Source organism: Nylanderia fulva, unplaced genomic scaffold, assembly GCF_048542155.1.
Source record: "Nylanderia fulva isolate GAGA-0341 unplaced genomic scaffold, ASM4854215v1 Scaffold132, whole genome shotgun sequence".
Taxonomy (NCBI): Eukaryota; Metazoa; Arthropoda; class Insecta; order Hymenoptera; family Formicidae; genus Nylanderia; species Nylanderia fulva.
In genome coordinates this window covers 207,232-335,218 of record NW_028189538.1, presented here as the reverse complement: position 1 = coordinate 335,218, position 127,987 = coordinate 207,232, and the positions used below count along the sequence as shown (strand labels likewise).

General features: G+C 32.2%; 4 protein-coding genes, 1 long non-coding RNA gene and 2 pseudogenes across 7 annotated transcripts; 5 read left to right on the top strand and 2 right to left on the bottom strand.

Annotated features, from left to right (window-relative positions):
- The first annotated feature begins 24,591 nt into the window (after nt 1-24,591).
- Nucleotides 24,592-32,581, top strand: LOC114940660 (sphingomyelin phosphodiesterase 4). Its single transcript, XM_029315393.2, has 14 exons — nt 24,592-24,773; nt 26,312-26,608; nt 26,704-26,806; nt 27,421-27,652; nt 27,731-27,953; nt 28,083-28,195; nt 28,437-28,595; nt 28,695-28,866; nt 28,934-29,119; nt 29,200-29,418; nt 29,502-29,594; nt 29,830-30,006; nt 31,263-31,492; nt 32,228-32,581. The coding sequence occupies exons 1-14, from the start codon at nt 24,747-24,749 to the stop codon at nt 32,367-32,369; spliced, it is 2,373 nt and encodes a 790-aa protein (XP_029171226.1). The 5' UTR covers nt 24,592-24,746; the 3' UTR covers nt 32,370-32,581.
- Nucleotides 32,582-41,632: 9,051 nt separating this feature from the next.
- LOC114940662 (uncharacterized) lies at nt 41,633-48,343 on the top strand (annotated as a pseudogene). The gene is made up of 5 exons (XR_014924078.1): nt 41,633-41,816; nt 43,624-43,792; nt 44,444-44,632; nt 47,500-47,688; nt 48,105-48,343. The product of XR_014924078.1 is annotated as an uncharacterized LOC114940662 (transcript).
- On the top strand, nt 45,292-46,025 carry LOC114940663 (uncharacterized). The gene is made up of 2 exons (XR_003821510.2): nt 45,292-45,529; nt 45,882-46,025. It is a non-coding gene; the product is annotated as an uncharacterized LOC114940663 (long non-coding RNA).
- Nucleotides 48,344-56,986: 8,643 nt separating the features above from the next.
- LOC114940664 (adenosine receptor A2b) lies at nt 56,987-76,955 on the top strand. Of its 2 annotated transcripts, none has more exons than XM_029315399.2 (4): nt 56,987-58,825; nt 67,334-67,545; nt 69,165-69,662; nt 75,220-76,955. In XM_029315399.2, the coding sequence occupies exons 1-4, from the start codon at nt 58,384-58,386 to the stop codon at nt 75,592-75,594; spliced, it is 1,527 nt and encodes a 508-aa protein (XP_029171232.1). In that variant the 5' UTR covers nt 56,987-58,383; the 3' UTR covers nt 75,595-76,955. The 2 variants fall into 2 exon arrangements, with proteins under 2 accessions (XP_029171232.1, XP_029171231.1); XM_029315398.2 differs by having other exon boundaries at nt 69,159-69,662.
- Nucleotides 76,956-81,456: 4,501 nt separating this feature from the next.
- LOC114940659 (uncharacterized) lies at nt 81,457-82,206 on the bottom strand (annotated as a pseudogene).
- Nucleotides 82,207-88,986: 6,780 nt separating this feature from the next.
- On the bottom strand, nt 88,987-89,478 carry LOC146724434 (uncharacterized). The gene has a single exon (XM_085479905.1). The coding sequence runs from the start codon at nt 89,476-89,478 to the stop codon at nt 88,987-88,989; it is 492 nt and encodes a 163-aa protein (XP_085336031.1).
- A 23,750-nt stretch (nt 89,479-113,228) lies between these two features.
- On the top strand, nt 113,229-117,912 carry LOC114940661 (uncharacterized). The gene is given in 6 exon segments (XM_085479904.1): nt 113,229-113,369; nt 114,113-114,344; nt 115,067-115,869; nt 115,872-117,033; nt 117,403-117,531; nt 117,666-117,912. Coding segments are annotated over 6 exon segments (2,673 nt in total). The 3' UTR covers nt 117,872-117,912.
- Nucleotides 117,913-127,987: the final 10,075 nt, after the last annotated feature.

Below are 127,987 nucleotides of genomic sequence, written 5' to 3'. Positions count from 1 at the left end.
AAAAAAAAAAAAAAAAAAAAAAAAAAAAAAATTACGCTGTTATCCCTAAGGTAATTAATTTTTATAATAATTATTATAAAAAAAAAAAAAAAAAAAAAAAAAAAATTTCTTAATTTAATAATCAATCCTTTATAAAAATTTCATTAATTAATGTTAAAATTATCTTTAAATTAAAGTTCATTTTATTTAATTATCCTCCCAATAAAATATAATGATTAAAATTGTTGAGAAAATAAGTTTCATTGACAAAGAAATATTGTTCAAACATAAACTGTATTTTAATATAGAATAAATCCTAATGAGTTTCCCTCATTTACACTTAGTGATTTCATTAATTATTTTGGATATATGTATAACGACGGATGTGGCTCTTCACGTGCGTAGGTCAGCTCAGATATATATATATATATAATAAATATCTTATCCCCTCACACGCTCAGTCTTACTAGCGCCGTAAAAGGCAGTCTCGCGTAACATACTTTCTCTAATAAGCGCGCCATATTTAAATGCAAAATTACTCATAATTCAACACACCTCCTTAATTTTGAATTTCATAATTACATACTGTACTTAGTCTCCTAGATTTTATTTATATAAACATAGCTTAATAGTTTAACTTGATCTCATGATTGAACGGAATTTTTCAAACTTATTTCGACCTAACGGTTTCGTTAAAATATCAGCTACGTTATTCTCTGAATCAATCTTAACTATATCTATTTCCTTATTTTCATAACAATCATTTACGAAGTGATAATGTACTTCAATGTACTTTGAGTTCTTCGTTAAATTTCCATACTTAGAGATTGCTATTGCACCTGAATTATCTTCATATATCTTTATTGGTTTTTCAATCTCTAAATCGAAATCCTTCAATAAATTTTTTAAGAATTTTATCTCGCTTACAGCTTCTGATAATGCTACATACTCAGCAGCTGTAGACGATTTAGTTACACTATTTTGTTTTTTCGATTTCCAGAATATAACATTTCCGAATAATCTTATCAAATAACCTGTCGTAGATTTTCTATCTACCTTATCTCCAGCCCAATCAGCGTCAACGAAACAATCCATTATATCAACCTGTTGGTTTCTCTGATAGGTTAATTGTATTTCTCTAGTGAGGTAAATATATTTCAAGACTCTTAATGCATATTTAAAATGAGTTTCATCGTAACAATGTTGAAACCGACTCAAATAATTTACACTGTAGCTTATATCCATTCTTGTTCCAATAGCAGCATATAGTAATGCGCCAATTAGATTTCTATATTTTACTTCCATTGAGGCTGATTGTGATGGTTCCAAATTTAAATTTTGTTCCATCGGAGTAAAATATAGTTTGCTGTTTTCAATGTTGTATCTTTTGGCTAACGTTTCAATATAGTTTCTCTGATCTAATTTCATAATACCCTTTTTATAATTGTAATCAATATTTATACCCAGATAAGTTTTTACTTCACCTAGATCTTTCATTGCAAATCCCTTTGATAATTTGACTTTGATTTCTTTAAGTTTATCATTATTTTTTCCACAAATTAGTAAGTCATCTACAAAGAGAATTAAATATATTCGTTCGTTTTTCTCTACCTTAATATATAAACAATAGTCATTTTCACTTCTACTAAATCCCAATCTAGTTATGTACTTGTCAAAACATTCATACCATGCTCTAGGACTTTCACGCAATCCGTACAATGCTTTTCTTAATTTATACACTTTTCCACTCATATCATCATGTCCTATAGGTTGTTTAACATATACTTCCGATTTAACATTTCCATTTAGGAATGCGGTTTCTACATCCATTTGTGTTATTTTTAATCCATTATTACAACAGTATGCTAACAGTAATTTCAATGTTTGTATTTTTGCTACTGGGGAGTACAAGTCTTCCAGTATCTCATTTTGTTGAAATCCACGAACTACTAATCTAGCTTTTTTTCTATTATCAGCCTTATTTGTAAAGACCCATTTTACATCTAAAATTTTCTTATTTATAGGTTTTTCTACGAGTTCCCAAGTTTCATTTTTTACTAAACTATTCATCTCGCTTCTTTCCATAAGTCAAATTCATTTCCATTTAAAGCTTTCTCATATGTTTTTGGACTATCTGCGCTCACATAATTTACATAAATGCAGTATGATTTAGAGTCATATCTCTCTGGTTTCTTTGTTTGTCGAACCGATCTTCTTAGTTCTTGCTCAATTTTATTCAAATTTTCTAATTCGTTTTCAGTTTTAACAGTAATTTCTCCACCTTCATTTTTACTGGTCTCAATTTTATCATTTTCTTCAGTTCTAATATTTTCATTTTCTTTTTCTATTGACTCAGCATCAGATTCATCTTCACCCGTAGAACCAATTAGTTTTTCATCTTCAATTATGTCTACATGTCTAGCTATTACAAGTTTATTATTTATTAACACTCTATAACCAATATTTTCATATCCTACTAATATGCCTACATCTGCTTTTCTATCCCATTTAGATCTTCGCTTAATTTCTGGTACCCTTACAAAAACTTTACTCCCATACAATTTTAGGTTTTTAATATTTGGTTTTCTTTTGAAAAATATTTCAATAGGTGTTTTCATTTCAACATTATTTGTTATTACTCTATTTTTCAAGTATGCTGCTGCCTTTACTATTTCGGGCCAGTATCTTATATTCAACTTTGAATCTGAAAGTAAGCATCTAGCAGAATTCATTATAGTTCTATTGTAGCGCTCAGCTGTTCCGTTCAGCTCGTGGACATACGGTGGGCATGGCTCTAAGAAAATTCCCTTTTCTCTAATCAATTTATACATTTCATTGTTAATATATTCCTTTCTATTGTCACACCTTAGTCTTTTTATTTTTATCTCAATTAAATTTTCAACTTTGTTAATGTAATCAATAAAGCAATCATAAACTTCATTCTTTGACTTTAAAGTGTAAATTACTGTACATTTACTGTAATCATCAATAAACGTTAAGAAGTATTTTGATCCGTCATACCCCGTTGTGTGGTGAGGACCATTTAGATCTGTATGTATCAACTCAAGAATTTCACTTGACCTACTCCTATTATTTTCGAAAGGCATATTATGCATTTTATTCTGTATGCATGTTTCGCATTTTAAAAATATTTGCTCTATATTTTTCGGTATACCTTCAACTAACTTATTTTGACACATTACATTCAAATAATTAAAATTAACATGACCTAATATTCGGTGTAATTTTTCTTTCTGTGTCATCTTTTCAACATTTTTAGCATACACTTCATTTCCTTCGATAGAGCTACTAATTTTGTATAATCCACAATCTTTGTAAGCTATTCCAATTAAATTATCGCATCTATTATAAATTTTTGAAGTGTTTCCTCTTGATACAATTTTATTCTTATCTGTTATTTTCGCATAACTAAGTAGATTCTTATCCATTTCTTTCACATAAAATACATTGGATATTGTAATTTTTACTTTTTTTCCATATACTTCAAAGTAAGTTATAATTTTTCCAACTTTAGTACCTTTTAATATTCGACCATCGCCAATTTTAACATTAATTTGATTCTTTAAAACAACTTCTTCAGAAAAATATGTATCTTCATTTACTATATGGTCTGAACAACCACTATCTAATATCCAATCTATTTTTCTCGTCTCACAATTATACACATTTTTATCATTCGAACATTCATACTCATTCACTTCTCGCTGCACTTGTGACAGGAAGAATCCAATTCCTTGCTCGTAGTTTGGGTCGTTGTAGGAGTACCTCGCATCATGTTGACCCTCATTTACTCGTTGCCAACCTCTGCCTCGTCCTCTGTAACTGCTTCCCCGTCCACGTTGACCATAACCTCTACCTCCTCTGCCTCGGTATTGTTGACTCGTCGACGGCTGTGGCCCGGGGCGTCTCTCACCTCCTTGCCAGAATAATCCACCACTCTTTCCTTGTTGGTTTGCACTATGACAATTTCGTGCTATATGTCCATCTTTTCCGCAACTGTGGCACTTAATATTTTTCTTGTCAACTTTAAATACACTAGAAAGCTTTTTACCACTGTCTGTCTGTCCTTTTGTTTCCCACATCGTAATTTTACTTTTCAGAAATTCACATGTGCGTTCACTTGCTTTCATCGTATCCATCAAATCACCAACGTAGCTCATTGATTCTGGTAGTGTTTTCAGCATATAATGGAGTTTTTCACTTTCGCTTACTTCTGCTCCAGCACTCTTCAGTTCATTGATCGTCTTCTCGAAATTTGTGAAAAAGGAGCTTGAATCATCGTAATCTTTTAATTTTATTCGATCCAGTTTGTTTCGTATACATATCTGCAAAGCTGTCGATCTTTGCAGGTACATTTCATCAAACTTTTCTATGATTTCTTTGGCCGTATTCAATTCACTCACAAATTCAAGTTGCTCGTTCGTAATGCTGCAGTATATAATATTCATTGCTTTAAGATTTGCATTGGTCCAATCACTTTCTGTTTCTGTATTTAATCTTGCACGTGAAGCCGGTCCATAGCATCCTTTCCATCTTAGATACAAGACTATTCTTTTTTTCCACATCTTGTAATCGCTTCCATCGAAAATTTGAATTTTTAATTCTTCTTCTTTCGGCATCTTTGATTATATATTTTTTTTTTTCAGTTACCTTCGTATCTCTATATAGATTTCAGAATTCACTTCTCTGTATATCTCGAGCACTCAAAAATGTCTTCTTAACCTCTCTTTACGAGCGCTTGTTCACACAACCACGCTCTGCTACCCTGTTGAGAAAATAAGTTTCCTTGACAAAGAAATATTGTTCAAACATAAACTGTATTTTAATATAGAATAAATCCTAATGAATTTCCCTCATTTACACTTAGTGATTTCATTAATTATTTTGGATATATGTATAACGACGGATGTGGCTCTTCACGTGCGTAGGTCAGCTCAGATATATATATATATATAATAAATATCTTATCCTCTCACACGCTCAGTCTTACTAGCGCCGTAAAAGGCAGTCTCGCGTAACATACTTTCTCTAATAAGCGCGCCACATTTAAATGCAAAATTACTCATAATTCAACAAAAATAAAATTTATTTCCTTAAATATATTTAAAAATTATATTAAATTCAATAGGGTCTTCTCGTTCCATAATTTCTTTTAAGAATTTTAACTTAAAATTTAAATTTTAAATCTACAAATTGAAACAGCTTTAATTTCATCAATTCTTTCATTCCAGTTTTCATTTAAAAAACAATTGATTATGCTATCTTTGCACAGTCAATATACTGCGGCTATTTAAAAATCACTGAGCAGAAATAATTTTAAATTATTATCAAAAAACCATGTTTTTGTTAAACAAATGAATTAAAATTTTAATTTAATAAAATAAATTTGCCTAATTCTTTAATTATATATACATATATATTTTAAATTTAAAAATTTCTATATAATTAATATAAATATACTTATACTATCATTATTTATTAAAATACTTAATTTATTTAAAATATTTTTTTATTTAATTAAATTAAATTTTCAAATTATTATTATATTTAAATTTGAATAATCCATTCCATAATAAATTATTAAATTTTTATAAAAAATTTTTAAAATATAAAATATTTTTCTATTCAATTCAATTCTTTATTCGTCCCCTAAGGGATTGAAGGCGCTTTTGAAGGAGCGTTCCCCAACCTTACAAACTCTTACAATCTTACTTATATCTACTCTTAACTCTACTCTTACATCTAATTTACAAATAACTTAATTCTACCTTAACCTACTTATCTACTACTTTAGAGAGAGAAAGAGCCGTCCCTACCTATTGCTTCGCTTCGGCTTCCGATTCCCCATACATTCTCCACCACCTCATTCATACCTCACTCATTCTCCTCCTCATACTTCCTTCCTCCTTTTCCCCTCCTTCCCTCCTTTCTTCCGTTCTCCCCTCTTCCCTCTTTTTCTCTATTTCTCTCATCCATCCTTCCCCTTCTCCTCCTTCCTGCAGTATTTCCTTCATTCTTTCCCACCAGTTTCCCTTCCCCCCTTCTCCCCCACATTCTCCTATCACATGCTCCCATGTTTCATTTTCTATCCCGCATAACCTACACCTTCTTTTCCTCTCTTCTTCCCAGTATCTCGCCCCTCTCATCTCATTGTTCATTCTGAACCTGATTATCCTTCTCCATCTACTTTCCCCCCATCCCTTTCTTAGGTATTCCGGTAAACCCTCCTCCTTCCATTCCCCATACCATCTATTATATCTCGACTCTCTTATCCTCTCCCACCTTTCCTTCTTCTGCCTTTCCCTGTCTTTCTGTTCCCACCCCTCATATACTTCCTCTCCTCTTCCCCTTTTTTCCTCCATCTCTTTCCCCTCTATTCCTCTTTTTTCCCAGAATTTCCCCCTCTCTTCCTCCTACATCGTTCTTTCCTTTCCTCCCCTTATCCTCTCTTTCATATCCTCAAAACATTTCCTTGCTAAACTTCCTCCCCTTCCTTCCTCCAACTTCCTCTTGTACCCTACCGCCCTCCTTCCTGCCCTTATCCTAAATTTGTCTTTTCCTATCTCCTCTCTTACCATATACCCCGGCGTGCACCAGTCTACTCCTAACGTCCACCTAATCCATCGCTCCTGCATTGCCTCCACCTCTCTCCTCTCCTTCCATCCCCATATTTCCGCCCCATATTCCAACACCGTCCCCACCAACCTTTCCATTAGCCATACTCTTTTCATCCAGTCTCCTGCAAACCTTCTCTTTCCCATTCCCCACACCTGTCTTATCACCGCTCCTGCTTTCCTAACTCTGTTCTTTACCTTCGCCTCCTGTCCCCCGTTCCTCTGTCGCTTATACCCTAACTCTGTGACTTCTTTCACTTCCTCTAACCTTTGTCCTTTCCATCTCCACTCCACTCTCTTCATTCTTCCTCCTCCCTTTTTAAACCTCATTACCTTTGTCTTATCCACATTCACCTCTAACCTTTTCTTGTCCATATAACTTTCCATTTTCCCCAACATATGTATCATCCCTTCTTCATCCTCCGCCAACAGTACCATATCATCTGCGTACGCCAAACAATGCACCTTTTCCCCTCCCAGTTTCACCCCCCCCCCAACCTCCTTTTCTTAGCACTTCCTCTATATCCGCTATCAGCAAACTGAATAAGTGCGGACTCATTGGGCAACCTTGCCTCACCCCCCTTGCCGTCCAAAAATTTTCTCCCTCCTCCTTCCCCACTCTTACCTTACTCCTCGTTTCCCTGTACACCTCTTCTATCCTACTCCTTAATCCCTCCCTCACTCCCCTCCTCTTCATTGCCTCCATTAACACCTCCCTATCTACCGAATCAAACGCCGCCTTCAGGTCCATAAATGCCGCGACTACCTTTCCCCCCTTCTTGTTTACCCTCTTATTCACCAGATAGTTCAACACATAGATACTATCCATCACCCCCATTCCCTTCCTAAAACCTGTCTGACTCTCCGGTATCATATTCTTCCCCTCCATTTCTTCCTTTAACCTTTCAGTTAAAATCCCCACATATATCTTGTATAGCGTTGGCATCAATGTTACTCCTCTATAGTTTTCCACTTTATTCCCCGTTCCCTTTTTCAACAGTGGCACTATTATCCCTTCTTTCCACCTCTCCGGCCATCCTTCTCCTCTCCATACTCTGTTGCACATTTCCCATACCCACTCTTCTACCCTCTCCCCTCCATATTTCCATACCTCACTTGGTACCCCATCCTCCCCCGCTGCTTTTCCTTTCTTCAGTTTTCCCAGCATCCTCTTCACTTCCTCCCTGCTTATCTCCTGCTCCTCATCCCTCTCCCTTTTTTCTTTTCCTCCTCTTACCACTTTTACCTCTATCCCTCCCAATAAATCCATAAAGTATTCCTTCCATTCCTCCGCCTTTATCTCCTCATTCACCCCTTCTCTCTTTTTCCTTTCCCTGTTAATAATCTTCCATACCTCTCCTTCCGTTCTTGCCTCTATCGCCTCCTTGTACCATCTTAGCCTCTCCTCCTCCCTTTTCTCTTTACACATTAGCTTATATTCCGCCCTTACTTTTCTATATCCTTCTCCTCCTCCTCCTTTTTTCCTCCATTCCCTTAACTTTTTCCTCACTTCTTTCCTCTTCTCCTCACATTCCTCGTCCCACCACCCTTTCCTTTTCCCTTCTCCACTCTCTTTTTCTCCTTCTCTCAATTCCTCTTCTATTCTTCCTATTTTTTCCTCTAGCTCCTCTTCAATCCCCTCCTTCCACCCCTCTCCCCACTCTATTTCCTCTCTTATTCTTTCTCCTCCCCTCTTTGTCCATCTCCCTCTTTTTCTTATTCCTTTTCCCTCCCCCCTTTTTCCCTTTTCAGCTCCTCCTCTTCTTTCTAGCGTTACAATCAATGGGTGATGGTCCGATTCTATGTTATCTCCCACCTCCATTCTCTTTATCCTTTCCTTTACTCTATCCTCTCCCACCACGTAATCTATTACCGATTCCCCTCTTCCTCCTGTATATGTGTACTCCCCCTTCCTATCCCCTCTTATCCCTCCGTTAAAAATTCCCCATCCCACCTCTTCCAACTCTTTTATCAACTTCTTCCCTTCCTCATTAACTTTCTTGTCCTTTGATCTTCTTTCTTCTTCCTCCTCCCCTCCTATCACCCCCCCCTTTCTACCTGTCCTTGCGTTGAAATCTCCTCCCAAAATCGTCCATTTATTTTCTTCTTTCTCTTCCATCCATTCCTTCATTTCCTCCAATTTCCTTTCCATGTCCCCGTTGATGTATACGCCTATTACCCTCCACTTCTCTCTTCCTACTTCTAAATCCGCCATCATTATTCCCTCCGCCTTTTCTCCCATTCCTGATACTTTTATCTTCCCCCTCTCCTCCCTTACCCCCATGATCATTCCCCCCATCGGTCTTCCTTTCTTCTTTCTCTTCTTTGCTGCTTGCTTCTCCCATCTATATCCTTTCGGTAACCTCCTTTTAATCGCCTCCCACCCCCTTTCCTCTATCCATGTTTCCATCATCACCACCACCTCCCAATCTTCTATTTCCTTCCAGAACTTTTCTTCCTTATTCTTCAGCCCTGCCACATTCCAAAAACCTATCTTCCATTCTTCTCTTACTTCCCCTCCTTTTTCCTTTCTCTCCTGTTCCTTTCTCCTTCCTTCCTCCGTCCCCCTTTCTCCTTCCTCCTTTCTCTTCTTACTATTGTTCTCCCCTCCTCCTTTCCTCCTTTCTTCTCTTCTCCCTTCTTCTATCCCTTTTTTTCCTCCATTCCTGTCTTCATACCCCCTTCTTCCCCCCTCATTTTCTCTATACCTTCTCTAATTTCTCCTTTCCAATTTTTTAGCACACCTTCCTCCTCTTCCCATCTCCACCATACATCATTGATTTTTATCCTTCCATAGCTCGTCCATACATTGTTTCCTTTCCTCCTTTCTATCTCCGCGATCTCCATTAGTCTCCATTTTATCTTTCTCTCTTCCCATGTTAAATCATCTTCTATTCTCACCCTCTTTCCTCTTAATATCTTCTTCCTCTCCATTACCTGTCTTTTCTGTTCTCCACTTCCTAGTTTTACTACCACTATTTCACCTTCCTTTCCCTCCTTTCCTTTCAACATCCTTATCCATTCTATCTCTGCTTTCGCTCCTATCTCTTTCATTAATTTCTCTACTCTTTCCTTTACACCTTCCTTCCCTTTCTCCATTCTTTTTATTATTATGTTGTTTCTTCTCTCTTCTCTTTCCTTCCATTCTAATTTCTTTCCTATGTCCTTCACTTTTCCTATTATTGTCTCGTTTATCCCCTTACTCCCTCCTTCGCCCCCCTCTCTTTCTCTTACCTCCTTTCTTCCTCTTTCCTCTACTCTTGCTTCCAAATCTATAACTCTCTTCTCCAGGCTCTCTATCTCTTTTCTTAATTCTCTTCTTTCTTCTCTCCATTCCCCCTCCTTTTTCCAAATTTCTATCTTCAATTTTCTCATTTCCTCGCCTAACTTCTCTGTTATCTTCTCCCCTATCTCTTCCATCATTCTCCTTAACTCCTCCTTTTCTATCCCCCCTACTTCTCTATTCAGCCTTTCTGTCTTCTTGCTCCTTCTTAGGCTTCTTTCCTTTTCTTCCTTATCCTCCTCTCCCCCTTCTTCTCTTTTCCTTTTCAAAAAATCCTCTATACATCCCATACTGCTCCTCCTCTTCTTCCCTAACTCCTCTACTCTTCTCGGCCTCCCTGCCTTCTTTTTTATTTCTTCCTCATCTCCCTTTTTCCCCTTCCTCTAACTCCTATCTCTATTGATCTCTATCCTCCTATCTCTAATATTCTCTTCATAATCATTTCCCTCTTATCGCTTTCTTCTTCGATTCACCTACTCTATGCTCCAACTCGCTCCAACTCGCTAGTGAATTACCTAGTGAATTCCCTATCTTTTTTACTTTACCTGCACCTACTCCCTACACCTACTCTCCTCTACTCTCCGTTCTTCCACGTGTCTACGTTGTCCACGTGTCTCACCTTTTCCTACTTTCTCCTTTCTAACTCCTTACCCACCCCTTTATCCTCTCCTATCCCTTCAATCTCTCCTCGCTTTTTTCTACACCCTCTCCCCCCAATATTTTTTCTATTTAATCATTTAATATTCATAAAATATTTTAATTATAATTTATAGTTAATCCCCTAATTTTTTACATAAATTTACTAATTAAATTTTATTATTAATTTAATTAATTTAAATTATTTAAATATATATATTTTATAAATTAAACTTCGGCTCGTATACAATTAAAATATGTGATATAATAAAAGGCCAACTTAACGAGCTTATATGCTAATAATTGAAAAATTTTTATTTATTAATTTACATCATACTATACAAAAGTTACGATAAACGTTTCGACTGTACGACAGTCTTTCTCAATATCCTAATAATATGTTAAACAATTAATTTAGTCATTTCGACATCATAAATAAATACAACAATTATAAGATTATATGACGAACGCAGTACAAAATTCATGATTGTTGGCATGAGTTAGAGCGTCAGATGCTGTTATATTATGTAACGACACTGTGAACAAATTAATATATCCGCTCAAATATTACAATACATTTAGATTTTTAATAAATAGTATTAACTTACTTTTTTGTCAACGAACATAACACCTTTGTTAAAAAATTATTTCTTTTTACTTAACATAATCACAATGTGTACTTTTTTAAAAAACAAATCGATATCTGTATCTTACAATGTCGGCGCGCTGTATATATACCCAATTTTTAAGATGACGTAGACAATTTTTTTAGAATATCATAATAAGAACCGTCAAGACGCTCGGTGTCCTTTTTTAGGTTGATACTGTTGTTTTCTTCTTTAATATATATCATTTCTGATATCAACCTTTTATAATAATTCTTTTCATAATCTAGGATTTTTGTGTCGTTCCAATTGAAATTGTGTGTAAATTTTACAATATGATCAGAAACCACCGAGTGTCTTGCTGAATCTAATCTAATATTATTTTTATGTTCATTTACTCTTGTACCTAATTGTCTTTTCGTCTGTCCTACATATGTAGCATCACAATTATTACACGAAATCTTATATATGACCCCCGAATTATTTTGGAGCTTATCTCTGTCTTTTTGCGTTTTTATGACTCTGTTTAATTTCTTTAGACATCTGTATCCTACTGTTATATTTGATTTCTTTAATTCTGATGCTACTAGTTCCGAGATTCTTTCAATATAAGGTATCGCTATAAATTTTTTATTATTGTCATTATTTATGATTTCGTTATTTATATCTTGAGTCATTTCTTTGTTTAATCTATTAACAATAAGGAACTTCAGTCTATTATTGATTTCTGAGAAAATGAGATCAAGAGGATAACTATTGCTCAATAAAATCTCTATGATTAATGTTAAATTTTTACTATGAAAACGGGGATGTGATAATAATATTGACCGGTCTACTAAATTATATATTACACTTTTTTGTGGCATATAGGATGATTTGAATGATATGAGAGTGTTCTACCCGAAAATGTTTTTTTCTGAAACCAATCTATGTATATTATGTTATTTATAATTTTAAGTGAGATATTTATATTATCGATAATTCACGCTGGCCTTACAATGCGTAATAATTATACACTTTTTAAGTTCCACCAATTTAATTTTAAGTTTGTACAACATAATTATGGACAACAAAGCTTTGAAGATTTAAAATCTTGGCTAGGGGCGAATTATGGCAAAATAAGAACTGTGTCCAAATTAATATTTTTAAAACAATGTAGGACATTCAGAGTTTTACCTAAGCATCTATCAGACAATAGTAATATTAACGTATGTCATTATAAATAAAAAAAAAGGTTAGACAGTGTGTTGCATAAATTTAGAATGGAAATATTAAACATAGAGATATTTGACTTGCACAGACAAATAGGGTATTTTAACAAAAACATAAGATACTTTACACAAAGATTAAATAACAACATCCCATCCCAGGTATGGCAAGAGATTTATAACCACCATAGTAGATTATTCAAAAAACAAATTTTAAACTTACATTACTTACATAAGAAAAAATTCTGTTGGTTATTGCAAAAAAAAGAATCGGATTACTATAATAATATTAAACCCATAGTTTTTTCTTGTTTAGAGAAAAATAGTGTAAACTCTCAAAATAATAAATATATTAATAACCACATTAACGCAACAAATTTTATAAACAGAACTATTAATCCATTAGAACAAACCAATGATAAATGGTTTATTAATTTGACTGATGTAGATATTCCAACTGATGTCACAAATTTATTGCAATTAGGTAGTGAATTTAGCCTTCCTATTAATACTGATAAAAAAACAGCTGTCCATGAATTCATTAAAGACATAGAAAGCAATTCGAATAACATAACTAATCTCACGACAATAAGAAACATAGCTATTCCACAGTTCTTTGTTTTTTTAAACAACAATACTAGGAAAGACATAATTAACGACAAACTTACTTTTATGTACAAAAAAACCATGACATTTTGTAAACAAAATCCCAGCATCATTTTCACAAGAGCAGACAAGGGAAACACGACCGTAGCAATGACCAAAGAATTTTATATAGACAAAGTTGAAGAATTATTAAATGACAAAGATAATTATATGACAATCAAAAACAATTCAATAATAAAAATAGAAAAAGACCTTAACAAAAATTTAAAACAATGGTTAAAAAATGAATGGATCACAAAAAAAGACTATTATTGTTTAAGTTCCAGTGATTCAGTGCTTCCTAAAGCATATGGCTTGCCCAAAATTCACAAGGAAAATGTTCCATTCAGAGTAATAGTATCATCGGTCAATACAGCACTACATCATTTAGCTGCATATTTGCACAACATTTTAGTGACAAGTTTACCCAAAGGCAAAAGTCATGTTAACAATAGTTTTGAATTGTGCAACGCTTTGTCTGATCTTAAATTAAATAACAATGAAACAATCGTATCTTTGGATGTGATATCGTTGTTCACAAATGTTCCTGTGGACCTTGCAATAGACAGCATAAATAATAGATGGCATTACATTGAAAACCACACATCAATAGACAAAAATGAGTTTGTTAATGTAATTAAATTTATTTTGACTTCAACGTACTTCACATTCAACGAAACGATCTATAAACAAATACATGGAACTCCTATGGGATCGCCTTCATCTCCAATTATTGCTGATATTGTCATGCAAGATATAGAAACTAGGATTCTTGAAACTATAAAGGTTAATATAAGGTTTTACTATCGCTACGTCGATGATATCTTGCTTTGCTTGCCGGAAGATCAAGTCACATATCTAGTAGAAAAATTTAATGATTGTCACGATAGATTAAAATTCACAATAGAAAGAGAGGATAACCGTAGCATAAGCTTTTTAGATATCTCACTCAAAATTATAAATAACATAATATACATAGATTGGTTTCAGAAAAAAACATTTTCGGGTAGAACACTCTCATATCATTCAAATCATCCTATATGCCACAAAAAAAGTGTAATATATAATTTAGTAGACCGGTCAATATTATTATCACATCCCCGTTTTAATAGTAAAAATTTAACATTAATCATAGAGATTTTATTGAGCAATAGTTATCCTCTTGATCTCATTTTCTCAGAAATCAATAATAGACTGAAGTTCCTTATTGTTAATAGATTAAACAAAGAAATGACTCAAGATATAAATAACGAAATCATAAATAATGACAATAATAAAAAATTCATAGCGATACCTTATATTGAAAGAATCTCGGAACTAGTAGCATCAGAATTAAAGAAATCAAATATAACAGTAGGATACAGATGTCTAAAGAAATTAAACAGAGTCATAAAAACGCAAAAAGACAGAGATAAGCTCCAAAATAATTCGGGGGTCATATATAAGACTAGCTTTTCGGACCGCGCTTCGCGCGGTCCTCAAAGCCAGCCTTTCTATTCGGACCGCGCTTTGCGCGGTCCTCATATAGTCTATATTAAATCCGTTTTAACACAAAAAATTAATTCTTTTTTTGTATTACCGCGAACTACTTCCACATTTGTTGTTCGACTTTCACGAAATTTATACCAAAATAAATGTTTAAATTTTTTTGTGGATGACTACTATGTTATCTATTTCTTTCTCCCAGATATTTTATTTTCTTTTTTTAAGACACGCTTTCTCTCTCTCTCACTCTAAAACACACGCGCTCCCTCTCTCTCTCTTTAAGACACATGCTCTCTCTCTCCTTATCTCTCTCCCTCCCTCTTTCTTTAAGACACACGCTCTCTTTCTCTCTCTCTCTCTCTCTCTCTCTCTCTCTCTCTCTCTCTCTCTCTCTCTGTGTATGTGTGTGGGGTTTTTTAAGTTTACGCTTTCACCTACGCATCCACCCACACAATCGCATATTTATGAACGGATTTTTTAAAAAATTGGTACCAAAATGTTGCAAATTTTTGGCGACGATGTGGTTTTTTCAAGTGTTACACCTCCACCCACACGCATGCGCATTTATGGACCAATTTTCACGAAATTAGTACCAAAATGTTGCAAATTTTTCTGAGAAAGCTGCTGTGTGGTTTTTTTAAGTTTTATCCCACCCACGCATGCATCCACGCATTCACACATTTATTCACATACTTTTTTGAAATTTGTAGTTAAATTTTGTTGGAGATGGCTACTATGATTTTAACAAATTTTTATCATCCTATTCATCCACCCACGCACCCATGCACCCATTTGCATACGCATTTATTGACTTGGTCACACCAAGAAGTAATTTTTAAAAAATTTGTGTACGTATTTGTGATTATGTGTGCAATTCGTGTAAATAAACCTTTAATTTGTATGCAATTTTCACGAAATTAGTACCAAAATGTTGCAAATTTTTGCAATCACAAACATGTACACAAATTTATTTAAAATTACTTATTGGTGTGACCAAGTCAATAAATGCGTATGCACATGGGTGCATGGGTGCGTGGGTGGATGAATAGGATGATAAAAATTTGTTAAAATCATAGTAGCCATCCTCAACAAAATTTGAGTACAAATTTCGAAAAAGTCTGTGAATAAATGTGTGAATGCGTGGGTGAATGCGTGGGTGGGATAAAACTTTAAAAAACCACACAGCAGCTTTCTCAAAAAAATTTGCAACATTTTTGTACCAATTTCGTAAAAATATTGGTCCATAAATGCGCACGCGCGTGGATGAATGCGTGGGTGGAGGTGTAACAATTGAAAAAATCACATCGTCGCCATCTTCAAAAAATTTGCAACATTTTGGTACCAATTTTAAAAAAATCGGTTTATAAATATACGATTGCGTGGGTGGGTGCGTGGGTGGAGGCGTAAACTTAAAAAAATAAAACACCAGCTTTGTCAGAAAAATTTGCAACATTTTGGTACTAATTTCGTGAAAATTGGTCATAAATGCGCATGCGCGTGGGTGGGTGCGTGGGTGGAGGTGTAACACTTGAAAAAACCGCATTGTCGCCATCTCCAAAAAATTTGCAACATTTTTGTACCAATTTCGTAAAAATATTGGTCCATAAATGCGCACGCGCGTGGATGATTGCGTGGGTGGAGGCGTAAACTTAAAAAAATAAAACAACAGTTTCCTCAGAAAAATTTACAACATTTTGGTACTAATTTCGTGAAAATTGGTCCATAAATGCGCATGCGTGTGGGTGGATGCGTGGGTGGATGCGTGGGTGGAGGTGTTACACTTAAAAAAACCGCATCGTCGCTATCTCCAAAAATTTTGCAACATTTTGATACCATGTGTTCAGAAATATTGCAAAAAAAAATTTTTTTTCGCAAAAACATACCCTCCTCTGAAGAAAAAAAATAAAAATAAAAAAATTAAAAAAAAAAAAACCCACAGCAGCCACCCCCGAAAAATTTGCAACATTTTGGTACCAATTTCGAGACAATCGGTCCACAAATGCGGAAGTAGTTCGGGCACAGACAGACAGACAGACAGACGGACGGTGCTTATATATATAGATTAAATTAATCCCTCTCTCTCTTTCTCTCTCTCTCTCTCTCTCTCTCTCTCTCTCTCTCTCTCTCTCTCTCTCTCTCTCTCTCTCTCTCTCCCTCTCCCTCCTCAATATTATATATAATAATATAATATTATAAATAAATATTATGTAATATAATCATTTTTTGCAGTAAAACAGAAAGCTCGATGGGCAAGAGCCGGAAGAGGTACCAATTTAAAAAAAATCGGTTCATAAATATACGATTGCGTGGGTGGGTGCGTGAGTGGAGGGGTAAACTTAAAAAAATAAACCAGTAGTTTTCTCAAAAAAATTTGCAACATTTTGGTACTAATTTCGTGAAAATTGGTCCATAAATGCGCATGCGCGTGGGTGGATGCGTGGGTGGGTGCGTGGGTGGGGGTGTAACACTTAAAAAAACCGCATCGTCGTTATCTCCAAAAAAATTTGCAACATTTTGATACCATGTGTTCAGAAATATTGCAAAAAAAGATTAAACATACCCTCCTCTGTAGAAAAAAAAAAAAATTAAAAAATTAAAAAAAAAACCCCACAGCAGCCACCCCCAAAAAATTTGCAACATTTTGGTACCAGTTTCACGAATATCGGTCCACAAATGCGGAAGTAGTTCGCGTACATACATACAGACAGACGGTGCTTATATATATAGATTTCGTGTAATAATTGTGATGCTACATATGTAGGACAGACGAAAAGACAATTAGGTACAAGAGTAAATGAACATAAAAATAATATTAGATTAGATTCAGCAAGACACTCGGTGGTTTCTGATCATATTGTAAAATTTACACACAATTTCAATTGGAACGACACAAAAATCCTAGATTATGAAAAGAATTATTATAAAAGGTTGATATCAGAAATGATATATATTAAAGAAGAAAACAACAGTATCAACCTAAAAAAGGACACCGAGCGTCTTGACGGTTCTTATTATGATATTCTAAAAAAATTGTCTACGTCATCTTAAAAATTGGGTATATATACAGCGCGCCGACATTGTAAGATACAGATATCGATTTGTTTTTTAAAAAAGTACACATTGTGATTATGTTAAGTAAAAAGAAATAATTTTTTAACAAAGGTGTTATGTTCGTTGACAAAAAAGTAAGTTAATACTATTTATTAAAAATCTAAATGTATTGTAATATTTGAGCGGATATATTAATTTGTTCACAGTGTCGTTACATAATATAACAGCATCTGACGCTCTAACTCATGCCAACAATCATGAATTTTGTACTGCGTTCGTCATATAATCTTATAATTGTTGTATTTATTTATGATGTCGAAATGACTAAATTAATTGTTTAACATATTATTAGGATATTGAGAAAGACTGTCGTACAGTCGAAACGTTTATCGTAACTTTTGTATAGTATGACGTAAATTAATAAATAAAAATTTTTCAATTATTAGCATATAAGCTCGTTAAGTTGGCCTTTTATTATATCACATATTTAAATTATTTATATATAAATTAAATTTATATAAAAAAAACTAGATATCATAAAAGTGGATTAAAATATCTTTTTCAAATGAATATTTAAAATAATTTTTATACATTAACTTTAATATTTCATTTAACTCCTTTTATTCCGAGAAATTTAAATTATTCAATAAACAACAAAATTTAATAATCCCTGATACAAAAGGTACAATTAATAAAATTTACTTTTATTTAATTAATTAATTTATTTTAAATTTTTATTTACATTACTTATATCTATAATTTATTTAATTTTTTTTTAATACTTCAACAATTCAAAAACTAACTCTATTTAATTTTTTATTATAATTTTATTTAATTAAAATAATCACACACACAAATCATATTAAATTTTTCATAAATATTTAAATTTAATTTTTTTTAATTTTAATAAATCATATTAAATCATTAATCTCTTCAATGTAAATGAAATATTTTTAAATAAACTAAATTTTTTTTTATTTTAAATACATTTTTCAATATATTTACTTTGTTACGACTTTTTTTACAAATTATAATTAATAAGAATGACGTGCAATTTGTACATAATTTAAATATAATTCAACTTATAAATTTTTATAAATTTACATTTAAATCCTTTTTAAATAATAAATTTAAATATTATTTACAAAAAAAAATATTTTTCAATATAACTCATCTTAATAATTCTACATTTTGATTTGAATTTAATTTATAATATAAATTTATAATTAAAATCTCTTAATTTAATTTTCAACAACAATATATAAAATATTTATATTAAGTTAATCCATTTGTGGATTATCAAATTAATCAACAAGTTCCTCTAATATAATAAATTATCGCCAAATTTTTTATTTTTAATGCTTTACATTTAATATTTAATTAATTTTATTTTTATTTAAATAATAGGGTATCTAATCCTAATTTCTTTTTAAACTTAATTAAAAATAAATTTTCAAAAATAAATTTTTTTTATTAACTAAAATTATTACATTTTACTATAAATAAAATTAAAAAAAAATTTTAAATCTTCTTTTTATATTCTTTAAATTATTAGAATTATTTATTCTTATCATCAGTTTAACCGCAATTGCTGACACATAAATTTATTAATAATATAAATAAAATTATCTATTATAATTTTTATTAAAATAATTATTTTAAATATTAATAAATCATTAAAAATTATTTAAATTTTTAAATACTTTTTTATAAAAATTTATTTATATTCAAATTTTATAATTAATTTATAGAAAAAAAATTATTTCCCTACCTTATTCACTAATTTATCATATTTATCTAATTCATTTATTTTTTAATTAATATATAATTTAAATTAATATTAAACTTAATAAACATTTAATTTATATATTGACTAAAAAATAAATATGACATTTTCTACCTCATTCACTAATTTATCATATTTATCTAATTCATTTATTTTTTTATTTATTTATAAAATACATTTTATAAATAAGTGAAATATTATACAGACAATTTATTACATAAATTTTTTTATAAATATAATAAATTATTTATTATATATATTTTTATTTAATTATTTATATAATAATTATATTTTAATATATATTACGCACACGGATAAGAAATATTTTACATTTGCTGATAATATATAAAAATATAAAAATAATGGAAATTAAATTTTACATTAATTTATACTAGTATTATGAGGTAGTTAATACATGAAAATCATATAAGATGAATTCTGTACATCGATTAGCATAATATGATTACAAGTCAATAAATGATTTTGCTAATATATTATTTTGAATAAAAATTAAAAAAATATAAAAACAAAAAAAATGAAATTAATAAATTTTCTTCATTCTTTGTTTTCTTCTTCTATTAATTATTTTTTCTATTATTTGAATAAAAGATGTATCGTGTGTAATAGATTAAATAGATAGATAATTTATATAAATATGTAATTACGTTTTGAAATTTATATATATATATATATATATATATATATATATATTAATTTCAATATATACATATATATATAAATTATTATTTGTCTATTACATATACGATACACCTTTTATTCAAATAATAGAAAAAATAATAGAAAAAAACAAAGAATAAATAAAATTTATTCATTTTATTTTTATTTGTTTTTATAAAATTTTTATTAAAAATAATATATTAGCAAAATCATTTATTGCGACTTGAAATCATAATATTACGCTAATCGATGTACAGCATTCATCTTATAAGATTTCCATGTGTTACTACCTCACAATACTATTATAAATAAATGTGAAATTTCATTTGCATTACTTTTATATTTTCATATATAATGAGCAGATGTAAAATATTTCTCATTCGTGTGCGTAATATATTGGTTTTTGTATTTATACTGATTTTACACATATCAAATGCAAGAGAGACAAAGATAGAATGATACTCTCTCCTTGTCAAGCTGTCAGTATGTTACCACGAAAATTTCCCCATGAGTATAGATCTAGTGAGATTTGTTCATCCCAAATATTACATAAAAAGAAGTTACGTAGCTTCGTGAAATATTTTTTAATATATTCTTTATATAATAAAGCAGGGAGACAAAGAGTCAAATTTTGCATTATTGCTCTTAAAAATTTATAATAAATTAAATACGATCTCGTGGCTAACCCAACCTTACCCGCTGCTAGCTGCGCATCTCCCCAAGTTATATTATGAATTTTATATTTATTTTTTTTCCAAAAAATCGATCTTTGTCTCCCTGCGGACAATCCTACTGATTAAGAATATCGTAAATTTAATAAGATTCATTAAGTATTTTGGCTAATATATGGGATGAACGAATCCGTAATTCCCGGCCGGCCGATAGGCGTCTCCACCATGTCGCCTGTCGACCCTTAAGAATTTCGAGGGGAGAGTGGCTGCAGCAGAGAGAAAGATGAGAGCGGCCAGGCCGGCGTTTTGGCTGTTACCGTTTTTACGGGACTGCTTGAAGCGCCCCTCGCACCCGTTTTTAATATCGGAACTAACTGCACACCCATTTTCTGGCAGGGTCGATAAAGTTTGTATTTGGTGCGAGTCCGTGCTACGCCCATAATTTTCGTGTTAACACAGTATCACGTATTCATTCTGTATATGTGCGATCTTTTTTCTTTATTTATATATATATATATATATATATATATGTATTTATATAATTTGTATAAAAACTAAAATATAATTATTAAAATATATATATATATGTATATGTGTAATGAAATATATAAATCTTATTTTAATTAAAATAAAAAGAACGATTAATTGTTCGACCATCTGGATTTTGGAATGTAATTTTTAATATATATTATATTATATTTAATATTTATCGCCGCTTCTATTAATATGAAGTGCAATGTCAACGTGCAATAATGTACAATTATTTAAAGTTTCCATGCCTAATGTATCATGCCGGTATAAAAGAACGTCAAGTAGCATGCGTAGCCGAGCAACTAAAATGACGAGCTGAAATCGTGGACATTTCAAGTTCAAACCCCTGCCTTTTTCAGATTTTTTTTTCACTTTTTTCAAATAAGTTATTATGTGTATAAATGTGTAATAATCAATATATCATTATTTGATAATTTTTTTTGTAATGGAACAAAATAAATTATTTTTTAATTCTGCAAGGAATTTAATTATTAATGCAAACGCCCACACACATAATTTAGATATTCAATTTTTTTTAGTTCAAATGTTTCTTGCAATCTGTATACGACAATCAGTCCACTCGCTGTGCCACAGATTGCATCGCATAATACGCTCAGAGTTATAATACGATAGAGATCGCTTTACGCTGTTTTTCCTTGAAATAAATAAATTTTACGTGTTGTGTACGCGTGTTTAGTATATTTGTTTCTTTCATATTAATTTTAACTATAATTAGTTTTTTAATTAAGATTATTTTAGTGTTAGTTGTTTATTTGTTAGTGTCCTGTTTTCTTTAATTTCGCATTTTTTAATTTTCTTTTTTTTTGGTGTTGGTGCTAATTATTATTTTTATTTTACAATGTCGAGTAAACACCGGTTTTACGATAAATGTGTGTATTTAAATTGCACAAATATTAGGACAAAAGATGGAAAACGTTTATTTCGATTTCCATAACAAACGGGTGCGAGACATGATTTATGGTTACGCAATAGTGGTGAGTTTATAAAATTGATTTACTTATTTATATCAATATATAATATATATTGATATGATATATGAAACAAATATATATATATATATTCTTTGTTTTTTTTAATAAAATATGTCAGATATTATGTATGTTTACGTATGGATTACGTTGAAGTGTTTCTTTGCCGCGTTTTTCTGATCTCGCCGAACGGTTCGCGAATCCTGTGCGAATAAAAAACGATGCGCGTGTGTGTGTGCGTGCGATTGTGATGATCAGTTTCAGTTTGTCTTCAACGCTTGACGAGAGAAGAGGTCCCGAACTGCTGTAAGTTTATAAAAACATATTTTTGTATAACACATTAGAACGATTTTATATTATTTTTTTTGTCTAGAAAACGTTATATTAATAACCGTTATGAAAACGATCTTGACGACGGCGACGATGCCGGTGACGACCGTCGTCGAGATCGTTTTCATAACGGTTATTAATATAACGTTTTCTAGACAAAAAAAATAATATAAAATCGTTCTAATGTGTTATACAAAAATATGTTTTTATAAACTTACAGCAGTTCGGGACCTCTTCTCTCGTCAAGCGTTGAAGACGAACTGAAACTGATCATCACAATCGCACGCACACACACACGCGCATCGTTTTTTATTCGCACAGGATTCGCGAACCGTTCGGCGAGATCAGAAAAACGCGGCAAAGAAACACTTCAACGTAATCCATACGTAAACATACATAATATCTGACATATTTTATTAAAAAAAACAAAGAATATATATATATATTTGTTTCATATATCATATCAATATATATTATATATTGATATAAATAAGTAAATCAATTTTATAAACTCACCACTATTGCGTAACCATAAATCATGTCTCGCACCCGTTTGTTATGGAAATCGAAATAAACGTTTTCCATCTTTTGTCCTAATATTTGTGCAATTTAAATACACACATTTATCGTAAAACCGGTGTTTACTCGACATTGTAAAATAAAAATAATAATTAGCACCAACACCAAAAAAAAAAGAAAATTAAAAAATGCGAAATTAAAGAAAACAGGACACTAACAAATAAACAACTAACACTAAAATAATCTTAATTAAAAAACTAATTATAGTTAAAATTAATATGAAAGAAACAAATATACTAAACACGCGTACACAACACGTAAAATTTATTTATTTCAAGGAAAAACAGCGTAAAGCGATCTCTATCGTATTATAACTCTGAGCGTATTATGCGATGCAATCTGTGGCACAGCGAGTGGACTGATTGTCGTATACAGATTGCAAGAAACATTTGAACTAAAAAAAATTGAATATCTAAATTATGTGTGTGGGCGTTTGCATTAATAATTAAATTTCTTGCAGAATTAAAAAATAATTTATTTTGTTCCATTACAAAAAAAATTATCAAATAATGATATATTGATTATTACACATTTATACACATAATAACTTATTTGAAAAAAGTGAAAAAAAAATCTGAAAAAGGCAGGGGTTTGAACTTGAAATGTCCACGATTTCAGCTCGTTATCTTAGTTGCTCGGCTACGCATGCTACTTGACGTTCTTTTATACCGGCATGATACATTAGGCATGGAAACTTTAAATAATTGTACATTATTGCACGTTGACATTGCACTTCATATTAATAGAAGCGGCGATAAATATTAAATATAATATAATATATATTAAAAATTACATTCCAAAATCCAGGTGGTCGAACAATTAATCGTTCTTTTTATTTTAATTAAAATAAGATTTATATATTTCATTACACATATACATATATATATATATTTTAATAATTATATTTTAGTTTTTATACAAATTATATAAATACATATATATATATATATATATATATAAATAAAGAGAAAAGATCGCACATATACAGAATGAATACGTGATACTGTGTTAACACGAAAATTATGGGCGTAGCACGGACTCGCACCAAATACAAACTTTATCGACCCTGCCAGAAAATGGGTGTGCAGTTAGTTCCGATATTAAAAACAGGTGCGAGGGGCGCTTCAAGCAGTCCCGTAAAAACGGTAACAGCCAAAACGCCGGCCTGGCCGCTCTCATCTTTCTCTCTGGCTGCAGCTTCCACAGCCCCCCCCCTGACTATGCCACTGTTTATAGATATCTAAAAGATATCTGAAACTGTTGCATAAGACATCTTTTAGATTCCTAAAAAATATAAAAAATATCTTTTGGTACAAAATGAAAGACATCTGAAGATATAAGATATCTTTTAGAAATCTAAAAGAAATATTTTTTGTCTATTTGGGTGGGTACCCTGCTCAGCTCGTGCGACCCGCGGGGTACTGTGAACCGTGCTTCTATACTCGTCTATATACTTTGCTTACACCATGGGCGACACAAACTCTCGTAAGGTTGTCGGTCTTTAATAATACCTCGTCAGTGATCGTTTCTATATATGGTAGAAGAATCAATAAAAATAAAAAATAATATAAAAGTAAAGAGCAGTACAAAATACTGTTTATTGTTTTTTAAATGTTAATTTTTATAGTTTATCAAGGACGAAAAATTTCTGAACTATGGCTGCTTCAACTGATGTTGCTACAGTATGTACATTTAATGTAATTAACTAATAAGTAGTGGGACGTAACCTTAAAAGCCGGAACAGTATAAGAATGTGACAATATAACCATAGATTTTTCCACAGTTGACGACACGTTAAATTTAAATAAAAACAGTATAAGAATCTTAAAAAACAAACACAAATATATTAATTATGAAATTAAATATTATATTTTAATTTTTATTTTTATTCTTTTAGTATTTTATTCTTTAATTGCGTTTCACTTCACTTACATTATTTATGTTTACATTTATAGTTTTATTGCGTTAACGTGGTTTAAAAAAGAGACCGAAATATATAAATGTGTTTTATATTTTTAAATATATTAACATATTTTTTTCTATATTCTTTTATAAATTTGTTATTCTAATTCAGCTTTGTTCATAATAAATTCATTATGTTCTATATACTACATACTTTTATTGCTATTTCTATTTAATTTTGAAATATTACACACTTCAAACCTGATGTTATACATTATATGCATTGATTATAAAATTTATTTATGAAATTATTTATGAAAAATATTTATGAAAAAAAATTATATTAAAAGATCTTATTGTCGCCAGTAATAAATAATAATAATTGAGTAATATGTATCAACCAACTGGCAATTTATTAATTTTATTACAACGTTTTAACTTTTCCTTTAGGTCTTTTTCACAAGTAATGCAGTTCTTAGTTATTATGATAGAGCAAACGTCCGCAAAAAGTAAAGCAAAAAAAAGTTTAATAACGCTTATAATAGTATTTATAACTCTGATGACAGCAATATATAATTTAATTTATTATATATACATATATATATATATATATATATATATAAAATGTAATATTTATTATATATACAGGGTGTCCAAAAAATCGCCCGCAATACTTTAGGAGGTGATTTGAGATCCGAAAAGAAGAAAAAATGTTATATAAACATAGGTCCGGAAATAAGTCGTTTCCGAGTTATACTCATTTTTATTTAATTTTTTAAATTTTATTTTTTAATTTTTTTTTAATTTTTTGATATTTGTAAATACGATTACATAATTTTTAAAAGTCAAAGATAAACATGAATAAATATTTGATTTAAATTAAATAAGATGTTCAAAATGGCCACTTTTAGCACGAATGCAGGCTTTTATTCTTCTACCAAATAAGAAATTTTGAACTCTGAAAAACATTTGGATTCCTCCTTATTTCTTCGAATTCATGAATTATTCTTTGTCTTAAGTCAGGAATATTATTGGAAAAATTATTTAATATTATTTAAAATTGAAAAAAATTTTTAAATAAAAAAATTAAATAAAAGTGGTTATAACTCGGAAACGACTTATTTCTGGACGTATGTTTATATATTTTTTTCTTCTTTTTGGGTCCGAAATCATCTCCCGAGTATTGCGGGCGATTTTCTAGACACCCTGTATATATACTATTTATTCTTTATTATATATTATATATATGTATATATATATATTATTTATTATATATACAATGTAATAAATTTTACAAAACATTTTTATGAATTTTTAGATCAGAGCACAGAGATATTTAAATGAGCCATTGGTAGAACGATGCAGAGATCTAGCTATATTGATAGAAGAGTCAAGTACCACTGAACTGCAACTTGTCTTCCCTCTTCTGATAGACTCTTTATTTGGAATAGTAGATAATGTCGGATGGAATCTGCATAGTATCACATCTAAGAATCCACAAGAGTACGATGCACTGTACAACTTCCTTAGTCCACAAGGCCCGATGTTTTCATTATGCTACAAATTACTTCCGGACTGTTACTTGAAGTATAACTTTCCAACATCATATCTTCCAGTATGTCTGAAAATTTTATTTATGCTATGTAATATATATGTATGTAGGTTGTTTTATGTTTATTACAGCTTATAAATCTTTATTTTATATTTTAGTCAAAAATACGCTCCATGTTGGAAGAAGGAGTAATATCACCATTTTATCTCGATAAAATTAGAGATGATCAAGGAACGCGAGTTCCTTCAGCCTTATCTATGAGTATCCTTTGTCAAATATTATATAATTATTACTGCTTAATTGTTAACTAAAATTTTATAACAAATGATATGGCTAGATCGCTCTTATTGTAAATAACAAGGATAAAGAATGTATTGCTGTGAGAGCCAATATATAATACTTAGCAATTCGTTAAGATGAGGAACAATCTCAAATCGAGATTTATAAGTTCCTCTTTCCTTTACCCCCCCCCCCCCCCCCCCTAAAATTGATGTAGACGAGAAAAATATATCGGTCCGAAAAAGTCAGCTGAATCGAGAATCGAACCCGAGACCTTCCGCTTATCGGGCGACTGCTCTTCCAAGGGGGGGTAAAAGGGAAGAGGAACTTATAAATCTCGATTTGAGATTGTTTCTCATCTTAGCGAATTGCTAAGTATTATATATTGGCTCTCACAGCAATACATTCTCTATCCTTGTTATGTAAAATTTTATAGTTATTTCTTATAAAAAAACAAGTTAAGAAGTTTTGAATAATTTATTTCTATAACACTTAATAAAAGAGTTATTATTGAGTAAAATCCAGCTAAAGTCTTTGATTTAGCTTTTATATTAAATTATATTATTAGCATTGATTTTTCCTTAATGCAAATATATATCCCTTTGAATATTTTATTTTTCATTTTGCGTACCATCTGACCAATCCCTGGTTACAACTGCAACAGTCGGAGAATGTATGGGCGAATTGGGAAACTGTTTACTTTCAATTAGCACATCGTTATTTATATCATTTCCTTCCAAAAGATAACGCCATCGTTTTACCAATGATTGGACCGTATGTCAAGAAAACTCCGTCAAGAAAATTGACTCAGTCACCAGAATTCAGAAGGTAGGGAAATATTTAATGTTTATATTGAGAAATAAGTTGCGTATATACTATTTATATATTTTTTTAAATCTTAATCAGAGATTGTCAACGACTACAAACTCCGAGACTTCTAAGAACGTCCATATTATCACCAGGAACGACTACTCCTGGATCAGGTGTGCCGCAACAGCAATGCTTACCGCAAGTATGGAGAAGTGAGACTGTAGTACAGGTTTTTCTCGACTTTTGGTTGGAGTATACAGAAAGTGAGCAATTAACTTCCCAGTTGAATACATCCTACTTAACTTCAATTCCACGGAGAGTAAGTTTTCTCGATTAAATAAATAAACAGTGAGTAGTGATAAATAAAGAAACATAAGTATTTTTGCAGAATAAGAATAATTTTTATTATTTTTAAACATATATATTTGATTATAACTTTTAATTTCAGCATAGCCTACATTCTGGTGAACATATACGCCTTGTAAGAGCATTTATAAAAACGCTGCATGAATTTACGAATAGCGCAACAGGTGACAAGAGTGCTATGGATGAATTGAAGAGGTATTGAGATGTTTTTAAATCCTACAATTTTTATTTGAAACTTTTTTCTAAAGTGTATTGTTTTTGAGACATTTGACCATTTCCAGACTTTCAAAATACCCTGTATATAATATATATTATTTATTTATTTATTTATAATTATATTTAGTTATAATTATTTTTATTTATTCATAATATACTTTTTATATTTTAAATTGTTTATAATTTTCTTTTACAATTAATATTATAATTTTATTTATAGAATAATTCTTCCTTCAGTTCAAGGAAAGATATATACGTTTTTGCGAAAAGCAATATATCATTGGCCATTGGACAGCTCGTTTAGATTAATATTGGAAGCTTGGTTGAGTTTTATTCAACCATGGAGATATGTTCCAGGAGTAACATATACTAAAGAAGGGTACATACATATCAATACTATAATAGTATTGCTAATATTAAACTATTATACAGCTTACAAATAAAAATATTGCTAACATTTGCGCTTCGATGTTTTTAGTAAAATAGAAGAAGAGGAAAGAGGTAAAATTCATGATCCTGGAAGATGGATTTCTTTCGTTGCCAATAATCTGTTAGCATACACAGCTATATTTCAACAGTTACTTCCACGATTTATGAGAATCGATTTAGTAGCACCTAAGAATGCACTGATGTTATTCAGAGTTACAAAGGTACGCACATTTTTTTTAACAGACTATACTATTTTCTATAATTTTTTAAGACATTTCTCTTTTATAGGTATTTTCGCAACCATATTTAGCAAAAATGATATGTGAAGTGGAAAGTTGCATGGACGATGTGGGCTTAAGCAAAGGTAGACTAACTACCAATCAATGGACGTCGATTGTTAGGCAACAGATTCTCGAGCTAGAAGGACCAACATATCAATACATGCCTATGTTTTCGTCAGCCATCACTTTGCAGGTATTTTTCACTTTTCGTAGATCTCTGGACAGATCTATCGATTACTAGTTATTGATTAGTTTATTTTTTTTTTTTCATAGGTTGTATGGTTCTTAAGCACCATTAAACAAGCGCATTTAACGGCAACCAGTTTGGTCGAAGCTCTGGAAAACAGAAGAAGGGGAAAGCGCTTCTTGCTGTCTTTATGGGAATTTATTAATTGCGAAGATTATTCCTCGGATGATATCAGCATAGAAGAACGACGAAGAGTTCCTTTACTTTTGGCTACTTCTCAGCAGCAGTTAATAGATATATTTCAAGTAACTAAATTTTCTTACAGTTACAATACAAATTGTACATCTATATTGGGGTTAATATTATAATACAATCGCGATTATTGCAGATTAAACTCGAAGACATTCCACAGGATGCTATAGTGGCGGATCAAGAATATCATGATAGTATTCTATCAACTTCCTTTTGTCATCAATCACAGGTGTGAACTGTTGTCTATGATGGAATTTTTTTTTATTAGCCGATCTGTGTTATGAGAAAGTGTCCAAAACGTTCAAAATAATTAAAAAAGAATTTAAAAACAATTTTGTCACCAAATATTTATATTTCACTCCTATTAGCTCTTTTCATATCTGAATTTGTATCGACTATGATTTTTTTTAGTAAAATTTTATCAAAATGTTTTTATTTGATTAAAAAAGAATATTAATTTTTAGACGGATTCTAGTCTTGATTCGATTAGACCGGGTACTTTTGTACCCCTGCAAAAGGATAGACAAACTTGTCGATATATCGAATATATGGGTGATCCAGAACTACAACCGATTCGAACGAATGAGTGTGCTTTTCTCGTTAGAAGCTTATACAAATTGTGCTGTTACATCAATTTTAAGGTATTATTATATACATTCCTCACAACAATTAGAAGATTATTTAAATTTCCTTAAAAAATTGGCAAAATTCAGCCACCTGTAACTTCGTTAAAAATGAACCAAATTTAAATTTAAAAAAAGGTTTTTAAGAAATCTCTACTTTAAAAGCTTACTACTTTTTTGAAATTCCTGTAAGTTTGGTAATTTTTGTGAACATGTAGAAAACTATGAACTGAACAAAATTAGAAATTTTCTTCTTACTTTGCGAACCTGCTCCGTATGTAAAAAAAATCTGACATTTGTCAACTCTCCGGTGTGAAAGCTTGAAGTTTTCTTAAATCTTTTTCTAAAATCGTTTTTTTTAATGTTTCTACGATTTTTTATTATTGAGTTATCGCTGATTAAATGAAAAATATCGCAATTTTAAAAAAAGATTATTAAAGCTGAAACTTTGCTCTATCGAACGCAATAATTGCCAAAATTTTTACAAAAACTTATAGACTGGTTACAAATGAATGAAAATAATGTAAAAATTACCAATTTTTTTCTTTTTTTATTTTTGTTCTATGTAATTATTTTTTAGGTCAAAATGAAAGTGTAGTCAATATGTAGTAAGCTTTTAAAGTAAAGATTTTTAAATTTAAATTTGATTCATTTTTAACGAAGTTACAGCTGACTGAATTTTGCCAATTTTTTAAAGAAATTTAAGTAATACTCTAATTGTTGTTAAGAGTGTATATATATATATATATTTTACATTTTATTATTATTTTCTATTTATATTTTACATATTTTATTTTATTTGTTTATATATTATGTATTTATTTATTTATATATTTATACAATAAAATAACATAATTTATATTATTTTATTGTATTACATATTTTACATTTTATAATTATAGCATTCTGATATTTTATAGTATATATAAAATACTTAATGTCAAATTAAAATGGTAAAATATCTCGTAAACTTTTCATTTTTTGGCTGTCATGCTCTTATAATTTTTTATGCCAAAAATTGCAAGGAATCAATTTATATAAAAACAATATAGTAGTTCTAGTTAAAAAATGACCTTCAAATGATCTTGATCTTCAGAAAAAAAAATCAATAGCACCATTTTTTGTTTCCCTTCAAATCAAATAACTTTTGTTCGAAACATTTTGTTATACAAGCAAAAATGAAAAAGTTTTTGGGGATGGATTGGGGATTAAAATTGGACATCTCGTATATATGTATTCTTAACGCACAAAATCAACAACTTGTGCATTTGCAGTATCGACGTGAGATCGTTGGACTGTACAGCAGACAGAGCTTCCTAGGTAGTATCTTTCGGCAATTGATTACACCGCCTGTCACAGTCAGAAAGTTACCGAAACGCATGCCTGGCGGATTTACCAGCGGCTGCGAGGAGCGACTGCCACCTCGATTGAGCTTGCGACCCTTGGCCAGTTATTCATTCGTTGTCAGTGTGTTATGCAGCATATTCGTCGCATGGCTTACCAAGTATGTATAATTATAATTTTATGATCTCTTTTTTCTAATCAGGGTGTGCACTACCTTGAGAAACCTGGAATTCTCAGGAAATTTTGTTCTACCTTGAAAAATCCTGGAATTATCATGGAATTTAATTTGAACTCGAGGAATTTAAAAAAAAAATTGCTCTTTTGATTTTAAAATATAGTTTTAAAGAATAATTTATTAGTTTTATATAAAGTATATATTAAAATATATTTTCTTATAATATAATACTATATTACATTATTATATTAAAAAAATACTTCATTATGTTAAAAAATTATATATAACAAATAAACTTAGTTCAAAATTGTATTCTAAATATTATTTGTGCAACCGGCGCGCGAAAAGTCGCCCTTTACTCACATGATGGAATTTTAGAAAGGGCTCCCTTTCCACGCACCGGTCACACAAAATATCGTAACCAACATGTGCGGGTCATAAATCGGCCGATCATGCGGATTGTCACACTCGGGTTCGCCTCGTGCGCCAAACTTCCGCACTCTCGACCGATTTACGATCCTCCGCACTTGTTAGCTAATATACTATTAAAATACTTTAATTTTACTTGGAATTTTGAACAAAGTACACCTGGAAAATTATGGAATCCTCAGGAAATTTATTTCTAAGATTTGAGTATTCATCCTGTCTAATTAATTTATTATAAATTGAAATTATGTTACGTTGCGACAATTCTAATATTTATTCTATGCATTTTTACAGTTATGGTCCTGTCAAGTTCCTAGGATTTGCAATCTGGGTGTGGATTATGTACATAGTCATGCGTGCCACGTTGCATCATTATTTTCCATCTGATATAAATTCCTTCCGACCAAATTCAACTGCGTTTTCTATTAGCCGATGATATTTTTTTTTTTAATGACTAATAAGTTACAATTTTGTGTAAGTTGTTATAAGTAATATATTAGGATATTATAGTCGTATAAAAATATATATAATAATTTTTGATACTTACATTTATATAATATAAATATATTAGCATATATAGTATATACATATGTATGTATATATATATGTGTGTGTGTGAATATACAATAATGTATTTTTAATCATATTTGTAAGCCAATTATTTTTTTTGTGTGTATTTACAATTATTTATAAAAAAATATACTAATGAAACGTTTATGCTTGCCATTATAAATAATATAAAAATATGATACATATACATATATTATGAAAACATGACATTTAATTGCTTTTTCTCTCTTTACATTTATCTTGATACTAAATATTGTAATTTACAATCAAAGTGCTTTAGATATCATTATTGCTTTTTTAAAAAAATTAACAATTTAGAAATTTATAGAAATGACAATAGAAATAAATTTTCTGAACTATTCTCTCTCTGAATCAGCTTTTTAATATATGCATATATATATATATATATATTATATATATTTTTAATATATGTATATATATATTAAAAATATATATAATATTAGGTCCTTGAATAAGTTCTCGCTGTTTTTTTTGTTAAAAAAAAACATTTATTTAAAATATAAGGCTTACAATAACTTTACTCAAAGTATTGTCCATCATTAGAGACCACTTTCTCCCATCTTTCTGGCAGTAATTGAATCCCCCGTCGAAAAAACGATTCATCTTTTGACGCAATCCATGAATCGACCCATTTTTCGGTTTCTTTGAAAGAATGGAAGCGCTGCTCGCTCAAACCATGCGCCATCGACCGAAACAAGTGATAATCCGAGGGGGCTATGTCCGGTGAATACGGCGGGTGAGGTAGAACTTCCCATTGAAGCGTTTCCAGGTAAGTTTTGACTGGTTTTGCCACATGTGGCCGAGCATTGTCATGTAACAAAATCACTTTGTCGTGTCTCTGCCCGTATAGTGGCCGCTTTTCTTTTAGAGCTCGACTCAAACGCATCATCTGAAGTCGATAGCGAGCTCTCGTGATAGTTTCATTGGGTTTAAGCAGCTCATAATAAATTACGCCCTGCTGATCCCACCAAATGCAGAGTAGAATCTTGGAATCGTGGATATTTGGTTTTGGGAACGATGTTGATGCGTGACCGGGCGTACCCCACGATTTTTTACGCTTTGGATTGTCGTAGTAAATCCACTTTTCATCTCCAGTGATGATACGGTGCAGAAAACCTTTTCTTTTATGCCGTTGAAGCAGCAATTCACACATGAGAAAACGTCGTTCAACGTCTCTCGGCTTCAACTCATACGGCACCCAATGTCCTTGCTTTTGGATCATTCCTAACGCTTTTAAACGTTTTGAAACTGTTGACGCATCTACTTGCAATGTTTTCCCGAGCTCTACTAGCGTCTGACATGGATCTTGATCAAGCAATGCCTCCAATTCTTCGTCTTCAAACTTTGTCGGTGCTCCAGAATGTTCTTTATCTTCAAGGTCAAAGTCATTATTTTTAAAGCGCCTAAAATGTCGTATTCGACAGAGCATTGTCACCATATGTTTCAACAAGAATTCTGTGTGCTTCAGCTGCAGATTTCTTTTGAATAAAGCAGTGCAATAAAATTCCCCGCAAAAACACTTTATTTGGCACAAAAGTAGACATTTTCGCAATAGGTAATTAAACACGTGGTTGACACTGTGGTAAACTGTATCTACTAGAATTTGAGGTTACATATAGTACTACTTAGCTGATGCGTTTCCGTACGAAATTCCATGCACAGAGTGCCGCTACGCCATTTTTTAAGAAACAGCGAGAACTTATTCAAGGACCTAATACATTTATGTTTTTTACTAAATAGTTAAGGCTCTGCTGTGCATAATAGAGAAAATATTAGGTGCAATGTAAATATTAAATATTAAGAATAGAAATTATTTTAAAATAATAAGATTCGGAAAGACTGATATACAAATACAAATTTGATATAAACAAAGGGTCTTATATATTCTTATACTTTTTCTTAAGTCTTTTATAGTCTGACATAGTCTGGACGAATATCAAGAGACACTCGCGCCCAGTTACCGGCATTGACGAACGAGGCACACCGTGTATTATCTTTCTTAATTAATAACGCGAGTCAGACGATTGAGTCTATTATAAATTTTGAATGCTCAATAACGGCTGAAGCAATCGAGTTTATATTAGACTTAATCGATAGATTAAGTTCGAATTATATAATGAAAGTGTCTATTTCTGCTCTACGTGATTTGTAAGCAGAAATATAATAATGCAAAGTCTAAATATGAAAAATTTCTTTTAAGAAACGTCCCCGTCATCGTCATCATCGTCCACGTACACATAGTGTATCGTGCTACACGTATTCACACATATACAACACATGCGCACACATATATCACACGTACACAACCATGCAATAGATGCATGTAGTGGTAGTCTTGTACGACTTTCACGTTTCACAACAGATGGCATTAGTGCTCTGCGATCTGATAGCGTGCGGGGTTATGTACCCAATACACATTGACGTGCGGGGTTATGTATTATTTTACATGGGTTTACAATGAATAATTTTTTATACAATTCTACATGGATTTGCAATAAATATCAAAACACGTACCTGTTATGGTTTATTTTGCATATAATTCTACATGGGTTTGCAATGATTAATTTTTCATAGAATTCTATATGGGTTAATGATTAATTTTTTATAGGATTCTACATGGGTTTGCAATGGGTAATTTTTGGTTACTGGCATGCCGTTAACTGGGCGCCTTTTTTCACCTTTTTTTAATAAATATTAACGCGAACGAGCTTAATCAACATAATGCATCGATAAAATAAGCTCGCAATTAGGTATCTCATTAAGCAAATTGAACGTAGTTATCGATCGATATATAGCTTCAAGTATTCCATTTTTAAAAAAGGCATGTAAAGTCGATTACTCGATTGTATCGAAGATCGTGTCACCGCCTGTCCTGTGAAAAATGTCCATATTGCTGTCACAAATCTAAGATGTCTGACGTTTTAGGTACTGTTATAATTTTGTTATTTTAAAATTATATCAAAAAATTCAAATAATAAATAGCGTGCGCATATAATACTTTTTAGAATAATAAAACATTGTATACTTTATCTAATTCTTTTACTTTATTAAACAAAGTTCACAAGAACATTCCGAGTGATTTACTAGAAACCACAAGAATTTCAGTAGCTGATTCTCTCAAAAAGTTTTTATGTGAAAATAAACACATTTCTTCTTCTGACAGACACATCTTACAAGGTTTTTCGCTCTGTAAAAAATTTCTACGTGATAATGAAGATATTTTTGTCACCAAAGCTGATAAGGGTCAGATCACCGTAGTAATGAGTAAAAATGATTATTTGGAAAAAATGGAATCGTTATTGAATGACGAATCCACTTACAAAAAACTAAAAAAAAATCCTATCAAACTAACTATAAAGACTAACGCTCTAATAAAATCTTGGCGAGATAACGATTTGATTGACGACTCCACGTATAAGTCATTAAATATCACTAATGGTAATCTACCACGTTGTTATGGTCTGCCAAAGGTTCACAAAAAAGAATTTCCTCTACGCATCATTGTATCTTTATTAGGTAGTCCAGTATATAATGTTGCTAAATATATTCATAATATTTTACATAGTTCTAATTTGTTACCGAAATCTTACATTAAGGATGGCTGGACGTTTTCCGCCATCCAAATTTAAAAGATAAAATTATTGACGACAATAATACTTTGATTTCTTTAGATGTGAGCGCTCTATACACTAATATTCCAAAAGAATTGGTTTTACGCGCTATTGAGAAACAATGACATTGAAGTCAAAATACGAATTTCAGTCTTGCTCAGTTCTTATATGCCGTCGAATTTATTCTAGATTCTACTAGTTTTAGCTTTAATGAACAATATTACGAACAAATCTTTGGTAGTCCCATGGGATCTCCTCTCTCACCCATCTTGGCAGACATGGTGATGGATGATCTCGAAACACATTGTTTAAGTCAACTTAGTTTCAATATTCCGACTTATTATAGATATGATATTGACGATATTTTCGCTATTATTCCAAAGATCAAAATCCACGAAATAATTAATACCTTTAATAATTATCACCACCGTTTAACCTTTACATATGAGACGGAATCAGACGGATGTATTAATTTTTTGAATACAACGATCTCTTGGTCAAATGGAAAGTTTGTAACAAATTGGTACAGGAAGAACGCGTGTTCGAACAGATATATGAATTTCTTTTCCAATCACCCTTTTAAATATAAAATGAACACATTTTTTAATCTTGTAGATCACGCGATTCTCTTATCTAATGATCAGTTTCACGACGAGAATATTAATATCGTGTAACAGATTTTATTTAATAACTGCTTTCCTAAACATGTAATTGATCGTTGGGTTAATAAAAGGATTAATTTTTTAAAACACAGAAACATGAATGAATCGAGATTTCTTAATATTGAGAGCCGATAAAAATATTTCTTTCTGATGAATGAATCGAGTAATGAGCGAAGTATTGTTGATAAATCTCTTTTCATTTCACTACCTTATGTTAATAGCTTAGGCGATATCGATCGAATTTTTAAAAATATCGGATTTAATGTTGTTCATAATATTCCTACAAAACCGAATCATTTAATTACACTCGGCAAGGATAGACTGCCTACAGATAAAAAGATTGAAGTAGTTTACGAAATTAATTGTAATGATTGCAACGTGTCATACATCGGACAAACAAAGAGACATCTATATACACGTGTAAAGGAACATTTCAGCAACATCAAAATGCATTCGAGTAATTTATCAGTTATCAGCAAACATAAAATTGAATTCAATCACGCGATTTTGACTGGACTTCGCCGGTTATTTTGCACAGTGGAAAACACGTAAGAAAAAGAGAAATCGCTGAAATGTTTTGTATTAAGAAAAATAATAACGCTATTAATTTACAAAAGGATACCGACAATCTATGTAATATCTACGACAAAATAATAAAGGTCGTTTAGTCTCTCATAACTCGTCTAAGAGTCTTGACGTGTTGTCAAACCGACACTATGTTCGTTCTTGACATCTTAAAATTATAATTTTATTTTTATTTTCTATGTAACAAGTATGTTTCGCTTCTTTTTATTATTTTGTAATATTGTTAAGTGAAGTAATTTTTTTATTGTATTAATCTCTGTACTGTATTTCTTCTCTATGTATATCTAGATCACTTGATAAGGACTCAAAGAAGGGTCGAAACGTTGAGATTTAATAAATAATATTTGCCAGTACGGTCGAGAGAATAGTCTTACTTTTGTTTTTAAATTCTGTCTGGCGATTCTCAAATATCTACGTTTTTATGAATATATATCTTTAATATTATTTTTATAGAGATAATAAAAATATATGTATTATCTATATCAGCATCTTATTGTTAGATGAAAAATTATATATTATCTTTATTAAATTATTTAGAATAATATTCATGTAATTTGGTTTAGAGTCATAACTCATAAAAATACTGAAGTATAGTAAAACCACTGACGAGGTTACAGTACCTCGTCAGTGGTAAACTTAAACAATAAGCAATAAAAACTTACAAATAAAAGTATAAATATATTTTTATATCTCTTTTATAATTTATATATTTTTTTATAACTGTGTTTTCACATAAGCAGTCTTAAAAATAATATATTATCTGGAACTTAATTATATCTACAGATGAATTGTTATATAATTTTATCTTTTATCTAGATACATTTAATGAATTTAATCAAGCAGCAAAAATAAAAAGTTGAATAAAAATATATAAATTAATTTAATACTAAATATAATTAATTTATATACGAGAATATCGTAGAGGAATATAAATGCATAATTTATTAGCTAATCTAAATATATTAATTTTTTAATATTTTTTTATAAATATATACTATAAATTACGTATGTATATATAATTATATGTTAATAATTTACATATATAATTGTATATATGTAGTATTATGTGTATTAATTCTATGAAAACAAAGCAATAAAGAAAAATAATACCAAATATAAAATGCCAAAAACTGAGTAAAATATGTATACATATACGATATATGTATATTTTGTACATACAGTTTCAATTTACTACTAATTTAATCTTAATTTTAATTTTTCCAGCAATCTACAATTTATCTCATATAATCAAAGAAACAGTTTTAAAATGAAAGCTGATGAAGCATTGAATACGAGGGTTACTATTTATATTTCGGGAATAAGAACGAAAACAAATAGTTAAGCTGCGAATATATTTTTATTGTTTTTCAAAGTACCCGCCACGATGATCGATACACTTTTGCATACGCTTAAACCAATTTTCAAAGCATTTATTCCATTCCAAATGAGATATCTCCAAAACATGATTTTTGAACACTTCAATAGCTTCTTCGGGCGATGAAAATCGTTGACCACGCAGTTTATTCTTCACGGATGGGAACAAAAAGAAATCATTGGGTGCCAAATCAGGGATGTACGGCGGATGACCCATCAATTCGATGTTTTGAGTGCTCAAATAGTCTCTTGTTTGAGCCGATGTGTGAGAGCTCGCATTGCCATGATGAAGAACAATCCGGTGTCTCTTGTTTGTTTTCCTTATTTCACCGAAGACTTCTAACAAACAGATGGTTGTGTACCACTCAGAATTTACTGTTCTACGATCCTCTAGAGACACTGTTGCAATATGACCAGTTTTTCCGAAGAAACAAGCCACCATTTTCTTTGAAGTGCTTCGTGCGCGAACAACTTTTGTTGGATTTGGTTCATCTTGGAACATCCATACAGTCGACTGCTGCTTCCTTTCGGGCTCATACAAATATATTCATGATTCGTTACCTGTCACGATTTTATAAACGTCTTTTGAAGCACCGCGATTGTATTTCTTAAGCATTTCTTTGCACCAATCGACACGAGCCTTTTTTTGAGCGATTGTCAAATTATGTGGAATCCAACGCGAACATAACTTTTGCACAGCTAAGTGTTCATGTAAAATCGCATATATGCTGGTGGAACTAATGCTTAGGGATGCCTCAATCTCACAATAGGTTACATGACGATCTTGCTTAATCATTTCGTGCACAGCATCGATGTTTTCTGGCACTACAACCGATTTTGGACGACCTTCACGAAACTCGTCGGACAGCGAACTACGATCACGATTGAATTCACTATACCAGCGATACACAGTGGTTTTTGATGGAGCTTCATCGCCAAAAGTCAAATTAAGTTGATTGATGCACTCTTGTTGTGATAATCCACGTGGAAAATCGTAAAAAATCATCGCACGAAAATGTTCACGATTCAGTTCCATCTTTTGCCGAGACGAAACTTTCAACTAAATATAAAATAAACAAATAGCATCCGTATGACAAAATGTTCTGAGTACGTATATCGTCAAAAATGTCAAACTTTACAATGGAACCATTAGATGGACTCACATGACATCAGTGTTGCCAGTTCCCGAAATATAAATAGTAGCAGAGCCACGATGTCACTGGTGCTTTATGCTAATCTCAATCATCCCGAATGGAAAACTGAATATCCAGATAAGAAACTATGAGGTAGGATCCTTCATCTTTTAATTATTACTTTTATTAGAACTTTTAAATACAGGGTGTCCCATAGGAAATTGCTGAAACTAATCAGCTATCATTTTTAATACATGTGCAGTTATTGAGAAAACAAAAATTGTGTTGTTAAGAGGAAAATCTACAGTTTTCAATGAATATAAATAAAATGTTTGTATACCAGTTTATTTTATTGAAAAAAGTAAAAAGTCCTATTAATTACCCGGCTAACCATTTCTACGGAGACAAATGTAGGCAACAACTTTTGTTAAATGGCCACAGATGAGAAACATATTTTGTCTTTGCAAACACTGTAAGCATAAATTCAATAAATATTTCCCAACATCAGTTCGCAGACTATTGACAAAATGGCAATGAGTAACAAGCAGATCTGTCAAAATCGTTGATAAAAGATTGATGCCAGAAACGGCAGATCCTGCTGATCTGATGAAATGTTAATTTGACAACAAATAGCACATAGATGTGTTAAAAGTAGTTAAAAAGATTATATATGTTTTTTTTAGAATATGTTTTCAACTTTTGATTGCATTTGGGGCGCACTCGAGGATACAGTAGGCCCTGGATTTGCAGCTGTATTTGGCAGAAAATTGTTTCCCAATTGTTAATAATTCTCAAGCAAATGGTTAGCTGAGCACACATATATATATATATATATAAACTAATGATAAATATTTTCGAAAAAAGTATGTACTATTTGAAATTGTACAAAATTCTGTTCTTTTACGAAAACTCGCAAAAACATGTCATTTTTAATGTTTTTGACTATCCTTTTAATAGTTGCTATTAAATCTGGCACTGTTGAAAATATTTATCATATTAGTTTATGTGATATATTTTATGTGATTATTAACACTTTTTTCATTACTTTTTATCAATAAAATAAACTAATATACAAACATTTTATTTATATCCTTCTTTAAAAAAGGCATGTTAAGTCGATTCTCGAATGTATCGAAGGCCTCTCGAAAGTCTCGAAGTGTATTGTTGCCTCTTTTCCGTCGCTCTGATTGGTTTTTACGGTGTTACATGCTTCGTGTTATTTAAATACTATTTGTCATTTGACATTGCGAAGGTTATATTAACAGTGCAATGCAAAAATAAAATAAGAGAAAATAATTACGAAGAAGAATTTTTAAGACAAACTTCGAAAGATACGCGGTAAGTATAATAATACTTTTATATATAAAATGTGTTACACACTCACACATTAATATATATATACATCATATAACGCTATTTAAATTCTGTTATATTAATGACATAACCAAAATTTATTTATAACTTATTTACTTTTAATTTATATTATATATTATATATATATATATTATATATATTATTATATTATATATTATATATTTATATTATATATTATATATTATTTTTTATATATTTTTTTATATGTGTATATATATATATATATATTACAATTTATTTATATACATATATTAATATTATTTATTTATATTATAAAATATAAATAAATTAAAAATTTTATTATCAGCTTTATTGTAATGTTCTATAATCATACAGATTAATTTAATTATCTTAATTACAGGTCAACATTAATTACTGATTTTCATTAGTAGCAACCAGACGTTTTCACAAGTAACATCGCAATATCGAAGAAGAAAGAATTATTAGCAATAATGCAGGAAGATCTTAGAAAAGAAGTAAAAGAATTAGACGGGATGGAAGTTTTAACTTCAAATGAAGTTTTAAATAATATTCAAGTTTTCGATTCAACTGTGTGAGTATTAAATTTTGATTTAATTATTTCTAATTAAAAACACATTTTTATGTAATTCTTATCATTTTTTACGTATAAAAAAGATTAAATTATAAAGGAAATCATTATTATATAAAATATTTTACAATTTATTTTACAATTAATATACAGAAACAGAAATAGTTTATGATAATTAACTGTTTAATTTGTGTTCAAATTGTTAATTATTTATATCGCTTCATTTTTAGAATTGTACTGTTAAGGATTGTTTAACATATAAAATATTTCAACAGATAATTATTTTAATATTTTTATGCATTTTAACATTTTTATACAAAACAGAGCTTGGCACAATTTGCATATATTGATTAATTTTTGAGAGTCACCGTTACCGCCTTCCCTTTACGTTTTAACGTCTTAGCAACGAACTGTTTAACAGCCTAACTAAGCACGTGGCGCTCTGTCTCAGGTACGCATCTCTAACACGACGTGATTCTGTATCTCCCGTGACTGCCAAATATCAATGTTTTTAAATGCGATCTTTAAAATCTTTCTTTTTAAATAGTTTAATCAGTAACAAAATTTTAATTCTTAATTAATAATTACATTTACGATATAATAATCCTAAAATATTAAATTATATGCAATAGATTAAAAATATCTTGAGAATACGGGGGATATGAAATCACGTTGTGTTACATAAATGCGTCGTATCTGAGACAGAACGCTGCGTGCTTAGTTACAGCTGTTAGATGATTTGTTGTTAAAACGTCAAGATGTAAGAGGTAGGCAGTAATTTTCAAAAATCGGTCGAAATATGCAAATTATATCAAATTCTGTTGTAGAATAATAAAAAGACAAAAAAATAAAATTCCAAAATACAAATTATTTCAAATTCTTTTGTCTTTTACTTGATTTTATATTTTGTTAATATTTTTATTGTTTTTATTATTAATTTAATATTAATATATTTTGCATTGTAAATTGCATTTTATAATGTTATGTAAAAAACTCTTTCCTATTGTAATTTTTTATTTTAAATTTTATATTTTTTATATTTTATTGTTATTTGCGCGTGTGTGCTACATTTTCTTACATGTATTTCATTACTTTTTTACAACTTATATTCTAAAATATTCTTATATATATACTTTTAAATTTAATTATTCTAAAATTTAATTATTTGATTTTATAAAAATTAATATTCTTATATCATGATAATATATGCAATAATTACAATAAATGTGAGATATTAAAATCAATGATGGAATAATATAAATATAAAATAAAATACGCGAGACGTTTCGACACTAACTTGTGTCTGATTTTTCAGTCGCTTTTTTCTTCAATTTCTAATGTAGTGTTTTTTTCCATTCGAAATTCTTTCTTCCTTCATTGTCCATGAGTTAAAATGTGTTTTGATGTGGTCGTTTATATATAAAATCAAATAGTTTAATTTCTAATAATTAAATTTAAAAGAATATTTTATAATTTAATTTAATTTAAAATTTAATTGAAACATAATTTCTATGGTTTTATTAAAAGACAGTTTGGCATTTTTTTGAGTTGAATCTGAGGAAATTCTTCATTTTTCATACTTTCTAAAAAGTATACGTTACACACATATATAATATATAAATATAATTTATTTTTTTAATATATTTTTCTATTAAAAAATATATAAAAATACCGGAAGAGTATTAAATAATTATTTACATATTATATAATATGTAAAATTTTTTATTTTTATTTTTTAATTTTTAAAATTTTTTACTACTTTAATTTTTCTTTACTTTTTTTATACTTTTTAATTTCTTTATTTTTGTAGTGAGGTAGTAGGCTTTGTAGACGGTATTGAAGCCTCACGTTATGTTGGCGACAAGAAACAATATAAAGTTTTTAAATTTTATATTAATAATGGCGAAGGGAGGCGAGTACAAGTTGTCGTGTGGAATGACGATATTACACCCGTAGAACCACATGTAAAATTAAACCACGTGAGTATTTGTTTTTTTTTTGCTTTCTCATAGAGGAAACTTAGTTTTCGTGAAAAAATCTTTCAGATCAATGTGTTCAGAATTTTCCAAACCATCAAAAAATAACATTAAAAAATATCTATGTGTGTGTATGTATGTATATATGTCTGCCGACTCACTTTTCCGAAAATTTAAACGTTTCAAGAATTGTTTGAGCTACAGCACTCCACTTTGGCATACAAATAAAATAGTACAATACTTTTATTTATTACCATTTTTATAAAAATTTATATAGTATTTTAAATCTTAATGCAATTTTAATTTTTCGATAAATGTTTGTGATTGTTCTAACTTCTATAAATTTTGACATATCGAGGTAAATTCTTTTACTTGAATAGAGTATCATTAAAGAATAAAGAATGGTTGCTATTAAATTTAATGAAGATCGGTGATCATTTTTCATAAAATTTTGAATTTTTTAAATAATATAAATTTTCGAATTTTTTACAAAAGAAACATACAAAAGGAACATACAAAATAAATAAATACATATATATATATATATATATATATACACGTATGTTATTTATTTAAGAAATTTTTTAAATTTGATTTTAATTCAATAAGTTAATTATTTGTATATTTTTAATTAATATAAAATTTATATTATAGATTATTCATTTAGACGGAGTGCAGGCTCGTACTCCTATTTCATATAATAACGGCAATGTGCCCTACGAGCTACAGATCCAGAGTAATACAACAATCTCCAATTTGGGGAAATATAATATGGAACGAACCAATTTAATCGAACCGGAGCTGTGGAGTTTTGTGATGTAATGAATACATCATCAAGAGTCGGTAAATTACAATTCAATCTTATGCCTTCTCATACTCATGAATTGTTTATTATTATTCTTGTTATTTTTATTCATTTTTTATAATACTATTTAATATTTCGAAAAATATTGAAAATACAAAAAAAATGTTTTATACCAAAGTTTTATAACTTCAAGGGAAACGAAAAATGGTATCATTAGTTTGATTTTGGATAATTGTTTGAAGGTCACATGAAGATCAACTTCTATTTTTTAAATGGAAGCTTCTATTTTTGAATACTTATTCTTGTAGTTTATCTCGAAAGCTTTCCAAAACAATATAATAAAATATTTTTCTCTTAAATATTTCTTGAGTTACATAAAATACAAAATATCTTGTGAAACATTCAGTTTTCAGCAATTTTACTTTAATACTTTTATGCATAGAATAATGAAACCAATCAATTAGTGTAAAAAAATACATAGTTGCATTAAAAAAAAGTGTGCAGTTGCAATGGCAAATTACTTACATTTTTTTTAAATACTTATTTGTTTTCTTTATATCAATTAATTGGTCTCATTATTCCGTGCATAAAAGTATTAAGGGGTAACACCACTCTAGGATTTTGAAAAAATCAATTTTTTTTTTTGCTTTAAACAATGCTTTAACATCATAAAAATAACATGCACTTGGTTTTATAGTAAAAAAAATTTTTTAAAAGCCTCTACCAACGATTTTTCCGCAGCGCCTCGGAGCGCCGCTTGAGCCTTAACGCGGCGCGTTCGGATTCATCGCTTTTGTCATCCTGTTTTACCTTTCAGGATAATAAGTGGCCCTGTTATTTATAGTGCAGAAGATGCTTGAGTTACTCAAAAGATCACCAGGGTACGCTACTGCCAAAATAAACTTGTATTTCAGTACAGGCATCGCTGATTAAAGGTAAACATAAATTTCAAGCATTTTAAGTGCTCGTGAAACTTTAAACGCGTTTTTCTCGAAACCACTTTTTTCAATCTTAGCGAACACATTACTTCAACACGGTTGCATGGATCAGTTTGAAAATTTGACAGTAGCTTCACAATTACATCCTTTATAGAAGTACGTAGGGGTTTTTCGATTCAATGTAAACTTTTTATTTTATAAACAATTTACTGCTTATTTTTTGGCATAAAATTGAATTTTTTTTTCAAAAGTGCACCGTTTCTGCAAAATTTGATAAAATAAAAAATCCCTACGTACTTCTATAGGCAATAGTATGTAGATTTAAAATTTTTTTGGTTTTTTATTCTAGGTCTTATAGTTCACGAGAAATTGGTTCGCTAATGGAAGCGTTTTTTAAAAACGTCATTTTGAAGATTGTCTCTCTCGTCGCCATTTTGTATAAAAAAAATAATAAAAAAATTTTTTTCTATACTTAAATATATGCTCAATAAACCTTCTCAAGAAAAATTCCCATTCCTTTTATTATATTCTCAAAAAAAATTGTCAAAGTTAGGTCTTTTTTTCGACCGCTAGAGTGGTGTTACCCCTTAAAGTAAGATTACGGAAAACTGAATATTTTACAAGATATATAAATAAATTTTATGTTTTATGTTAAAAAATTGTAAACTTTAAGCTTTATATCTCAAAAAGTACTTAAGAGAAAAGTATTTTATTATAGTGTTTTGGAAAGCTCTCGAAATAAGCAACTACAAGAATATGCATTAAAAAATAAGGGTTTCCATTTAAGAAATTGAAAGTGACCTTCACGTAAGATTCAAACGATTATGCAAGATCAAACCAATGATATCCTGTCTGTCTCCCTCAAAGTCATAAAACTTTTGTATAAAACATTTTTTTCGTATTTTCTATATTTTTCGAAATATTGGTGTAGACCTGATAGTGTAGGTCTGATAAAAAGTCCACCACGTTTTTTTCAAAAACGATTAGAGATAGGGGAAGATATAGAAAATATCTATTTTCAAAATTAGGGTTTAAAGTATCGATTTACAAATCTTATCACTTTGATCTTGGATGACGTTGCCAAGGTCAAAGTAAAAACATCTTGAATTTTTTAAATAAGATCATCATATATTTTTATTATTTTATAAATTGATTCCTTGTAATATTCTGTATAAGAAGTTATAAAAGAGTAGGATGATTAAAAAGTGAATATATAGATTATAAAATATTTTATATTTTAATTTTACATAATCTTACATGAACTGTGAAATTTCTCTTAAAATATTCATTTTTTGATAATCTTATCTTAATATTTTTATGAATAAAATAATGAGAAAAATCGATTAGTCTAGAAAAAATACATAATTGTTTTTAAGAAAAAATATGTAATTTTGAACTAGAAGCCATTTTGTACATAAAAGTATTAGGATAAGATTATTGAAAAATGAATATTTTACAAGATATTTCATAATTTATGTAAGATTATGTCAAATTAAAATATGAAATATCTCGTAAACTATTCACTTTTTGACCTTTTTACTTTTATAACTTTTTATACAGAATATTATAGAAATCGATTTGTATAAAATAGTATGGTGATTCTATTTAAAAAATTCAAGTTTTTGTCTTGACCTTGGCAACACCATTTAAGGTCAAAATGATAAGATTTGTAAATAGATATTTTTAAACCTATAATTTTGATAATGTATATTATTCTTTATATCTTCCTTTATATATTCCTATATATATATATATCCTATATATATATATATATCTTTAACCTTTTCTTTTTGAGAAGAACGTAATGAATTTTCTATTAGACTCACTCTGTATATATGTTTATATATTTATATGTTTATATATTTATATGTTTATATATTTATATGTTTATATATTTATATGTTTATATATTTATATGTTTATATATTTATATATTTATATATGTTTATATATTTTTTCTTTTATAGCATTAGAGGGCTATATAAAGTCCAATTTTGGGCCAATTTATAAAACTAATTTGAATAAGAAAATTGGATGTGGATCCATCACTGATGGGTACTTTAAATTAGAAGTACATATTACAAAGTTTGAAGAAAACGATTATGAACTTATGAAAGGAGATAAAATTAAAGTAATTGGCGAGATGCAATATGCAAGTAAGAAATGTTTAAATATTTATTATTATTATTATTAATTTCAATTTCATTAATTTTAAACTTTTCTGCTTTGATATTTTGATTTCGTAATCATGGTGTTTCAAAAAAATATAATAATAAATTTAAGGGCTTCTTAAAAATGTTTTTGTAAATCAAAAAATGTCAATAAATTTATATCTTCGATTATCAACTAAATTAAAGAATTATAGATAAATTCATTTATTTTTTGAACTTACAAACTTTCAAACAACATTAAATTAACAAATTTTAAATTCAATAACATTATTAAATATTTAAGTAATTGTTTAAAATGATTTCCTTGTTCCCTTTCCTTCGTATACACACACATTCTTTTTCGAAATTATACATATATATTTTATTTTTATATATAATAACTGTGTAATAATTATTTACAGTTGATCCACCGTACTTTTCAGTACAAAGTCTAAAAGACATTAAGAAATTAGAAGAGCGAATGTCTTTGACTACTATAATAAATGTTAATCGCACGTTAAAGAAAAAGAAATTTGAAGAAAATTCATCACAACAGGTAAAAATTATATCATCATTAAAAGTAATAAGTGTAATCGGTGTGTGTGTACAAGGTGAGTCAAAAGTATGTTTAAAAAATTTGTGTATTCTTGCATAAAAAGGAACAAGCTCACAAATTTTAAAAACAATATTTTTGATTCACTTTATATCTGCGTAGAGAGAAACAGAGAGTGCAAACTTCTCCATTTGTTTACATAAACAGCTTCAGTAAGCAACCACTACGAAGTAGCAAATAAATGTATAAAAAATGTTTAAAACTCATTTTAAAAGCTATTTAAAAAATGTTAAAATAATTGGTTAAGTCCCTTTTTATTCATTAAAAAAAGTTTACTTTTATATGTTAATGTATAATAAATATTAATTTAACGTTTATTAAATATTTTATATATTTTTATATTTTTTAAAAATATTAATAAATTGTTATATTTTTTAAAAATATTAATAAAATAAATATGTAATAAACGTGAAATAAACATTTATTTTATTAATATTTTAATAATAAAATATTAAATATTTAGGTTCTCTTAAATATAAGGTTCTCGGGTTCGATTCCCGATTCAGCCACTTTTGGATCTATATTTTTCTCGTATTTATTTCTTTAAGGGGGGTCAGAGGGGGTTCAATGGAATTAAATCTCAAAGATGAGATTATTCCATATATTTAAGTCTTGTCAGTGACCAAGTAAAATTCGTGCCTTGTGTGCGTGCGTGCGTGCGTGCGGGTGTGTGTGTGTGTGTGTGTGTGTGTGTGTGTGTGTGTGTGTGTGTGTGTGTGTGTGTGTGTGTGTGTGTGTGTGTGTGTACATGCTGAGACAAAGAATCCCTGGAAAATGTAGAAAATAATAAGTTATACAGAAAAGTATTTTGGATAAAAGTTGCAGAGTTTATGAAGATCTAATTACAGATCTTATTATTTTAACATTGGACGACGTTGGCATAGTCAGGACAAGATCATCTTGACTTTTTTGAACATTTACTATAATGTATATGTTTATTTATATAATATATAATTATTGTATATTTTTCTATACATATTGGATACTTGAATCCATCAAACTATTACTGCCTTTTTTGCAAAATGTTATTTCTTCCCTCGCCACACTTACTTCGATTGTTATTTCAATTTTGACAGCTGTATCAAGAAGTTAATTATGTTCATAAAGTAAGTATATATGTCATTAAAAATACATAATTAACAGAATAAATGGCGCGCGCGAAGCGCGCGCTTTGTTTTGTTCTAGTCCTATTTGAAAAAAGGCATGTGACGCTTTAATTGTTGCCGTTTTTCCGCGATGCCGATTGGTTCTTTTAATGTGCTCAGTTCATGTCTTGAGTAGCTGTTATTTGTGTTAATGTGCGGTTAATTGTAAATTGACAGTACACATGAAAAGAAGTCTAAAAATTATTTAAGATTTAATTTATTTAAGATTATTTTTTCATGTAACATTTATTTAAGATTTAATTTATTTAAGAAGTTTAAATATCAGTTGCACAAGAAGTCTCGCAATATATGTGTGATAAAAAAATTAAAATAATATTAATGGCGCGCGCGAGGCGCACGCTTGTGTTGCTAGTCCGTAATCATTAAAAACTGCATTCTTTTCTTCTTTCTAATACAATTTTTGTTTTCTCAATAACTACATGCATTGAAAAATAAAAGTTAATTAATTTCAGCAATTTGCTATGGGACACCCTGTATTTATTTTATCTTCTGTGGATGCAATTTGTATGCAAAAAAGTGCAAATTGCAACAGATTGCAACGAACAAGCTGATCTTTCAATTTTGCTTTTAATTTGCACAGTATGGGCTGACAGATATAAGCAGATCTCAAAGAAATGGCGAACTCTTCCGAGCGAAATAAAGGTTCAGTATTTGAATCAGGCCCGAGAAAACCGAATTGTCTCTCGTTTACAAAAGCACATGCAAGTAATTGATTATTTTTTGTGCTAAGATGAGATGAAAATATGTTTATATATAATTATATATATATATATATATATATTTATTTAAATATATAATTTTCAGATAATATTATTTTTAAGACTGCTTATAAAAATATATAATTATAAAAAAAATGTAAATTATAAAAAGGATATAAAAATATATTCATACTTTTATTTATAAATTTTATCGCTTATTATTACGCTGCTATTATTAAGTTCTATTACATCTACTTAAATTATCTCTATTCATTTTTGTATGTACAAAAATGAATAGAGATAATTTAAGTAGATGTAATAGAACTTAATAATAGCAGCGTAATAATAAGCGATAAAATTTATAAATAAAAGTATGAATATATTTTTATATCATCTATACAAAAATATAAAAAGAATAATTGAGAAAATAAATAGAAGTATAATTTTTACATTTTTTAGAAATAATAAAAATTTAAATTTATATATATATTTATTTTTAATATCATATATATTTATGTTTATATATTTAATTATAATATATGGACTTTTATATATGGAATATATGGACTTTTTCTCGAGCGAATTTACCATATCTGTACACAATAAAAAGAACATAGAGAAATATAATTATCTCTTTAACAGAAAAAGGTAAGGAAATAGCGTGTTATGTGTTAATTTATTCAGTTTTACGTCATGCGTAGCCTGTAATAAAAGTAAAGCATGCAGTTAAGTAAGCATGACATCGCGTAAATATCGTGGATCTGTTAGAGGTTAGTTTTTAATTAGATCTTTTTAAATATCGCACCCACGTGGCCCCCTTCGTGCGTTTTTATATTATTTTCTGATTCTTTCTTGCGCGCATTTTAATAATTTTCTAGTCTTTTCCTATAAACGAGAAAAAACACAGCTGATCTTTATTACTTTTTTACAATAAATAAAGCTCACGTTACTTTTCATGTGTTTTGTGATCCCGCTTCGTTAAAACAGTATTATATACCTATATAATAATTCTCGACTTCTTCCTCATATGCGTATTTTTTATGGAACTTAAAAAAAATTTATATTATTGTATATCCCTTTATCATTAATATATAATTTTCATTTTTTTTAGAATTGTGACGTTAGCGGCGAGACTAAAATTCTTAAGCTTACAATAGATGTCATTTCGAAATAAAAAGATATTTCGATGAAACAGCATTTCATATGGCTTTAGCATACTCTTAAAAAATACCTCGAAAACCATATATTCTTTTCTCTTTATAATGAATCAACAGCTGTAAAATATAAAATATGGCGCTTAAAAATTTTAGCGCGCGTTTTCTCGCCTCTAACGTCACATAATCTAACATGACGAGGATCCAAGAATGTTAAAAACATATATAATTTATATTGTATCCCGCCTTCATAATCAATAACTTTAATTTATTTCTTAAATCTAATAAATATTCCCCCTTTTTTAAGCTTTTAGGTAGTTGACAATAAAAAAGAAAACCCAAAAATTATCAAATATAAATATTAAAAACTATAATAAATAAAGATAAATTTTTGGTGTTATTTTATCTTTATATAGATAATAAAAATATGTATTATCTTAATATCTGTATCTTAGATGAAAAAAGTATTATCTTATATCTGTATCTTAGATGAAAAAAGTATTATCTTTATTAAATTATTTAGAATATAAAATATTCAGATAATTTGGTTTATATTTGTTACACATAAAAATACTTAATTATAGTAGAACTTATAAGCAGCGTAAACTATTAATAAATTAAAGTATGAATATATTTTTATATCTCTTTTATTAATTTATATATATATATATATATATATATAAATTAATATACACATGTATATAATATATTTATATATATATGTACTACCGAGTGTATGTGTAAAATGCGTCGCGCCAGAAGATAGGCTTAAATTTTTTATTCTGGCAAAAATTGTTTTGCTTTCCCAATTAAATTTATCCTGCTAACTTTTGACGGGAAATTTACCGTGTGTCTTTTGATTTTCAAATTTATTTCACTTTTTCCTATACATATACGTAAATAGATTGGCCTTATTGATGGATCCGACGATCGGAAATACGGCACTGCATTTAAGCCTATCTTCCGGCGCAACGCATTAGTCGTATTAAACCATTACACATACACTCCATAGTACATATTCAAGGGTGTATTTACACATGGTCGATGTAACACGAAGACGACCTATTTTCGATTTAGATAGCGCTCATCGAGAGGCTGCTGCTCGCGCGCGCGAGAGAGAAAGAGCTAGAGAACAAGTCATTTAGCTTCGCGGTGCAATTAGAGATCCTTTATGCAATGTCAAGCGCTCTGTTATATGCCAGTTATGGACAATGAATATGTACGAATTCTTACAAATAAACTCGTTTACCGTTCGTTAAAGCCACTAGCAGCGCGAATGGAAGTGTTTAATTGTAAGTACAGCCTTCCGCTGTTTTTTCAGACGCCATGCACTGAAGCGCAGTGACTCATCAGTATAAATTATATTATTATTATTTTATTATTATTATTATTATTATTTTATTATTTTATTATTATTATTTTATTATATTAATATATTATTATTATTTTATTATTATTTTATTATTATTATATTATTATTTTATTATTACTATTATTATTATTATTATTATATGATACTATTGTGTGGTTGTCAATAAAATTAATTTCGATTCTGACAGCAATCGTGATTATATTCTATATTTGTATAAATAAATTGTGGACAGTGTTTGCTGTTATCTAAATGAAATTACAATTAGATAATCATCTAGATAAAGTTTTCACGTAATATGTTATATAGATAATAAGTGTGCTTAGATAATTTTCAAATTATCTAGATAAAAATAAGATGAAAATATGTAAATTCATCTTAGATAAGATAAAGATGATTTTGTTTTAAATATATCTAGATAAAAGATAAAATTATATAGCGATTTTTCTAGATAACTTTCTAGATAATTTTCTAGATAATATTATTTTTAAAATTGCTTATGTAAACAGTTATAAAAAGAATGTAAATTATAAAAGAGATATAAAAATATTCATACTTTTCTTTATAAAGTTTATATCGCTTAACGCTTCTATTATAATTCTTAAGCATTTTTATGTGCTATAACTCTAAACCAAATTAATTATCTGAACATTATTTTAGATAATTAGAAATAACACTTTTTTCATCTGTAAGATGTAGATATAGAGATAATTCATATTTTTATTATCTACATAAAGATATGAGATAATGCAAAAATTTCATCTAGATAATCATATATATATATATATATATATATATATATATATATATATACACACATATATATATATATATATATAATTTTATTTAATAAACAACAAACACTGAGCGTAAGAAAATAAATAATGTGTATATATTGTAATATAAATTTTTTAATACTCTAGTTTTTCAATAATAAATATTGCATTTTGTTTTTTACTTTTTTTGTTATAAATATTGCTATAAGATTTCAAAAAATCATATTACACGGATAAAATATAAATTAATATAAATGAAATAAAATAAGTGTTCAACAATGAAAGGATAACTTAAATATTTGACTGTAAATTGAATTATGCTCCAAAAGACAAATAGCTCGAAGGATTAAAAAGACAAGATAAAACACGTACAAGAATTTTCATTCGCTTAAATGGTCTGTAGATAATTACTCGTAAGAAGATGGAAAATTCTACTAATAGATAAATTTTACAAGTCGATAAAATACTTGTTGGAAAAATGGCAAAAGAAGAACTCGTGAAATATTTACATTAATATTCGCGGTTAGAATAAGTAAGACTGATGCTTTTTGCAACTACTATAGGAGAAAAAAGAGAAGATATATATACAGGGTGTTTATATACTTATAATTTAATAATGAAACATTAACAAACTTCATTTTACTAATATAATTTCGCCATTACTTATTTTTTGTACTACTAGACAACACAAGTGCGCGCTTCGCGCGCGCCATTAATTATATATGCTTTGATTTAATATTATTTAAAACAACTGTCAAACTATTAACCTTCGCACAAGCTATTAATCTTTGCAATGACAGCTGTTTGATATGAATATAGCACTATGCGAATGGAGACAACCAATCAGCAACGTGGAAAAGCGGTAACAATACATGCAAGAATCGACTTTGCATGCCTTTTTTACAAAAGGATGAGTATATTTTCTTTTTTATTTTCACGTGAAAAATACGTCCTAGAAATTTGTCCAAGTATTTCATAAACACCCGGTATATGTGTATATGTATATATTCACATTCACTCGCGTTTATTGGTATGTATATACTGACTTCCCCGTAAAAAGAAAAGAGAGAGAGAGTAACAAATGTATGTACTGACTCAATTGTTTGGTTAGCCTTGACAGAGTAATTCTATCCCTACTACCCCTTTCCCCGATTTTATCGATGTTTAATAATGTCAGGTGATAACAAATGTTCGATTCGTGCGCCTCATCATCAAGCGCTTGCGACTGATTATTACGCACGCATCATATATATCTATTAATTACAGTCGATGGCCGTCATTTTTATAACTGTTACACTCTAAATAAATTTAGCACGCGAGGATCCTATGAAATCGGACAATTTTACTTTTATGAAAATTTGCGACAATATGTTCGAAATTACGATAGTCTACATATTTTACGTTATTTTACCAGATTGGTAATATTTTGTAAAATAATGTAAAATAGAGTAAGTTGATGATTTTTTAAAACTAAGTTAAGTTAAAGTTAATTGTTTATAAAATTAATTTAGTTAAGGTAAAATAAGTTGTATGAACAAAAAATTTACTCAGTTAAAGTTAAGTTAAGATTTTATTAACTAAAGTTAAATCAAAAGTTAACTTTTGAAAACATTATTTATATTAAATTAGAATTTTTTTTGTTAATTCTTTTAAAATTTATAACAACAAATAAAGAAATTTTGATTTTTATATAGAAATATATTTTTTGGTAATTACAATTGATAACAAATAAACATAAAAATTAATAATAGTTTTTAACTTATAAAAAACAATAATGGTATTCAAAGATAAAACAAATTTAACTTATGAGGAGAAAAGTTTAAAATCAAAAATATAACTAGTTGAAAGTTAAAAATTAATACATTTTAAATTAACTAAGCTAAGTTAAAAGTTATTAACTTTTTAACTTTTAACTAATTAACTTAGTTATTACCCAACCCTGATAACATTACTCATTGTATCTGCAAAAACAAATTAATACAAATTTTTTGTTTTTGATATTCGAATATAATTACATAAAAATGTATTATATTTTATAAAATATAGCAAAAGGTTAAATCTTATATATGAAATGATATTTCTGTTATGAAGCAGACTGAAGAAATATCGCGGACAAAATGAATAAATTGTTTACTACTTTGTCTGCCTACTTTGTTCTCCTATAAACAATTGATTTTCCTTGTTTGTTATCTGTCGCTCAACTGCTTTTACTGCAAATACGATTGCATGATCATAAGCATGCAAGAGTAATGACTTACGTCAGATATAAATTTTTTTATAACTACTACAGGCTATATATTGTATCTATTGATTGTTACAAGGAGTTATCAACGTATAATAAGTCACGTTTTTCTCTATAAATACTGAAGATGTAAAAATTTCATCTTATTTTGATACCAAATGTAATTTATTCATGTATGTAATTTTTCTATCAAATATATTTTATAATATATTTTTTCAATCAAAATTAAATTATAATCGCATAATAAATCTGTCATACATGTTTCCTTGAGCTTTCCGCATTTAAAAGACATATCAAGGATGGCATTAAAGGGAACAGGGCCGTGGAGAGAAAAACCGGGCCCGGGAGAAAAAATTACGGGCCCCCATTTTGTGTAGGTATTATCGAAATAAAAAAAGAATGCAGGGAAAGAAAGATCAACGGGTCGAATCAGTAAATCAAATACGTTATAAACATCTTTAACTAAATGCAAATTTATTCTTAATCTATATTAATTTAGATAAAATTTTTACAAAAAAACAAGAAACTATGTTTTGAAAACAATGAGCATTTAGAAAATTCGAATTCTCAAAAATTTCGGGCCCTTTAAAGAAATCCGGGCCCGGGGGAAATCACCCCGTCACCACCCCCCTCTCGTCAGCCCTGAAAGGGAATGTAGCTTCTAGAAAAACAAAAACAAAAATAGGAAAAAATTGGGATATATGCTTAATATAAGGTCTGTTCGTTCTAGCTGAATTGACTGCGCTAGTTCAGAGTTTATCTTTTTCCTTCCAATATGTCGAGTAAAAAACTTTACTGACTGCGTTAGTTCAGAGTTTATCTTTTTCCTTCCAATATGTCGAGTAAAGTTTTTTACTCAACATATTGGAAGGAAAAAGATAAACTCTGAACTAGCGCAGTCAGTTCAGCTAAAACGAACAAATCTATGATCGTAAATCTGTTACGAGCGATAAACGAACTAATATATTATTAAATTATAAGAAAATCCACGTTAAAATTGAGATGAAACGACGTATTGCAAATGCGAAAAAAATACACCCATCAAGTGCAACCCCTAATAGCACAACAATATCCGAAAGATATTCAGAGGATATCCAGAGGATATTCGAACATCCTGAGGATGTTCTCTGAACGCCTTCGGGATATGTGTGCTATTAGGGACCTTTCCTTGACTCGACGTTTTAATAACGAAGGCGGAAGGAAGAGCACGAGCTGGAGACTTCCACCTCCACCTTCACTTCATGTTTTCTACCGTCACAAGGAACACCTCAGTCACACGCAACAGGGTTGCGAAGGCGGACGCGTTCGCTTATTCAGCTTTGTTGTAGTGTTTTTCACGGTTTCGCGTGTTGCGGAAGAAAAGAATCTTATCTATGTGTATACCACAAGTTAATTATAATACCACATAAAAATATTTACCATATAACATAAAATAGAATTTACATAAGTATATATTCAGCTAAATATATTCGATCGATCGAGAAGCGACAGACTTTGTGCAATAATTTTTCCCGCTCTTTCGAGGACGCACATGAATGAATAACGCGAATTAATTAAAAAGAAAATTTTTAATTGTGCAATTGTGATATTATTTTCTTCAATTAGTGTCATTTCTGTTTCTCTTTCTTTCGTTGTTTTTATCGCTGTGAAAAACAATCTAGTGGATATCTAAAAATAATGTTAATAAAATGATCTTTAAATAATGAGTAATAATGAAAAAAGTAACGTGATCGTGAGAGAAGATATATGTGATATGCTGAGTACATGAATATGAAAACGGCTTCCTAACTTTGCTTTGTAGCGACGTGACGGCGCGTCTGCGAATTCGCGTGACACAAAATACGGTCCTATTAGATGATATCGTGCGGAAATCCATCTTAACTCGATTTCGCTGCTCCTCCCATATAAGTAAATGGACAGGAAACGCAACGTCCATGAATGTATCACGCGAATGAGCGACCGATCGATCCTCTTCTACTTTGATGCGAGAAGAACGATCAGAAGCCATAAGACCAAAAAAATTTATATAAGAATATATAATAAAAATATATAATAAGAATATTCATTATTTGTTAAAAATATCAAAGAACTGCGAGAATAAACCGGATTATAAAACCAGAAAAAATTAATTAAATGTAGATGGTGATGCATAGAATTGGTAGCACAACACATTTGAATTCTTTCAAAAATCGATAGGCACGGTATTTTTAAAGATAATAGAATTAAAAAGGACTGGGACGTTTTTCAAGAAGAGTCTCTAGTGTCTAGTCTAGAATAATCACTGAAGAAGAATTGTTAATTCCGGAGCAGGGCGTGAGTAATGAAGCAATTAGTCTTTTTTTTCTTACGCTCGATGATGACACCCGCGATTTTGAACAATCTCCAGCGAATGAGCCCAACAAGAGTTCGAGAGTTAAAAAAAAAGAGAGAAAGTAATAATTATTAAATATCTAACAATTCTATCGAAGAAGCAATGACTATTACTTGTCATACTGGAAAATATCGCATTCCATTAACGACAATCAACATGATGACGATCGCTCCGGCTGACTCTGTACCACATCGTACAATATCATGCTTCAAGATCGAAAAGTAACAACGAAGAAAATCATCCGCTTGTTGTGTCTTCGACGGCGCTAGTAAGACTGTCAGATGACAGTCTTGCTCAACGATAGTCGGGACGATGGGATTCGCATCGAACGCGACCGACACGTTATTCAACTATCTGGATCACTTCAACCCGACAAACGCGTCATGGACTGAGACAAAGCTGAACCTGCCGTACACCGTCTGCGAGATTCTGGTGGCGATCTGCGCCGTCCTCGGTAACGGCCTGGTGATCATTGTGTTCGGCAAGGAGCGGAAGCTACGCAGACGTACCAACTACTACATCGTCTCGCTCGCTGCGGCCGATCTACTGGTCGGCCTCTTCGCAATCCCGTTCGCGATCCTCGCGAGCATCGGTCTACCCACGAATCTGCACGCCTGCCTATTCACCGTATCGGTCCTCGTGGTTCTCTGCACCATTAGCATCTTCTGCCTGGTGGCGGTGTCCGTCGATCGTTACTGGGCGATATTGCATCCCATGAGATATTCGCGCACCGTACGCACCAAAACTGCCATAGGTGAGGGACCATCATCCTACGTTCCCGGTTCTGACGTTATTAATTTGATATTCAATATCGGGCGCTCGTGTCATGAGAATTATTAATAGCGGACGATGATCCGTGTAATTTTTCTATTTTAACAAATAACCCCAGATAGACATATTTCAGCAGATTGCTTGCATAATGACAACATTTTAAAATTGAAAATGCTTGCATAAACATTTAACAGATCCTAATATGACGTGAGTATTATCAGCAAGTAAAAGAATCTTCTAATGCCGTGAAAATTGCGAAAATATGCTGCTTATTTTGTCAGAAATATAATAATTGCAGTTATGTTTATTATAGTATAGTGAAACATATTACTATTTTATCAAATATACAATATGTCAACAATATGATATCATAATGCACAATTAAAATTTATGAAAATAATTCGTAATTTTATGCTGTTCTAATTGCATTACAAAGTATATATAAAATGTTTGCATACTATGTTCAGCATACCTGTCTATCTGGGAACACTACTCATCAAGTACCATTCGTCGATATTCTTGAAACTTTGCATGCACGTAGTACATCGAAAAACATTAAACACGTGTTTTTTTATTTTGTAAACAATAAGACGTTTTAAGTCCAAGGAGAACAAAAAAGTCAAAATAATGTCAATTTGACGTCATACTCAGACAGCACAGAATATTATATAATAATTTATAAAATATTTATAGAATATTTATAATAATTATTTTAATATTTTATAAATATTTTTGGAATCTTAGATTCAATAGATCATAAATATTTATCATAAATATCAGCAAATATTTACGATAAATATTATGGTAAATATTATAAATATAACTAGTGATAGATAAAAAGGCCAATTTATCGACCAATTATTAGAGTTGTTCTGTCAAATAAAATTTATTCCATGTATAAACTAAACATAAAACATTATGTGAAAGCTACAAACATTCTATACTCAAACTTAAGCGAAAATTACAATCATTATAAAATAAACGTTTCAACCGCACGCGGTCTTCCTCAGTATTATATTACAGTAATTATTAAAAAATACAAAATCATACAAAAATTCCACATAATATCGAAAATTAATGTTAGTTCTTTAATAAGAGTCGAGAATTTATAAGCAATTAAAGCGTGTTTCAATCCGTCATATCCAACAAATGTTCGTCTCGATATGATCTTTGATTTTAATCAAATCTCGAAAAGTTTCATCGTTAATATGCGAGAAATTAATACGTTCCGTAGGCGTTGACATCGTCCTTGATGACAATTTTAACCACGTTTTTTTGAAAAAGTTATTGAAGCTGACACAAGACAAGACCAACAATATAAAAAGACATTTTATTTCAAGCTCTACTTAATCGAAGAAACTTCATTCTTTTAATTTTGATTACGACTTTTTTTCGTAAAAGCTGTAAGAGAATAATGACACTCATGACTAATGTTAGTTATTCCCTTATACAAATTTAATTATTACTAGTAACGCCAATTTATTACTTATTTCGAGTACTTAATCACTTATTTCAAGTACTTAAATTACTGTATATCAATATTTTAAGTACTCGAAATAAAGTGATTAATTGGCGTTACTAGTGATAAATTTCTACAAGGGTTACCATTGTGCTAAATGGTGTTAAACTTTTGAATGCGTTTTCTAACCTTAAATCGCCTTGTTCACCAAAATAAAAAAACACGTGTTTAATGTTTTCCGATGTACTACGTATGTGCAAAGTTTTAAGAATATCGGCGAATGGCATTTGAGTTATACTTGTAAGGAGGAATGACGGGAACTTGATCTTGATGTAATAATTACATTTCACGTGAATTGATTATTTCTTTCTTTCGCTTTTCTGTAAATAAATTTGTATTCAAGTGATCAAGATTGCCGATATAGTTTGGACGAAGTTCGATATGCGAGTTGATATATATTCTGGCACTTTATATTTAGATATTTATAGATTGTATAGTTGTAGCCGCATAATACGGAAATAGAGAGAAAAATGTTAGTTTTGATCAGGAGTTTATTTTAAGCGATGTGTTAATAAAATTAGTCCTAAATATTGTAAATACTTGAATAGTTTTTAGTGTCATTGATATAAAATATAAAAATACGTATTTGATCATTGATTTCATTGATATAAAATATAAAATATAAAGATATAAAATATAAAAATGCGTATAATCTGAATTCTAACAATAGGAATTATAGGTTACACTTTTACGTAATAGGTTAACCGCAATTGCAGGCTTGTTTAGTTAAGGATCACTTACAAAGGAAGCTTATAAATCAGACCTTTAGATACGTTATTACCTAATACAGTGATGTGTGTTAATGAAAGAGACAAGAAGGCTCGATAGCTACGTATGTATACGTGGTACTTCAATCCCATTTTCGAAATTATATATATGTATATTTGGATGTAAGGATTTAAATAACGGTAAATGAAATCAATTATATGACGTTGCTTAATTTGTGATTCTATTCTAAATCGCGCCACGTGATGTTACATTGTAATAAATCTATTTGTTTAGCATTGTTTTATATATATAGAATATTTTATTTTAAGTGATACAGTTTGATTATCTAAAAACTAAAATGTTTTTGAGAAATAGTATATTGTGTATCAAGTGCGGAAAGTTGACAATTGGTCACGAGTGAACAATTATCAATCCGCACGTGATACACATACTATTTTGTAATACAAGTGCAGGCAAAGTGGCTTTGTGCGCGTTTTCTGTGCGCGAGGTGGCCGATCGCACGCCGCCATCTTGCGGCGGCACGGTGCGAGAATAGCCGCGTTCAAAGTCATTGTTCACGGCTGAAGCCGTGGGCAATTGGGTAATGACTTTGAACGCGGCTCAGCTGTAGGCAACGGCTTTGAATGCGGCTTATTCACTCACCGCGTCGCCGCTAGATGGCGGCGTGGGAAATCGGCCGCTTTCCGCACAGAAAACACGCACACAAAGTGCCACTTTGCCTGCACGTGTAATACAAAATATTTTATATAAAACACATTGAACACATTATCATGACAGTACATCACGTCATGACCTAAGATCAAACAAGTAGTGTTATTACAATAATGCGGTATTAAGTAGCACTTGATAAGAGCCGAAACCCATGGCCGAAACGTCGTTAATAAATAGTATTTATAGCCAGATATGGTTGACGAAATTATTACCATTTTTAATTATCGACTGGTGACTTCTTAGTTCTTTATATATATAATTTTATATAAAAGTTGTAGGATTTCGAAAAGGACATAATAGGTCTATTTATTTTGGCTACACTGGCTACACTAGTTCAGAGGTTATCTTAGCTCCGCATTAACTTAGCCGGTCAACTTTGACTTTAAAAATTTTTTTTTTAATCGTTTGTTGGTCGTTTGTTGGTGATTGTTGGTCTAATTTTATCGTTTGTTGGTTTATTATTAGTCTTAAAAATGAAAAATTATCACATTGAGGCCGCATCTATAGAAATTGAATATTATGATTTTGGTTTATTGCTTACGATTTAAGGCTTATTTTTATAAATATAAGACTAACAAGCTATGAATACACGCCTTAATATTGGCAGGAAATTGAAAATATTTATTTTCTTCTCTAATAGTAAGTTGAAATGATAAATTACAAAATATGAGATATTTATAAGACAAAGAAAAAACTATTTATATCTTTTTGTAATCTCTTGAAGTTTTTAGATCTGTATTATATATCATCAATTCAATGCTAGTCAAAATATAAATTCAACATGAATAATTATAAAAAAAATAATATTAGTATAATTATTATGTATAAATCTGTCAAAATATTCTTCTTGTAATTATTTATGCTAAATTTATATTTTGACTAGCATTGAATTGATATATAATACAGATCTAAAAACTTCAAGAATCTTTACCAAGTATATAATTATTATGTATAAATTTGTCAAAATATTTTTTTTATAATTATATTTATGCTGAATTTATATTTTGACTAGCATTGAATTGATGATATATAATACAGATCTAAAACTGCAAGGATTCTTACCAAGTATATAATTATTATGTATAAATTTGTCAAAATATTTTTTTATAATTATATTCATGCTGAATTTATATTTTGACTAGTGCATTGAATTGATGATACATAATACAGATCTAAAAACTTGAAGATTACAAAAAGATATAAATACAAGTTTATTCTTTGTCTAATAAATATCTCACATTTTGCAATCTATCATTTCAACTTACTATTAGAGAAGAAAATAAATATTTTCAATTTCCTGCCAATGTTAAGGCCCGTATTCATAGCCTGTTAGCCTTACATTTATAGAAATAAGCCTTAAATCGTAAGCAATAAACCAAAATTATAATATTCGATTTATGTAGATGCCTCAATGTGATAATTTTTCGTTTTTAAGACTAATAATAAATCAACAAACGATAAAATTAGACCAACAATCATCAACAAACGATTACGCATCGATTAGACCGTTTTTTAATTAAAAGACTTTTTTAATTAAAAGTTTTTAAATTAAAAGTTTTTTCCGGCTAACTTAATGCTAATTTTTCTTTTTTAATTAAAAAAAATATATAAACCAACAAACGTTGCAATTGGGCCAACAATCACCAACAAACGACCAACAAACGATTAAAAAAAAAAAAATTTTAAGTCGAAATTGACCGGCTAAGTTAATGGAGCTAGTTATCTTTTTCCTTCCAATGTCGAGCAAAAAAGACAACCTCTGAACTAGTGTAGCCAATGTAGCCAAAACAAACAGACCTAATGTCATGAGATGGCGTTTTTCAAAGTCATTTAGAGGTCAACACAGTTTTCTTAAACAAAACCATTCTATTTTTTAAAATAATTGATAATAAATATTATATATAATAATAAATTTATTCTTCGTAATATTTGGCATAAGAAGTTATCAGGATAGGATGGTTAAAAAGTTAATAGTTTACTATATAGACATATTTTATATTTTAATTTTATATGCATAAATTATGAAATATCATAATTAATATTACTATCTAAACTATGAAAAAAATAGTTGCACTTTATACATACTTTTTCTTGAAAACAACTATACGTGTATTTTGTTATACCAATTAATTTTTTCGCATGTAATTACAAGAAAAATATTAAAAAGAATAATTAAAAAGTAATTAGAAATAAATATAGTTAGTATAAAGGTTCACTTAAAAATAATCAATAAGATAATGAAAATGGCAATGAGAGCCAACATAATTGCGAGTAATTTTATTATGCACTAAGAAGTTACAGATCAAATATATAGTCGTGTTTCGATCCTTTTTTTAGACCCTCTAGTGTCATATTAAAAAATATTTAAAAAAGCATATTAAGAAAATTCATAAATAAAATTATATAATAAAAAATGCGACGTAGTCTAGAGAAAAGCAAACTATTCCTATTCTATTTGAAAAAAAGCATGTGAAGTGTTAATTATTGCCGTTTTTCCGCGATGCCGATTGGTTCTTTCAATGCGCTCAGTTCATGTCTTGAACAGCTGTCACTTGTATTAATTTGCGGTTATTTGCAAATTGACAGTTCGCATGAAAAGAAGTCTAAAAATTATTTAAGATTTAAATTATTTAAGATTATTTTTTCTTTCAGTAATTAGCAAACATAAACTTGATTGCGGATATGATTTTAAATGGTCTGCTCCTCAAGTATTACATAAAAAAAAGAACGTTAGGAAAAGAGAAATTGCTGAAATGTTCTTTATTAAAAAGTTTGACAACACACTAAATTTACATAAGGACACTGAAAATCTAAATAATAATTATGACAAAATAATAAAGGTCGCTTAGTCTGTTCTCAGCCTCGTATGAGTAATGACGATGTGTTTAACAGAAAGTTTTTTCGTTTTATCCTGTTTTACAAAGTATTGGCCATTTTTTGACAACTAACGGAATTTAGTTAATAATTTTGTGTATTTAGAGTCGATAAATTATTAATTTCCATAAATTTAGTAAAATGTTAATAATTTTTGTAATTTTTAGAAGCAATAAATTATTGCTTTCTGAAAAACTCAATTGATTGCGTTAACTATTGTTTATATTGTATTAATTTATTAATTTCTGTAAAAAATTTTTAATTGATTGTGCTAATTATTGTCGATATTGTGTTTATGTAGTACACTTGATAAGGACCAAAACCCATGGTCGAAACGTTGTGTTAAGAATTTAATAAAGGATTGCCAGTGTGGTCGGATTTTAAAATAAACCTTTGTGTTTTGATTTTATCTACTGGCGACTTCATCAAATTTGAATTATTAATTATTTTTTTATTTAAGATTTATTTAAGAAGTCTAAAAATCAGTTGCAGGAAGTCTCGCGATATATGTGTGATAAAAAAATTAAAAAGCGCGCGCTTGTGTTGCTCGTCCTTTTTGTAAAAGAGGCATGTGAAGTCGATTCTCGCATGTATTGTTGCCGCTTTTCCGCGTTGCTGATTGGTTGTCTCGATTCGCATTGTGTATTATATTCATATCAAACAGCTGTTATTGCGAAGGTTAATAGTTTGACAGTTGTTCAAAATAATATATATCAAATCAAAGCACATAAAATCATTGTGGCGCGCAAAGCAAATAAATGTATATATATATATATATATATATATATATATATATATATTCTTTTTATATATATATATATATGTATGTATATAAAATTATATATACATATATTTGTGTATATATAATTATGATATATATATGTATATATATATATATATATATATATAAATGTGTGTGTGTATGTGTGTGTGTGTATGTGTGTGTGTGTGTAACTTCAAAATACACATTCTATCTTTTTAAGGTAGTTCTATCGCTACAATATCAACTAAAAGTTTCGCCTCTAATCGATAAGGAAATTCATCGTTTATACTTTTATACAATGTTACCGTAGCAACAATTTTAGTTGAGTCTGTACAGTCTGAACCTCTTCACATAGAAACAGCTCATGTATGAATACACATCATCATCGCAATTTCTCTTCATGTTCCGTTTGGAAAAAAATTCATTTCTTTAAAAAGTAATATCTTTGAAACTAAACGGTGGAAAAAATTTATTTTTTTTTTAAATAATCCCACACTCGTATTGTATACCCCACTGGTTTTTTATTAAAATTGTAAGATCCGTTCTATTGTTATATATTAAAATGTGATGAAAATGCCATCTTTTCACGTGGTGTATAGAAAAAATGCTATTTTTAATTGTAAATAACTGTTAAACTAAACGGTGAATTGACTTCAAAATTTCGTAATCGATAGATATTAACTCCGTCTACAACATATTAAAATTTCTAAAAATTCCTAAGAATTGTGAAAAACGATAGAACTACCTTAAAGTTGGCAAAATTAAAAGCAAGCTAGAAGCTATTTAATAAAGATAACATAAAACAAATAATAAAAATAAATTATATTTTATATTATAATCCATTACACTTGAGATTTAATTTATATAAAAATTAAATCCGTTTTTTACTTTAAATAGGAAGTAGATTAACACTTATTTCCTATATTCATCCAATTTCAAACAATTTATCTAATATTCTGAATTGCTTATATATTGAGACTGTATCAGAAATTAAAAGATATACTTTCAATTGTATATTATAATAACCACCTTTTATAGACTTGATATATGTTTGTGGCGTAGATTTGAATATATATGAGATAATTTTATATATAATTTTGTCACGTAGCGGCTAGTGGAGGAATATGTGTATATACAGGGTGAGTCATTTTAATCAACGCACGTAAATATCTCGTATAGTAAGCAAGATGGAAAAAATGTCTCAAACAAAAATTTTTTGAGGGAAACATAAGATGGTGTTATTGATTTGAACTGAACATTTTACAAGATATTTTACATTCTATGTCAAAAAATTGTAAACACACACACTTTAAACTTTTATAATTTGAAAAGTACTTTATCAAACAACACTTTATTATAGGTTTTTGGAAAGCTCTTTAGATAAGCTATAAGAATATGTAATGAAAAATAGCAGGTTCTATTTAAGAAGGGACCTTTACGTGATCTTTAAATGATTATACAAGGTCAAATCAATAACATCATTTTATGTTCCCCTCATAGTCAAAAAACTTTTATTCGAAACATTTTTTTTTCATCTTGTTTACTATACGAAATATTTACGTGCGTTGATTAAAATGACTCATCCTGTATATGGAACAATATTATATTGCAATAATGTTTTATTACATGTGTAATAATATTATAAACTAATATTTTTCCCAGTGGAATAGACACGTTTTCTATTAATTGATAAAAAATCCGTTTATATTTATCTATCGTGAATGTAAAAATTTTGTTTGACATATAGGGTGTGAAAGAATGAAAATGTTTAATCGTGATCAATAATCCATATTTAATGAGTAAAATATGCGAATGTCATTAATTGAATTAATTGTGTGTATGTACATAGTTCACGACGATGTGACATGTTTACAACAAGGAACGCTCGCTTTCAGGTATAATATGCGTGTGTTGGATAGCAGGCACTTTAGTGGGGTTCCTGCCGTTATTCGGATGGAACGGCGGCGAAACGAGCGATCACAGATGTATTTTCACTAAAGTTATGGATTATAATTACCTAGTATTCTTATACTTCGCCACAATAATCTTCCCCGCCTTGCTGATTGCCGCATTCTACGCCCATATATATCGGGTGATCATAAAGCAGGTTAGTCGCACGAATGAAGAAACTAAACCCAGATAGTATAATACTATGTTCAAAATTGGTGCATAAAACATCATTAAGAAATCTTGATATGACATCCCAAAGACATCTTAAAAATATCTTAAAGATGTTTTATACACTAACTTTTAGACATGGTGTTGTCTGGGAAATGCCGACAACGCAAACAACGATATATAAAGAAATACCTATAACAAGTAAAAGCCTTTTGTCTTCTACCTTCGCGATTGAAATGAGACTTTGGGAAATGATTTAGGCATGTCTTATTTAAAGCTAATCTTTCCTGTAAAACTCTCAGAAGCATCACAATTTGAAATCATTGTTTGAAACCTTCGTGTCTTAATCGTTGAAAGTATCCTATCTGGGAAGTATTCATATTCTAGAACGCATACTGAACACCGGTGCAATATTGCTTTGACGTAAACAGTCTTTGCGATCGTACCTTTGAAGGTTGGAGGAATTATGTGCCTGTGAGTTTTGTTGCACCCAAAAGTGGAAGTGGCCTAAATGGGACATAATGCGATTCGACACAACCATTAATATCGATACTGGTGCTTAAGGTGATTAGCACGATTGACCAATCAGGAAGAGCTTATTTGATGTAATAAGTGTTTAATTGATATAAACAATAATGCGCGTTCAATTGGGCACCACCATCACCCATAAGAAGCATTCTGCTTGAAACATTGTACATATATATAAAGTGTATAAATTATCACAAAAAATAAATTTGTTATTCAAAATTGTTGTCTCATCAATAAAGTCAAACTATGAATAATTGATTAGATAATGAATGAGCAGAAAAATAGTAAAAATGCGCGCGAGTGGCCTTTATTTGAACACAGTACAATTGCATATGTTACAAATGGACACGATATTTTGCACATATAGTTCAATTGGACATCGTTCTTTTGCACACTATTCTTTTGCGCGCCGTTATTCTTTTGCAGATCGTTTGTTTGGATACAATTTTATTGCAAACTGTTCATTTGCCCACCATTGAATTACACACTTTTCTTAATTATTGATAATGATTGAAAACACCTTGTTAATGATTGAAAGCACCGGTCGATATGTGTGGAAAACCCATGTGGAATAAGGTGAAATAGATTATGCTTTGTATTGAAAGTTGCAAATCTATATTAATAACGGTGTCCAAAAAAACAGTGTCTAAACGAACAGTGTGTAATTAAACAATATGTAAAAAAACGGTGTGCAAAAAAACAGTGTTCAATTGAACCGTGTGCAATAAAGTATCGTGTCCATTTGCGACGTCCAATTGTATTATGTGCAAATGCACCGCTTTCAAAAATTCACTCAATCAGAAGCTACTATAATCTCTACGAAAGGGGCAATTCAGTGAGAACACTTGAAAATTCATAGAAATAAGTTACAAATACAACTATTAGTTTGGCTGCAGACTCCATCAAGTCTCTAACACTCCGAATTCTGGTGTTCCTGGAAATTTGGTAGAAGATCTGATCTTTAACTTTAAATGAGACATGCCTAAGTACCATTTCCCAAAGTCTCATTTTAATCGCGAAGGTAGAAGATAAAAGGTTTACCTGTAAGAAGTGTAACGGGTACGACGGTTGTAGTTACAGCAAATCGTCACGGTGGACCCAAATGGTAGCGGTGCTGTTCGTCGTCTCGGTGGTTTGCGTCTTGGCCATCAAACAACGGGGACAATGTTGCGTGTGCTCGGCGCGGCACGCAAACGGGAGATCAAGGCTACGCAGAATCTCTCACGTATCGTCCTCTTCTTCATTGTCTGCTGGTTTCCGCTGTACACGATAAACTGCGTAATGGCCTTTTGTCCCAAATGCGAGGTAAACGATCTTCTGATGAACTTCTGCATCATCCTCTCGCACATGAACTCAGTCGGCAATCCGCTCCTCTACGCCTATCACCTCAAAGATTTTCGCTTCGCGCTCAAGAATTTTGTCTGGCGACTACTTTTCCCGCACAGCAATGTCAAATCGAGCGTAATCAGCGTGATCCAGGATCGCGGATCCCTCGTCGGTTCGCAGAGGCAGCCTCAGGCTCATCGTCTTAGCGACTTTCCTCAGCCGAGGAGTCAAAGATCGAGTTTGTTACGCCAGGTGCGTTAATCGTTCTCTATTTGACTGTATAATTTAATTAAATTTTAAATGTCAAACAGGAAGAAACTTATTTTGGTTTATTTTTTTAAGAGAAAAAAGAAAGAAAGAAAATTTAATTTTTTATTATTTAGGGATAATTAATTAATAAACTTTCCAATTTTTATTTCTTATGTTTCGGATGCGTTTCACTTTTGTGTTATATCTTTAAATTTTTATCTACATTAGTCAAAATAATTAGAAGAGCGCTTAAATTTCAAAAAATAGACAAAATTTAATCGGCTGTAACTTTTTAAATAAAAACTTAAACAATTTTACTTCTTACTCATAAAAACAGTGGCCGTCATGAAAAAAATCTTACAGCTATTCACCAATTTTGTATCATATTCAAGGTACTCAAAAGTAGAAAAAACCGTGAAGAATAAATTTTTTTATTGTACTATACAATTGTTTTTTAGGTCACTAGATAATATAAACGCGCGTTTTGCGCGCGCTAAACAAACTTTTTCTCCGTGATTGTACATAATTTTAATTTGCCGAATTTCAATTATGTACATAACTTTAATTCTCGAATTTGTACATAATTTTAATTTACCTAATTTCTATTACAAACAATTTTAATTTGCTGTATTTCTTTTACGTAAATAATTTTAATTTTTGATGTTCCATTATGTACATAATTTAATTCTTGAATTTCTATTATGCACATAAGTTTAATTCGCCCTATTTCTACATATTATGTAAATAACTGTAATTGTACCTAATAGAAATTTGGCCAATTAAAATTATGTGCATAATAGAAATTCGGCGAATTGGAATTATAACATAATAGAAATTCAAGAATTCTTAGGTATTGTACATAGTATAAATTTGGCAAATCAAAATTTAAAACACAATGAAAATTCAAGAATTAAAATTATATACACAATAAAAATTCAAGAATAAAATTATATGTACATAATAGAAATTCAGAGAATTAAAATTATTTACATAAAAGAAATACGACAAATTAAAATTATATATGTAATTGAAATTGAGCAAATTAAAATTATTTACATAAAAAATATACGGTGAATTAAATGAACATAATAGAAATTATAGAAATTTAATTAAGATTATGTACATAATAGAAATTTAGGAATCTATATTATGTACATGATAAAAATTTGAGAATTAAAATTATGTATATAATAAAAATTCGACAAATTAAAATTATGTACATTATAAAAATTCTGCGAATTAAAATTATGTGCATAATATAAATTTGGCGAATCAAAATTAAGTACATAATAGAAATTCGGCAAATTATGTATATAATAGAAATTCGAGAATTAAAATTACATATATAGTACATATAATAGATATTCAGGAATAATAAATATGTACATAATAGGAATTCGGTGAATCGAAATTAAGTACATATATAATGGAAATTCAAAAATGAAATTTATGTGCATAATATAAATTCGGCGAATCAAAATTAAGTACATAGAAATTCGAATCAAAATTATGTACATAATAAAAATGAATCAATTTTATGAAGAATTAATTTTATGTACAAAATAAAAATTTGATGAATTAAGATTATGTATATAATAGAAATTTGCTGAATTTCTGTTATATATAATAGAAATTTGCTATTATATATAATAGATATTTGCTGAATTTCTATTATATATATATATATGTATATATACATATATATATATATATATATATATATATATATATACATAATTAAAATTTGTCGAATTTTTATTTTCTACATAAAATTAATTCTTTATTTTTATTATGTATATATAATTTTAATTCGCCGAATTTCTATTGTGTAAATAATTTTAATTCGTTGGATTTCTATAAATAAAAATTTAGTAAATTAAAATTAGGTATATATAGAAATTCAGTTAATTTAGACATAAATTAACTGAATTTCTATATATATTTAATTTTAATTTACTAAATTTTTATTTCCCTTTCTAACTAACAAAAAACTGAAGTCAAAATCACTCAATCACAAAATTAATAAACAATTATTTACCAGATTTTAACTATTATATACACCAAATCCTTTAATATATGTACATTACTATCACTATACTAATCCCTCGATACATACAATTATCAAAATATGCAATGACAGCCGTTCACGAAGTAAACGCTATGACAGAACCAATCAGCATCGCGAAAAAGAGGCAACAATACTTCGAGATTTTCGAGATAAACCGATACATTCGAGAATCGACTTAACTTGCCTTTTTTAAAAGAAAAAAGTCGATAATTTTTACGTTATTTTCAATCATTTGTAACTGGTCTATATGTTTTTGCAAAAATTTTGGCAATTATTCCGCTGCATAGAGTAAAGTTTCAGCTTTAGTAATCGTTTTTTAAAATTGCGGTACGATGATTTGTAACAGAGTTATGAACGACTAAAGCCAACATGCTCAATCGGCAATAATTCAGTAATAAAAACACGTAGAAAGATTTTTAAAAAACAATTTTGTTAAGAAATCTTCAAGCTTTTTCACCAGAGTTGAAAAACTTCGTAAATTTTTTTACACACGTAACAGGCAAAGTGAGAAGAAAATTTCTAATTTTATCCAGTTCATATATGTAGTTTTCTACAAGTAAAAATTATCAAACTAAATAGAAATGTAAAAATGTAGTGAGCTTTCGAAAGTAGAGATTTCAAGTTATAAAACTTTTTTTAAAATTTGAATTTTTATTTTTAATAAAGTTACAGCTGATTGAATTTTGCCTACTGTTTAAGAAAATTTAAGTGCTCCTCTAATTGTTCTGACTAGTGTATATTAAATTATATAATTTTTAAAAACTCCTCTCTCGACCGTACCGGCAAATATTATTCATTAAATCACAACGTTTCAATCCTTCTTTGAGTCCTTTTGAAGTAATTTTTTTTTATTGTATTAATCTCTGTACTGTATTTCTTCTCTATGTATATCTAGATCACTTGATAAGGACTCAAAGAAGGGTTCGAAGGTCGAAACGTTGTGATTTAATGAATAATTTTTGATGGTACGGTCGAGAGAGGAGTTTTACTTTTTTAAATTCTGTCTGGCAATTCTCAAATATCTACATTTCTATATAATTTTTGTCATTTTGTCTCTATTTAACGAAAATTGATATTATCAAAATATTTCTAGAAAAATAATAAAATATATACTAAAAAAAAGATATTAGTTTTTTATAATAACTTGAAATTTTTAACTTAAATGAAATAATAAAAATAATCTAACCAAATTATAAGTACTTTAATATTAACAAATTAATTCTTAAAATATTTTATTTTTTCTTAGAGATACTATATATACATCTAGAATAGTAAAAATAATTTAATAAATACAGTAAATATTAAAATTAGAAGTAACACATCGATATCTAATTCTAGAATCTAAAGCCATATTCTAATATTATTTAATGTTAGATTTTAAATATAATATTTTATATAATAATTTGATTAGTCCATTTTCTTCAATTATTGTTATAATATCGATTTATTATTTTATATGTTCAAAATTATCAATAAATAAAATAATAACAATGGTAACATATTAAACAAAACAATTTAAAAAATGTATCAAAAATGTTGATAAATAATGCAAAAGTATCTAATATAAAACATTTTAGATAAATATTGAATAATAAAGGAGCATATGTATGTATATATTTGAGAGAATTTCTGTGGCATTGTGATGAGTGTGTGTGAAATTATTTACTTTGATACTAAAAGTTAAAATATTTTGTTCAAGTTAATTTTCTATACATTTAAATAACGTATATGCTACACAAATGCGTTAGTATATTTCGCGGTTAAAACATAACGTTGTCATAACTTTATAACATAGCTAAAGAATAAATAACCACAACTTAGCATAAAATACACAACTGCGTTGGTATAAAATTGTTTATCCATCAAATTTACTATTACACACACACACACACACAGACGCACACGCGCGCGCGTGTATGTGTATACAAGATGTCCCATTTTAAACAACGCACCTTGATAATTTTTCAACGAAGCATTTTCAACAAAAATGTTTCAGACACAAGTTGTATGGTTTCGAAGAGGAAATAAGATGGTGCCATTGATTTGACCTTGAAAAGTCATTTAGAGGTCACGTGAAGGTCAACTGCAATTTTTTAAATGAAACTATCTATTTTTTATTGTATATTTTTGTAGTTTATCTCGAGAGCTTTCCAAAATCCTATAATAAAGTACTTAATTTTCATGGAGTACTCTTTGAGTTATAAAAGGTTTGAATAAGCTAACAATTTTATGGAAAAATGTAAAATATTTTGTAAAATATTCAGTTTTCGATAATCATACCTTAATACTTTTATGCGCGGAATAATGAGACCAATCAATTGGTGTAAAGATAACACATAGTTGCTTTTAAAAAAATGTATTTTAAATAACATACATCATTTTTAAAGCAACTATATATTTTCTTTATACCAATTGATTGGTCTTATTATTGCATAATAGTATATTAGCTAACAAGTGCGGGGGATCGTAAATCGGCCGAGAGTGCGGAAGTTTGGCGCACGAGGCGAAGCCGAGTGACAATCCGCGATCGGCCGATTTATGACCCACACATGTTGGCTACAATATTTTGTGTAACCGGTGCGTGGAAAGGGAGCCCTTTCTAAAATCATGTATGGAAAGGGCGACTTTTCGCGCGTCGGTTGCACAAAAGTATTAAGGTATGAATACCGAAAATTGAATATTTTACAAAATATATTACATTTTTTGTCAACAAACTTCAAACCTTTATAATTGAAAAATTACTCCATAAAAGTATTTTGTTATAATGTTTTGGAAAACTCTCGAGATAGGTTACAAGAATATTACAATGGAAAATAGATGGTTCCATTTAAGAAATTGAAGTTGATCTTTACGTAACCTTTAAATAATTTTTCAAGGTCAAATCAATGACACCATCTTATGTTCCTCTCGAAATCATACATTTTTTGTCTGAAACATTTTTGTTGAAAATGCTTCGTTGAAGTATCGAGGTGCGTTGTTTAAAAAGGGACACCCTGTATATATGTATATAACTATATAATATATATGTATAATTTATAATTCTTACTTCCAACGAAAAATTCATTTTTGTTGAAAATGTGCACAAGAAACATCAGTGTATAGCTCTTAGGCCTTTTTTATTTGTCTTTAATATTTAATATTACAGAGCCTTGATATACTTTTTAATATAATTCTTATTAATATTCTAATACTTATTAATATAATTCTTATGTTATTATATAATAGTCTATTTATGAAAGTTTTTTTATTAATAACTTTTTAATAAAAAATGAGCGACGGCTAAAACCTTATTTTTTGATTGATACTCTGGACAATAACCTTGACAATATATGTCAAGGTCAAGTATTAGAAAGGCCTTTGGTAAAACAGTTTTTTTTACAATTTGCAATCTATATCTCTATTGGATCACTATTGAATCTCTATTAGATCACTATTGGATCTCTGCTATATTGGATGTCTATTGGATCTTTATTGGATCTCTATTGGTTACAGGTGATCGACAATAAGAGGACAAGCAATGCATTTTCTGAAAGGCGTGTTTCATTGACGCAGGAGAAAGAAACACGTCAATCATCTGATATCAACACCAAAACAGCAGTTGTGATTAGCGATTCCGCACCGTCGAACGAGCGATTGGGCGAGGAAGAGGCGGTCAGCGATCCGAGCGTACGTGGAATCTCGCCGTCCATGGAACTGCAAACTTACAAATCGCTGATACCGCTTTTACCAGCCCAGGAGGATCGAATCGAGGAAACGCCGCCCGCGTCGATTTTTATGATCGAGGTCGATGTGTTGAATCACACTACTCCCGATTATCTTCTGGTTCTAGAAAAATCTCGAGACAGGATAGACATAGCACGTGCATAACCGTGAAAGATATAGAGATCAGTAATCGTAAAACTGGGGTATGTGAAGTTAGCCCCCATTTTTGTAATTTTAAAAAAACTATTAGAGTTCTTGCTGCCCCTTTAATAGTTCTAGAGTTCTCTATCGGTTTTAGAAATAGTTCCGGCGTTTAAAGCATTGAAAATAGCATTTGAAGTTAAGGGGGGCTAACTTCATATTTTTTTTAACTTTTAAGGTCGTATAACTTTTTTTCTATTTATTTTAGCGCATTAAAACATAAGGGTAATTGATAGAACTCTTTGGGGAACTATCAGAACTCTCAATAAAATTGTCAATTTTCAAAAAAAAATCGCGGATTCGAAATTTTCTAAGTCCCGCAAGGGTCAAATTTTCTTTTTCGATAATCGGCAGTTCTGTTGACAGTTTTGGCACCCCCCCCCCCCCCCCCCCCCGAAGAGTTCTAACAAAAAGTATTAGTATTAGAAGCGCTACGACGCAAAATAAAAGAATTTTCGTTACTTAAAGTTAGAAATTCGAAATTTTTCTAAGTCTCGTAGGGGTAAAATTTTTTTTTTTAATCGGCAGTTTTGTTGACAATTCTGGCAGCCCCCCGAAAAGTTCTAACGAAAAGTATTAGCATTCAAATTTCTAATTTTAAGTAACTAGAACTCTTTTATTTTGCGTCGTAGCGCGAATACTAATACTTTTCGTTAGAACTCTTTGGGGGGCTGCCAGAACTGCCAACAGAACTGCCGATTATCAAAAAAGAAAATTTAATCTCTGCGAGACTTAAAAAATTTCGAATCCGCAATTTTTTTTGGAAATCGGCAATTTTATTGAGAGTTCTGATAGCCCCCCGAAGAGTTCTATCAATTACTCTTATGTTTTAATGCGCTAAAATGAATAGAAAAAAAGTTATACGACCTCAAAAGAAAAAAATATGAAGTTAGCCCCCCTTAACTTGAAATGCTATTTTCGATGCTTTAAACGCCGGAACTATTTATAAAACCGATAGAGAACTCTAGAACTATTAAGGAGGCAGCAAGAACTCTAATAATTTTTTTGAAATTAAAAAAATGGGGGGCTAACTTTACATACCCGTAAAACTGACATATATTTGAAAGATATAATACGCTTTAAAAAGACTCTTGATGAATCCTCGCTGAGGCTATTGTGACGTCAAAGGCGAGAAAGCATATGCTGAAAATTCTAACATGGTCGGGGAGTCAGGAGCCTTGAAAAGATTATAAAAATAATTATAGGTTCTTTTTTGCATTTTTTTGCATTTTTATTATCTTCACTTTTTCGTTTTTATCAAATTATATTTTATTATTATTATTTTCTATATTTTAGTTATTCTATCTCATAATAAGAGTGCCATATCCCATATTTTACGTATATATATATATATATATATATATATATATATATGTAAGTTTAAAATTAAAATAAATTATATATTAAAAATAAAATAACAGATATAATACTCAATTTGCAACTTTAAAAGAACAAAGCGATATAAACATATAATACATATCTATTAACTTTTTTAAATCATATATTGTAAATAAAAATAGTAAAAACCTAGATATATTTATTAAGCATTTGTGAAATACCTCATCAGATTAATTATTTAAAGTTCGTATCAGACTATATATATATATATATATATATATATATATATATGCATTTTGAAACTTAAAATTTGGTTTATCAGAAAAAAATTTAGCTTCTTTTGTTTTGATTAGCAATTTTTATTCTGTTTAGAAATATTCCAATCTTTTAATCTTCAATATGTTTAATCTGATACAAGCTTTAGGATATATATATATATATATATATATATATAAATGTTTAGTCATTCTACATATGAGGATGATACTATATCGAAATTCACGAAGGATTGCAGATGAATATGTATACGAAATATTATACATATATTTTTTACGCAAAAATAACTCACAGAACTCACGAAAGCTATATATATATATATATATATATATATATATATATATATATATATATATATAGAGAGAGAGAGAGAGAGAGAGAGAGAAATAAGTTTTATATATATATATATATATATATATATATATATATATGTGTGTGTGTGTGTATATATATATGTATACTTAATATTGTACAATAAAATAAAATATATGTATTATGTGTGTGATTACGATGTTTACTTATACCTATATGAATATGTTTAACAAGAATAATATTTCGAATATTCTATATAAAACATATACATTGCGACTTTTCTTGCCCCTGGAGCACCGAAGTGGCGAGTAGAGGTCGTTGTCAAAAAAAAGGAAAGAATTATATTATTCCTTAAAAACTCTTACGCAGGATATTACCCAGCAAACACCGATATATAATTGTTACATTGCTACAATAAAACGGAATGTAACAGGTAATATAACGTGTACGTTACATGTAACATCCATGTTAGTTGTAATTTCCCACTCATAGATGTAACATTTTAATATAACATATATTACGTTGTAGTTATATTGTAATTATATACCAAATAGCACATTGATGAGTCAGTGCTATCTTGAGATATAATGACAATATAACTACAATGTAATATATGTAATATTAAAAATGTTACATCTATGAGTAGGAAATTACAACTAACATATACGTTACATGTAACATGCTTGAGTATATAACATTTATATATTGTGTTTGCTGGGAAGGTTGGTGGTCGCTCTGCGCGTGCCGCAGCAGAACGCCAGCCGACGGACGCGCGAAAATGCTCTAATTTTTGGGCGCCAAACGCGGTCTTTCACGCATCAATTTGCGACATACTAGCACGAAAATCCGGCCGGAAGTTCGCAACGGGCCGGCTGCTCACCTAACGGTAGAGGCTGTGATTGCCGCGAAAGAGATAAAACGTAGACTCGAAGTAGACGCGAGATTTTTAATTTTTGATCACCCGTTATTGAGGCGCGACAACTCAAAGAAATAACAAATAATACAAACGTGAACGTATCATGTAAAATATCTCCGATTTATTACAAAAAAAAATAAGAAAAGTAGTACAGAACACAATATGAAATCGGATAACTGTCGGATTACAAAAGAAAATATTAACAGAAATGTAATTTCGATAAATAGGCAATTAGAAAATTTCGTGTACTCGGCGTTATAAAATAATACAAAAAAAGGTTAATACAAAACGAAGTGGTTCACTGCAATATTCACAGAGTGACAGATAGTTACGGTATAAAGCGAACGGATGTCGCTGAGAGTTCGACAAAGACGACATATAATAATACTCGAAATACCGCGATAATCTCGGCTCGCAAAATAACTCAAACTTTGCACATGTCGGATACATGACAACTCGATAACGTTCTACACACCAGGAAGAGAGCGGAACAATTAATTTGGCAATCGCGATCCTCAGGACTTAGATTCGAAAGATTCTCAAAGATACTCAGAGAGCACAAGTATCGCCGCAACATGATATAAGTCGATATGTAACGCGAATACGCCAGCGACCGGCAGTTCACGACTATCGCCGTCTCGCTCGCTCTCGCGCGCGCACACGCTCTCTGTCTTTGTCGCTTTCGCGCTCTCGCACGCGGTCTCGCTAAATCTTCGCTCTCCTTTGCTTACACGCGACAATCAAACTATGAAACGAACAATCGCACTGTTTCCACAATTCGCTCTATTCACTCACACACGCATAACTCGACATGCTCGAATCGCTAAAACGCAATTATACAAACACAAAAAGAAGCGCGACAAAAAGTGAGACGGCGCGACGACTATTAATCCTAGAGAGACTTAAAACCGCGAAGCTAACTACGACGCGTCAAGATTCTCGAGACTCCTCACCGCTTGACCGCGATCGCTCTCGCGAAGTGACCAACTCGAAAAGTAATTATTTCCGTCAACAATGGGCCCAGTCCGTACGCTAAAGAAATACACTAACTTACGCGATCGTGTCAACACGGTCGGGACTCGGAATTTACTATAATGCGGACGTGTTACTTGCATGATACTCAGTCAGGGTAGCCTCACCGGAAAGAACTCTCTCGTCCTCGGGCCTCCCGAATTTTCGTTTTCCGGTATTCGGTCCTCTGGTACCGTACGTCTCTCGATGTCGAGCGGTCGCGCCAATCTCCCGGATATGCCGACTCGCTATCGGCAGCCGGGCGAATTCATCAAATCAGGGGTGGGATTCGCGACAGCCAATTACGGCTTTTCGCGTCTTTCCCGATTTTCGAAATCGTCCGGACATGTGTTGGGGTACTTTCGGTACCCTTCACTACAACAATACAATATGATAAAAACTCGCTGCGGAGGTACATTATTGTTACTTTTGCGGCCTTGAACGGCGACCCCTTGATTATGCGTTGGCTGACAGGGTTTTGGCGAGGAGGGAGCGGGGTGGCGGTGAATATATGGCGGGCCACGTGTTCCGTGCGTAGTGTTTTCGCCACTTGCTGATTTTTGATTTTTTCTCCTCGACAATTTCTTTAATCAATCCTCACAGCAAGGCTCCCATAATACATAAAAAAATTAAAAATAAATTTGTCAATAATAATGTCTTTCGCGCCGCTAAGTCTCTCGGGGTTCGCTCTCGCTCTCTCTCGCTCGCTCTCTTGGCGCGGCCGCTCGGCTTTACGGCCCCGCGTCGGGGAATAACGAGCGTCGGGACGACCACGTCACAACATATATAGGACGTTCCGCGTCAATCGAAACAGTTTTACGATCAAAATTGGGAACTAGCTAAAAAATCCCTCTTGGTCGGAAAAATTACTTTAATATGTTTATTTTATAATACCATATGGTATTTTAGTATAATTTTATACTTTTTGAATCTTTATGTTTATTAAAGCTCTCTGTGTTCCACAGGGTTGAAGGGATGCCGGAGCGTTGTTTTTTTTTTTTTTTTTTTTTATTGGGCAAAAGGCAAGCCTTGGTCATGTGACTATACAGCTGTGGTAATACAGAGATTTATCCTATCATCTAGAGGTATAATCTACTATAGTATAAAAAAATAAAGTAGTTCGTATTCTGATATTTTAGACTAGAACATAATAGCATAGAATACACGCTTACAGTTACTTAAACTATATAACGCTTAAAACGATAGTTTATTAGATTACAAAATAAAATTAAAGCTTATTTTAATTATTATTAAATAATTAAAAAAAAAAACCGCTAAAGTATATATATCACCACTTACCCGGAGCGTTGGCTGAACTCCGACGAGTTAGCACCACACATATCTAAACATATGCACGTATACAACACATATGCGTAAAAATGTTTTTAATATATAACTTTTTCATTAGACTTGCAATCTCACTTTTAATTGTTTACTAATAATTCTTCATATTATCCTTACGGCGCATACTATATTTTATGCACAGACAAACTGCAGAACTTTTTTTTATTAAATAAGTATTATTACGAACTGACACAAAGCAGCCGATAACAAAACTGTAATTTTTGATTTTTATATGATTTATATATGCAAACATAGCTAGCGCGGTCCGTTTTTATAAGTACTTTAATCGTGGAAAAGGATTTATTGATCAGTATAGTCAATAAAAAGTTATATAAAAAAAACTAAATATTCTCGCATTCGGTCGGTAAAAACATCATCCGGCATCCCCTTAAACGGGTTAAACTCAAATAACTGGATCAAACTAATAACTTCTAAAATAAAAATGTTAAGTAACCTTAACACTGGTGATAGACTACCGCCCTATAAGAGCTTGCTAATATCTATATATACATATATTATTGCCTATCTTATATATGTTAAATTTATATTTATATATACATATATTTATTTATTTTTTTTTCCTCTTTTTTTACTCTCTTTTCCTTTCTCTTCCTTACTTAAACAGATATTTATATTTTCATTTTTATTTCTTGTATGAATGAACTCACCGCAAACACAACTTTTGCATCCATCGTACTAAGCAGAGACCTGATTGGAAACGGTAGTACTCCTATCACCCCCGATAATCGCTTTATTAACAGAGACCTTTGTTCCTCGAAGCGACTGCACTGCCAAAAAACATGATCTCTCTTTCTTCTCTCCGCAGATTCCGTTAAGTCACAATAATTGCAATTCGGAGAGGGTACAATATCGAACCTGTGAAGACTTTCTGATAGCAAAGTGTGATCACATCTCAGTCTGCAAATGAAGACCACACTCCCCCGCGAAATGTCGAAATCCTGAAACCAGGGAACTCTATTTAATGTAAGACAGTTTTCCATATACCATATTGCTTTACATTTCCCTGTATCCTTGCACCATGTGAAAAAAAATCAAACAATTCATCCTTCCATTTTAAACTAAAATCTTTGATTGAGGTGTTGATATAATAATCCCTCCCTTGCTTCGGAGCTTCTTTAGCTGCTTTGTCTGCCATTTTATTTACATCAATCCCACAATGACGCAATCCATACTAGCCTAATATGACCACCATCCTCATTAAACTCCTTGATACTGTGTTTAATTTCGAATATTAGGTGCGAGGTTCTATTTTGCAGACTATTACTTAGCGCCGTTAAAACTGATTTTGAGTCTGAAAAAATAGTAATGTTTCTAATTTGAACTTTCTTCACTTTATTAATGGCTTCTAAAATAGCCATTGCTTCTAGAGAGAAAATGGATGCATATGAATTAGTTCTGTATCTACAACAAAGAGTTTTATCCCAGGAAATTAATGAAAAACCAGTAAACTCGAGATTTTGCGTTTTCGATCCATCTGTAAAAATGCAAAAGGATTCACTAAGCTCCTCTTTGAATAAGTCTCTAAATAATTGTTGGTTAGTGTTTGATAATTTATCGAATTTTAATCCGTTTTCCAAATTAACCAACGGTTGAAAGAAGATGGATGATAAAGGCTTTGAGAAACACAGAGGACGTGAGTCAGATTCAATAAGGTGTTCTACTTTTAATAATTCCATGATTTTTTCTAGAATAATGAAAATTTTAATTTTATCAACAATAATAGGATCATCCTTAATGCGATGAAATTCTCTTAGCGTTTCTAAAATAGGGTGATCAGGTTGAGAAAGAATCTTAGTGACAAACTTTTTACATAAAAATGCCGATCTTAGAAATAGGGGAGGCTCTTTTCTCTCGGCTAACAAGAAGTTGGTGGGCGAGGAAGCTCTTAGTCCCAGCGCAAGTCTTAGAGCTTTATATTGAATCCTATCGAGTTTACTTTTCTGACTTTTATTTAACTCATGAAGTAAGAAGCAGCCGTAGTCAATACGTGACCTTATAAGGGCAATGTAAATTGATTTAAGGAGTCTCGGGTCAGCACCCCACCACGTATATCTTAAGCAGTTAATAATCTTAAGAGAACATTGGCAACTTTGCTAAATATGAATGATGTGTTGGTTCCAGTTAAGGTTAGATGTGAAAGTAATGCCCAGAAAATGCACATAGGGTGAGGGATCAATCCTGTAGTTATTTACTCCATTAGTGTAAGTAACAACCATATTCTCTTATAGTACTTCTTCTTTTGAAAATACAAAATTTGGTTTTTTTAATAGAGAGCTCCAATCCCAAGGCAGTAAGTACTTTCGAAATATTACCTATAGATTTCTCTAGTGAAGAAGTACCTCCCGAAAGATCTCTCGACGAGGTAAAGAGAATTATGTCATCTGCATATTGAATTATTTTACATTCTTTTGAGCATCTCTGTTCCAGCTCGGAAACATATACATTGTACAAAATGGGGCTCAGCACACTTCCTTGCGGCAGGCCTTTAAAGGCCCAGACAATTTCGTCTATGTCTTCAAATTGGCAATGAACCTGCCTGAAGTAAATCATATTCTGAATAAAGACTATTATTTTGGGAGGTAGTCCTAGATTTATCAGTTTTTGGACGAGAATGTCCGGGAGCACGTTATCATAGGCAGATTTGATGTCTAGAAACGCCGCTAAAAATGGCTGATTCTTCTGATACGAAAGTAAGATGTTAGATTGTAAAATAGCGAGGTTATCAATGCATTATTTGTTGCGTCTAAAACCGAACTGCGTTTTAGGAAGAAGCTTGTGATATTCGAAATACCAGTTAAGTCTATTCACAATCAATTTCTCCAAAATCTTGCACAAACACGAGGCCAGTGAAATGGGGCGAAAACTAAGAGAATCTCCCCCTTTAGGGATAAAGAACACAAGGTATTTATTCCACTCTTCCGGTATGCTGTGAGAGTAAAAAATCTTGTTATAGATTATTAGAAGACATTTTTTAGCTGAGCTGGGTAATTTAGATACAATTTTGTAGTCGATTTCATCCAATCCTGGACTAGCTTTTAGTCTTAAATTCTGCAAAGCGTATTCAAGTTTTAGGTGAGTGAACGGAGAGTCGAGAGTAGAATCGAATCCGTAATCCGGTAGGTTGACCCGTTTACAAGGAGTTCACGATGGACACAGCAACGAGATTTGATTTTTGATAGATTCTTGAGCCGTTTGATTAAAGCTATTTTTTGTTTCTGAGAAATTAAGGCTGTTTTTGAAGGCTTTGATCTTTTTCCAGACATAAGTAGGATTTGTATCTTTCCTCAGACTCTCACAAAAGTTTTGAAAGCTTTCTTTTTTAATTTTTTTTAAGCCTATTCTCGTCCTAGCTACTTCTTTTTTGTATAATAAAAAGTTAACTCTTGTTTTGTCTAATTTAAAACGCTCTAGAGCTTTTTTCCGTTCGGTTATAAGCAAATCACACTCCTCGTTCCACCATGGGCAAACCCGTCGAGTCTTCTGATTGGAGCATCTTGTGTTATTAACAGCATTATCTTTGTAAATGTTTCGAAAGTGCTTATGCTGAGGATTTCTAGAAGAGTTTCCCGCTTTCCCCTTATTTTGGCCTGTTTAAGAGGCTTTTTTTAAAGTTGTCACTAATAAGTGAAGTAAACGAAGTATAGAGAGGTTGAATATCAGTTGTAGACAGGAGATTAACATAGAAATCCTGAATATCTTTGTCTAATAATTCTGCAAATATATACCAGTCTGTTTTCTTCGAATAAAGCTTTGGTCTACAATGTCTTATTTTAACCGAGGTGATAATATTGATATTAATTAGAATGGGGAAGTGGTCACTACCCCAGGGGTCCCGTTTACTGACCAAAATGCGTTCAAACCCAACGAAGGGTTAACAATGGATAAGTCTAATATAGAAGAATAGTTCCCAATTGACAAAAGTAGGTGTATCATCATTCAATAGAATGAGGTCAGAACCTGAGAGACCTTCTATGAGTGGAAAAATTTGGTCGTTTGGGAGATTAAAGTCTCCTTCTATGAGAACGTTGTTTGAGAAACTTGAAAAAAAATTTTCCCAGGAACAGGAGTTAATATGAGGCCCATCCGGGGGTTTATATAAGGAGATAATCGAAATCTTACCCGAGTCCGTATACACCTCAATTCCACAAACCTCCAAACTTCCCTGACAGTCCGGAATATCATCGAGAATAGAGTATTTTATTTTCGATCGTACCAAAATAAGCACACCTCCCCCTCTACGTGCAATGCGGTCGCCACGAATAACGTTGAATCCCCTGAACAAAATGGAGTCCCGGAAATCCAGCCAGGTCTCTGAAATGATAAAGATATCAACATTCTGGGAGCAAGATAATAGTTCATTCTTTTTGAATTTGAAACTCCTTGCATTCCACTGAACAATTCTAAGACCTTGAGTCATTAGAACCAGTTATGTAACCTGAATTAGAAGAATCTTTCATAAGAATACTAGTATAAAGATCGATTATGTTAATTATCCTTTGCAAAAGTTTATCTTGTTCCGGAGCAGCAATAATTTTTTTAAGAATATCCTCCAGGTTTCTTGGCATTTGTTGAGGAAGATCCGGAGACGATTTCTTACCATGATGCACCATATCGGCAAATGAAGATGCACGGGTGTTTGACCAGCCATTTCGCACTGATGAGTCCTCTGCTCGAAGGGAGGAAAGGGCTGGAAAATTTCTTCTGTTTTTGTTTGGCACATTTAATGAATGATTTGACTGTTGAGTCTTTAAGATGGTCCTTCGAGCTTCTATGTATGATAGATTGTCTAGTGCCATGACTCTATTAATCTCAATGTTTAGTTTAAATTTGAGGCAATCACGACTGAGAGTATGGTGACTTTCCTTACAGTTCACACAGCTAGGCGTAACTTTGCATGGGTCATTGGGAGAGATGGGGTGGAGGCCTCCAAGTTCAAACAAAATTCCTGTTCCGCAACGCAACTTTTACTAGTATGCCCCATTTTATCACATTTATAGCATCTTCTGATAGGAGGGATATATATTGAAACAAAGAGATTAACTCTCCATAATTTAATACTTTTGGGAAGATCTTGATTTTTAACCTCTATGCATACCGACTGAGAATCCACCCATTTTTTAGTTGTCGAGTCCTTTCTCTTTAGTCTGAACACATTACTTATTCTCAGTCCAGGGTTCTCTTTTTCTAGGACCGCTGAGATTTCTTCTAGAGGAATGTCAATAGGGATGCCTTTGATTACACCTTTACAGAAAACCATGTACTTAGGGATGAACAACGTTAGGCTTAATTCTTGAGCTATTTTGTTGCTTATAGCTAAATTTGCCTCCTGAAATGTGTCAAAAGACATTTTCCACGTATTCCACGAATGGAATTCCACTGACGAGAATTTTATATTTGTTTTAACGAGAAGTCTTGAGGCTTCGATAATAGATATAGACTTTGCGATCTTCCTGTCCCCCAATTTTCTTACATAAACTGCAAACGGTGTTTTGCTGTGTCGGTCATACCAGTGCTGGTTGTATAGAGTTTCACTTCCTAAGTTCCTTGAAGAAGCGGTCTTGTCCTTAAAAAAGGCCTTAGAAGAGTTTACCGATACTTTTGAGGAATTATTTTCTGATTGACATGCTTGTTGTAAAGAGTGAGTCTCCAAATTATCTTTTTTATTATTAGCTTTTGATTTCTTACTTTCTTTCTTAGCTTGATCTTCAGGTTTTGTTGACGGATCTATCTATGACGGTTGTCAGTCCCTGGGCAGAGGAAGAATCATCCAAAGTCACAGGTCTAGATCTTTTACGATTGTCTCGTGTATCCACTATATATTTCATTATATCATTTTGCGACATATTCTGGGGGAGGTTAAACTCACACGAATTCATGGTTTTAATTTCTTCATCTTCTTCATTGTGAAAACAGTCTGAATCAGAGGACGGGATAGCGACGTCTCTCCCGCCCTGAGACGGTAGAGTGAGGTTATCTATTGTGACAGACCGTATCTTCTGATAATTTTTCTTGCACTAGATGTGAGAGCGGATGAGTATGACTCACTCGAAGTCTTGGACCAAAGACCGGTCCAGAGTAGCAAAAAAGACCCTTAGGAGGTAAAGATATGAGAGAAAAGACGATAATTTGAGCACCTTGCACAAACTGCTTATGTATAATTGCGCGCCAAAAACCGCTCTCGCCGGAGCGTTGGCCGAACTCCGATGGGTTAGCGCCCTTATCTAAGCGGAACTAAAATTGTCGATAATTACCGACAATTTTAATTTCGCTATTATCGGCAGTTTCCATATATTAAAAATTTACATGCATGTCAAAAAAACAATTTTATTGTGTTCAACATATTATATTTTTTTAGACAACATAATATATTTTTATTGTTGAATCATTTCGCACACGCGTTTTTATCTAAGCGTGTTAATGACAGTGAAACATATATACATAATTGTGTCTATCTTTATCACATAGTTTGAACACAATAATATTATATATATTAATGCAAAAGATTTTCGGATGGATGCCGCGTGGTTTAACAGTGTAATGTCGACGTTTCGCAAACGTTGCAGTTTGCATCTTTAGGGCTGAAAGCTCCGATATTGAGCTTTCTTAGGTTATGGTCCTTATATATATTATGAGAGGTTTTTCATCAACGAAAAAGTAACCTTTGTTGTGGTTGAGGTTGACGGGATGTTTCAGAATTTCTAGGGCTTCACGATGTTTCCTGGCGAAATAGCTTTGCGAGGAGGCTAATCTGGTTGCTTTGTCGTATTGTACCGAGTGTCCCGTCTCCATCCAATGTTCTGTCAAGGTTGATTGACTAAAATGACAGTACCTGATACTCCGTTGATGTTCCTTAATTCGTGTACTGATCTTTCTCCTAGTTTCTCCTATGTACACTTTTCCGCAGGAGCAAAGAATCCTGTTGTAACGGTGCACTTTTCTCAACGCCGCGGATTGGCTCGCCGGATTCGGGAGAAGGGGGAGACTCAGACTCGCTTATTCCTTTACAAAAATGCTTTATTTATAGAAAATAAAAAGTAGAGTGTCCGCTGAGGACTTACAGGCCACCCTGCGGATGATACAGATTGAGGCTATATAATGCTAAAGAAAATAAAGGTGTATTTTGCTCCTAAAGAAAGTATCGCTTATTACGTTGCCTGGCCAAAACCGGACCTAGGCGTCGAAGGCGTATAACCTAGACGGTGTAACAGAGACTTACAGACTACTCGATATATACAGTGCGCGGCGGTTAAACTCAATACACGGTGGCGTATAGCCTCGACAATGGACAGAAAGACTTACTGACTACCCGGTATGTACAATGCACGGAAATCGAGCTCACTACACGGTGATATATATTCTATGACGGTGTCCGGAAGGGACTTACAAGTCACCCGATATACAAAGACTGGATATACGAGGTACGGAGGCGTATAGCCTATAACGGTGTCCGGAAAGGACTTACATGTCACCCGATATTCGAAGACTGGTTGTACTAGGTACGGAGGCGTATCGCCTATAACGGTGTCCAGAAACCGGGAAACCCGGCCTAACGACGGGAAGCCCGTCGCCTGGCTTGTAGCAGGAAGAGACCGGAAACCGGGAAACCCGGCCTAACAACGGGAAACCCGTTGCCCGATGCAAAAGGAAAAAACCAGAAACCGAGAAACCCGGCCTAACAGCGAGAAGCCCGCTGCCTGGTATAGGAGTCTGAAACGGGACTGGTGCCGGCTCATCCGCCGAGCCGGCTTATATACCCGGCCGGCGGCCTCCCGCCATGCGTCGGGCGCATGGCGGGGGTAGCGCAACGGCGCAGTAGTGGAGCGCCCGTGTATGGCGTTTAGGGGGCGCCAGAGCCTCACGTGGCGGGCGGATGTTCGGCCCGCGAGGCGATACGGCTATGCCGTTACACTGTATACACCTGGTGTTTCTAAGTGTGGTCTCCGGTCCTTGGGATTAGTAAGTAGTTGTGCAATCTTATTTTGAAGTTTGAAAATTACTTTGATATTGTGTTTACCTAAGATCCTGCTAATGCGTTCTGTTGTACCCTGAAGATACGGAAGGATCGTCCATTTTTTGTCTCCTTTTTCTTCTTCTTTTTCACTCGATGTACTCATATTTGTAGCTGGAGATTTTAATTTTCAGCCTTTCAGTTGTTCGATGTCTTTGCTGTTGTACCCATTCTTGATCAAGACTTGGTTGATATGTTCTAATTTTTCATTCAGGGAAGTTGGTTCAGAAATTGTTAAGACTCTGTATATTAATAAACTGATGACAGAATTCTTCTGAGCCGGGTGATGATGAGAGGTGGCATGGAGGTAACGATCCGTATGTGTTGGTTTTCGATAAACCCGATGACTTAAGGTGCCGTCTTCGTTCTTTTTAACTAACACGTCTAAAAAGGGGAGCTGATTATTCTGTTCTATTTCCATTGTGAACTGAATACTGTGATGCTGGGAATTTAGAAAGTCGAGAAATTGAGGGAGCGTTTCTTTGCCATGACTACAGATGACAAAGGTGTCATTAACATATCGAAACCATGTAAAGGGTTTAAGAGGTGCATTTTTCAGGACTTTATTTTCAAAATGTTCCATGAAAATGTTTGCAATGATAGGTGAGATGGAAGATCCCATTGCTGTTCCGGAGATTTGTTCATAGAACTCTTCTTAAAATTGGAAATAGGTTGAGGTTAAGCAATGTTCTTTTAATGGGAAGAAATTTGAGTCAATATTTTCAGATTTTTTAATAATATCTAGAGTGTCTTGTACTGAAACATTTGTGAACAAAGATACTATATCAAAACTGACAAGAATGTCATTAGTTTTTGTTTTAAGTTTGGCAATCCTGCTCACAAAGTCTGTTGAGTTTTTAATGTGGGAATCATTGAGTCCTGTGAAAGTTTGGAGAGGTTTGACAAGAAATTGAGCTAATTGATAAGTGGGTCCTCTGATATTGCTAACAATAGGGCGTAATAGAACTGAATCTTTATGGATTTTTGGAAGACCATAAAATCTGGGGGCTGAAGAGTCTCGGGGGGTTAGCTTTTTTGTTGTTTAGGGAGGGAGACCTGCATTCTTGAGAAGCGAAGAAGTTTTTTTCTCTATACAGGAGGTCGGATTGCGTTTAAGTTTTTTATAGGCATTGTAGTCTGAGAGGCCTTGATTTTGTCGCAGTATTCATCTTTGTCCATAACTACCGTGGTGTTTCCCTTATCTGCCGGTAGAACAATAATCTTAAGCAATATTATATATATATATATATATATATATATATTATAACCGTATCGCGCGGAATTCGCAGCGAATATCCATTCGTCGCGGAAGGAGAAAAGTCTCCTGCGGAATATCGGTTACCTTCGGCGCGATCTCTCCGTTCGATCACAAAAAAAATTTGCAACAAACAAAAAAAATAATAAAGAGAAAACTAAAATCTCAATTTAGTTGGGCGCCAGGTGCGGCAGCCGCACCGTCTCTCAATTAATAAATTCGCGGGACGCTAAGTCTTAATTTCCTCGGACCTCTTGTCCTAGCCCTTTCGCGGGCGTCAATCACGGGAGAGAGAGAGATCGCGACGGCAACTTTCCCGCTCGGCTAGCCTCTGTGCGGGTAAGGGTTCGGGTGCGTGGCGGCAAGAAATCACCCTAGGAATTAAAGTTAGTAAAACATATATTTAACTTTGGTTCACAAAACACATGAGTATATAATATAAAGAAATAAGCGGCGTGCACAGACGCACGATTGAGAGTTCGGTGGGGCACTACGCCCGGTGGTTCGCCGTGCCGCGTTAGGAATAATCCTTAACAAATTCGCGGCAACAAAGTAGGGTCCCCAATAACGAAAAGACGATTAATTAAATCGGCGACGCGCCACCGGGTACATGGCTCCACGCCGCGGGCGCGTGATCCGCGCGGTATGCGCGACAACAAAGGGGCCGGCGTAAGGGCGCACCGCGTGCGCCGTACATAAATTCCACACACAAAATCAAACGTAATCACGCCTTTTCGTTTAAGCCTTTACAACCTCAATACTTTACAACATTAATACTTTACATTATCAATACTTTAATGAGCCTGAAAGCGTTTATGAGCTCTTTGATTTTCGCTTCGAACAATAATCGGCAACGCGTAAATCGCGGTAATTTTCGCGCGACAATGTTACGCGCGAAGACTGTCCACGCGGGAGAGAGAATACGCGAAAACGCAAGAGAGTGGATGGGTCATAGTTTCTCCCAATGGAGTTTCATTACGTTAATACCGTGACTCGACGATAAAACGAATCTCTCGTAATTTTATAACTGGCCGGCAACTAAGTCCGGCATACTCTCTTCACGATAAGTAATTCGGGACCCATCCACCCGGCTACCTTAATTCGGCGACAGCAGGATGACCACGTCGTCTCACCAGTCCTATAACGATCCTTATCGTCCTCTCCTCTTTCGCTCTCCCTAAGTTGCGCTTCCGTCTCGGGACCTCCGCTCTCTTCGGGCGCTCGCTAGACAGTGCCGAACCGGGGGCCCTCAGGAGACACGTCGGTGACCCAATTATGTAGATAGGCCACTCGCGGCGCTATCAGGTCGGCCGCGCGCGCGGCCTCGGTGATCCTTGCGGCCGCGCGCGTAATTATCCTTACCCGCGGAGTCCTGATCCGCGGGTTGCCCTTCGTAGGCGGTCGTCGCGGCAGCGCACGGCAGGGCCGCTCCTGGCTCTCCTTCGGGATTCCGGAAGTCCCGGGGGCGGCAGCTCGCCTGCCGGCGCTCCGTATGCGGGGACTCGGGTGCTTGTTGCACCCGAGTGGCCATCCCCTGTTCGCCCCTGGAAGGTACAAATTTTCAGGCAGTGGCACCTACTCCGTTGTCGGATATTTGGTGAAGAATTTTTAACTTTGGGCTTACCGGGCATGTCCCTGACGAAGGGGGTCCCCGTCGTCCTGCTTCCTAGGCCTTCCCTCTTCTCCTCCAGGTTTTCTCTATCGGCTGAGACCCGTCGCACATCCTGTCTGCCGCCGAAATAATCCTAACTCTCAACAAAAAAAAATATGGAAACGCGTAGCAGCGGGTTCGCGTCCGATCCCGCGCTTTTCGCACGCACGCTCTCTCTCTCTCTCTCACTGTCTCGGGAGAGCAGAGGTCCCGTGCCCTCCCCCGATCGGGCCATTCAGCCCTTGTGACGGACAATTTCAATTTGTCACGTCACAACTCCCCCTTTCCAGAGGAGGACCGGGGGGAAGGTTCCGACCAGGAACCGACGCCGTCATCCATTCGCCTGCTACTTACGTACTGGGTACCTTGAAATGATACCAGGGCGATGACTCGACAGCGGCTGATTTCTCTCTCCCCGTATCGACGGCTTTCTCTATTAATAGCGGTTCTTGGTGGAGCGAACGGTCTCGCTCCAATGTTCACGTGGCACATGCAAAATTCGCAGAAGGGACGGAAAAGAAAGGTCACTCAGCGTAGTACGATTAGGTGGGCCGGAGGCCTCTCTCCTTGTTTATTAACTATATCTACACAAAAGAAAAACCTCAGCGGCCACCAATCGACAACAACAAAAAAAAACTAGTAAGGGCTAGAAGGAAAAGATCCTTTTCCTACTAGGGTTCCGACAACTATCTAGAAGCGAGGAAGGTGATAGGGTTTGAGGTCTTTTGCATGTACCTTTAAAACGATTCTACCCTCTACATCGGTGAGCTCATAAACGACAGGCGATAATATCTTGCTAACTCGAAACGGTCCATGAAACTTTGGCACTAACTTGGCGGCGAAATTTTTCGACGCGGCTGACAGTACGTGCTGTCTTTTGAGTACCATATCGTCGATTTTGTACGCGACATCGCGGTGTCTCAGATTGTAATACTGTGACTGCTTTTGATAGGCTTGTTCGAGATTCTCGGAAACCCAGTCGCGCAAAGGCGCAATAGCCTTCATACGATCTGACCACTCAGCTGGGTCTCTACGTTGTATGTCGACAACTTCATTATATCTTGCGCGTATAGTTTTCGGAGGCCATAATTCTCGTCCGAGGTTCAAAAACGCGGGCGAGGTACCAATCGAGGAGTGATGAGCGGTATTGTACGCAAAACGAAACTTTCCCAAGTGCTCATCCCACTCTCGGTGATCCTGCTCGATAAACGCGACTATCATCGTCTTCACGATACGATTCACGCGTTCCGTCGGATTCGCTTGGGGATGATACGGGGGAGTGTTAGTAATTGTGATTCCGTAATCCTTTGCGAAAGATACTAGGGTATGGTTGACGAATTCTGTCCCGTTGTCGGTCAACAGAAACTTCGGCGTACCCCATCGCGACACGACTTCGTCTAACGCCTCGACGATTTTCTTACCGTTAGCTGCCCTTAGCGCGAAACACTCGATCCATTTTGTAAATAAATCCTGGATAACGAGGGCGTATGTGAAACCGGACTTACTTCGAGGGAACGGTCCCATTACGTCGGCAGCTACTACGGTCCAGGGAGCGTCGACAACGCGGTGGCCCATTAAACCCGCAGGACTGGCCTGTTCTACCTTAGTTCGTTGACAAACCTCGCACCGTTTCACATAGTCCGTGATATCTCTAAACATGTTCGGCCAGTAATAACGAACGGCTAATCGGTGGTAGGTTTTCTCAACCCCGAGGTGCCCGGATCGCGGTTCGTCGTGTGCCTCTCTCAACGCGTCTCTCCGCAACTCTCTAGGCAACACGAGTTTCCACCTATCCAGATCCTCGACGATCTCCGACACGACCGGCTTCGGTCGACAGAAATATAGTTGTCCGTCCACTATTCTCCAATCGGTAAACGGACGCGCTTTCGTGGCGACTTCCGTAAGACGCTTCTTATACCAGGCATCGTTCGTGTTCGCGTTTTCTTCGACATCTACAGCGGCGACAATGGGAATCTCGGTGTCACCCTCGAACATTCGCGACAACGCATCAGGCACGTGATGTAGCGCGCCTTTCCTGTGTATGATCTCGTAATCGTACTCCAAAAGCTCTAACGCCCATCTCGCGAGTCGACCTGTTGGGTTCTTTAAGTTGTGAAGCCATCGCAGACTGCTATGATCGGTAATCACCGTGAATTTATAGCCCTCTAAGTACGGTCTAAACTTCTTTATAGCCCAGATAACGGCTAAGCATTCCTGCTCCGTCACGGTGTATCTCTTTTCCGGATCGGCTAAGGCTCTACTCGCGAAAGCGATTACGTGTTCTTCCTCGTTAATAGTTTGCGTAAGCACGGCACCTATTCCGACCGAGCTAGCGTCCGTCTGAAGGACGAACGGAATGCTGAAATCGGGTCGCGACAACGTGGGCGCGGCAACGAGATACGATCGAATTTCCTCAAACGCGTGGACCTGTTCGTTGGTCCATTTCCACGGCTGATCTTTCTTTAACAGGCGCGTTAGCGGTTCGCTCCGCGTCGCGAATTGAGGAATAAACCTCCGATACCAAGACGACATACCCAGAAATCGTCGGAGTTGTTTTAAATTCGTAGGGGCCGGGTACTCGAGAATCGGCTGTGCCTTCTCCGGATCTACTGATAATCCCTCCTTGCTCACAATGAAACTGAGATATTTAACTTGTGCGCGGCAAAATTCGCACTTCTCGGGATTTATCGTTAATCCGGCAGCGAGGATCTTTTGCAACACGCGATCCAGCCATTCTAAATGCTCTTTGAAAGTTGGCGTCACGATCACAATATCATCTAAATACGCAAAAGCATGCGGTTCCATCTCCGGTCCTATCAGTCGATCAAGTAACCGTTGAAATGTCGCGGGCGCTCCCGTCAAGCCGTACGGCATCCGCGTAAACTGATACAGGCCTTTCCCCGGAACGCTAAAGGCGGTAATTTCGCGGCTTTCATTCGCGAGGGGCACTTGAAAGTAAGCTTGGCTCAGGTCGATCGTCGAGATGTAACGCGCCGAACGCAGTTTGTCCAGTATGCCGTTCATATTCGGCAGCGGGTAGGCGTCCTTTTTCGACACGTCGTTTACCTTCCGGAAATCCAAACAAAAGCGATACTTTCCGTTGGGCTTTTTGATCATCACGATCGGATTTGACCATTCGCTATGCGAGGGTTCGATTATCCCGGCGCGCAGCATTTTATCTACCTCGGCGTGAATTGCTTCCTGTACCTTCGGAGATACGAGGTAGCAGCGCTGCCGGATCGGCTTATTTTGTCCGACATCTATCGTATGCTCGGTAAGCGAAGTGACACCGGGATTCTCAACAGGGTCCGGCAACCGCTCCCTAAGAAATCTACCTAATCTTTCGGTTTCCGACGGGGTCAGTTCCGAGAGTCCACAGCACGTTTGCGCAGATCCCTTATTATTTAGAAAGGGGTACCTGCACGTTGATTCGTCGGCGAAATACCATTCCGCGGCAGCAAAGTCTACTATTACCTTAAATGCGCGCAAAAAATCGACTCCTAATATACACGGAACGGCTAGGCTCGGCAACAAACACGTGGAGACGTCGCGGCTTCGACCTGCTACTTGAAGCGTAATCTCTGCTTCTTCGCGTACCTCCGCTAGCTGTCCGTTCGCGGTTCGAATCTGCGTACGATGATCGCGGTTAATCGGCGATCTCAACCGGCGAATAATTTTTATGCCCGCGGCTCCGAGGATGGTTCTATTTGACCCCGAGTCGATCAGAGCGCGTAAGGTTTCGCCCCCCAGCGAGATCTCGCAGTACGGGAGCTGCGACAGCGTTCGAGCGTCGTCGCCGAGTGAGCTGGACGACAAGCTAGAGGCCTCGCTCGTGGTTTCCGCGCGGGCCTTTTCTAAGTATTCCGGGATCACCGGGGCCCGCCCTAGTGATTCCCGCTTTCGTTTCCCGCACATGCCGGGCACGTTCGGACGGTAACGTTTGTTTTCCCGCAACGATAGCAATATACGCGGCGCGGCTCAGCGCATTCGCGTGCGATATGGCCGGCCTTGTCGCAGTTCCAGCATTTGCCGGATGATTTCGCAGAATTCGCGTGACTCGAGGACGCGACGTTACTCGTGGAGGCGGCAGCCTCACTATTCTGTCGTGCGGAATTAGATTGCGCCTTCGTCGCGCGAGCGGCCTCTTTTCGCGCGCGTCTCTCGGCACGCTTCTTTCCTGGGAGGTTATCCGTCAATCCGATAGCCGTGACCGCGGGAGTTTTCTTAGAACTCTTCGGCGGTGCCCGATACGCGAGATCCGGGAATATCATCTGTTCCGGCGGCGGAGGCGCACGATATCGACTAGCGGCTTCGTACCCCTGCTCCACTCGCGTAGCCTGACTCTCCAGTGAAGCAAAATCGTAAAAGTCGCGGCGCTGAACTACGATTTGCAACCGCGGCAACATATTCCGGTGAGCCTGGTTAAGCTGTTCTTCCAGACTCCACGGCGGACTCAGTCTCTCAAACATCGCGCGAATACAAGTAAGAAAATCGGCAATCGACTCGTATTCCCCTTGCGTGCGTCTCTGTATGTCTTCGCGTAACGCGAACTGAAAGTCCGGACTACCGAACCGCGCACGCCACGACGTTTCAAATTCCTTCCAAGTCCGCCACCGTCCGCGCTCGTTCCGATACCAATATAAAGCCGTGCCGTTCAAAAAGAAAGGGATACACTTGAATACGTCGGCATCGGTGGCCGTGAATAGGGCGCGACCCTCCTCGATACGCAATAGGAAGGCTTCCGCGTCGCAACCTCGAGCGCCGGAGAATTTAAGGTTCCACCGACGCATCATCTGATATACGTCGGTCGCGGAATCGGTACGACGCGCGGGCGCACGAATTTCCGGTTCGCGTCTCGGCAGCTGTAGTAACGGAGGCTGCAAGAGATGCTCCGCGAAATCCATTCCCGGGGTCCGAACTCGATCGTCCTTGATGATCGTTCCGGTACTCGATTCGCCCGATGCGCGATCGTCCCCGCTATCCTCGCCTTCCGTTTCCGGAGTCGGCGGCGGCCTCCACCCTAATTGCTCGCAGCGAACGGCTTTGGTCAGCCGCGCACGTAAGACGGGTAATATTCCTTCCGTTTTCAATCCGCGGCATTCTAATTCTTCGCGCAATTGTTCTAACGATAATTCGTGGAGTCGCGCGACTCGTTGTTCAGCGTCGGAATCCATGGCAAGGATCGTTGTTCGTTCGGCCGTGGACGCGCTAATTGCCGGTCCTCGCGAATCAATCTACCGAGGCGTCGTATTATTGGACCGAAGACCGATCAGAGAACATACCCAAAAAAAAATATTTTCCGCCAAACAAGGGAAGAGAAAAAAAAACTTTTCCGAGAACGGACACTCCAGCTAATACCCTGAAATAAATATTTGCTTCACGGCTGTGAACTTCAGAACGTAAACATTCGGCGGCAACAATAAACGGATTAGTCGTCGAGAAGCGATGAGCACGACGGAGGACAATAGGGCCACGTCAATATAACGCGCGGTGTCACGACCTATCGAGAAAATAACAAGTATACACAACAGCGTCACGCTATGATATGCTAACGCGAGCGAATTCTCGAACAGCCTATGAGTCGCGATCGGATTCTTTCTCTTAATGAGGTTTAATTCCCTAGCCCCAATCAGTGCTGTAATTTCATGGATCGTTTCCGCACAATACAACGTGTCAATCGTAAACACTATATAATAGCAATTATCGCTGAAAGAAACGGATTATCGCACATTATAAGAAACACATTTTATGATAATAAAGCATTTATAAATAATGAGCACATCTTATATATGTTCGGCAGCAGACACCTCTCTCTTTATTTCATATGCTTCTATTTAATTTTATATAAATGGTAGATATTTATTCGATCCGTACTTGATTACTTGATAAAAGATTATTATGATCTCAAAAGTTTATATTAATGGAAACTTCTTTGCTGTTACAAGGGGAGCAGCAACAGGATGGGAAAAAAAAAATTTTAACCCTAAGAGACGACAACTGATTGAACTCTCTCTTGGAAATACAAGAAAAGAGAGAGAGAGAAAAAAAAATATATAATTTTAAAGTTATCAATAATAATTTTTCATCATACGCTAATAAATTTTGTAAATAAGTTATAAAATTTTTCATCGAGAGAGTGTGCGCCGGATTACAATTTCAAACATACAAGAAAAATTTTCCATTGATACATAATTCCGTCAAGTACATGTTCAGCCGAAGAAGAAAAAAAAAATGTTTGTTCTCGTAATGTTAGTTTTCCCCCAATAGTTCCCGATAAGTAAAGGGAGAAAGCGAGAGAGAAAAAAAAACTTCTCTCCTTCAAATTAGCTCGTCGCGACAGATATCTTCAATTTTCCACGAAAGTTATTTTTTTTCGCGAAAAGAAAAAAAAAGAAAAATTTTTTTCTCAGTCTTACGTGATGTCGTTAACGTCAACGCAAAAAAAAATTAATTTTTCGATACTTATTTTACTCATAATAATTTTACAGAACTTTATCTTCCCAAAAATCTCCCAACAAAATTTTCCAACATTTATTAATTTTTGACGAGCCAATTTCCTATCTCCCCTTAATTACACACAAAAAAAAAAGAAAACTTTAATCCTCTGGTGAATTTCAGTTTCTTCGCCACGCACCGGGTCTTCAGGCCTCGACGTTGGGCGCCAATTTATAACCGTATCGCGCGGAATTCGCAGCGAATATCCATTCGTCGCGGAAGGAGAAAAGTCTCCTGCGGAATATCGGTTACCTTCGGCGCGATCTCTCCGTTCGATCACAAAAAAAATTTGCAACAAACAAAAAAAATAATAAAGAGAAAACTAAAATCTCAATTTAGTTGGGCGCCAGGTGCGGCAGCCGCACCGTCTCTCAATTAATAAATTCGCGGGACGCTAAGTCTTAATTTCCTCGGACCTCTTGTCCTAGCCCTTTCGCGGGCGTCAATCACGGGAGAGAGAGAGATCGCGACGGCAACTTTCCCGCTCGGCTAGCCTCTGTGCGGGTAAGGGTTCGGGTGCGTGGCGGCAAGAAATCACCCTAGGAATTAAAGTTAGTAAAACATATATTTAACTTTGGTTCACAAAACACATGAGTATATAATATAAAGAAATAAGCGGCGTGCACAGACGCACGATTGAGAGTTCGGTGGGGCACTACGCCCGGTGGTTCGCCGTGCCGCGTTAGGAATAATCCTTAACAAATTCGCGGCAACAAAGTAGGGTCCCCAATAACGAAAAGACGATTAATTAAATCGGCGACGCGCCACCGGGTATATGGCTCCACGCCGCGGGCGCGTGATCCGCGCGGTATGCGCGACAACAAAGGGGCCGGCGTAAGGGCGCACCGCGTGCGCCGTACATAAATTCCACACACAAAATCAAACGTAATCACGCCTTTTCGTTTAAGCCTTTACAACCTCAATACTTTACAACATTAATACTTTACATTATCAATACTTTAATGAGCCTGAAAGCGTTTATGAGCTCTTTGATTTTCGCTTCGAACAATAATCGGCAACGCGTAAATCGCGGTAATTTTCGCGCGACAATGTTACGCGCGAAGACTGTCCACGCGGGAGAGAGAATACGCGAAAACGCAAGAGAGTGGATGGGTCATAGTTTCTCCCAATGGAGTTTCATTACGTTAATACCGTGACTCGACGATAAAACGAATCTCTCGTAATTTTATAACTGGCCGGCAACTAAGTCCGGCATACTCTCTTCACGATAAGTAATTCGGGACCCATCCACCCGGCTACCTTAATTCGGCGACAGCAGGATGACCACGTCGTCTCACCAGTCCTATAACGATCCTTATCGTCCTCTCCTCTTTCGCTCTCCCTAAGTTGCGCTTCCGTCTCGGGACCTCCGCTCTCTTCGGGCGCTCGCTAGACAGTGCCGAACCGGGGGCCCTCAGGAGACACGTCGGTGACCCAATTATGTAGATAGGCCACTCGCGGCGCTATCAGGTCGGCCGCGCGCGCGGCCTCGGTGATCCTTGCGGCCGCGCGCGTAATTATCCTTACCCGCGGAGTCCTGATCCGCGGGTTGCCCTTCGTAGGCGGTCGTCGCGGCAGCGCACGGCAGGGCCGCTCCTGGCTCTCCTTCGGGATTCCGGAAGTCCCGGGGGCGGCAGCTCTCCTGCCGGCGCTCCGTATGCGGGGACTCGGGTGCTTGTTGCACCCGAGTGGCCATCCCCTGTTCGCCCCTGGAAGGTACAAATTTTCAGGCAGTGGCACCTACTCCGTTGTCGGATATTTGGTGAAGAATTTTTAACTTTGGGCTTACCGGGCATGTCCCTGACGAAGGGGGTCCCCGTCGTCCTGCTTCCTAGGCCTTCCCTCTTCTCCTCCAGGTTTTCTCTATCGGCTGAGACCCGTCGCACATCCTGTCTGCCGCCGAAATAATCCTAACTCTCAACAAAAAAAAATATGGAAACGCGTAGCAGCGGGTTCGCGTCCGATCCCGCGCTTTTCGCACGCACGCTCTCTCTCTCTCTCACTGTCTCGGGAGAGCAGAGGTCCCGTGCCCTCCCCCGATCGGGCCATTCAGCCCTTGTGACGGACAATTTCAATTTGTCACGTCACAATATATATATATATTTGTTTTTTTGCTTATATATTTACATGCAATTCTTATATATATAGTATATATCATTTACATGTGTGTGTATAAATATATTTACTGAGTGTTCTAAATGAAACGTTACAATTTTTTATTTTTAAAAGTATAATTTTTAGAAAATAATGCTGCAAATAAAAGTTCCAGTATTTCAACAGAGATATACATACTTTGATGTTACAGAAATGTTTGTAGAAGACAATTTTCAATATCATTAGTCAACTTGATTATTTGATATTGATTAGTCTAATAATAAATATTTATGTAAATTGATTCCTTGTAACATATTCTGCATACAGGGTAAAAGTCAATAATTGAACGGTTTACGAGAGATATTTTACACAATCTAACATTATATATATATATATATATATATAGAAAGAATAGAGATGTAATAAATATGTACCGGGTGTTTCAATAAGCGTTACAAATTTTTATCGCTAAAAATGTTTGTAGAAAAAAATGTTTCAAATAAAAGTTTTAGTATCTCAAAGGAGGCATAGTTGATGTCATAGAAATGTTTGTAAGAGGCAATTTTCAAGCTTATTTATTTAGTCAATTTAATTATTTTATATAGAATTATTCTAAGCGTTTATGTAAATAAATTTTTTGTAATATTCTGCATAAAAATATAAGGAAATGTAGCCAAAAATTGAACAGTTTCCGAGATATTTTACATAATCTGACATTTTTGATATAAAATACAAAATATCTCGTAAAATATTTAGTTTTTAATAGTCTTGCTTTTATGTATAGAATAATTAGACGAAACAATTGGTATAAACAACAAACATGTTGTTTTTACGAAAAAAGATATATAGCTGCATGTAGCAAATTGTATATTTTTTTTTACTGTGTATATTTTTTTATTTGTTTATAATTATTCTATACATAAAAGTATTATCAAACACTAAATATTTTAAGAGTTTAACTAGGCTCTGTAATATAAATATAAATTTAACATATATAAGGCAGGCAATAAGAGCCAAATCGCGGATGACAGTGCGTTATCCTAAACGAAACTAAATTTTTTCGTTAGAATTAAATACCTGTGCACAAGGCACCAAATTTTACTTGGACACGGCCAAGATATAAAATTGGAATAATCTCTACAAGAGATTTTTAATTCCATGTATCCCCTATTCCCCCTAAAGAAATAAATGCGAGAGAAAAATATAGATCCGAAAGTCGCAGAATCGGGAATCGAACCCGAGACCTTTCGCTTGCCGGGCGACTGCTCTTCCAACTGCTCTTATTGCCTGTCTTATATATGTTAAATTTATATTTATATTACAGAGCCTAGTTAAACTCTTAATTTATACACGCTGGCTTAAAGGCGTTTGTTTACCAACATTAATATATATAACAGAGAAAAATATAGAATCGAAAGGATCTGAATAGCTCAGTTGGAAGAGCAGTCGCCCGGCAAGCGAAAGGTCTCGGGGTCGATTCCCGATTCTGCGACTTTCGGATCTATATTTTTCTCTCGCATTTATTTCTTTAGAAGGAATAGGGGATACATGGAATTAAAAATCTCTTGTAGAGATTATTCCAATTTTATATCTTGGCCGTGTCCAAGTAAAATTTGGTGCCTTGTGCACAGGTATTTAATTCTAACGAAAAAATTTAGTTTCGTTTAGGATAACGCACTGTCATCCGCGATTTGGCTCTTATTGCCTGTCTTATATATGATAAATTTATACTAAATATTTTATTTACGAAATATTTTTTATTTTTTATATCAAAATATGTTAGATTATGTAAAATATCTCGTAAACCGTTCAATTATTGACTTTTACCCTGTATGCAGAATATGTTACAAGGAAAAATCAATTTACATAAATACTTAGACTAATCAATATAAAATAATTAAGTTGACTAATGATATTGAAAATTGCTTTCTACAAACATTTCTGTAACATCAAAATATGTACATCTCCGTTAAAATACTGGAACTTTTATTTGCAGCATTATTTTCTAAAAATTATACTTTTAGAAATAAAAAATTGTAACGTTTTATTTAGAACACTCACAAGTAACGCTACCCAAGTGCCACTCGCCGATTTTGATATACTTAGAATATGTTGTAGTCTAGGTCAAAATAAGAGACACGTATTTTTTTATATGTGCCCATACGGCCGTTAAAGTGGTGAAAACCCTCTTGAAGAAAAATAGGATTTTATCTTTCTGAGCAAATATCGTCGAAACAGTAGGAGGTATAAAAAAAATTTTCAAACAAAATTTTTATGGTTTCTGATGTACTTTAAAACTGTGCAATCAAATTTTTCAAAAATTTTATATTTTTCGAAATCCTTCTCCTCCCTCTCAATTTTTGAAAATTAAAAAATTTTGTTTATAGTATAACTTATAGTATATTTAACAACAAATTCAACCATATATGATAAAGTTGTATTTCGAAGTCTCATTATTCAGAAATATGTTTGAACTTCTGTATACCGCTATACGCGCGCTCTGTCCGACTTATGACTCTTGCTATTCATGGCGATAGTTTTGTTTGTAATTTCACAGAGACTACCATAAAAAACGGGCTCTTGAAGGATTCAATTAAAAAAATAAGTCAAGTTCTCGCTCTCTGCCAAACCCAGGAATAACCAACGTGGAGGTGGCGAGAAACTATTCCCTTTTGTTTTTGTTTTTTTTTGTTTTTTGTTTTTTACTTTTGAAAACTATTTTATTATTTTAAATTTTTTAGTTTGTTGTTGCATTATTTTTGATATTCAGTGCAATAATGAGGAAAATTTGTATTATCCATCGCAAAAAAGTGCTGCATACACATAAACTTTGTGCACCAAGCGCATCTGATTATTGCAATATCATTGCAAAATTTACAACATGTATCACAATTTTTAAAGCAATAATTTACAGGAGTAAATAATAATTTACATGCTGTAAATTTTGTCATGATATTGCAATAATCAGATGCGCTTGGTGCGCAAAGTGTATGCAGCACTTTTTTGCGATGGATAATACAAATTCTCCTCATTATTGCACTGAATATCAAAAATAATGCAACAAAAAACTAAAAAATATAAAATAACAAAATAGTTTTAAAAAGTAAAAAACAAAAAAAAACAAAAACAAAAGAGAATAGTTTCTCGCCACCTCCACGTTGGTTATTCTCGGGTTCGGCAGAGAGCGAGAACTTGACTTATTTTTTCAATTAAATCTTTCAAGAGCCCGTCTTTTATGGTAGTCTCTGTGAAATTACAAACAAAGTTATCGCCATGAATAGCAAGAGTCATAAGTCGGACAGAGCGCGTGTATAGCGGTATACAGAAGTTCAAACGTATTTCTGAATAATGCGACTTCGAAATACAACTTTATCATATATGGTTGAATTTGTTGTTAAATATACTATAAGTTATACTATAAACAAAATTTTTTAATTTTCAAAAATTGAGAGGGAGGAGAAGGATTTCGAAAAATATAAAATTTTTGAAAAATTTGATTGCACAGTTTTAAAGTACATCAGAAACCATAAAAATTTTGTTTGAAAATTTTTTTTATACCTCCTACTGTTTCGACGATATTTGCTCAGAAAGATAAAATCCTATTTTTCTTCAAGAAGGTTTTCACCACTTTAACGGCCGTATGGGCACATATAAAAAAATACGTGTCTCTTATTTTGACCTAGACTACAACATATTCTAAGTATATCAAAATCGGCGAGTGGCACTTGGGTAGTGTTACTTGTCAGTAAATATATTTATACACACATGTAAATGCTCAGTAAATATAGTATTCATACACACACATGTGAATGATAAGTAATTATATTGATAATTATATGTAACTCGATAATAAAAAAATATTATATAATATTTTTTTAAAATATCGAGGATAAAATGAGTCTCTCCATCGCCCATTCCCGTGAGAACGCAACCACAAAATGTTTTTTTTTGTCTCTCCAATTATAGCAAACAAGACATTTGCATTGAGGCGTCTTTTTGCAACGATATGTACTGGAATATAACAAATTATTGATTTGATAAATTTTTATTATTTAGAAAAAGGCGACACTTTTTGAATACTAACTTTAGAATCCATCGTACCTGAGAATAATTCCACCGATTTTTAAAAATCGATGAATTCATTGCTAGTATTCTTATATGTGCTATTCCTAGAGTCATTTTCCTCTTGGCCTTCGGTTTTAGTTTTTGTGAGTTTCCAATCTTTAAATTGGCACTCTATTTCTTTCATATGATTATTGAATGATCTCTGAAGTTCATTCCACATATAAGAAAAGTTGACAATGCGACGCCCTTGAGCGCATGTTTTCCTGGATACGATTTATATCTAGAAGGCTATTCTTTAGATAACAAAATGATTGTTATCTTCGCAAAGTTCGACATTTTTACTACACGTTCTACATTATATGTCAAGAAATTGTTAGCCTTTGTAACTCAAAGAGTACTCCATGAAAAATAATTTTATTAATGTTTTGGAAAGCTCTCTAGATAAGCTACAAGAATATGTAATAAAAAATATAGGATTCCATCTAAGAAATTCAAGGTGACCTTATTCTGACCTTGGTAACGCAATCCAAGGTCAAACTGATAAGATCAATTAATAGATTTTTTACGACTTTTGTCTGAAACTTTTTTCTGTAAAACGTATACTTTTCGAGATTTTTCAGTGTTCCGATCTTTTTGGGACACCCTGTATATGTATATATACACATATATTTTTTTTTTATTTAGCAATTTGTCTGTCTATCTATCGAACTATTTATCGATTTACCTATGTATCTATCTATCTATCTATCTATCTATCTATATGTCTGTCTATCTGTCTATCTATCTATTTATTTATCTATCGATTTATCTATCTCTATCTCTCTATTTTCTTTCTTCTACATTGCATTCTTCCATACATGCACACGTATATAATAATTTTTTAAAAATAATCTACATTACCAAAATAAAAATAATTAAATTTATAATCTAAAAATATATAAAAATCTTTTATGAATATAATTGATTATAAAGTTTTAGTGTATATTTTTTTGTAATAAATAAATGATTTATATGATTTATTCTCATCTAAGTACTGCTCTGTTTTGATAATAATAGTGTTATTAACTATTCAATCTTAAAAATATTCATCAATCTCTAAAAATAAAATTTTATATAAATCATTTATTTATTACAAAGAATTATTTACTTTATAATCAATTAGAAAAGATAGGCCTGTTTACACACACACACACACACACACACACACAACTTGTTAGCTAGAATTGTGGACAAAAAAAAATTTGTACACCCTAATCTACATACATACCATACATATATATATGTATATTGAATGATATATTATAATTTTACAGAGACAATTCTAAAAGAACACCCCAACACAAACCGAAATGAGATGGAAAAAAAAGTTATGGTATGGTATCACCACATGCCGGTGATAGATGGAAAAGAAAGCATGGCAATGCTATCCATGTGGGATCCACGTCTCAAATAACGTCTCAAGAGAAAATCGACGATGAATTCACATAATATTTAATTAATTTTAAGTTATTCACGTTTAAATCTATAATTATTATTGCAAATTATTATTATTATTAATGTATTTTGTATGTGTAAAATACATACTTTTTAAAAATAATATTATAATTAAAATATTTCTAATAATTATTATATAAAATATATATAATATTCTTAAAAAACTTGACTACGACGTAACTAGCAATTTTATTTGATTATTTCACGACGTTTCGACCATTTGGTTGTGGTCCTTTTCAAGTGAAATTTCTACAACATAATGTTACACAATATTTTAACATACGAAAACTCATTTAAGTGTTAAATTAATAAAATAAATATAAATTTTATAAACATACCATCAATTAAACCGAGGTTGACATAACATCACACTGGTGTTATTTGAAATCGAAAGTTAAACGTTAAAAGAGGAACACGTCCCATCGTTATGATGTTAAAAGTTAAAAGTAGTGGCGCGTTTCAAATTTAGTCGTTGACGAAACATCATAACGATGGGACGTGTTCCGCTCTTAACTTTTAACTTTTAACATCATAACGATGGGACGTGTTCCTCTTTTAACGTTTAACTTTCGATTTCAAATAACACCAGTGTGATGTTATGTCAACCTCGGTTTAATTGATGGTATGTTTATAAAATTTATATTTATTTTATTAATTTAACACTTAAATGAGTTTTCGTATGTTAAAATATTGTGTAACATTATGTTGTAGAAATTTCACTTGAAAAGGACCACAACCAAATGGTCGAAACGTCGTGAAATAATCAAATAAAATTGCTAGTTACGTCGTAGTCAAGTTTTTTAAGCTTATTTTCACCACTAGCGACAAATATTAATTTTGATTAATATTAATTTTAATTGATCATATATAATATTGATTAGTATTATACAAATAAAAATCCCGCGAAAGCGGATTGAGAAGCTCTCGACGAGCTCTGTATGAACTATTTTTGTTTGCAAGAAGCTCTCAAAACATGATTTCTGAGCTCCTACGAGCGCAAATGAAACTTTATGCGTACTATATAGGTGCTTTCCAGTTACATAAAAAAACTCAGATAAATCTCACTTCTGACTTCCTTCAACACTCTCATATTAAAAAAAGATAGAAGTGAGATTTATTTGAGCTTTAATGTAAATAGAAAGTATCAAATATCGCTATTTTCAGGCAGCTCGCAATAGTGGACTTACGAGCTCCCTGGTAGCTTATACAGAAGTTTTTCGGGAACTTCTTCGAAGCTCCAAAGGAGCTCTCAAAAGCGGACATAGGAACTTTCGGGGAACTTCGTGCGAGTTTTTTTAAAGTTCAAATAAAGCTTATGAAAATTTTATGAGCTCTTCAGGAACTCCCCGGGAGCTCCCCATGCTGTGTGGGGAGCTATTATATCTTATTATCACTATATATATATATATATATATACAGGGTGTCCGGTAATGGTCGCCTCAACCGTCGTGTGCAGGTAGAGTAAGTTAAACCGAATAAGAAAGTCCTCTACCGTTTTGCGATTTTCGCAATAATTATTGTGTTATTAAATAAAAAAGATCGGCCAATCTAAGCGCGCGACGAGATGAGACGGCCCCCTGTCACACGATACACGGCGCGCGGCAAAGCGGAGGGAGGAGCGAACGCGATGGCTACGAACGGCGCGTAACGCTAAAGCTCCGCGACAACTATTTTCTCTCTTTCCCTTTTCATCTCACTTTCTTTACTAAAAACGAATCTTTTTATTTTCAAAATGGCATCTTGATTAATTATTGTAAAGTACAGTTTTGAAAAATTAATAATCGCATTGACATCATTTTCGACGATGTATCTCATTAAAATTTAACATGCATACAAAGCAAAATAAGAGTCTGATGCAAATCACACCATACACGGAGAGAATTTTCTCTTATTAGAATTTATCCTGAAAATCATGGTAATCGTAGGATAATATGGTGTAGGAAAAATTTTATAAGAGTTTCTCTGATTAATATTTACTACATTAAAAATTATTAATATGAACATAGTAAAATTAATCGAGTACATTTTTTATTTTATTGTGGTAGATATTAATATTTTTATTGTGGTAAATATTAATCAGAAAAATTCTTATAAAATTCTTTCAATACCATTGTCCCACGATTACCATCATTTTTAGAGTAAATTTTAAGAAAAAATTTTCTCTGTATAATATTCGAATACATCCTATCAAAATTTTACGTTTTTTAAAATAATCAATAAATGATAATAATGAGAGAGGGAGAGAGAAAGAAAGAGAGAGTGAGTGAGTGAGTGAGGAACGTTATCATTTATGATAATAACGTTCCTCACTCTCTCTCTCTCTCTCTCTCTCTCTCGTTATTATCATTTATTGATTATTTTAAAAACGTAAATTTTGATAAAACGTATCCGAATACTACACATAAAAAATTTTCTCTTAAAATTTACCCTGAAAATCATGGTAATCGTGGGACAGTAAGGTACTGGAAGAATTTTATAAGAATTTTTCTGATTAATATTTACCACAATAAAAATATTAATATCTACCACAATAAAATAAAAAATGTACTCGATTAATTTTACTATGTTCATATTAATAATTTTTAATGTAGTAAATATTAATCAGAGAAACTCTTATAAAATTTTTCCTACACCATATTATCCCACGATTACCATGATTTTCAGGATAAATTCTAATAAGAGAAAATTCTCTCCGTGTATGGTGTGATTTGCATCAGACTCTTATTTTGCTTTGTATGCATGTTAAATTTTAATGAGATACATCGTTGAAAATGATGTCAATGCGATTATTAATTTTTCAAAACTGTACTTTACAATAATTAATCAAGATGCCATTTTGAAAATAAAAAGATTCGTTTTTAGTAAAGAAAGTGAGATGAAAAGGGAAAGAGAGAAAATAGTTGTCGCGGAGCTTTAGCGTTACGCGCCGTTCGTAGCCATCGCGTTCGCTCCTCCCTCCGCTTTGCCGCGCGCCGTGTATCGTGTGACAGGGGGCCGTCTCATCTCGTCGCGCGCTTAGATTGGCCGATCTTTTTTATTTAATAACACAATAATTATTGCGAAAATCGCAAAACGGTAGAGGACTTTTCTATTCGGTTTAACTTACTCTACCTGCACACGACGGTTGAGGCGACCATTACCGGACACCCTGTATATATATATATTTAATCAATATTTTATGATGTTGATTTTATATAAATTTTCCAAACGTTATGATATAATAATAATGTGAATACTTATTTAGTCAGCTCTTTTAATTTTTAAAGCCACAATCTCCACTTGATTCCTCTCGACCAATAGAGCCAAACGCGATGTTATTGCGACAATTATGAAGGAAAGAACATTTTTCGGACCAATATTTTTCTCGCCTATTTCTTTACAGGGGATGTTAAGAGAAGGAACAGGGGGAATTTTTGAGATCCCAACCATAGGATTCAAATTCCTTTCCAAAATGTTCTTTCCTTCATAATTGTCGCAATAACATCGCGTTTGGCTCTATTGGTCGAGAGGAATCAAGTGGAGATTGTGGTTATGATATAATGTTGTATAAATATGTTTAAAATATTATTAATAAATATTCTAAAAAATATTTTAACTGATGTTTTATAAATGTTTTAAAAATATTATTTAATAACATAATGCTCTCAAAATATTAATAAAATATTTTAAAAATGTTAATTTTAACATTATTGAAACCTCTAAATCAATTCAAAATTTGTTCATAATGATGTTGCATGCAATGTTAAAAACTACATACTTGGCAGCAATAATAATGTTGTAGCAATGATTTTTTGCCTACTGGGTATATATATATATATATATATATATATATATATATGTATATATATATATATATATATATATATATATATATATATAAAAGAGAGAGAGAGAGAGAGAGAGAGAGACCTTTTAATCAATATATCTATATTAGTTAAAATTAAAATAGAAACATAAAAGTATCACATCACATTATTTGCAATAAAAATTTAACTTGCATTTCTGAATCTTTTGGAAACCAAAAAAATTGTATTCCTGGACTTCGTCCAGACATGTTTTTACACATTAAGGGTCGGCAGTACACCCAGGCAAACTCCGAATTGATATTAGAGACCTCGTGCGGTGACAACGCGAAACTCCGGTTTCAGTGTTGCCAACGCCGAGAAACCAATTCTCGGGTTTTATGTAGTGGTGTATGTCTGTACACGTACATACACCAACTGCATCGCTCACGCGGACGCACGTAAGAGAGACAAGGACCGATAATCACGTGTTCTCCTTGTTCATCTACCGTGCCGGTATACGCGAGATGCCGCCTGAAAATGCTTTCTGGCCTTCCGTAGCAGAAAGCAGTAACGTAGCAAGACTAATAAGCACCCACTTTTTGGAAGTATATATGGTTATGCACATATGTGCATAACGTATATATATAACATATATATATATATATATATATATATATATATATATATTATATAAGGGATATGTTGATTATATTCTTGATTTCTTTTTGATTATTGATGCTATTGTATAATTTGCTCCAAATACTTATAACGTGAAAGAACGTTGAGTAATGTATAATCAATGCAAGGATGTTCAGTATATCATCCAGTATATAAATTAGAGTTCAAATATATCAATATCAATTTTTTTATAATATATATATATATATATTAGAATATAGAAAAATGATAAAAAAATATATTTCGGCGATTTAAAAATTTTTTAATATATTGAAAATATTTTTACTACATACACTATATATAAGTGTAAAATAATTCAGAAAATAAATTTAATAAAAATCTACATACCAGCTGTGTGCATGTGTGCAATTGATTTATTACTTGAAATTTATTTACGGAATTATTTTGCATTTATATATTTATAGTATGTGTAGTTGTAAAATGATTAAAATATTTTCAATATCAAATTTTTAAGTTTATCGCCTATATAAAAAATATATTTCTATGATTTTCTATATTCCAATATATTATAAAAAAATTGATATTGATATATTTGAACTCAAGTTTTTTACGTGATTAAATATTCTTGCATTGAGCCATCATACGTTACTCGTAAGTTCTTTCACGTCATAAGTACTTATGTAGCAGAGAGAAAGAAATGAGAGTTATACAATGTAACATCAATAATCTTATATATTATAATCTTATATATTATATATATATAATATTTCATTTATTTATAAAAAACATTTTATAAATAAGTAAAATATTATACAGACAATGTACAAGATGTTCAGTTTGTGCCATAACAAGCTTTAATCAATAATTATTACTCCAATGAGTATAATTCACAATAATTTTTATATAATATAATAAATATTTGAATATATAAAAATATTTTTAAAAATTTGTTTTAAAAATTAATTGAAAAAGAATATTTAAAATATTTTTTTATATTTAAAATATTCTTTTCCTCAATTAATCTTAAAAAAAATATTTTTAAATATTTAAAAATATTTAAAAATACTATATATTATATAAAAATAATTGTTGATTATTATATTGGATTATTAATTGAATGAAGCTAGAGCTTTTAATATGGCTTTTAATACTGCTTGACAAGGAGAGAGCATCATTCCATCTTTGTCTCTCTTACATCGCATATGTAGTAGCGTCCATGTAGGTACAAACACTAAAAAATATTAAATTTAATTTTTTTATTGTTTTGAATAATTTTATCATTAATATACTTATTTTCAGAACTATTTCAATTTTTATTTCATACTTATGTTTATATAAATTATAAATTAAAAACATATCAAAAATGTAATACATATTAATAAAATGCAAATACATATAGAAAATTAATTATAAAATGTCATCTTAAAATAGTTTTTATTTTTGTTCTTTATTTACATATGCATACATATACAAAAAAATAAAAATAATATGATAGCCTTTTTGCTGACATTATCTCTCAATATTTGCATCCGTGTGCTCACGTATTAGTGTTTGTACCTACATGAACGCTACTACATATGCGATGTAAGAGAGACAAAGATGGAATGATGCTCTCTCCTTGTCAAGCAGTCAGCATGTTACCACAGAAATTTCCCCTGCTCCTTATGAATCTAGTGAGAATCTTATCGTCCAGATATTTCATAAAATAAGTGACATAACTTCGTGAATTTTTTTTTAATATATTCTTTATATAATAAAGCAGTCCTCTAAAAGGCCGGATTTTACATTTTCGCTCTTAAAAATTTATAATAAATAAAATACGGACTCGCGGCTAACCCAACCTTACCCGTTCCTAGCTGTGCATTCCCCCAAGTTTATTAAAAATTTTTATTTTTATCTTTTTTTCATAAAATAGCTCTTTAGAGGACTACAAATGAGCTTACTGATTAAGAATATCCTAAATTTAATAAGATTCATTCAATATTTTCGCTAATATCTGGAAAATAAGAATCCGTAATTCCCGGCCGGCCGATAGGCGTCTCCACCATGTCGCCTGCCGACCCTTAACACACAAGAAAATCTCATTATGGCTTGAACCATAATGGGATTTTCTGGGCTGTACTAATTTAAGCGGGGAGCACACACTTTTGCATAGGCGCATAAGCGTAAGCATAAGAATCTTGATTGGTCTATAAACGTATACATAAAAAATTCAACCAATCGAATTTCTTATGCAAATGCTTATGCGCTTATACAAGAGTGCTCCTTGCTTTATCCAAAAGACCGCAGATTAGGTACACGCGTCATATGTGCGTGCCGCCATATTTTTGATAGTACAGTTGGCACATGCGCCCTCAAATATTGTACGCAAAATTTCGCTGACTGTCGTAACTGGTTATAGATAAACTGTGACCGTGCTTCTATACTCGTCTATTATATAGTTGCCACAGAGCAGCCAACGTGTTCAGACGTGTTCCGTCTAAAAAAATTTTTTTTTTATACTTGGTCCGTTGTATATACAGACCGAATCAATCAACTTAATCTCTACAGTCAATAAATGGTATATGAGTTAATAGTTTGTTTGCGTGCCCCAACATGCTCCTTCTTACTACAATGCGCTCGTATTGGTGCGCTCCTCGAATTGGACCAATACGAGCGCATTGAAGTAAAAAGGAGCAAGTTGGGGTATACGACGCGAACAAACCTAATAAAAGCTCAAACAGCCAAATAAGAAGAAGAAGAAGAAGAAGAAGTATACTCGTCTATATTCTTTGCCAGAGAGAAACCTGAGAGCGGCCACCGGCTGCGTGTACTAGTACGCCCCTTGACAAAGTGGACATAAACTACGTCGTGACACTCGGTAAAAGGTACGGTAAATGGTTCGATTCCGCGATATGGTTCATGTCCGAAATATTCAGTTAAGAACCAAGTTGAGAACCGAACAGCTGAGTCAGACAAGGACCAACGATCCATCGCTCTGGCTTTGTCTCACTTCACCGATGCGTCTCGTGGACTCGTGCGGCTGCAGGCACGAGGTTTCGCCTTTCGCGCGTAGCGTTCGCGTGATTCGGGGGTTATAATTTTTATGACGTTGACTTTATAGACAATATATCAAAAAATTATGTACATATCTTTTTAATTTGCTTTTTATTAAAATATTTTATTATTTATTTTCCAGCCCAAAAGTCATATAGAGATGACTTACTATAAATATTTGAGATAAGAATAAAAATATTTTGCCAGTAAAGGGATAGGGGTAAACCTTACAATTAATTATTTTCAAGAAAAATTAATTTAAACAATATATGGCAATTTTTATATTCGGCTCGGTTAAATTGATTTTCGAGAAGTTGGAGTAGTACATTCACTATAAAGTCCGCGGTTATCATGTTGTTGACTCGGGTGCAATTCCTGTCACTGGCACTTTCTTCATTTATGCAAGTTGGAATATTTAATTATGTAAAACAATTAATTTAATATTTTTTTAACTTTTATTTTAACTTTTGCAATAGCGTTTTATTTGCTTTATTTTATATTAGGTGCAATCTAAATAAAATAAGATTATATAAAATAAAAATTATACAGTTGTGTATCTGTATAAAAAAATTGTAAGTGCAAAAAGAAAAAACAAAATTATTAAATTAATTTTATTTTACATAAATAAATATTCTAATTTGCATAAATAAAAAAAAAACAGTGTGAGTAATAGGAATTGAATCCGATTTAACTTTTAATTACATGTCTAATTAAAAATTTTGAAAAAAATAATTTGAAAAATTGTGGTACAAATTTAAATAATAATAATGGAGAAGAAATGATTCACGAAGTACTAGCTGAAAATAAATCCACGTTTACATCTATCACTGAAAATACTGAACTGGACAGCACTATAGTACCATTTTGTGATTTAAACGGAGTTAAGAATTCTTCTATAAACAACGATATAAATAACAATGACAATAAATTATATTGCAGTAACTCACAAATTGAAAATGTCTCGCAAAATACAGGTATGTATATTTTTATTAATTTGTTCCTTTAAAAAGTATTTAATTATGTTCGCAATATTGGTTTCGCTAAAGACAGTATATTTACAGTATATTTAAAAAGAACAATATTATAAAAGTTAAATTTAGATTTGTTATTAAGCTTAAATAAAATATTTAATAATTTTTATCCATCAAATTATTACGTAGGGTAATATAAACTAATACTAATTTAATAACTAAAAATATAATATAAACTAATTTTTAATTTTTTTTCTTCGCTCACAATAATAAAAAAGTAACAGTTTACGTAGTTAAGCGTCGTTTACAATGAGATTTTAAAACGTAAGACGTAAGAAATTGAACAATCACAGACAAGATTAGAGAAGAATAATCTCTCTTCGACAGTATTGGTCAATTTCTTAAGTCTTACGTCTAAAAATCTCATTGTAGACGACGCGTTACATATTGTTTATAAATTCTTTTGAATTAAGCTAATTTAATGTAAATAATGTGGTATACTTTTTAAATATAATTTAACTTTAATTTGTTATTTTTAAAAATTAAATTCATTAAGTATTAACTTATTAAATTGTCAATAAATAAAATTTATTAATTTTACTCAATTATTTTCTTTACTTAGCATTTCTATAATTTGATAGAATAATTTGATAAAAATAAAGCATAATATTTTTAACATTCATATATTTTTAAAATAAAATCTTTTAAAATGTTTATTATTTCAGATTTTGAGAAAAATAAAATTTCTAATGTAAGCGATAAAGATTCAGATTATGAACCATCTATTCAGAGTTCAAATGATACTGATATTGAACATACTGATATTGAAATAAATGATGATTTAGAAATTGCAAATAATGAATCTAGCATATTAGCAAATTCTTCAGAAAATGCAAAAAATATGTTAGAAAAAGAAATAGAAACATGCAAAGATGATGAATTATTTGTAGAATTGTCTCAAGGGCCCAAAGGAGATAAAAAATATAATTTTTGCTTTTACTGCAATACTATGCAAAGTAAAATTGCTCGGCACCTAGAATTAAAACATAAAAATGAAGAAGTAAAAATGTTTTTATTACTTCCAAAAAAATCTAGAGAGCGAAGAGATGCAATTAGTCAAATAAGAAAAAGAGGCAATTTTAAATATAATACACAGGCAGATTTAAATGACGGTTCCATGATTGTTGTAAGAAGACCTACTAAAGAAGAGAAGCAATGTGGTTCTTATTTTTTACCATGTTCTAAGTGTAGAGGACATTATGCAATACATAATCTCAGGCATCATTATCGCATTTGTGCTAAGAAGAAAGATACAACTCGAAATGTATTAAAATTAGCACGAAGCGCTGCACAATCTGTTCATAATCGTGCAAGACATAAATTAAGAAAGGACATTCTTCCTGTCATGCGAAATGACAATATTTATAAATTAATAAAGTACGATTTATTAATTATACTATACGGAAATTACCTCTGTCAAATTCATAGATTGCAGCATTTAGGAGACCACATACGACAACAATTACGACTCTTCTTGGACGATATTTAGAAGTATTAAAATCAATAGAACCGGCAATACAAGAATTACAAATGCTATTTGACCCGAAATATTATGATATTGCTATAAAAGCAGTAAATATAATTGCTAAATATAATGAAGACACAGAATCATATGATATACCATATAATGCTACAGCTATGGGCACATGTTTAAAAAAATTATGTAAGATCTTAATCAACGAATTTATTAAACAACATGAATACAAAAAACAAAAATCAGCAAAAAATTTTCTAAAGATTTTGGAAGTCGAATATGGTAGTACCGTTAATAAAACAGTTACAGAAATACAGACTAGAAACAGTCGAAAGAAAAAAGTTAATCTTCCGAAAACATCAGATATCAAAAAGTTAACCAATTATTTAGAAGAAATAAGAGTATCTAGCATGCGAGAAATAAAAAATGAATTCACGTTTTGTGCTTGGAAATCACTTGCTGAAGCAATATTAATAATGATTCAAATTTTCAATCGGCGACGTGCAGGAGAGATAGAAAGAGCTTACATTGTTGATTACAAAAATTTCATAAAAATTACAAAAGAGGATGAATTATATAAAAGGTTACCACAAAAAGAAAAAATATCTGCTTTAAAGTACATTCGTTTCACAATTCGTGGCAAGCTAAATCGGAACGTCCCAGTCCTTTTGAATGCTAAAATGAAAGAGGCTTTAGACATAATTTTAAGATATCGGAAATTGGCAGGAGTAAGTTCAAAAAATCCATATATATTTGGATTGCCAGGTGCAGATAAAAAACGATTTAGATATTTAAGAGCGAGTAAATTGATGCGTGAATTTGCTAATCTATGTGGAGCAGAGAACAAAAAAAGCTTACGTGGGACTATTTTACGGAAAGACATGGCAACAAAATGTTCACACTTACCAGATAGTGAAATTCCTCTCATTGCTGATTTTATGGGTCACCATAAGGATATACATAAAAATATTTACAGACAGCCTGTAGTAGAATCTGATATTTTAAATATGGCCAAAATTTTAGAGAAAACTCAAGATATATCTACACATAACACTGATATTGACACTACTAATAATACAAATACTAATACTACTAATTCAAACAGTACAACAGATGCTAGTACTTCAGAGAATAGTATTAACGAAATTCAAAGCTTAGGTATTTTAAAAGTTCTTCAATTCTTTTATAATTTTAGAGAATACTTTTATAATATTATACTTATTGTTAGTAATTGTATTAGATTGTATCATATGGAATTGCTGATATTTGATAATTGGATTATTTCGTTCGATTTAAAAAGCTCGAATAAAAAAAGGAATATACAATTTAATATTAAGTAGACAGAAAAATATTATTGCTAATAATGTATATTTTGAGTGTATAAAATCTATTTCCTTAAAAATACAACATTTTTATTTTGACACAAAAACGACAATTTCATATGATAATCTATCATATATATATAAATGAAAAAAGAAAATTTGTATTATATATTTTTTTACATAAAGTTTATTTTTAACAATATAGTTGAAGACGAAGCATCAGAGAATAATTTGCCAAAGAAAATTTTGCTAAAACAAAAAAATGTAAAAAAACGCGCCATAGAAAATATAAATAATTCAGATGAAGAATGTGCGCCAAAAAAGAAACGATTCAGTAAATCAAATAATATTACAATTATACATGTATATAAAATCATTAAAGAAATGCATACCTTTTTCTTAATATTAAAATTACTTTTCTTAATTTGTGACGATATATTTATAGATTTAATTATAATTTATGTTTAGCACCTCCTTACGGAAAGACCAGAAGAATACGTTGGACTTCTGAAGAAAAGCAAACAGCTTTATTACTCTTCGAAACGAATATTAATAATTCTACTTTACCTTCGTTAAAGGAAATAATATCCAAAACGCACAAAAACATTTTGAAAAATCGACAGCCAGCAGCAATAAAAACTTGGATACACAATCAATTTCGCAATAAAATATAAATGTCATTAAATAAAAGAAAATTAAAAGTCTTTAAGTCTTAATAAACATAAAGTAACTTAACATAATAAAAATAATTGTGTACAATAAATAAATATAATTACAGAATTATATTTATTTACACAATTATTTTTATTATGTTAAGCTACTTTATGTTCATTAAGACTTAAAAACTTTTAATTTTCTTTTATACTTTATCACTTATACTGATATTACATCTAAATAATCTGTTTCTATGTTTTTTAGTATCGCTTTTTAGTATTTATTCAGTTTTGTTTATTTATATATAAATGTAATATCAGTATAACAGTAATAAAGTGTATGAATAGTCATAAACGTGATAAAGTGTAAAAGAATTATTTTTATTTACATATTTATTTTTATTATAGTAAGGCACTTTGTGTTTATTAAAACTTAGAGACTTTAAATTTCTTTTATTTTTAATTATTTTTATTGCGTTAAGTCACTTTGTATTCATTAAAACTTAGGGACATTTAACTTTCTTCTATTTTGTATTATTTTTATTGCGTTAAGAAACTTTGTGTTCAATAAAACTGATTGTTAGAGTCTTTAAATTTTCTTTTATTTTTAATTATTTTTATTGCGTTAAGCCATTTTGTGTTCATTAAAACTTAGAGATCTTTAATCTTCATTTACGTAATTATATTTATATTTTATAATGTTACTTTTTAGGAACTCTTTTATATCTTAGCGCACAGCTTAATTACATACATTTGTAATTACATTAAATATTTTGAAATGAGGTAAATGTTAAAGTAACTATTCTTTCCGTATAAGTAACTATATTTTTAAAAATAATTTTCTTTTATACTAAGACAATGTACTGCAAAACATTATATATTTATATGTAGCTTTAATTTTTTATGTAATATTTGTAATTCATATAAAAATATATACTTTTTCGCCCGCAGACCGCGATATCGAATATCTTTTTAATTCGATTTATATTTTTTTAATTTGTAAGTTCTGTGATTTTTTTAATTTGTAGGTTCTGCGAATATTTGTTTCTGAATTAAAACAGGATAATTATATAAATAGTATAATATAATAATTAATAAAGAATAAATTTTATGATGCACGTTTAATCATGTGTTTCATTAATTTCCTTGAGATTAAAAAAAATACATTTTCTTAAAAACAAAATTTTTTTACTTATAAATTAAAGTGTATTCATTAAAAATTTGTCTTAAATATACTTAGACGAAAATTAAGTTTCTGCTAATATACAATGTTCTCCTTTGTATTGATTATTGTCTATTGACTTTAAACAATCATTAGTCGTAAGCGCAAATATAAATAATTTTATTCTCTTATAATTATTAATAAAAAAAATTTTTTTTAAATCATTAACAAAAAACTTAGAATAAATGTACTCGAAGGTACGTTGTTTCTCGGATGTTTAATGTCATATTATTTACAATTTATTTTTGTCCTGGAAATGATCGCTAGGCCACAAAATGGGATATTTTTTCAATTAATAGGCATACAACGAAGCGAAAATAATATTATACATATACAAATATTACTTATAGCTATTCTTTCCATGCTTCGTTGCCTGAGATGCGTGTATCGTGTTATAGTGGGCTAATTTTCACGTCGTGTACCGATATTCATATTGATAAGAATTACAAATATTGTTATTAAGAATTATTCAGGTTTATTGAAGAAAGTTAACTGTTGTTGTCAGATCACGTTTTCAAAAGTTATACGTCCAATGAATTAAATCTAAAAAAGTAAATATTATTTTCTGGCCTAATGTTCGTTTCAAGAGCATAATAGATTATTATCTATTATAACAAATAATGTGATATTAAATATATATAGTATAATATATATATTATATAATATATAGTATAACAAATAATGTGATATTAAATAATGATATTAAATAATTTGCCTCGAAATATAAATTATCCTGTAAGTATTGCCTCACAATGAGATGATCTTGCTTATTATTCTGTATAACGGGTTGCAAGTCAAAAGATATTTATTGTTTTCTGGAAAATTTAAATAAAAAAATCATATTATGTAAAAACCCATTAATATACTTATATATTACAGGATAAATGTATTCCAAAGCAAATTATTTATTCAAGTAATTATATAATATTACATTATTTGTGAGAATTTGGTTGTGTCCTGCAAACGAACGTTAGGTTATTTACCCCCAGAAAATATGTACACTTTTTTTAGATTTAACTCATTGGACGTACATATTAACATTTAAAAACACGATCTGATAATAACAGATCTGATAATTAATTAATTTCCTTCTGCGAATATGTGTAATTCTTAACAATACAAATCATTCTTAACAATATGAGTATATCAGCACGCGGCGAGAAAATCAGCCCCACTATTACGCAATACACGTGTCACGCATATCAGGCAACGACATATTGGAGGAATGGTTATATAAGTAATATGTGTATATGTATAACATTATTTTCGCTTCGTTGTATATCTGGTAATTGAAAAAAATATACAACCATTTGTGGCCTAGCGTTTGTTTCCAGGACATAGCGGGAAAATTAGTTCATTATGACGCTATAAGTATCACGCATATCAGACAACGAAGCATTGGAGCAATGGCTATGTGTAATTAGTGTATATGTATAATATTATTTCCATTTTGTTATATGTCTGGTAATTGAAAAAAATACAATTATTTTGTGGCCTAGCGTTCGTTTCCAGGACACAACAAAATTTTTATCAATAATACAATATTAAATATATAAATGAAGCACTCGGCTTGGACATTTATTCTAAATCTCTCTCAAATGAATTTCATTTTTTTATGTAGATTATTCATCCATTTAATTTGAAAGTGACTTGCATTCCTATTATACAGATGTTCGATAATATATAAAAACGATAAAATCTCGCTGCACGAATATTAGCGTTAGATGGGAAGATAAGTGAGCGATGACAGTCTATTGTGACGCGATATGCGTCATGCATATCATGTTACAATAGACTGATCTCATCGCACTAGAATAAATGTCCGAGCTGAGAGTGCTCCATTCAACTATTTAATATTGTATTATTTATAAAAATTTTATTGTGTCCTGGAAACGAACGCTAGGTCACAAAATGATTGTATTTTTTTCAATTACCAAGCATACAACAAAGCAGATATAATATTATACATATACACATATTACTTACAGCCATTCTTCCAATGCTTTGTTGCCAGGTATACGTGATATTTATCGCGTCATAGTGAAGTAATTTTCCCGCCATGTCCTGGAAACGAACTCTGATATATTTTTATCAATTACCAGGCATACAATAAAGCAGAAATAATTTTATACATATACACATATTATTTATAGCCATTCCTCCAATGCTTCTTTGCCTAATATACGTGATATTTATCGCGTCATAGTGAACTAATTTTTCCTCAATGTCCTGGAAACAAACTTTGATATATTTTTATCAATTATACCAGGCATACAACGAAGCGGGAATAATATTACACATATACACATATTACTTATAGTCATTCCTCCAATTCTTCGTTACCTGATGTGCGTGATATGTATTGCGTCATAGTGCGCAGATTTTCCCGCTGTGTGCTGATATACTCATATTGTTAAGAATTACACAGCTTCGCAGAAGAGAGTTAACTGACATAGCCAGATCGCGTTTTCAAATGTTAATATGTACGAGTTAAATCTTAAAAAAAAGGTAAATATCATTTTATTTGGTCTGTGTTCGTTTTCAGGGCACAACCAAATTCTTACAAATAATGTGACATTAAATAATGATATTAAATACTTGAATAAAAAATTCGCTTCCTAATGCATATTTTATGAGATTGCGTCACAGTAAGATAAACTTATTTATTATCGGATACTCTGTATAACGGGTGTGCAAGTCAAAAAACAAATTGAAGCATATCTTACTTTTTGCAGTTTTGTTATGAGTAAGTTACATTTTTTATAAATAAATATGTTTTTATGTCATTTGTTTTCAATATTGGTATGAAAAAGTCTCGCTTAAAACCAAAATAACGTTGGTGCAACCGGGAATAATTATAGCATCTAAAGGACCACGCACAAATCGTAGGGAAAAATGGATATCAGTCGATTTGGTTGAAAATTTAGTATGATGTGTATGACGTCCTGATTCAAAGTTCCAATGGGCACAAGGTTTGTGTGACCAGTTTTCGAGATATGGGGGTCAAATGTTGGAAATATAGTCATTTATTTATTGAATTAGACGCAATCGCTACGGTTAGAATTCACGGATCAAGATGAAAATTAGTCAAAGAGTCCCTTGGGACAGTACCCGATAAAAGAAATTAATAAATATGTGTATATACAGGGTGTCTCTAAAATCTGTCCCCGCCCCTGGATTTTAGAAACGACTGTAAATATGAAAAAACGTTTTAGACGAAAGTTGTAGGGTTCGAAGCGAGACATAAGAAGATACTATTGGTTTTTAGGCTGCGTTGTTAAGGTCACATAAAGGTCATCGCCATTTTTTTAAATGGAATTACAATAATTGTTTTATGTACGTAAATTCCTTGTAACATTCTGCATAAAAAGTTATAAGGATAACATGGTCAATAATTGCATCGTTTACGAGATATTTAATATGTAAATCTGACATATTTTGACAAAATATAAGATACCTCATGAAATATTTATTTTTCTATAATCTTACTTTGATACTTTTATGTATAGAATAATGAAACGAATCAATTGGTGCAAAAAAAATGCATGATTGTTTATAACAAAAAATGTGTAATTTGCAATGTACTTTTTGTTATAAACAACCATGCGTTTTCTTTACACCAATTGATTCGTCTCATTATTCTGTGCATAAAAGTATTGGGGTAAGAACATCGAAACAAATATTTTACGAGGTATCTTATGTTAAAATGTCAGATTTACATATTAAATATCACGTAAGCGATACACTTTTTGGCCATATTATCCTTACTAACTTTTTATGCAGAATGTTACAAGAAATCTATTTACCTAAAACAATTGTAATTCCATTTGAAAGAATGACTATGACCTTTATGTGACCTTAACAACGCAGCCTAAGATCAATAGTATCTTCTTATATCTCGCTTCGAACCCTACAACTTTCGTCTGAAACGTTTTTTCATATTTACAGTTGTTTCTGAAATCTAGGGGCGGTCAGATTTCGGAGACACCCTGTATATACACATATTTATTTATCTTTTTCATCGGGTACTGTCCCAAAGCACTCTTTGATTAATTTTCATTCTAATCCATAAATTCTATCCGTAACGATTGCGTCTAACTCGATAAAAAATGGCTATATTTCCAACATTTGACCCCCAATATCTCGAAAACTGGCTACACGAACCTTGTGCCCATTGGAACTTTTGATCAGGACGACATAAACTACATCATACTAAATTTTTAACCAAATCGACTAATATCCATTTTTCCCTATGATTTGTGCGTGCTCCTTTCTATTTAAATGTTTCATCTAATTTTACAGAATACAATTAAACTTTAGTAAAGAATTTGCATGTCAACAGTGTTACGAACTACATATATGCACAATAATGTACACTAACATTGTCTGACTGCATTTCTTTGATCGTATATATCTACGTTAAATGCATTAAATAATAGAAAAAATGAAAATAAATTATTTTGTGGCCTAATGTTTGTTTCCAGGACACAAAGGAATCCTTATCCAAAATATCAGGAGACGCGGTAGTGTCTCCGGCCATGTTCAAACCCTAAAAGACCTTAAAAGACACTACAAGTCTCCTTATCCTGCACCATCAAAGTCCATTTTTTGGGGGTGTAGAACTACTAAAATATAAAAAATGTAGAATTGCACGTAACATAACCTGAAAGGCGGCATCGCCACGAGTAATTTGAGCCAAGAAAAAATAAAATCGGTCAAGCCGTTCCGGAAAAAAGGGGTTTCAAAAAGTGACTTTTTTTCATAAAAATTAAAACGTCGTTTTTTTCTTTCTTTTTTTTCTTCTTCTTCTTTCTTCTTCTTTTTTTTTCCCCTTCTTTTCCCCCGGGCGTCTGCTGAGGTCATCAGGTTTATTTTAAATTTAAATCTCTTCTCACCTTTCACTCACACCCCCCCAAAATTTTCCCCCCCCCCCCTTTTTCCCCCCCACATCCCCCCCCCCCCCCCCACCCCCCCCCCCCCCCTTTCTGCGCCCTAACTCCCCTTTTTTTCTTTTTTTTTTCACCCCTTTTTGTTCTCTCCCCCCCCCTTTTTGTTTTTCTTCCTTTTTCACCCCTCTTTAAATTTCACCTTTTTTCCCCCCGCCCTTTTTTTAAATTTTCTTTCATTTCACCATCTTTCCCTTTTTTTCACCTCTCTTCCCCTTCCCCCCTCTTTTTTTCCCTTTTTTTCCCCTTTTTTTCCTTTCCTTTTTCACCCATCTGTCCCCTTTTTTCAATTCTTCCCCTTTTTCTTCGTCCTCTCTCACCCTCTTTATTCCCCCCTCCCCTTTTAAAACCCTTTTTTCACCCTTTGGGCCCCCTCTTTCCCCCTTTTTTTCCCCCCTTTTTTCCCCCTTTTTGGGGTCCTTTTCCCCCTTTTTTCGTCCTTTTTCCCCCCTCTTTCGCCCTCTTTTTCCCCCTCTTTCCCCCTTTTTTTTCCCCCTTTCTTTTTTTTTCGCCCTTTTTTCCCCCAAACTTTCGCCTCTTCCCCTTTTTGGGGCCCCCCTTCCTCACCCCCTTTCATTCTTCTCTCTCACTTTTTTCCCTTTTTCTTTCACTTTTTTTTCCCTTTTTCTTTCCACCCTCTTTCCCCCCCTTTCACCCCTTTTTTCCTTTCTTTTCGTCTTCCCCCTTTTTAAAACCCCTCTTTCCCCTCTTTCCCCCCTTTTCACCCCTCTTTGGGTCCTCTTTCTTTCCCCCCCTTTTTTTCCCGCCCTTTTTAAAATTCACCCTCTTTTTCGCCTTTTTCGTCCTTTTTCCCCCCCTTTTTTCGTCCCTCCCCCCCCCCCCTTTTTTTTTTTCGGACCTCTTTCCCCCCCCCTTTTCGCCCTTTTTTCCATTCCCCACCCCCCCTTTTTTTTTCTCAAAACCCCTTTTCCCCAATTTTTTTTAAAACCCTTTTTTCCATTTTTTCCCCTTTTTCCCCCCCTTTTCCCTTTTTCGTCCTCTTTCATCACTCCCTTTCCCCGTCCCCCCCAAAACCCCCCTTTTCTTTTTGTCTCCCCCCCCCTTTTCATTCTGTCCTCCCCTTTTTTTCCCCCTCTTTCCCCTTTTTTTTTCCTTTTTTCCACCCTTTTTTAAATCCCCCAACCCTTTTTCCCCGACCTCTTTCACCCTTTTTGGGTTCGTCCTTTTTAAAACTCCCTTTTGGGGTCTTCTCTCACTCTTTTTTTTTTTTTTTAAACCCTATTTCTTCCCCTCTTTCACCCCTTTTTGGGGTCCTCTTTCCCCCTTTTTTCGCCCTTTTTTCAACCCTCTTTTCTTTCCCCCCCTTTTTTTTCCCCCTTTTTTTCCATTCCCCAAAACCCCTTTCTTCACCCTTTTTGGGGGCCCCCCCTTTTCCCCCACCCTCTTTCATTCCTTCCCCCACCCCTCTTTTTTTCTCTTTCCCCTTTCCCTTTTTTTCCCTCTCTAACCCCTTTTTCCTTTTTTTCCCCCCCTTTTTTTAATTGCAATGAGTTTAAAAAAAACCAATTTAATTTTAATATCATTAAAAATTTTTTTTGGGGCAGCGCCCCCGGGGTTTTTTTAACAAAATTTTTAAAATTATTTCTTTTTATTTTTATTTAAAATTTTAAAAATTTGCATAAGTTTTTAAATTTTTAATTTTTACTTGGCATTTTCCCCTTTTTAAAAAGCAGAAAATTTTTCCATTTTTGTTTTTATCAAAAATTTTTAAAATTTTTTTTTTTAATTTAAAAACCCGGGGGGACACAAAACATTTCTTTGAAAAAAAAATTTTAAAATTTTTAAAAATTTTCTTTCAAAATTTTTTATTTTTTTTTTTCATAAAAATTTTAGATGGGGTTTTTGACATAGCTTATACTTTTTTCCCCGGAAAAATTTTAAAAATCGCTTTTTTTTTTACTCTTATTAAAAGTAAAATTTATTTTAGTAGTAATAAAAAAATTTCAAATTAAGTAAAAATATAAAAGGGGGCCTCCTCTGATATTTTTAAATTAAAAAAAAACATGTTTTTTCTTGTTACATAAAATGTCAAAATAAAAAAAATTATAATTTTTTATTGCCTCCTTAAATTTAAATAAGCATATTATAACTTCTACATCCCTTTCCCCAAATAAAAAATTTAAATTTTTTAATGAAAAAAAAAGGGGGGGCAAAAAAAAAACTTTTTAAGTTTTTTTTGTTTTTAAACCCCTAAATAAAAAAATTTTAAATTTTTTAAAAGGGAAAAAATTCTGGTCAAAAAAAAATTTTTTTAAGTTTTTTTCCCTTACTTACAAAAAATTGATATACATCCCCGAAAAAATAAAAAATTTTTGGGGAAAAACGACTCATGTAAAATATCATAAAATTTTAAGACTTTAAATTTTTCTGATTTTTCGTATTTATGTTTATTTTTTTTATATTATATAAATTTTCTTTTATGCAGTTTTGCATATCCCTGTTTTTTATTCCCAAAAAATTTTTTTTAAAAATTTTTATAAAAATTTGGGGAACTTTTTGATATTTTTTAAAATTTTTTATTTTACTTTAAAACATTTTTTTTTTACTTTTTTTCATAATATTTTGGGGAAAGGGAAACCATTGTTAAAAAATCTTTCAAAAATTAAAAATTAATTTTATTGGGGAAAGATCGTTTCCCCCTTTTTTACTCAATAATTATGGGGGGATTTTAAAAAAAAGGAAAGAGGAGGGGTTTTTACCCAAAAAAGTATTATTTTTAAAAAAATAGTTTAAATAATAACGTTTTCAATATTTATTTTTTACCCCCGCACCCCCAAAATTTATTTTTTTTTTTTTCAAAAAACCCCCACCTCCCCAAAATCCCCGGGGGCATTTTAAAAAAAGCCCCCCCGTTTTAAAACTGCAAAAATGGACAAAATTACCACTCCCCTGCATCTTCATGTGTTTTTACGTGTGATTTTGGGTTGGGCATTTTTGTATCTGTGAATCGGGGGATCGATTAAGCCCCAGTAAAAAATCGATTGCTTTTCTTTTCCTTTAAAATTTAAAAGGTCAAAATATTTTAAAGACTCAAATGCCCCGACTCGCGTTAAAATATACGTGTCTCGGTTTTGCCCTTACCTGGTCTTTTTTCCCTCCCCTGTCTCTTGTGGGGGTTTTTTTTTAAATAAAATAAAGGGGAATTTATTATGTTTTTAAAATTTTGTATTAATGAAATTTAAAAGCTTTTAAAAGGTTTTTTTTTGCCGCCCCCCCTCCCGTCCGCCTTCTCGTCCCCCCCCCTCGGCCTTTTGCCCCAATAATAATTCGCGAGGCAGTTTTTTAAAGAGGAAACCCCCCCAAACCCCCCTCTTGGCGCGAACCCCCGGGGCCCCCTTCCCTGTAAAAGGGGTTAAAAAATTTTTTGTTTGATTTGGTTTTTTCTTCTAGGTTGGTTACAATTCCCTTTTCCCTTTTTTAAAAATTTTTTAAAATGGGTTTTTTTTTTTTTTTTTTTCTTCCTTCGCCTCCCTTTTTCCCCCTCCTTTTTCCCCCCTTTTCCCCTCCTTTCTTTTTTTCTTCCTTTTTCTTCCCCTTCCCCCCCCCTTTTTTTTCGCAGCCCCGGGGGCTTCCTTCTTCCCCCCCTTTTTCCCCTCTTTCTCTTCCCCTTTTTTTCCCCTTTTTCCCACCCCCTTTCTTCCTTCCCCTTCCTTTTTCTCTCTCTCCCTTCTTCCTCTTTTTTTTTTTCCCCCCCTCTCCTTTCCCCCTTTCTTCCCTTTTTCCCCCCCTTTCCCCCTTCCCCCTTGCTTCCCCCCCCCCCCGCGTTTTTCCCCTCTTCCCCCTTCGGTTTTTCCGCGCTTCCCTTTCCCTTTCTTTTTCCTCCCTCTCTCCTTTTCCCCTGTTTCTTCCCTTTCCCCCCTTCCCCTTTCCCCTTCCCCCTTTATAAAATCATTATTTTTTTGTGACATGGTCTCCAAAAGGGAAAATTTAATTCTTATTAACCCCAAA

Bases quoted from the DNA above. Each gene is read 5' to 3' on its own strand.
- LOC114940664 (XM_029315398.2), top strand. From the start codon at position 58,384: ATGGGATTCGCATCGAACGCGACCGACACGTTATTCAACTATCTGGAT. The intron at 67,546-69,158 runs GTTAGTCGCACG...CGACGGTTGTAG, and splicing joins ATCGGGTGATCATAAAGCAG to TTACAGCAAATCGTCACGGT. The intron at 69,663-75,219 runs GTGCGTTAATCG...TATTGGTTACAG, and splicing joins GATCGAGTTTGTTACGCCAG to GTGATCGACAATAAGAGGAC.
- LOC146724434 (XM_085479905.1), bottom strand. From the start codon at position 89,478: ATGGGATCTTCCATCTCACCTATCATTGCAAACATTTTCATGGAACAT.
- LOC114940660 (XM_029315393.2), top strand. From the start codon at position 24,747: ATGGCTGCTTCAACTGATGTTGCTACA. The intron at 24,774-26,311 runs GTATGTACATTT...ATGAATTTTTAG, and splicing joins CTTCAACTGATGTTGCTACA to ATCAGAGCACAGAGATATTT. The intron at 26,807-27,420 runs GTATCCTTTGTC...ATGCAAATATAT, and splicing joins TCCTTCAGCCTTATCTATGA to ATCCCTTTGAATATTTTATT.